Consider the following 139,006-nt stretch of genomic DNA (forward strand, 5'->3'; position numbering starts at 1 on the left):
CCATGACCCGCTCCTACAAATCATTTTTCAGAACATGAAAAAATAGAAAAAAAAACTCAAAACAACAAAATAATAAAAAAAATATATCTACTAACTGGCCACCACCACAAGCCCCTCTCCTATCGAGTTACAATTTTTTTGACGAGATATGCACACTTGCATAAACTAGGATTCGAACCACCTACCTCTAGCCTCGCGCGTACCTTTCTTATCACCACACTTGTGACTGTTCAAGGTATGCTATTGTTCTATATTAACTCTGAAATTGATTTGCAGGGGCGGGTGATGCCACCACCCGTCCCTAAAAATATTTTTCTATTTTATCTGAAAATTTATTTAATTGATTACATATAGAAAAACAAATTAAAAATATGAAACTTCTACACTATAGTTATTGTGAACTATAGAAACATAAAAAAATATGCCAAGTATATTTCAGTGTATATAAAGGTGAAGTTTGTGTAAAGTTCAAAGTATGACTTGAGTTATATGAGATACTATATAGTTATAGTTATTAGAGAACTTGTAATAATTTTTTGGAACATTATATGACCTTAAATGAAAAGTTGTCAACTACAAAGTTTTAGATCTCGTAATTCTCTTCAGTTTTGGTATAAAGTTTGACTTCATCCGAGATCCTATGAAAAAGTTATGAATTTTTTTTTTCGTGGAACCATTTGTAGGGGCGGGTCATGCCATCACCCGCCCCTAAAATTGGATTTGTAGGAATAGGTGAGGTCATGACCCGCCCAAACAAATGCCACCATTTTTAGGGGGCCGTTCATGGCGTCACCCGCCCCTAAAAATGCTCTTTTTAGGGGCGGGTGAAGCCATGAACCGCCCCTAAAAATGGCGCTCATTTTTAGGAGCGGGTGAGGGAGTGATCTGCCCCTAAAAATACTTTTCTAGGGGTGGATCGGATGCTACAGTAACCCCACTCTATTTGTAGGAACGGGTGGAATTTTGGTCCGTCCTTGAAAAAAAACCGGGGTGTTCCTACAAATTGTTTTTGTAGTAGTGCTTGTAACTCCAGAAACTTCAATGCCAAAACGAACAAACATGCCTCCACGCACCAGCTGAGGTGCCATACAGCTAGCTGCTTCAACAGAGACACCCATATAAAAGCCAATACACATCATTTACATACTACTCTACCATCCAAAAAAGAGTGATCACCTTGCAGTATCCATATGTTTGCATCAGCTCATGTTTATGTTCCATTATGGGCCTGATAGGACAAATATAGCCCAGTATAAGGCAATAATACCTTTGGTTTTGCCATATCTGTCTCTGGCAGTAGTGGAAGAGGTCGTATCTGAACCAAAACTGTCATCAAGGTTCTTCGACATCTCATCCTGGACGGTTATTTCCAATGCCAAGAAGATCCTAGTGATATTTACAACAAGAATGATTATGGGTTCAAATATGAAATGTCGCTTGGAGTCACGCAATAAAAAAAAGTTGATGCAAAATTTCAATTAAGACACAATAGACATGGTCAAAACCTATTTCCAAGGATTTTTCTGACAAAAATATATCAAACTGAGTTATTTTAAATGTAGGTCAGGAAACAAAGTACTATAGAGAATAGGGGAAAAAAACAAAGTATGCACACACTACAAATGTAATCAGTATACGGTCATACCAAAAATGATGTCAATATCTAAAGTTGGAAGTCAGATGGTAGCATGGTGCATTCATTCCTGCAAGATTCCATTGAACTTGGGTGACTATAAATCTAGCAAGAATCTGTGGGCAAAGCTCCTTAGGTCTTTCAAAATCAGCATTGATCTCATAATGGTGCTTTGGTTGGTGCCATCTTGAACCAAAAAATTTACCCACGACATAAGATATGATGGCATTCTTTCTTTGATGATTGGAAATAGGTCATCAGCTCTCTGTTTGTCTTTATTACATCCTAGTATCACTGTGTTATTCAATAACTGGTGTGTGGAAGACTGGAAGTTCTCATATAAACAAACCTCAAGAACGAATTTCCGCTTTGTTCAAGCTACAGCACAAACTGGAGGGTGCATCAAGTAAACGAGAAAAAAAAATGTGGAGAAGTGTTGAACTCTTCCTTACCTGGCAAGCCTTGTTCTTAGCTCTGGTTTCAGCTGTGCTGGGAATGTCATGGTTTTGTTTCTTAAACCTTTTCTCTCTTCGATATCACACGAGCCCCAACCATCTGAGAACGTGCCACCACTTCAAATACAATAGGAAGAAAGAGTCAAAAGTGTCCAGTAAAACATACTAATAGAAGTGGCAAGGGCAGGTGAGCTTGACAGAAAATTATTCTCAACTGAAAAAAAGGACATACATCATGGACGCTCGAACAAGAAATTCAGCACAGTTGACAATGTGGTTTTCAGCAAACTCAATGGAGTGGTCCTTGATGTCAAATGATATTCTAAAGAAGCAAGATATTTTTCTCCACCCTGAAAAAGAGTCGGAGAAGTGAGCATCATGCTGATTCCATAAAAAAAATCACGACTCAGAGTCACACTAGAATAAAGTTAATGACCTGATTTCTTTATGTCTGATTCCCATTAATAGAGGTGTAGTCACTTTCCTCCAGAATCTGAATATGAGCGGGGGAAAATTAAATATGTTATAACCCAGCATAGCGTTTCAGAAGATCCTAATATTTGTTGTTGTCATATAACTCATAAAGTTGAAAAAAAAAGGATCGGAACTGTTCCAGGAATTTGTGTAAGTAGGAAGAATCCTGGGCTTCATGGAATCCACTCTCAGATTCAATCAATAAGCACATGTCCACTTAGTAACAATAATATCAAGCAAGATGATAGTCCAACTTCAACCTTTTTATCTGTATGTAATGCTACCAATATGTAGTTGGGTGCAGAAGATTACATAATGAATGCATACATGTGAGGTAATGAGAGAAGATCTCGTTTAAAATAGAGACAATGCAGCAAACTGAACCAAAATTAATTGTTACTGGACTTTAGAACGTTACCACATCGAAGAGAAGTTTGATAATCTGCCTTTCCCAATGAGCAAAAAAATATAGCTAGACCATTCACACAGATATTTAGTCTTAACTCTAATAACATCACCACAAACAGCTACCATGTAATTATATTACAGCACCTAAGAAAAAGCAGATATACAGAAGGCATTAACTTCTATACCCCCATAAGAAAATCCTAGAAAGTAAGTGCAGCTCCTTCATTTCCTTGAGTCATAAATTAGAGCAGAACATAACTAACACGAGGTGCAACTGTTTATCTGATTTTCAATATACAAAAGAGCTCAACTGTAACCTGCTAGGCGTCAGGCGTGAGTGGTCCTCAGTGGAGATTGTTAGACGTCAGATGGAATTTTAGACAACGAGCTGGAGGATTGATGGAGCATTGAGCGTCGTGTTATATTCACGCAAGCGTTGCTAACTTTCGTTATTCTTGATTCCCTCTCACCCAACGACATGATCAGTTCAAACAGAAAAGGAAATATTATGTAATATATGATGATTTGCAAACATACATGTGGCACATCCCTTCACTTATAGTCATCTTCTACCTCCGTTCCAGGTAGAGGTGATGTTCCCTTCAACATCTAGGTACAGGTGATGCTCACTACATTACCCTATATAGGTACCAGGTGATGTTCACTTCAACTTGATCACCATCAACTTCTCTTTCTTGACTCGTAACTCTACGGGTGAATTCTAGACAGAATTTCAAATTCTTATCCTCTTCTTGGCTGTCGCAGGTTGTGATTACTCTTAGGTCCACCTCTACATGGAGTTTGAAATGTCGACGATAGGGCAATGCAATCACATGTGGACTCAGTGGAAGAATGCATGCGGAGCCACAGGGAAAAGATAATTAAGCTCCTCCCTCGGTAACAACTAACAACTGAAGAGATGGACGCTATTGCTCCCATAGTCAATGGTGCTTGCCTTGATGCTACCATACACGGCTCGGCTTCCCGAACCGAGGTCTTTGAGGTTCAACCTGACCCCAACATGGGTCTCAATGGCGTTGGGCATCACCAAGTATGTGATCTCCAACTTGCGGCCAAGGCCTCCATCAATGGTTTGTGTGTATTCCTCAATTTCATCATCCTCCATAATAACACTCCAACCTTCTTCGATGGCATCGGTGCCAGCGGCTGGGTAAACCGTGAAGCCCAAGGCGCCGTAAGCCTCTAGAATCTTGTATGGTCCAATGGGTACCAAATCCACCATTCCTTCATGAAAGCATGAATGTGAAAGGTTTTAGTTTATAACAAAATATATATAAAGTATGTAAGAGGCATAAAGCATATGGCAGCTAGTATGTACCTCTTGTACTTCCCCCTCCTGGGCCCTGTAGATGCACTGGTAGGTGCGCCAGTCGAAGCCGTTGATACCAGCGATACAAAAGGCCTGTGTTCACTTCCCTCCTATTTCTTCAAAATTTTCAAATTTTCCATCACATCAAAATCACATCGAAATATTAAATATAGCAAATGACTCATGCATGGAGTACTAAATGTAGGTAAATAAAAAAAACTAATTGCATAGTTTTGATGTACGTTGCGAGACGGATCTTTTGAGCCTAGTTAGCCTATAATATGACAATATTTACCACAAACAAACAAAAAGTGCTACAGTATACTATAGTGTCTGATGTGACCTTTTCTACCCGTTTTTCGCGGATCTAAACACAGCCAAGTTTGCACGAATGGACAATAACTGCACCGCACGTGGACCAATTTCTACTTTCCTTTGCGCATCGGATTCAGTGCTGCTGCCATCCTCAGGGCCATCCCCATCCCCGTGATCGGATCCAGTGCTGCTGCCATCCTCAGGGCCATCCTCGCGATCCTGGAGGAGAGCTGCAGCATCATCCTCGCCTCCGTCCCACACTTGACACATCAGCTGATTCGGGAAAAAAAGAGAGAGAGATTAGCGATGAGAGACCTGATCCGACCTGGCGGCCGGGGGGGGGGGGGGGGGGGGGGGGGGGGGTTGGGGGGGACTATGAGGGTCGGCGGAGATACGCGGGCCGCTGCCGTCGAGTCTCTCTGGTCGAGATAGCGATGAGAACCGGAGGGCGGCGCCGTCCGGCAGTACAAGGCCGATTGGGAAATAGAAAGTTGGCGTGGCGTGGCGTTGGAGGTGGAGGCGAGCCGCGGGGACTTGAACGGGCAGGCGGGCTGCAGCACCTCGCCGCGGACAGCTCTCCGATCCGACGCCGGCCACGACCTCCTCCGGGGCGGCGCGGGGTTACGTTCTTGCGTGCTTCCCTGCTAAAAAAAGATACTAATGAGTCCTCGCCGGTTACGCCGTGACATGCCAGGACTCGTATCCATGCAAGTGCAAACACAGATGGACAATATGGTCCATTCACATACCAAATATAAGGAGAAATACTAAAAAAGAGAATAAATATTCATAATGGCAAGAAAAATAAAGTACCATATGTTTAGGGGCCTAGTCGATGATAGATATAGAAAAACTATGAAGCGCAATGTTTGGAATCCCAAATATCCAATTTTCTCAACATTTGGTCAGTGCATGGCAAGAGTATAACTACACTTACTTTTCTGCACCGACAAATTATCAGAAGACAATACCCGATGCTTACATATGCACGAACTATTATGCAATTATAAATTAAAAAAAACTCGACCGGACGGGGAAAGACCGCCCCCGCGGCTTTATATTAAGAAGAGGCCAAGTTGACCCCGGCCGAGAAACCCCCCGAACCCCGGCTCTTGATCTTGGGTCTGGTGCCACGTTCCTGGGACCGTTACCCAACGGGCCGGGACCAAACTGACCACTCAGCCCACTGGGTCTGGCGTCACGTTCTTGGGACCGTTACCCACTGGGCCGGGTCCAAACTGACTACACAGCCCAAGCCATCAAGAGCACAGCGATGGGGTTTTTTTCCACAAGCGGGGGAAATCCGCCCCGGTGGGGGTTCGAACCCCCCGCCTGCGGGTGCCGCCGGTTGTGCCCAGACCGACTGAGCTAACAACCTTAGGCATGCACAGATAAATTACAAATGTCCCAGGTATAATAGTCACCGTTTATTTTTCTTTTTCTTTTTTTGAGCGGATCACATTTATTTTCACTCAGATACATCAATAAATGGATTCACGTTTCTTGCGCACACCAGATAAGAATCACTGAAGAATTCTTTTCCCACACAAAAATATAGACAATCAGAATACACAAAAAACATTGACAATCGAATGATAACCTCTCACGCGCTAGGTCGGAATGTTCAAAATTTAGTCACCTGCTACCTGTGGAGTTACAACTCTCCAATGTCGGCCAGACCATCAAACTAACTAGGCCATCTGTCAATAAAGAAGTGCATCTGTCAATAAAGAAGTGTTTCATGTTCGCAAACCTGTCAAACTATATTTCAAGTAGATTCGTCTTTGAAACGAACTGAAAGCATAGGAATATCATCACACATACAAGAAGGAACTTCAACAGTAAGTATGCAAGGCCAACCTGCCATGTCTACATTCACAGCATCAACCTTAAGTAAATTATCAGAGGCTTATGAATCACCAGTTTATTTGAGTCCAACATGCACTCCTCATGGCATGACAAACAAAAAAAAGTCAAAATGCATTACATGAAGCATTCCAGAATATGCTCATAACACTTCATCTAGCATTATCTCCGAGCACAAGTTTTGACAAAAAGAAGGCAAAAGCAACGTGCCCCACTCCATGCTAGCTGGAAGGTTCTTCAGTACTCCTTCTTGCCAAAGTTTTTGCACCACAGTTGCGATGGGATTGGCCGAACCGGATGATGGGGGCGTTGCTGCATAAAAGCATTACATTTGTCAGAATTCAGAAATGTGACTTTCACAAACGATTGCAAAAAAAAAACCAGTTTAAAATTAAGTCTTTCTACCTGCCTCTTAGTAACAGGGCTCAAGGCTGAACAAATAAGGCCAATTCTAGAATATGATCCATATTACAAAGGCAGCAGGTCTGGTTGTATCGCATGTGTATAATTTCAATCAAGAAGGTGTTTAGTTTAGCATGCAATCATGTTATTAGTCTGCTTTACGTAAAGTTAGTAATGAGAAATCTAAGATTGTTCTAAAAAGTGAAAAGAATAAATTTCAGGAATTGCCACACAGAATATCATATAACGGATACCCTGTAACCTTTGTGGCATGCTTGACAGGTGTCAACAACAACTAGCACAACACAGTACATTTTTCCAGAGGACTGACTCTGATCAGTTTATCATATCACATTATTCAAGGGAGCGACTCAAGCTCAGTTTAGCATTTCAAATAACACATGCTCATATACACACAATAGCAGCAACTGTCATTTAAGACATGTGTGAAGCATCCAGCATATATAACTGTGACAAACCTCCATACATCCATGCAACAATTTCAAAGAAGTAAACTATGTAACCTAAGCCACACTAGGGTACCTATATGTCGAGGGAGAGCAGCCCCATGCCTATTATAACTATCCTAAAATCCTTATGGCCCTGCTAGAAATCCCCAAATGCTCCATTTAACTTGCTGGTGTAAGCTTTCTTCTCAAAATGATATACTTTAACAAGATCATAAGGTTGTCAATTCATTCAACTAACTTTTGTGGGTGTTCTAAAAGCACAGGCACTAGATGGGCGGGAAGCACGATGGCATCCGGTAGAAATCAACCATGAGCTTAGATGAATTACAAGAAACAATTGCAGTGTTGGATGGTTAGCCACATATTCAACAAATAGCTTGCATTCTGAAGTCCATTGTTTAGATTACTTGCACCAAGACTACCCATATTCTTTCCCTGACAAGTGTGTTTTGTAAGAAATAGCAGCTCACCAGCTTAGGGACACAGATGGGCAAACAAGAGCACTGGACCATGAATGCTTAGATGAAGTTCTTCAGAATAGGAAGCTAAGAGGATGGGAGGACCAGTACACTGCCTCAATCGCCATTAGATGAACATATATTCTGAAAGTCAGAAGCTGTGTCGCTAAAAAATCTCTTAGTTGTTGGTTTTAGGAGTCTTTTGAGATATATCAGTGAAGATGGTAACCCCAGCTAAACTTCTACAAGTGAACAACATCTTTCCTTTTTATAAAAGCAGGCAATATACCATCTACAAAAATAGTAGCATCACACTCCCCTATCCACTTTCCCCTCCATCAGCCTATATACTCCTTGCATAGCTATCTAGAGAGCATGCATCATGGCCATAAGAGGATTTTAGCAAAATAACTTTAAGGTACTATTTAACCCATTAGCATCTGTGTGCAAATTTAGTGCCTGCCTGGCTAAAATGTGACCGAGCAAGTAATCCAAATGAAAACAAGCACGCTCGTCACAATGTAAATATTGATCATTTCACAGAAGCAAGGAAATTGCAGGGCTTTGGATTTTTTTCATTGTATAGCATTCTAACCAATCCACTCCAATGAAGTAAAGACATATCGTGAAACTGTATTCCATGGCAAAACTAAATCAAAGTTAAGGGTACGTCGACCAGGATCACTAGTAATTCCCAAATGCAACTCACAAGTTTAGAGTTCTACAGCCAAATGAAGAGCAACAGTACCCGATTAACGAATTAGCCATCGCTTCCACATTCGATATGTACGCTATGTACAATGAACAAGCTGTTCCTGGTTCCAACGATGAGAAATTCAACCAGCCGCGTAAATACTCGTTGGCCACAGATCTAATCTCTAGGCTAGAGTAGGGGTCAGCTCAAATCCACAAGCCGCCAGGGAGGGGAAGAGGTAACAGGAGCAGAGGAGCCTGGATGACGAGGATGCGCATGTATACCTCAAGCTCGGCGGACTTCATGGCGATGGGGATGCAGACGAGGAAGACGCCGAACATGGCGATGGCGGTGTTGCGGCGCCAGTGGACGGGACGGCAGTAGGGCCCTCCCGTCATGCTCCACACCTTCTGGCGGAAGTCGCCGCCCCCGTGCCCGCCGCCATGGTCGCCGCCCATCGTCGCCGCCGGCGCTGCTCCTGCTCGGATTCAACCAGATCGGGGGTGCGAGGTGCGGGTGCGAACCTGACCGTGCCGACGGGTCGATGTCTCGATGGGGAATTGTGCGGTGGACGGCGTTTTTTCACAAAGGACCCTACTGTTTTCGCTAAATGCATTACAATACCATTTGGGGATTTTCGAAGGAAATAGAAATAGAGTAGCTATACTGCGGCTTGTCTGGTTATCAGGTTATGTCTTGTTCGAAATGCATGAACTTGAAAAGAACGTTCAGTTTTCTTTGAGGTTTGGTGAATTGCCTAATTTCAAATATGAAATAAACTCGTCAACTGCACCTACCACATTTGACATTTCTGACATCCAGCTTCAACTTTCAAAATTGTTACCATTTGAATCTCTATTAAACATGAACACAGGTCTCAGCACTTTATGCAATAGAAGAAAAATAAAGTAGCATATGTGTTTAGGAATGATTTATTCAGAAAACAGATCGGTGTACGATATCATCCCAGAAAAAAAAGCAATTTAGCAAGTATAACCTAGGCTCTGTTTAGTTCCAGCGCAAATTTTTTTTGCGTTGAAATCTTACTAATTTGAAGTACTAAATGAAGTCTATTTACAAAACTTTTTTGCACAGATAGGTTGTAAATCGCAAGACGAATCTAATGATGCTAATTAATCCATGATTAATCAATAATTAGCAGATGATTACTGTAGCATCACTGTTACAAAACATGGATTAAGTAGGCTCATTAGATTCGTCTTGCGATTTACAGCCCATCTATGCAAAAAGTTTTGTAAATAGACTTCATTTAGTACTCCATGCATGTGTCGAAACATTCGATGTGACGGTTTTTTTGTTTACAGGGTTTATGGGGTGGGAACTAAACAGAGCCCTAATAACATTCACTATGCATTGAGGCAGAAAGTTACACAATTGATCGCCAGCAACAAAGTTGTTCCTTGGTCAGGGCAACTTCTTCGGGGCAACAAAATGGTAAATTTGTATACATTATACATGAGATTTGATTCAAGAAAAGGCACAATGAGACTAACCACTGTGATTTTCTACTTCCGTAAGACCTAACATGCTCTTTGCCTCTTACAAAATTACATGTGTAAATACAATAATTCAATGACAGAGGAAAAGCACCATAAGAAAGATGCACAAAGTCAACATAAAGCTTCCAATCAGTTATCATCCGAACTAGAACCTAGGACTTGTTGGGATTCTTGCAGCTCCCTGCATAAGATTTGTACGCCGTTTGCGGTAATATACAAATGGGCCGCTTACTAGCAGCATCCCGGCCATTATTACCTGCAAAAGAACATGACTTGTGAATCATAACGACGTACCCAGTGCCGTAGGCTCCCGCACTGTGCGGGGTCTGGGGGAGGTTATTAGCGGGAGGTCTTTCTCACACACCGTGCAATGTGTAGAGGCCACCGCTCGAACCTGTGACCTCTCGGTTCACAGGCGGCAAGCACTACCACTTGCACCAGGCCGCCCTTTTATGACTTGTGATTCATGCTAAAAAAAATTGAACTTTTTATTGGATTTTCATAGACAAACGAAGATTAAAAAGAAAACAAGCTATCAATAGGATGTGGAATCTTTAGTACCGAAGGAGCAAGCGTCCACTACTCTGCTAGAAAGGTTAAACGCATGCTTTGCATTTTTAGGGTACACAGGTTTCCTTTTTCTGGGACCCTTCAATTTCGAAAGTATTTGGAATCCATATCAAACTGCATGGTCAGAGCACAAAGCTCTAAATATCTACTGTAACAAACTGAAGAAAAGGTCAGTGCGCGTGTTCTTACTTAAGGATGGGATTCAAAGCCCAGTTTTGCAAAAATAATGATATATGCGGAACTGTTTCTCAATTTCTTAACACTTATTTTCGCAATTTTCTTCCACCATTTTTTCTCACTGCCTGTTCACTTCCTTTTTCTCTGTGGTATTAGCATTAGCAGAGAAGCTACACTACAGCAAATAAATAATACATGATAGATAGCCCTACAATCTGTGTACCAATAGAAGAGAAGTTTTGCGATTTTAATACCTCAAAACCAAGAAAAGATAACTTCTCTTCACCCTCCAATGGCACGCAACTCCTGTAAGTAGTATAATGCTTTGGGCCACCTGATTTGGATTTCGTGTCGCCTGATGCAGATGCATCATCCAATATCTTCCTCTGCTTGCTCTTATTTCCTTCTTTTGTACCATTTTGCGCTTGTACACATTTCAAGGGCAGGCGATAGCCAGTTTCGCTGCAGCTGTACTTTTCATCATTCTAAAACAATCGATATGTTATTGTCAGGCCAGCATGATGGGGGAAAATTCAAGCATACCATCTCAGTTGTTGACACTAAAATGGTTGTAAACTGTAATCTGGACCCAGGATTGATATCTGCTAACTGTCAACTCAATTAAGTAGATACCAAAAAGCAGCAGCTTTACATCCATTGTGTTTGCTAGTGAGGCAAGTGAGGAGATTCTGACTGTCTGCCACAATGCAAGTATGTTATCCAACTTAAGTTTCCGAGTATGATACTATGGATACATGCATAAGCTCCAGCACTGGTAGTGCTTACTGACCATGGAAAGTTCATCTCTACTCTGAGCAAATCACGGTCCATCATTAAAAAAAATACCGATGTAAGAGTAGGCAGCCTTTTTTTTTAAACAGAGAAGAAGAAAAATTAGCCTCACGCCCTCACCACACGCCCAAAGGAATCTAGGTTCGAATACATTTATTTTAATAACAAGGTTTGAATACATTATGGGACCATTATGAAGGTCATATATTTTCAATGCAAATGAATGTGTAGCTTGAAACAAGGAGCCATTATTGATACAACAAAATTACTAAGTTGGAGGGAGTATAAGGGTGGTGATGAGAATTGATGGTTATAAGACCAATAAAGGTAAGGTGAAATGTACAAGTTCGACCTTGGTTCGAGCTGTAATATCTTTTCTGAAAATCAAATAACTTTCACTGGAAGATTGTTTTGGCAATAAAACAAACGAAGTCATTTATATGAGGGAGTATAAGCACTCATCTAATCCTATAGAAGTTGAAAAAGTTTGTAATCTATGAGGTCAAGAAAAGGGCAGCATAAAAGCTTCTAGCCATATAAGAGTTCCAATGGAGAACTTTGCACTTCTGTGCAATACTTCTATGGCATCAAGATGCACACTTCAGTGTTATCTTCAACAAAAAGGTGGGGCCCAAAGAAACCTTTGGAGCAACTTAAAACGTAGAAATTCCCAATATCCCCCTTCTTCTTTTGGAACACACATTAAGGACAATATCAGACATTTTGACATACATGTTGTACCATAAACCAGAAAATCAGGTTATACAAGCACCAGATGTAGTGATTGGCAAATGAAAGAAATACTAAAGGTTCCTATTTCACCAACCAAGGACTATTGCAATGCCATAAAGACTATTAGACTATACCAACAGCTTGAAAGACCAGACCAACGAAGTATAATTAGCAATAACAATATTATCCTTATCTACCTCCCCCATACACCCTGAAGCGAAGTTGTAAATCAATAAGTCAAATAAATCCGTGAATCACTTAATCTAATAGTCATTGTTCAAATTAATCAATGACTAATAAGAATAACTAAACATCACTAGATAATTAAAGCCTTCTCCTCAATGCTACCTTATTTTGTGTTCATCTTCGTGGATGCTACCTCAATAGGACGAGACGCTGCATTTAAATTGGAGGTCCTCTTTAAATTGCGTCCTAACTACGACCTGATCTTAACCAGTAAGCAGTGCCCAAATTTACTAGGTAAAAAAATTTGAAGCAAATTTGCAGCAAATAGTGCTCATATTCGGTTAACATTAAGCAAGATCTGAACTTCTCATGACAAACTTCTATAACTCTAACCCAGGAACAGCAACCACATAAGCTACACCAAAAACAGAACAAGGAGAAATCACGCGATCCCCATGTCCAATTGGAACGACGAAATCTAACACAATCTTCCAGTGTCACCAAACAAGATCGATTTTTTCCCCATGCGAAATCCCGATAGAATGCGTTCCATTAGCCACAGAAGAAGAGAGAATCGCCCAACCTTCTCAGAGTACTGGCAGGGGATGCAGGGCCCCGAGGGCGTGCACTGGTAGGAGGCGTTCCCCTGCGCCTCCACGAAGCCGAGCAGCGACCTCCGCGCTCCGTTGGCGGTCGATGCGGCCGCGGCCGCCGCAGCTGCTGCGATCGCAGGGGGAATCCAGCATAGGGCAGCCACGGTGACGAGGAGCAGAAGCAGAAGCCGCCACCGCCATGAGTTCGCCGCCGTTGCCTTGTTCGCCATGGCTTCCGCGCCTGCCAGCTGCTCTCGCCGACCTCCCTTGGTGCGGTGGCAAAGGGGAGAGGTTGGACGCGCCCGATAGTTGTAAACGGGCACTTGGAAATTAACGGGTTCCCACCCGTAAACCCGATTAATATTAGTCGTCCCCTCCGCTTCGTCTCTCACAGGCCAAACGCGCCGCCGCCGCCGACAATGTTCCGCCGCTTCCTCCCGCACCGCCGCTTCTTCTCCTCCTCGTCAGCCTCGAATGCCACCCCAACACTCTACTCTAACGGAACCACCCCATTCTCCCTCCTCTCGTGGGGCCGTGGCGCGTCCGGCCAGCTCGGCGGCGGCAAGGAGGAGCGCCGCCTCTACCCGTCACCCGTCGCCCACCTCCTTCTCTCCGACTCAGACCCGCGACTCGCGCCCACCCCCGGACGCCTCTCCTCCGAGGGGGAGACGTCTGGCGTGGAGGTGGGGATCTCCTGCGGGCTCTTCCACTCCGCGCTCTTCGTCGAAGGAGGCGCCTGGGTGTGGGGCAAGGGCGACGGCGGCCGCCTCGGCCTCGGTGACGAGTCGTCCGCCTTCGTTCCCCGCCACAACCCCAACCTCCGGGACCTCCGCCTCCTCGCGCTAGGCGGCATCCATTCCGCTGCGCTGACCACCTCCGGTGACGTCTTCACCTGGTGAGGAAACTGCCACATTGCTGATTTGAGAACTGCTCTTGAAAAAGTTTAGTACTCCGTATGTAGTTAGATGTCTAACTAGTGGAAGCTTCATGTATTACTCCATGAACGAATTGTGCGAAGAATGCATTACATTTTGATGGATGTGGCTGCTGCATCACTCAGTTTACTGTAGTCTGCAGGGGTTATGGTGGATTTGGAGCACTGGGGCACTATGTATACCATAGGGAGCTTTTGCCAAGGCAAGTGAAAGGTCCTTGGGAAGGGAAGATAACGCACATTGCTACAAGTGGTGCGCATACTGCAGCAATCACTGACTCAGGTCGGTCTGGTTCACTGTCAATGCTGAACTATAAACTCTTGGATCATCTGATACCATCCTTTGCTATCAGATGGCGTGGCCTCTTGCTGCAATTGAAACTTCTCATCTTTGATAATTGCACTTTGTTAACAGGTGAACTTTACACCTGGGGTCGTGATGAAGGCGATGGAAGGCTGGGGCTTGGGAGTGGGGGTGGTCCAGGTGAAGCTGGCTCCCTCAGTGTTCCTTCCAAGGTGAATGCATTGCCTGTTCCAGTTGCTGCTGTAGCTTGTGGTGGCTTCTTCACAGTGGCACTGACTTCAGACGGGCAATTATGGAGTTGGGGAGGTTAGGCTGTGACTAAACATCATCTAACAACTCATACTGTCATACACATTACTGATAGTTATTGTTTTTCTTTGGATGGCAATATGGCATAGCAGTAGTCAGTGTTTGTTACTTGTTAGCATATCCAGACCCTTCATTTCATTGTCAGACATAGACTAGATGATTTTGTTCTTTGGTATTGTGTCTGAAGAGCAGTTAAGCTGTTTTCATTTGGCCACCCTGTAAATGGACCCATTAAGGTGTCAAACTAATATGAGCATTGACAACACTCCTGAATGGATGTGCATCCATTCTTTCTCCAATTGTCATATGCTATAATCTGCACCTTTTTATTCTCTCCTTTCAAGTTAGATGGCAAAGGAATGCTTCCATTCATTTTCTACTGTAGGAGAACTTATTATATTTGTGTTTTGGTTGCACCTCTCATTTAGTGATGTGCTTAATAATTATGTATTGTTTATCATTTCCAGCAAATTCAAACTTTGAACTGGGTAGAGGAAGCAATTTCAGTGATTGGAGACCACAGCTTGTCCCTAGTCTGAAAAATGTCCATGTAATCCAAGTAGCATGTGGTGGATATCATTCTCTAGCTTTGACTGGTAAGTTATTAGAACCTGCAGAGTCTCATCTTTCATGAACTTTTCTTAGAACTTATAGGCACCAATATAAATCTGATGTATTTAAAAAGAGATTTGTTTCAGCTGTATTAACTATTAATCTTGTGGCAAAACATTGGCTGCTGCACCACTGTTAAACTGTTTACAGATGAAGGTGAAGTTCTATCTTGGGGGCATGGTGGGCATGGACAACTTGGACATCCAACCCTTCAAAACCATAGAGTCCCACTTGCCATCAAAGCTTTATCTGAGGAGCGAATTGTCTATATAGCCTGTGGAGGATCGACCTCTGCTGCTATATCAGGTGAAATCTAGATAATTTTTTCTCTTAGCTCACTACCCCATTGCTCTACTGGTTACTCTTGACATTCTCTTGGTCTCACTTACCTATTGTTTGTTATTTAGTCGACTAAAAATATTCGACAAAAGAAAATCTTGGTCTAGCAAAGCTAATAGATGCTCTGCTGATGATCAGCAGGCAATGTCAGAAGATATACCACCACATGGTTACATGTAAACTGAATTAGATTCTGTATTTTGAATATGATTCTCGAGATAAAAATGGTATGATGTTGAAGAAACTATGTCTGTACATAGGTAACACACCCTGTAATTTAGATATAACAGATGAAGTCCCTTTCATGTCAGTTTGTGCTATCTTTTAGTTTATTAAGTTAAAGAAGTCCTAGTGCTTACTCTAGAGTACAGGCTGCTCAATTCTACTCTGATTCCCAGACATATTGCAGCGTAAAGGTACACTTCTTTGTGGCATGGGGTTAGTTTAGTTTGTAGATCTGGGGCCGCTTTGCTTTATTGTAGTTCTGCATCATGCTTCCTATTAGATATATGCAGGTAATCAAATTTCCTCACTATAAGCAACTCACCTGAACTTCTGTTTGCCTGGGCAGAGAAAGGTGACTTGTATATGTGGGGAAATGCAAGAGACTGCCAGTTAGGCGTCCCTGGTCTACCAGAAGTTCAGCCACTCCCCGTCAAGGTCAATTTCCTCAGAGATGGTGATGAAGATTTGGGACCTCCTCATGTCATGTCTGTTGCAATAGGAGCCTCCCATGCCATGTGCTTGGTCTCTACGCAACAAATCGAGAAATAACGCATCTGGGGTTTCCGCTTTGTAAAGGCTCTCATGTTTCGACACTCTTACATCCAAGTTCACTCCAGAGAGGATCCTGTTCTCTTCCGGTTCAATCCCGCTGTGCTTGTTGGTGGAAGCTGGAGAGTCCTGCTGAGTTAAGTTCGACAACAGCAAGATACAATAAAAGCCTGCCACATGCTGATAATAAAACCAAAGGAAAGGCTATCTGGCTGGCTTATGTCCAGCTAAGACAACTGTAGTTGATTCGAATTCTTAAATTTTAGCACTGAAAGTTACATGGGTAGATGTTGTTCTAGGTATTCTGTAGCACTGTGACACGAAGGGATGATACTGTGAAAAGCGTGACTGTACAACATGTACCCTTGTGAGTTCTGACCAAAGATTCAGAGATTCTGTTTTTTGTTGAGATGGCCAGAAGTTGCTGTTCAATAACTAACCACTGTTTTATGCAAAGTTGCTGTTATTCAGTTTAATACAGAGTTGTTGCCTGGTTTTCTTGCCATTCAGTTTAATACAGAGTTGTTTGTTGCCTAATCGTCATCATCCATGCAATATTATTACACACCAGAGCCAAATGCAGATTTGCCGAATATTGCCACCGCAATATGTGAAAGATAAGATTTTCGGACGAACGAGAAGGATGTGTGGACGCTGGCGCCTTTGTTCGTTCCCTCGCGTCGTCGTCTTTGGCCGCCGCCGCCTCCTTCTACCTCAGCCCAGCCCAGGAGGACCGCGGGAGAGATTCCTCGTTGATTCGCTCCGAGGTGGTCCGCCGTCCGCCTCGTCTCAGATTCTCAGGCGTCTCAGATTCTCAGGGGCTCCCCGGCCTCTCAGTCTCAGGTACTCTACTATCCTTCACCTCCCGCCGGCAGTGTGTGGCGGCGCCTTGAGATCCTCCTTCTCGCTGCCTGCTCGTGCTACTTCAGTCCCCGCATCTTGTGACCCTTTCTTCGCGCGAATCAAATCTTTCTGCGTTTCCAATTTCAAAGAAAAAAAACTACTTGCGTTTCAAATTTAGGTGCGAATTGTGTGGCGAGTAGATTAGATTCGTTCAACTTTTAGGAGTCTACTACGATCCATAAGGTTCAGGAAGTAGGATATGGGAATATTACTTGCAATTTTCTGCCTAACGTTTCTGTTTCTCTGTCTCAGCATCCATCCCTTGTTCCTGGCTTCCACCTTCTGGTATGCTCACTACCTTGTGGGTTCGTCAGATTGCGCATCTGCCCAAGTGCGCAAATTCAAGGGTAGCCTGTGCCCCTTCCTTCCTTGCTGTCACGCAGCCACCTCTCCAATTTAGTTTGGTTCACAGGGCATCCTTCAGCTCCCAACACAGCCAGTTTACAAGAAGCGCTGCAGGTTAGAAAGATCAGAGCTTTTTTTGGTTCTGCTGACTTCCTCTGCCAACATTTTCAATCGCCTAGACAACTTAAACAGAATCATCTGAAGACCCGAAAGCGGTGTTCCGAGTGCTGCCAGAATGAATTTTTTCCCCTATGCTTTAGGTCCTCTTATGGCTGAAAGGGAGTTGATTGGCAAGGATAAGCTTGTGCTTAGAGGTTTGCAGTTTCACGGATTCCATGGAGTGAAACAAGAAGAAAAGACACTGGGCCAAAAGTTCGCTGTAGACGTCGATGCTTGGATGGATCTGAGCATTGCTGGTGAAACTGACAGCATATATGATACAGTCAGTTACACAGATATTTACAGGTAACCACGTTCGTGTATGTATGATCAGCGAACTGAGACTTTGATTCTATTGGCATTCTCTTTCCTGACTTATGCCTCAATGTTAGCAAAGTCCTGATCTGTATCCATGCTCCGCAGAATTGTCAAGGATGTGGTTGAAGGACCATCTCAGAATCTTTTGGAGTCAGTGGCTCACCGGATTGCAAGTGCCACATTGCTCAAGTTCTCTCAAATATCTGCTGTACGGGTTGAAGTTAAGAAACCTCATGTTGCTGTACAAGGAATTATCGACTATTTAGGTGTTGAGATAGTTAGGTATAGAAAGGACATGGCAGGAATTTCACCATGAGCTCCACTGCACTAGCATTCCGAGGATGGCATGTCCATGTTCAATCTGTCAATGGCGCTGACTGCTCAACATTGCGTTCCTTCAGATGTATATACTGCAACAATTCGTACTGAATGTTGCTCTCAGAAGCTGTTCGGCTCAAAATTGATCTAGTTTTATTGGAATTGAAGTAGGCAATTAAGTTTTTCCTCAAAGCTTGGATGGAGATGAAATTCCGGCATTGGATACTTATTATTAGCTCGGTTGATATTTTCCATATTGCACCTTCCTTCCCAGATGTCTGGTCTGCAGTTCTGTAAATTTTGTACCATTCTATCAAAACTATGAGCAAATTTGAGCTGTCATGTTGGACCCATGTAATAAGCTCAAATTTATTTACTGACATCAGAAATATCAATGGCTATAAAACTTTCTTGTACTTATGAAACCTCCATGAAACTTCTTGCATTGGGATTTCCTTGGCTGTTGCGCCTTGGCTGTGATACCTACGAAGTGCCTCCAGCAATGTTCCGTTGGCTAGTTCCCCTTTTTTATTGAATACAGATACACAGACTGAGCCAATAATATCCTGTGGAAACCACCAAAGTCTTCTGAAGCAGGAGGAAAGTGACGTGGACAGTTGGATTAGGTGATCCTTACCTTTCTGGTTCCCCATAGGCTCTCAAGGACAGGCTGCCTCTCCATCCTTTTAGTTCCTTGCTTCGTCTCTACTCCTAATCCTGATTAATGCCTTGCCTCTTTTTTGTACTCTCCTGCTGAAGCTTTCTGAAACCACTACATCACTATTTGTTTCTATCTAACATTTTGGGAGCACCGAGCTCTTCCAGCTTGCCGGGACGGAGTCTTCATCAGGGCGCTTTCTTCACCACAGGCAGAGCAATGGCGCCGGCAAATGGTGATGCTGCCGGACCAAGTTCCAGCCAGGATGGCTTGGTAGCCACCATGAAGAAGCGCAACAAGCCTCAGTGTAATCTCTCCTCATATAAAGAAGGGAAATTCTGTTTTTTTTTCTCCATCTGGAGTTGCTGTAATTTGAGGACTGGGATGTTTGCTCCCATGAACAGGATGTAGGAGCCTACCTTGTTTTCTTACAGATTGTCACCAAATAAGGACTTGATGTGCTGCAAACTGGAAAACTGCCTTTCTGTTTCTAGGATTAGAGGATCGTGAATTCGTTATTCATAAAGCTAGAAGTAGCCTTAAAGTAATTTATTTAATGGTGTTATCTTAGTGGTTTAAATTTGAAACAAGTACTTATCTCAGTATATTCTGTTGATTATGAAGATCATCAGTTTACTCAGCAGCAGCTTCCAGCTTGCAAGCCTATACTGGCGCCTCAGACAGTAAGTTCAATTGTCTAGTCATTGTACCTTATCTTTTAGTTCTTTCTCAACATGAGTGTGGTTTGGAAATTCAATATGTGATGATTATCTCTAACTAACTCCGAGCGATCAGGTTATCCCTGTACTTTTGTTTGTGGGCATAGTTTTTATCCCGATTGGCCTTGGTTGCATTGCAGCATCAAATAGGGTAAGTTTGAACTGTGATGCGCATTATATAATCTGTACTCTAAACCTGGTTCTCAAAAATCAAATTTGGTGTAACTTACTGCTTTTAAATAGGTTGTTAAAGTGGTCTATCAATATGAAACTTCATGTGTACCAGGATACATGATTGACAACAAAATTGCCTATATCCAAAATCCTTCTATAGATAAGACCTGCACGAGGATTCTCAAGGTAAAAGGTTATCATCTGAAAGTAAAAAAAAAAGATTTGAAGTATTTTCTGTTCTCAGTTGAAAGGGAATTTTCATAGGATGGGAGACTACCCTTTGAATGTAGGTTCCTAAGGATATGAAGCAACCAATCTACATATATTATCAACTCGACAAGTTTTACCAGAACCATAGAAGGTAGAATCGTGGCTGCTATTTTCACTGACAAATTTCCATTTTCTTTATAAGGGAAGCTTTGTTGATCTTAGAGAATTAGTATATTGAAGAAAAATATATTGGGAAGCACAGGTATGTGACGAGCCGTAGCGATAAGCAGCTGAGAAGTCCTAACGAGGTCAACAACACAGAGTCTTGCAAACCTGAAGCTACTGAGCATGGAAGCCCCGTTGTCCCCTGCGGACTCGTAGCTTGGAGCCTGTTCAACGACACGTACAGCTTCGCTCGCGGCAATGAGGTGCTGATGGTTCACAAGCGAGGCATTTCATGGAGGAGCGAAAGGGAGGACATTTTTGGGAAGCAAGTGTTTCCGAGGAATTTTCAGAATGGGACTCTAATTGGTGGGGGCACACTTGACCCAAGAATACCTGTAAGTTCTGTGGGACTCATTACTCGAACAGGGGAGCTACTCTCTTATTTTGGTCTGTCAGTAAAGACTTCCTTAATTTTTTGAGTTTGAGTTCTAACTTTCAGTATTTGAAAAGCCTTGATTCGTATTTTGTGAGTTGTAATTACCTACATTTAAATACAAACTTGAACAGCTGAGCAGGCAGGAGGACCTGATCGTCTGGATGCGAACCGCGGCGCTGCCAACATTCCGGAAGCTGTACGGGAGGATCGAGGTGGACCTCCACGCCGACGAGCTCACCGTGACTCTGCAGAACAACTACAACACGTACAACTTCGGCGGGAAGAAGACGCTGGTGCTGTCGACCGCCGGCGTGCTGGGAGGCAAGAGCGACTTCCTCGGCCGCGGGTACGTGGTCGTCGGCCTCGCCTGCCTCGCGCTGGCGATGCTCCTGACGCTGCTCTACCTCGCCTTCCCACTGTGAGTGGCCTACTAAGCCGCTGCCGAACCGCAGCACCATCGATTTTCTGCGCACGAGTTGTTGTTCAGAGGCTCTTCTGATCACAGTTCGTAGCTGCATTTGGATTAATCGATATGGGTTTTGGTTGCAGGAAAGAGGAGCATCTGGCGCTGCGGTACCCTTTGTCCGGCAGACCTGCACGGTGACCACGCATGCCTAGATCACGTACAGATTGAAGCCGTTTCTTTTTCAGGCTTGGATTCGGTTGGTGATTCCTTGCAGGGATCCAACGAAGAATAACAGCTACAGAGCTGCGTCGTGTATATATGCATCCGACAGTATATTTACATGCCACTGCCGCGCGTGCGGTTTGTACATGTCTGAAGTTGGTTTGCTTCCCGTACATTCAGATTCAGACATGTTGGCTGCCTGCTTACATATTTCAGATTGAGCAGATTCAAATGCATCAAGCAGTATACAGATTCAATCGACACATGTTTTGTGTTGAGAGAGAGAGAGAGAGAGAGAAACTAAACTGATGTCTCTTTACCGATCTCGCCGTGTATCTCTTGTGCATGGTATTTCGCACGTGCTTGTTAGTCTACTTATTTAATTATACTGACCGTTTTAATTAATCTCACACAGTTCGTCAGGGATGACGCCGAACTTGACGCGAGGTTGTCACTGGCTGCTATGAACCTGCAATGCCCATTGACTCACCAGTTTTAAAAAGTGGACAACATTGGCCTTTGCCGCCACCGGACAATTGCTATGCGTGCCGCCCAAACAAGTAGGAGAAGCTACGACTGCGAGTCCACGACACGATACGGCACGTAGGCACAAAACCAACAATTGGCTTCCTGGACTACCTCACTGTCTACCAGTAGTGCAGTATAAGTAGTACACAATGTGGGCTAGTTCCTGGCATCCTCGTCTCCCCGATCTGCCTGCGGGCACCACCTCGATCGCCTCTGCGGCTGCAAGCAGCCCACGGCCATGGAGAAGGCTGCCTCCTTCCTCTCGTCCCTCGTCGGCGGCGGAGGGTCGCCGGAGCCGGCGGCCACGGTGCGGTCCATCACCATATACCCCCTCAAGTCCTGCAGGGGCATCTCCGTGCCCCAGGCCTCTGTCACCTCTACTGGTACCTTACCAACCCGTTCTGAGCTGGCCTGGTGCCCGGTCTCCTCCTGCCTCCATTGCCACTAGCTTTGGCACGGTCACGGACACTGATCCAGGCGCGCGCAGGGTTCAGGTGGGATCGGCAGTGGATGGTGGTTAACACCAAAGGCCGGGCAGTGACGCAGAGGGTGGAGCCCAGCCTCGCGCTCGTCGAGGCCGACATGCCGCCGGAGGCCTTCGCCGTCGAGGACTGGCAGCCGGCGCCAGACTCCCACTCCCACATGGGTATTCTCCTTGTTCATTCTGCATTTATCAGATTTTGTCAAAACAAAAATTGCAGTTATCAGTCTTGTTCAGTTTCCTTCAGAGGCCACTCAAAATTAAATGTGTCACTTTTATGTGCATTCGAACCACTTCATTTGCAGTCATCAGAGCGCCAGGAATGGACCCTCTGAAGATCCCTCTCGCCGCCGAGCACGCCACGATCGACGGTGTCGCTGTATGGGATTTGGTCGGGCTCTGCGTACGACGAAGGAGCTGAAGCGGCCGAGTGGTTTTCCGCCTACCTAGGAAAGCCCAGCCGGCTGGTGCGCTTCAAAGAAGGTTCAGTCAATTCAGAAAGATCTCTAGTGGTACACGGTCCGTCATTTTTGTCTCTGCTACTTACAGAGAATGCTTGTCTTGCAGAATTTCTCACAGCATCGGAAACTAGACCGACCGATCCGGACTACGCTCAAGGTTACAAAGTCATGTTCGCTGATGCCTTCCCGATTCTGATAGCCTCCCAGGTAGTGTTCAGATTCTTCAGAGGTTTTCTCCAGACAAATGATTTCAGCAAACGTTTCTGCAAGCCTGCAATACTATGGTTGTTTCAGGGATCGTTGGATGCGCTAAACAAGATTCTTAAGGAGCCAGTACAGATGAATCGCTTCAGAGCAAAGTGAGCAGAAAATCGTGTGCTAGTTTGTACTTTCTGAATTTCTTGCTTGGGTCATCTGCTGTGATTGATGACTACTTAGTAAGGTTGCTTAGTGCAGTTCTAACCTATCCCTGACAAATTATAGCTGCCTGCTGTGCCTGTGCTCGCTTTCTTATGAAGCTAGCTGATATCTTTTGACAGTATTATAGTGGATGGATGCCATCCATACTCAGAGGATCTGTGGAAAACAGTGAAGATCAACTTGCTAACATTCATAGGTGTCAGGTTACGTGACTGCTGCAAGGTTACTGATACTGATATTGTTTACTCCCCTGGAATCTTTAGCATTCCTATCTGATCCATTTTTAACACTCTAAATCTATAAGTTATAAAGCATGTAGATGTGTTGCTTCTCATTTTGCTTCACGCGATCTTGGTATGTGGCGCTTAGCTTTCTAAATCATACTAGTACCGTAATGGATGTAGCTCAAGATGTTAACCCGATATTCCTGATGTTATGAATGTTACAGTATGTTTTTTTCACTTAGTTCTTTCTTCATTTTCTTTTCATTATGAGATCAGCGACAATTATATGATTCAGGTTTTAAAAAATATTATTTCCTGCATAGCAATAATTCAAGTAAGTTAACTGCTGAATGTGTAAAATTACAGCATAATTTGCTATGGGCATACTTTTTAGGGAACTAAGAAACCAATAAATTAGACAATAAGGTGTGCACCCTTTACTTTGCAAGGTAACACAAAAGAACCCATTGCTCAGCTTCTTCGTTGATTGATTCAGGTTCCTAACGTTGATCAAGAAAACGCAACACCTGGCATCGAACCAAATGAAACTCTAAGGACATTTCGGTTTGGTGAAGTGCTGCGTCCAAGCCACAAAAATAAACGGCAGGCAATTATCTCTGGCAGACATTTTCTTTGTTCGTCATTAGACAATTATGGGCATCTTATCTGTGACCTTATTATTTTAGCATGCTCGAGAAGCAGGTTTCATAATGGTGACCTAATTCATTGAAGACTGACAATCCTTTTCTATCGATCGCTGTAGGTGTTCTTTGGGCAAAATCTAGTCTGCAAGGAATCCCTTTCAGCAAATGGCAAAGAAAGGATCATCAAGGTCGGTGACCCGGTCTATGTTCTGCACTCATTCTCTTCTCCTGATGAAGCTCCAGCCTGAGTCTATTATGTAACTGTTCGCGAAAACAAAATGAAGGCGACGAGGAAAATAAATAATATTGCGCACAAGGGAACACATGCACACACTTACGAGAACACATATTTCATTAATTTTGATCTTTTACAAAATTTATGAATACATGACTCGCGACAGCTCGTCTTCTTCTGTCTTCTACATTGATGCTTAAGGAGATGTCTAACTCATAGAGATTGCGTAGTTCACTGATTCCCGGGCCGATTGGGCGCGTCCGGTTAATTACATCTGTAGAACGAGTCTACAGAAAACCTCCGATTAAACTGCGCTTTTGTGGTCATCGTCAACTCATCTGCTCGTCATCATCCATATGCAATATATGGAGTGTAGAAGTATGGGTGGCTTGTTTCGCCGAAACCCGGTCATGACTGTACGTCGCCATGTCGGTAATAAACAGAAAACGCTGATGAAGGGGTGACTTTCGCCTCGTCGGTGTCTAGTCGCCTCGTCGGTGTCTAGTCATATGGCCCAGCTTCATTCAACATGGATATATGTGTGTTGCCATCGCCTTGTCGGTTCCCAGCAAAATAGTATCCAAATCCCATTACTTGGGACACGCCGATGGAATCGTGGCCTCGCCTCGTCGGCACTTAGCCAAAAATTTATCTAGCCTCATACTAGACATGTAGAAGTCGACCGCAATCACAGTGTTAAGATCATACTTGGACGATGCTCGCAGGATGAATTGATTCAACAGCCTTTCGGCGTATCAAATTCTATTCTTTTATTTCAGCTCAATACCCATAGGGTAGTTTCAGACTTAGCCAAAATAATCAGACTTGCATGTGTAGCTCGACAGAAACTTTATTTCTTATTTGCTTCTCTCACGTATAGCTTGGCACTTCACGTGGTAGTTTAGGCCTTAGCCAAAATAATCAGAAAGCAGACGAGGCGCTGCTCCTCTCACGAATGGGCAGCATGCATGTCCACGCAGCTTGCCAAGAACTTTACTTTTCTCGCTTCTCAGCACATCTCGTGTGCATGTGTAGCCATTAGGAAATCTAACTATATAATATTTTTCATGCTCGAGCCTGCCTGCATGCGCAGCTCTTTTATCTATTTATTTCAGCTGACCTCTTCTCACAATAATTTTAGGCCTTAGCCAAAATCAAGAGACCAACACAGCAAGCATGTATGTGCAGCTCGATAGGGACTTCTCTTTTTGTTTGGCCACCGTGATCTCTTTATTTGCTTCTTCGCATGGGCAGTCATCCCATCAGGGATTTCTTCTTTTTATTTGCCTCTAGCTCAATACATACGGATGACCAGGAGGAACTTCTTTTATTCTCTTTCTTGCTTCTCTGCAGTGAGAGACCACAAACAGGAGCATCACATGTTAGATTATAACTTTGCTTCTCTTGCTCCCCGTAATGGGGCGACAAAGGGGCTTTCATCACAGGTCACCATATTGATAGTCACACATGGTCGATACTTGCTTTTCTTGTCATGGGAACCAACGATTTGTTCTACTGAGTGGGTGTTCCCCAACTCATGTAGTGTCGCTTTAGTTCTATCCATATGATGGAATTTCATCGCCGTCATGGATCCCATTAAAGGGCATGGGGATAATCTCGCCGCCATCGTAGAATTTATCCTTCCCCCCTAGGGATACGGACACGATCTCTCTTTCTTTACAGAAAATATGTTGAACTAGATGGATCGCCACATATTGGGATCTCACCATAGTTTGAACAAAAGAACATCATAAATTACTCATTGCTTGAATTATAATTATCACCTTGAAACATGGTGATCGGGAACGACGGCATCTTGTTGGTGCTAGCGAGGTGGATTCTTGGCAGCAAGAGGACGTCGGCGTTGAGTCGATCGGCGACGGCGGCGAGGCGCTGCTTGCGGCGACGTGAACGCGCAGACGGCGGCGGCGTGTGTGTATCTGCGTGCGACGGCGGCGGCGTGTGTGTATCTGCGTGCGACGGCGGCGTGGTGCAGGCGTGCGTATGTCCAACCCCGGCCAGGGGTATCGGCGGCCTTTATATAGGCACGGGAAGCCAACGCTTTGACCCTCGGCCACGCAAAAGATTTAAACAAACAAGTCTATCTCTTGGTTACGTGAACTACTTTATCTCTAATCACCGGCCGGCTTGGATACGATCAAAACAAACTCATCAACTCTATATCTCCAAGCTTACATCTCAAGATGACTTGCATCGACACTTACATGTGGGCCGGCTCCCGGAGAACCCAAACTGAATTAAACCATCATCGTCCTGATACGTATGCGTGCATGATTGCCAGGGCTCATGAAATGAACTCACACACACGTAGACTACCAATGGCGTGTAACTTCATCCAGGTCCCTTAAACAAAGAGAAGTGGGGCCCACATGTCATAAGGGCTCAACCATGATAAACGTACGTATGCCTATACATATCACGTACATATATATGTTTTGTCATATTCCATCATTATTTTTTTAGCATAAATAATCATCAAACAGTAACAACTGCCTGCTGTTTATTATCATACTGTGTGTGCAAGGGACTACCAGCTAGATGGATAATTGTTGCTAGCAATATCTATGTATATTTCAAACAGAGTTAGAAATTCAAAAACTCTCTGTGTGGTTGTCTGTCCAAAGTTCAGAAATTCAAAAACTTTGTGTGTGGTTGTCTGTCCAAAGTTCAAACATTCTGGAATTCAGGATCTGTGTTGTATGCATGCAACGAGCTCAGATCTTAAAAACTTTCATGGCATCCGAAAATTCACGAATTGCGTGCGAGTTAGTTTAAACCAAACATATGAGGATGATTCTTTAAATGCCATCTTAATTATTGCTAGTTATTAGAACCTGGTGCCAGTACCACATGCTGAACTCGAAATGTGAAATGAAAAGAAAAGAAAACATCACTGCCTTTCTTCGCACGGCGCCTGGAGCTCGTGTGCTGGATATCCGTATGTACTCCATGGCCGTCGGCCGTTGCCTCCTCGTCCTCATCCATCTCTCCTCTGCGGGAGTACTGATTGGGGTGGAGATACAAGTGATTTGATAGGCAGGCCATGGGCGCGCCGAGGCAGGGCGTGGGTGGTTAGCCGGAGCCGCCATAGCCGGCTAGCTTGCGGTAGCGCCGACACGGAGCTCGCACGGATCGGAGATCACGGCATCTTGTTCGCGGCACATTGGGAACAAGAATTACCTGCGACAATTGCAATCCAATAGTTACATATGGCACATTGGGAGTATATATTGCAAGCTTGAAGCTACTGCACATAGAAGCTACATTGCCATTAAATGCTGTGATTGAACAAGCAAGATGTTTCATGAAAGAGTGAAAGAGCACACTTGGCAAGTGTACATGTGTATGTAAACAGGGGCATGCCCATGCTTTAAGGTTTGGGTATTTAATATTTTCGAAGTCGAGAAAAAAAATTTAGGCGTCGTTGTGCGTTGCGCAGTTCCCACTGGCCGTCGCCGCGCCGCTAAGGTTCGTCGCCGACGGCCGGAATCGGAAAGGACATGACCAGGCGGGAGGGTGGGGATGGAATCAGGATAGATGGGGCTGGGGACCTACGGACGGCGCTGATTGGGGGTCGCGGCTGTGCCTATAGCAAGGGAAGTGGGCAATTTGAGGACAAGAGACAATAGGAGATTGTGAAGCCTCTTGTGTGATGTTAGTTTATCTCCAAGAGACACCTTAAAGACTTTCTAATTATGAATTTAGGATTTTTAGTGAAAACCCTTCCTCTAAGAGTGGTAAAGGGCCTTGAAATTTGACTTAGATAATTCAAGGATCGGGCTCCAATCCTATACAATTTTGAGCTAAAAATGTATAAGGGCTAAGTTGGATTGTGAGGGTCATTACGGCCATGACCCATTATCACCCCTACCTTCCTCCAACAGTTCTCTAAAACCAATCCCTCGAGATAGCAATATCCTAGATCATATATTTTTCTTTTCAGATCTGAGAATAAAAATCCACACCCGATCCCAAATACTTATCATTCCATTTTAGAACCGGATCTTAGACCTTCATCCTTCAAATTTGTGGATCATATTTTTCCAATATGTCAAGGTTCAAACAATAAGATATCCGGTATGAGGGAATTGCCATGGAGACATGAGAATGCCGTGGGGACAGGAGAATACAGGAAGAAATAATATTTAGGACCCTCTACATAAGGATATAGAGACTTAGATAGTACAATTTAAGAATTCTTTTATAAATGCTTTTATTTTCTATTTTTGAATACATATACATATTATATACTATATTCCCTATATAGCACGCAGGGTGCTGAATAAGTTATTTAGCACCCCAACCAGCACTCAGACCCAAGCTCATCCAGCATCCATCCCGCAAACGGAAAATTAAGAGGTTCAAACCGGAAATAGGTCTACGTGACCGGAAAATTTAGCTGCAACCGGAAAACTACAAAGTTCTAACCGGAAATTAGTCTGCGTGACCGGAAAATTTAGCCGCAACCGGAAAACTAAAAAGTCCTAACCGGAAATCAGTCTGCGTGACCGGAAAATTTAGCCGCAACCGGAAAACTAAAAAGTCCTAACCGGAAATTAGTCTACGTGACCGGAAAATTTAGCTGAGCCATCCTGCAACTAGAAAACCCAAGGTTCTAACCGAAAATCGATTCAATGTGGCCCAGTACTAACCTCGGAGATTGAAATTTTGGGAATTGTACCAGCTTGAAGCCTTTTGTGAGACTGTTTGCGAAGCGGTTCTTGCTAGAAACTTTGATTTTCCCATCAGAGCTGATACTCTTCCCCAGACAAAGGGATTTCTTATGTAGCCTAAAGTGCTTGATATAATCATAATTTCTGACTTTTGCTAACAGCGATGTGTAGTCCATTTCATGCTAACAGGACCTTCTTTAACCATGGTATTTAGTTGATCACAAATTTCTGACTTTTGCTTTCCTAGTTTCCACGTGTTCTGAACCTGCCAGTCATTAGTTATTATGCTTCAATTCACATGGTATTTTTCGGTTGAACTACCGCATAAAATTCTGCTGGAATAAACCTGAACATTTTCGGGCCAAAATAATCAGACTAACACCAAACCGGAATACTCCACCCTCGAGACAAGAAAATTAAACATTAAATAGTCTATGTTTATCAGGAACCGGAGCATTTCTTTGCCACAGATAATTTTCCGGTCACCCTTCAAAAGAAAAATTCCTGTCGCAGGATGTCAACTTGCAGCATTTTCTTGTTAGAGATGTCCTTTTCCGGTAAGGAGTTGAGACCTAGAGAGAGGTGACGTTTTCCGGTCAGAGATCATTGCCCAGTATCATTTTCCGGTTTAGATACTCCTTTTTCCTGTTGCGGGAATTCCCAGCCAGATTTGGCTCGTTCCCACACCGTCGGAGGCCCACGTGCTAAATAACTATTTAGCACGCTGGGTGCTAAATAACTATTTAGCACGCTGCGTCCCCCTATTATATACTATGTATATAAATTTTTTTGCCAAAAAATTACATGGCAGGCCAGCCCCTGTAATGTAAAGAACTTTCAGAATGTAACTCTGATTGGTGGTGGAAGGCTTGATCCAAGCAAACCTGTAAGTGTACGTGGTTGAACTTGTCACTGGACTGGGCTATCCTATATTTGATAGTCTGTCAAAAAGAGTTCACAGCCCTAATTTTCAGCTCCAAAGCCGTTTATTTATTTATTTTTGCAAGTTTCACGTTTCTGTTTCCAACTTGAAGGGTAAGCAAGCAGGATCACCTGATCGCGTAGATGCAAAATGTGGCACTCCTGACCTTCTGGAAGCCGTATAGAAGGATCCAGGTGGATCTCCCAGCAGAAGAGCTTGTAACAGACAACCAGAACTGTGCCAATGTTGCTCTGCAGTGCTGCTGAGCATCATCATGCGTACTCGGGATCAATCCTTACCTTCCTTGTTTCCCAGAATCTCCGAAGGACAGGTTGTCTCTCTATCCTTTTATTATTCTTTTCTTCATCTCCATTCCTAATAAGCCTGCTTGACGCTTTCCCTCCTTTGTACCCTCCAGGGGAAGCTTTTCTGGAACTTCTATATCAACCATTTCTTTATGTCTAAAACAAGCTCATCAAGCTTGGAGGGCTGATTCATTGGGACATTTATTTTCTTCACCAGGGACAACAATGCCGCCAGTGAATAGTGGTGCAGCTGGACCGAGCTCCACCTCCACCCAGGATGGACCGGCAGCCACCACGAAGAAGCTCAACAAGCCTCGGTGTAAGTTTCCTCAGATAAAGTAGAAGCAAAATTTTATATTTCTGTCTGCAGCCTGAATTGTTCTCCTTAACATCGACTGAGTCTAGAGTTGTTTATGATATCTGTGGTACCTTTTGCAATTTTTTTTGGTTTGCAAAGGATCCTTTCTTTTCCTAAATTAGAGGAGGGTCATTTATGAAGCTAGAAGTAGTCTAAAGCAGTCTATTTAATGGGGTACTTTTGTGGTTTAAACTTGGATAAGTACTTACTGCTATCTTTTTTGTATTGATGTTGAAGATCGTCGGTTTACTCAGCAGCAGCTTCCAGCATGCAAACCTATACTTATGTTTCCCATTGTGAGTTCATTTTTTTCCTTTCACTTCATTACTTAGTTCTATCACAAATTCACAACACGAATATGGTTTAGGAATTCAATAAGTGGTGGCTGTTTGTGGGTGATCAGGCTATTTCTGTAATTGCGTCTGTGGGCATAATTTTCATTCTGATCGGTCTTGGTTGCCTCGCAATCTCAAATAAGGTATGTTTGTGCTGTGATGTGCATCGTATAGATCTGCAGTAGATGCCCAGCAGGTCTTATTCAAGTTTGGAGTGACTTTCTGCCTTGAAATAGGTTGTTGAAGTGGCAGATCGATATGAGACTGCGTGTGTACCAGAAAACATGCATAATAATCCAGTTGCTTATATCCAGAACCCTTCACAAGATAAGTCCTGCACAAGGGTGCTCAAGGTAAAGTTAAAGCAGTTGTAGAATGGAAGTAAAAAAAAAAAAAGACAGAAAGTTCTCTTCTGCTTTGAAATGACAGTGATAGTTTTCATAAGCTTAGGCTATATATTCTTGTCTTTACAGGTTCCTAAGGATATGAAGAGGCCAATCTACATATATTATCAACTCGACCGGTTCTACCAGAACCACAGATGGTAAACAAAAACGTGGCTGATCGATCACTTCTCCTGACGAGTTACCACAGAAGCTAAACTCGGGCTCTTCTCTTCACTCTTCACTTGTTCAGGTACGCGAGGAGCCGTAACCTCAGGCAGCTGGGGGACCCCAAAAGTGCCAAGGACACGAGACTCTGCAAGCCTGAAGCAACCGCGAACGGGGTCCCCATCGTCCCCTGCGGGCTCGTGGCGTGGAGCCTGTTCAATGACACCTACAGCTTCGCTCGCGGCAACGAGACGCTGGCGGTGAACAAGCGAGGCATCTCGTGGAGGAGCGAGAGGGATCACCTGTTCGGCGAGCATGTGTACCCCAGGAACTTTCAGAGCGGGGGGCTGATCGGCGGCGGGACGCTTGATCCGAGCAAGCCTGTGAGTTCGTCCGGAACTTGTTCCTGGAGCAGCAGGGGATCCAAAATCTTTTTTTGTTGCTTCACCTTGGGTGTTTGCCAACTCTACGCGCAGCTGAGCGAGCAAGAGGATCTGATGGTGTGGATGCGGACCGCGGCGCTGCCGACGTTCCGGAAGCTGTACGGGAGGATCGAGGTGGACCTCCGCGCCGGCGAGGTGGTCACGGTGGCCGTGCAGAACCGGTACAACACCTACAGCTTCGGCGGGAGGAAGGCGGTGGTGCTGTCGACCGCCGGCGCGCTGGGCGGCAAGAGCAGCTTCCTCGGGCGCGCGTACCTGGCCGGCGGCGCGGCGTGCCTCGGCCTGGCGCTGCTCCTCACGCTGCTCGGGCTCCTCTGCCCTGTCCCAGTGTGAGTGGCTCTCAACACAAGGCGTTGCTCGATCGATCAGAGTTTCAGATTCCTCCCTGTTCGTCTGACACAGTCTGACTTCTGTGCTGATTGCTATTGATTGGTTGTGCTTGCAGCGATGAGGAACGCCGCCTCGGGCCTGCACGACGATAAGCGCGCTCCCAATCAGTGCAAGCGTCCTACTCCTACGCTGACCGGCGACCTCTTCTTTTGGAGCTTTGGTCCGTAGCTGCGTTTGTAATGCACACCCAAAAATCAAGAATAATGTACAATCAGCAGTCACAGATACTGGCTACTGGTGTCATTCCAGTTGTTTGACTTAAATTATCTAAAAAAACTCTTCTTGTAAAAGGAGAGAAGGACGAATAAATAAATAAATAAATAAATAAATAAATATGCTTGCTGCCGTACATGTCGGCCACCACACATTCCAACAGCGCAACAGAACGGATGAGGCAGACTGCGTCATCTGCTCTCTGAAATGACGCCATCATTCACTGGGCTACCTCAGATTTGCTCTGTGCCGCCGCACTGCCGCTTCACCTTATAGATGGCCGTTCGGGCCGTCCGGCCCGGCCCTAGCACGAGCCCGGCCTGGCCCGCTCTTAGCCGTGCCGTGCCTGGCCCGGCCCAATATCAAGTCGGGCCGTGCCGTACCAGCCCACGGGCTCTACCAGCGGCCCAAGCACAGGCCCGCGGGCCTGTTTCGTGCCGGGCCAGCCCGCTGGAGCCCGGCACTACAGCCCAGACCGGGCTGCCCGAAGCCCATAGTTCAAAATACATCTCATCCTACTCCAAATTTAACAAGCAATTCCATATATCTTACCCCAAGTATTTTTTTTCTTACCAGATGATCCTGATATGTTGGAGGGCCTCTGCAACCTAACTGCACCATACTTGTTTTCATACTTGTTATACAGTTTGTACAGTTCAGCTCTTACCTCAGTGAAGTAATTAGAATAATCAACACCAACAGCCTGAGAAAGAAGCTGGAGAACATTATGAAATCCTCTCATCTTGGCCCTTGGATCCAAAACAAAAGCAAAGGAATACAAAAGAGGGATGTTTTGCCAATACTTGAGGAACTTCAGTTTCATAGGAGTCAGAATGCTCATGAGCAAAGGATCAGTCTCTCTGGCATGCAAATGACAAGCAATTTCAAGGATATGATGCAGCATCAGAGGACTAGTTGGATAATAAACACCAGACAAAACAACAGTTGATTCATAAAAAATTCCAAGAAACTCCATGATTTTCTCAGCAACAGCCCAATGACCTTCACTGAGTAGTGGCTCACCATTAACCAAACCATAATTAGCAGCTATAAAGGTCGAGAAAGTGCCCTTGTATGGTATGAGATGCTTGAGCATGAGATAGGTAGAGTTCCATCTCACATCCATATCCAAACCAAACTTGCGAGGTTTAACTCCCTTAACAATGCAATAGTTATGAAATTCACCAATGCGTTGGTTAGAAGAGTTCCAATAAGAGATTGCAGTTCTAAAAGCCTCAAGATAAGACTTGATCCTTTTCAAACCAGATTTGACAATGAGATTTATAATGTGACATGCGCATCGCTGGTGCAAGAGTCCACGCAATGCATTGTCATTTTCTCTGTTAACATTATCAAGTGGTGCAGGATCAGGATCAAGATAACTAACAAACTTAGGAATGAGTTTTGACATAGCTCTGGAATTAGAAGAAGCATTATCAAGGGTCACAACAAAGATTTTATCTGTCAAACCAAACTCATGAACAACAGATTCAACACGTTCAGCAATGTTAACACCATTATGTGAGCAATCAATGAGCCTAAGCCCAATGACTCTCTTCTCTAACTCCCAATCAGCAGAAACAAAATGAGCAACCACACTAAGATAGTCTTCCTTAGCATTGCTCGACAAAATGTCAGAAGTGAGGCAAACAGATGTAACAGAACGCAAGCTATCAATTAGAGAAGTACGACGCTCAAGAAAGTATTTTTCCAAATCTCTAGTAGTGGTCTGTCTAGAGACTCTAGAAAAACAAGGATTGTGAGCACGCTGAATGTACTCCTCAAATGCTTCTTCATAACCAAAACCAAGAGGCAAATCAAGTCTAGAAATCAACCGGCACAGCTCTCTCCGAGCAACATCGGGTTTGTATTGCTAACCAGTGACTGAATCATCACCATTGAACTGGATGCGGGACTGCACTAAAGCAGCATGCTTAGCTTTCTTGACGCATTGCGCCTGGTGACGGAGCAGATGTCCAGTACCAGAAGCAGATCGAGCAGATAGAACATGATTACAGTGGCGGCACTTGGCAGCGATTCGTACCTGCTTGCCAGAGGGCAAGGTCTCAAAGATCGGCTCGAAGTCGTTCCAGGCACCAGACCTGGCACGCTTCAGCACGATGTTGTTGGCAGTAGAAACAGTAGGCGTCGAGGCCGGCGTCTGAGTCGCCGACGCGCCAACGCCATCACCTCCAGCACCAGCGCCGGCATCATCAGGGGCATCGACATTGATCGGAGCAACACTGCTACCGAACAATGCCTCAGCGCCGGCAGTCATGTCGTCGTCGTCATCCGCGGGCAGGCCACACGCCCTGAGGTCATCGTTGACGGTGTACTCCTCCATGTCGTCCATCACGACGATCTCAGGGTGCAGCCCACCTTCGCATCAACCCTCGGCGGCTCCGTTCCTCAACGGCCGGCGGCCCCGAGTGCACGAGACCTGCATAAGAGACAAGATGGAGATGAAAGACGAGGGTTAGGGGTAGGGAAAAGAATGGAGATAGAAGACGAGGGTTAGGGTTAGGGTTACGGAATAGAGTACCTACGCAACCGGAGCCCGGAGCCGTACAGAGAAGAGACAACGACGGCGAGACGGCAAAGACTACTGCGAACTCCGGCCAGGATTGGAGCGAGCCAGCGAGGTGTGTAGGAGCGCGAGATCTGCTCACCGGAGCGACGGAACCGGAGATCTACTCACAGGAGACGGAAGGGAAGACGAGAAGCCGGCGGCGGAAGCGGGTGCGGCCGTGCGGGTCGCCGCTCGCCGGCCAGAATGGCGGAGGCAGCCAGGCGGAGGCGCAATCTCTTGCGGTCGCGGAGTGGCGGCGGGAGCCAGGCGACGGGGCGGGGGGGCGCGAGAGAATGGAATGGGGGCTAGGGTTACGGGCAGGGGGAGCCGCGGGCGGGCGGAGTGAGTTATATACTCCCTACCCCGGTGCCCCCTCCCCTGGCCAGCTGGGCTGGGCTGGGCCGGCCGGCCGCCCGTTGGAGTTAGCGGCCCACGGGCGGGGGTGCCGGCCTGCTAACTCCGTGCCGGGCCGTGCCGGCCCACGGGCGGGGGTGCCGGCCCAGGCACGGGCACGGGACACGGGCCGTGCCAGCCCAGGCACGAAATGGACCGGGCCGGGTTTGGGCCGGGCCAAAAAAACGGGCTTCCGGGCGGGCCACCGGGTCGCGGGCTGCATGGCCAACTATACTTCACCTGCAGCAGCAGTACTCTGCTTTGCTGTGCACGCCCTGCCTGCCCACAGACACAATGGACAAGGCCGCCTCATTCCTCTCCTCGCTCCTCGCCGGCGGCGGCGATGCCAGGGCGCCGGCGGCCACGGTGATGTTCGTCCTCGTGTACCCCATCAAGTCCTGCAACCCGTGTAGTAGTCGTTATCATGACCACAAATTTTGTAATGAGATCTGTGTCATCTTGTCTCATATGAATGTATTACCATGTATTTCATTTTTATTGCTGCTGTATTTCTGCACCGTTTTGCAGTCCGCCTCCTGCGATTTGACAGAAAGTTGGCAGGTGATGGACCATGAAAAGTGAGTGAAAATTTAATGTACAAATTTTTTTAACCACCGCTCCTGGCAGCCATTAATGTGTTCAAATTTTGAAACTCCACTCCTGCTAGCCGTTAATGTGTGGTTGTGGTTAGCCGTTAATGTGTGGTTTGTGAGGGCGCGTTTAGTTCCCAAAAATTTTCACCTCGAACTTTGTGCCTCTCCCTTTGGACATGTGTATGGAGTACTAAATATAGTTAAATAACAAAATTAATTGCACAGTTTGGATGTACACGACAAGATGAATCTTTTGAGCCTAATTAGTGCATAATTAGCCATAACTGCTACAGTAACCCCATATGTGCTTATGATGCGGTCAAAGGCCTTAAAAGATTCATCTCGCGGTTTCCAAGTGAGTTCTGAAATTAGTTTTTTAATTAGTGTCCGAAAAGTCCTCCGACATTTGGTCAAACTATTGATTTGACAACAAAAATTGTTTGGTTTGGGAACTAAACGGCCCCTGAGTTTTCGTAGTTTTTTTTTGAACCGCCGCTCCTGCAACAGTGGTATTTTGTTGTCTTATTATTTTACTATAATAGTAAAATACATGCTAGTACCTTACCTATAAAAACTGATCAATAGTATTATATTTACACTATTTTTTCATGTCATAATTACACCATTTTTTCTAGCTTCATGTGCCTGTTGGTACCAAATACACTAGATACAGTCTATTTATGTATGATGTATATGCTGCACATTGATCAATTGACCTTATCTATGATGTATATGCTGCACATTGATCAATTTACCTTATCTATGATGTATATGCTGCGCATTAATCAATTTATCTGGTACGTACCACCTGGTAGAGAGCAAATAAAAATGAGAACTTATCCTCTAGAGCATGTGTGCAGGCTATGTATGTACCATGATGTAGATGCTATACAACAACAACATAGTCTTTTTTCCCAAGCAAATTGGGGTAGACTAGAGATGAAACCCGAAATAAATAAGTTCAAGGTTCAAGTACATTGATAGCTAGTCTCCAAACACTCTTATCCAAAACTATCTCTTTAGAGATATTCCAATCCTTAAGGTCTCTCTTAACCGACTCATCCCACGTCAGTTTAGGTCTACCTCTACCCCTCTTTACATTATCGACCCGCTCAAGAACCCCATTACGCACCGGCACCTCAGGAGGCCTTCGTTGGACATGTCCAAACCATCTCAACCGATGCTGTGTAAGTTTCTCCTCAATTGGTGCCACCCTGACCCTATCCCGAATTACTTCGTTCCGGACTCTATCCCTCCTTCTGTGCCCGCAAAACCACCGCAACATCTGCATCTCTGCTACACTCAGTTGCTGGACATGTCGCCTTTTTGAAGGCCAACATTCAGCACCGTATAACATCGCCGGACGAATTGCTGTCCTATAGAATTTGCCTTTTAGCTTTTGTGGCACCCTCTTATCACAAAGGATGCCAGAAGCTTACCGCCATTTCAACCAGCCAGCTGAAATTCTATGCCTAACATCTTCATCAATGTCGCCATCCTTTTGTAGCACCGATCCTAAATACCGAAAAGTATCCTTCTGGACCACCACTTGCTCATCTAGACTAACGTCTCCCCCCTCATGCCTAGTCGTGCTGAAATCGCACATCATGTACTCGATCTTGGTCCTACTAAGTCTGAACCCTTTCGACTCTAACGTTCGTCTCCACAGCTCTAACTTCCTATTAACACATGCCCTACTCTCGTCAACTAGCACTACATCATCAGCAAAGAGCATACACCAAGGGATCTCACCTTGTATATCCCTTGTGACCTCATCTATCGCTAAAGCAAATAAATAAGGGCTCAATGCTGACCCCTGGTGTAGGCCTATGTTAATAGGAAAATCAGTGATATTGCCATCACATGTCCGGACAAACGTCGTCGCATCCTTGTACATATACTTAATGAGGGTAATGTACTTAGTTGGGACTTTGTGCTTCTCCAAGGCCCACCACATGACATTTCTCGGTACTTTGTCATATGCCTTCTCAAGGTCAATGAAGACCATGTGCAAGTCCTTCTTCTGCTCCCTATATCTCTCCATCAATTATCGTATTAAGAAAATCGCCTCAATGGTTGACCTTCCAGTCATGAACCCAAATTGGTTTTGGGTCACACTTATCACTCTTCTTAGGCGATGCTCGATAATCCTCTCCCAAAGCTTCATCGTATGGCTCATCAGCTTAATCCCACGGTAGTTAGTACAACTTTGAACATCGCCCTTGTTTTTGAAGATAGGTACTAATATACTTCTCCTCCATTCTTCCGACATCTTGGTTGACCGAAAAATGAGATTAAAAAGCTTAGTTAACCATATTAACCAATTTACCTGGTACCAGCTAATACCCGAGCCTATGTACACTGATTTATATTGATGATAGAGATACAAAATTGCTAGGAATTTCTGAAACAAGGTATAAAAATATCAGAGCTCCGCCCATGTACCTGTACATGTTCTGTTTCAACAACTAGATTCATATGCAAATTATGTCGTTGTGCAAAAGAAAACATATGCACAATTCTGACTTATGACTTTAACTAAAATTGGCTACAACACTAACACATCGAGTTCCATAGTGTTTAGCATTTTTTACGGACTAATGTGATTTAGGAAGGCAAAAATCACAAAACATCCACGATATTTTAGGGGCTGGTACAGAGCAAATAAAATTGAGCCACAACACATTTCCTCTTGTACATGCAACACCAATCATTCTGATCAACTCCATAACACATTTTATTCACCAGGTAGCCATTGAATGAGCTAATCACCACTAATTCCTTTGAGGCCTGTACACGAACGCTACTAGATGAATCGCTCAAACGTTGTGATCTTACCACCGGTCCATGTGCACTAATGATTATTTACTAATGATTATTCTGGATGCGCATGAGAGAGAGAAAGAGATGAGCTTCAGAGTAGGTCCCTGAGATTAAGGTCTAGTACCTCAAGTCCCACGACGGCAGGGCGCTGGGCACGCTCGCCACAGGGGGCAAGTCGGGCAACCTCGCCATCTGCAAGAACATCACGGAGTCGAGGGTGTTGCTCTGCTTCTCGATCCTCCTCGAGAAAACCATAGGGAACTGCAGTGCAACTCCGCCCCCGCAATGGCGCTCGTGGAGATCTGCCGCGTCGCCGAGAAGCACCCCCAGCTCCGGCGGTCGACGTTCAAGCTTCAAGCCGACGTCCCGAGCGGCCCGCGCCGTGGTGGACATGGACTAGCTCCTCCGCGTCGTGGACCCCTGCGGCCACCGCTTCCATTGGGCATGCGCTAGCGCCGCACTGGCTACCGTGAGGCCGGGCCACCCGCGCTGCATGCTAACCGCCGCGTTGACCTGGTGCAAGCCCCGGAGCAGGCCGCCTCGGGGCACAGCCGGACCTCGCCGTCCGCGCGCCGTCACCGCGTGGCCGCACAGTTCTCCGTGATGCTGGGCTATCCGCGCCGCGCGCCAACCGCCGGGACACCCGCGCCCCCGCAGCTTGAGCACGGATCTCGCCCTGCCTACGCTCCGCCGGCCACGGCAACCACCGGATCCAGTCGCGCGCCACCGTATCCGGCCTCGCCGGCGCCGAATCTGGGCCTGGGAGGCAAGCGCCGCCGGCCACGTCAACCGCCGGATCTCAACCCGCTGCCGCCAGATCCGGCCTCGCCGGCCCTGGATCTGGGTCTCGTCGGGCGGGCGGTAGAGAGGATGGAGTCACCGCCGTCACAGCCATAGTCACAAAGTTCCTGGGTCGACCGGGTCGAGGAACGGGGTCGAGGGTCGAGGGTCGTCATTTTATAAAATTGTGGTACGAAGGGGGTATACATCTATGGAACGATAAATTATTATGTGGGACGCGATCCTAATTCATCGGGGTCGATATCTTCGGGTCGATAAAGACAAAAACTATATATGTGCTACTAATGAAGAAACTAATCTGCACAAGCATATAAGAAACATATAAAAGAGTACATTTAGACTATGCTACACGTACTCAGCTCATTGTCTAACAAAAACCACACCAATCCACTGTCCTTAACCTCCTTATCCCAATTAAATCTGGTAGCAATGAGGCTGCGACCCCTTTCAAACCGGGACACGATCCAATTTTGAATGAGACACTGACCCTCTTCGACCCCGACCCTCGAATCGGAACGACGTTCCCGGGTCGAGGGACGAGGCATCGACCTCGAATCCTGTGACTATGGTCACAGCTCTCCGCCGCCGCCGCAGCTCCCCGCATCCACCGTGGCTCTCTTCCGGCACCACGCCTCCTTCCCCCACCGCGGCTTGGGTGGCCGGCATCCCGCCCGCGCACGTCACGAGGAGCGCTGGCACCCCGTCATGTGCGCCCACGGCGTCCGGGAGGCCGCTGTCAGCGGGAACAGGCGAACAACGCCGCGCGCGTGCTCCTTCCCGCACTGCCGGACTCCAGCGCGAGGCCGCCGTCCGCACGACCAACGCCGCGCCCGCATGCTCCGTGCCCGCACAGCCGGACTCCAGCGCGCGACCGAGGTGGGCCACTTGGCACAGCACCCGATGACACAAAGGCTGCGAGCATGGAGAGGAGGTCACCGTCGGCGGAGTCGAGCAGCGCCGCCACCGGCGTTGGCGCCGAGGAAGACGACGGGGCAAAGAGGGGCGAATGTGGGAGGAGCGTCGAATGGATGGGGAGTAGAGCGTCTGTGTGTTTAAAGTTTAAAATTGCTTGCCGGTCTAGTACTCCGTACTTATCCAAAACAGCAGTGTCACGAACAGAATGCATTTTTTTAGTACATGTCACACCGTATAAAATACGTACATGTATGTGTTCCTCTACGTATCCTGACCTACTGCAACTCCCACCTGACACATTCCTGACCGTGGCTCATATCTCGGAGTACATATAAGGGTACAGATAATGAGTACCCGAGTACCCTGGTCCCGAATGCTTTTCCACTTTTCTTGGGAACCCAACTCGACTGGTGCGCTTTAAAGAAGGTGCAAACTTTTCCACTTGCCTCGAATTATTTTGCTAGATGAGATCTTCTATGCTACTTATGGAGAACTTTGATTTTTCTATATCTTTTGACAGAGTCGGAAACTAGACTGACTGACCCTGACTACGCACGAGGTTACAAAGTTATGTTTTCTGATAACCTCCCAGGTGGTGTTCTTCATTCTGTTTTGTAGTTTCCGGATGAAAAACTATCTGCAAATGTTGCTAAAACAAAAACTTTACCTCACAATGCAAGTTTATTTTCAGGGTTCACTGGATGCGCTAAATGAGAAACTCGAAGAGAATGAGAAACTCGAAGGGCGACACTGGGGCGACTCCGCCCGCCGGCAGCTAACCCCCCCCCCCCCCCCCCCCGCTCCAGGTCACATCCGGCTGCCGCCGGCGGCGGCCTGCGGCTAGGGCGAAGCCGGCCTAGCCCACCTCCTCTCCTCCCTCTCCCTCTCCCTCCCCCCTTTCCACCCCTCCCCCCGGTCCCCAAAGCTTCAGCCATGGTTGTCCGCCGCCGGCCGCTGTGGCAGTCCCGCCTAAATTAATCTGGCTTAAGTGCGCTAACTATCACCGAAACGGTAACTAGGGTTAACACGCACTTAAAACGGAGCAATCCGGCAGTGCTGTCGGGTAAAATCCCGATTAAACCACTTGAAACAGGATCGACAAAGCAGTCCAGAGAATGCAACATTCCACAATTTTTACAGTACAGAGTATGAAACTGATTGTTATTATTACAAACCGAGTTTGAATTTATAAAAGTACAACAGAGTTCAAGTTTGACGAAAAACAAACGATAGTCTAGCATCGAAACCAGACGTCATGATGAAGCCCGTACATGACGTCAACCGTAACCTCCGATGTACCACCTGAAAAACAAAGCCACAAGCAAGACTGAGTATACTAATACTCAGCAAGGCTTACCCGACTAAGGGTATACTTAGCCCATTATCTAGACATGCAAGACTTTTGGCTTGAGGGGTTTGTTTTGCCGAAAAGCAGTAAAGAGTAGATCCTTAATTGCAGGTTTTGGCTTTTAGGTTCTAGTTCAATTAACCATTCTAGGTGAGCATCTATCCAATAGCATACATGGTGGGAAACAATTATCTTTCATCATCCAACCAACCATATTCATCATCATCATCATCTTTCACTTCTTACTCTATGTGGCAAAAGGGTTAAGCAGTCTCATTGTCCGTGAGCGGCGGAACGATTCGAATCGATTTTGTTAACCTGGCCAGGCAGACCTAAACACACGTCACGTGGTTACTCCCAGAGTCACACATGCAACTTTTCCCTTCAATTCCCGCTTCACGGAACAGGCCCACCGCCCTCGACTACAGAGCCCGGCTCTGCACCCGTCATCCCAGATGAGACCAAAGTCAAGACAGTGGGGAGGTATGTTCCGGCCTCGGTTCAATCCAGTACTTAAGCTTACCGATTACCATATTCTTGGCATGTGTCTAGTACGTTCAAATGCTTAACCACCACTACCACACACTGCGGCCTTAGCATTTTCTGCACTAAACAGACGGGGTCTCATCCAGAAACATAGTATCCTGACCCCGCCCGTAGACCTTATATTCTGCAGTATGCAGTAGAGAACCTATCATCTCGCGAGCGGCAGGAAACCACTCGACTTTTAGCGGTCCTAATTAGCAGGGCATCTACTCGCACTAAACTTCTAGTAATCAGTACTTGGGTACCTAGGATTATGCATCTAAGGTTCCAGTCAACTCCTGTAAACGTAAATGCACAGATACATAATAGGAACATAATTTAAATAGCATTTAAAATACTGGGATTGATGCACTGGGGCTTGCCTTTTTGCTGAGCGGGGTTAGTATTTCTCTCGGCCTTGGGCCGGATCTTCACAAGTTCCTTCCTCGGCTTGCTTCGCTAGCTCCTAGCTTCATGACCAAATTTATAGACGACGTCCTTGCTACGATTTCTACATGAATGCACAAGCGATGCAAGTGAGCGAAACAATTTAAGATTTTTGACCGGACTGTCGAGTATGCAAACAAGCTAATTACACAAAAATAGGTAGCACAGCGTGGCATGTGGACTACAAGAAATGATTTCAACATCTTAGTGGCACAATTATTTAGTGCAGATTAATTAGGCACATGCACAACCCACCTGGAGGCTGGAGCATCAGCTAACTTTGGATATGAGGTAAATTGAGGAGGTAATAACAATTTAAATACAGCTAAGAGCATTTGGCCTTGCCTAAACATACTATCAAATATTTTCCCTCTTCGATACAGATCTAAGTAGACACACAGAATTGGCTTTGCTAAATGTTGGCATTTTATGAACTATTGGTGAATGGAAATAAAATAAAATAAATAAAATAAAAACTTAACTACTATTTAGTGAACACTATCAGTTAAAAGTTATTCCATGTGTCAAGCAGATTTTTATCTGTACAACGTTATCATATAAAGTCATGACAAAAGCTGATGATATTTTGATAGATTATGCTTCAAGGGAGCTAACATGATTGATCTCACAGGACTTCAAGCAACAGAGAATTAACCATTTATTTAACAATTTATTCATCACACAGATAAACCACAAACAAAAGGACAAACCTTTCATGAGAAACTATATATGCATAAATTAAGGAATAACGATACAAAGCTATGACAGATGGTTTCGTGATTTTAGAACTACCAATATTTTTCTAGGCCTGCACCTGCTGCTTCATCTAGGTATTTGACCTTCAAATTTTTCCTGCAGGTTTATCTACTCAAATATAGCAACTGGTAAAAGTTTCGTAATTTTCCAAGTACCAGAACCATTTATCATGAGATAGCACTATTAACCATGGATTTAAATCAAAACCAAAGCTAGAGAGTTGTGATGGATCCTAAACTTTTACCATATTGTTCATTTAGTATCTAAAGCATACTGGGAAAATTTTATTTGAAGATACCAAGTAGAGCATCAAGAGCAAAATACAGCATTTATTACTAGCCTAGAACAAGATCTAATAAAAACCCATAGCTAGATTTGTCAAAATATCCTAAAATTTTGACAGTAATCTATTCATCTAAGGTGTAGAACACTGTCCAAAAATCAGCTAAAGATCATGGGTAGAACTTGAGATACATACAAATGTGGATAAAACTAATATTTAATGTAGAGATAAAACTATTAGTCAAAAGCAAAAGTGTATGTAACAAAAGTTGTAGATTTTGTTTCTAGGATTACAGAACAGTTGAGTTTGTATTTTTACTATTTTTATACGATTTTCTACGAATTTTCAAAGTTTGCTGTTTGAAGTCCATGTACATTTTACAAACTAGCCCCTGGAATTTTCGTTTCTTTTAACTGGAGGTCCCTGGTCGGACCAGGAACAGAGGAGGGATTCCGGCCCTTTTTCTGGCGAGCAAAGTCATCGGAGGTGGGGGCTAGGTTGGGGAAAATGGAGAGGAGATCGAGCCTTTGTGGGGGCTGGGGTGCTCGGAATTGGCGGCGCCGCGGAGAGCGGCGGCCGGCGGTGGTCTGCTCCGGCGCGGCGGCGCTCCGGCGGCCATGGGTGGAGGTGGCTGGGCTTGGGAGCTCCGTTGGGGCGAGGTGAAGCCGTTCCCGAGGTTGTTTTGGGCGGGGAGAGGGCAGAACGACAAGTTCGACGGCGAGTTGCGGACGACGGCGATGCTGTGCCGCGGCGGCAGTGTTTTGGAGGCCCTGGGCGGCGATGGCTGCGCCGAGGAGTTGCGGGACATCAAGAAGAAGCTCGCTAGGGGTTTGTTTTGGGGGCGAGGAAGAGCGGAGGAGGGGGCTTCGTGTGGAGGTGGCTCGACGGCGAGCAACGGCGGGCGGGAGCGTTGCTGCGCAGGAGGAGCTCGACTCTAGGCTCAGGCACGAGAAGTGGAGAAGCAAAGTTGAAGTTGGCTCTGACGACGGCTTAAGCGGTGGAGCTGGGAAAGGGTCACACGGCCAGACGACACGGAGGCACGGCGACGGCCATCCTCGGCGTCGTCACGGCGAGCAGAGGACGGCGGGACGCGTGTCGCGCTTGAGGGGCGCCAGGGAGAACCGGTCTTACGAAAACCAGGGGCGCAGAGCGGTTTGGGTCGGGGCGCGGCGAGGGCGCGGCGCGTGGCCGACGCCGGCGGCGAGCGCCGTCACGGCGAGACACAGAGAAGGGAGATGGAGTGAGGGCAGTTTCGTAAATAAAGCGAAGTTCAAAACTCCAGTTTGTAAACTCAATTTTTCTCCTTTTACATGGCCTCAAATGAAAAACTTTTGAATACCAAACTTGCTCAAAATTTTGAGATCTACAACGTTTGTTTTAGGAAAAAGTTCATTTGAAGCTTCGTTTGAAAGATAAAATTTAAAACTTGAGTGCATTTGAAAAGGTCCTATACGCTTCGAAATTTAAATTTTTCTCCCATTTTTGTGTGGCGACTCGAAAAACTTTGAACACAAAAGTTGTTCATCTTTTGAAAACCTACAACTTTGGTTTTGGACAAAAATTCATTTGAGCTATATTTTAGAAATTATTTTCAAAGCATATTTGTTTAAAATTTGAAAGATGGTTTAAAACCTCGAATACTATGGTTCATTTGACCTGTCATTTTATGTGCAAAATTTCATATACACATAAACACACATACATACACATGCATATTCACACATACACATATATTATTTTCCAAAAGAAATACATAATTTGAGTTTTTCTTGTTCATTAAGCATGAAATCATATTTAATATTTCTTGCTTAGCATTTTAAAACTCTGGGATGTCACAGCCGCCAAGGCCGGATCCGGCCTCCTCCTCGCCGGATCCGGGCCCTCTCGGTCTGGATCTGGCCGCTCCCGTCTGGGGTCGCCGCCACTCCACCCCAAGACGGCCCTTTGTCCGGGTGGCCTCGGCTCGGGTTCGCCGCGGCCGTTGCCGCTAGCGCCCCGCGCCGTGGCCGGGGTCACCGTGGCCGGGGTCACCGTGGCCGGTGTCACCATGGCTGGTGTCGCTACCGTCGTGCGTCGTATTGCCGCGGTCTGGGTTACCACGGCCTTGCGCTGCCTTGCCGCGGTCGGGGTTGCCCGACCAGGGTTGCCGCCGCCGTGCGCCGCCTGGTTCGTTGGGGGTGGCCGCGTGGTTGCCGCCGCCGCTTGCCCCTAGGCGGGCCGTCTCTCCTGGTGGCTCCGGTGGCTTGGGTGGGCATCGGCGAACACGCCGCCTCTGGGCCTGGCCGCATTGGCGCCCTTGCTCTGGCCGCCGACGCGGCTCGCCCTCCTCTGGTGGCGTCCGCCATGCTGGGTCGGCTTGATCTTTGTGGTCTCGGGTGAGGTTGTTCCCCGGTGAAAACCATGTCCGGTATTCTGAACCGGCAATGATGGCGCCCTGTGCGTCATGTCCCTACTGGGGGCGTCGTCACGGGACACCTTCATGCCTCCTCTGCCGGCCCGGCCCCATGTCCCCTTCTCCCGGTTCGGCGTGCTCCTAGGCTCGGCTCGGCTGCGCGGCTGTAGTGCTTCATGTTCTGCTCTCGGCGGCCCTTGGCATGTGGTTGGATCCCTGGTGAAAACTATGTCCGATGCTTCGGATCGGCGATGTTGGCGCCTGGTGCGTCATATCCCTGTTGAGGGCATCGTCTGGGGATTCCTTCATGCTCATGCCGCTGGCAATCTGATTTCTTTGCGGCCTACCGCGGGTGGTCGTCTTCATCTGTATCGCCTACCTGTGCTCTATCGACGTGTCATCACCATGTTCGTTGCAGCTGCGACTACTTCGACGTATGCTTTGCCGTCACTCGTCTGGCGGATGCTTGGCCGCCCATGCTATTCCTACTCCGACGCTTTGCCGTCATGGTTGCTACTTGTTGGTCGTCCTCGACGGATGCTTTGCCGTCATGGGGCTATTCTGGTGGATGCTTAGCCACCCTCTTGTTGTTATAGGGTCTTAGTCAGCGACTCGGTGTTGGCGCACTTTTTGTAGGTTCAGATGCCTTTTGTCGCTTGGTTTAGCTTGGCGGGTTGTGTGGAGGGGCCCATTCTCTTCCGCCGTCTTTGTTTAGCTAGTTTGCTGGCCATTGTTTTCCTTACCTTTTTGAAGTTTTTCTCTATTTTTAGTCATTTGTGTACTTGGGTAGGTCAACTTCTGTTTGGCCTGCATTGGGTAGGTCAACTTCTGTTTGGCCTGCAACAAGAATTGTCTATAAACTGTTTTTTTCTTAATGAAATACGTGCTTAGGCACGTTCGCGAAAAAAGGGAAACTCGAAGAGCATGTACCAATTAACCGCTTCAGACCAAAGTGAGCTGCGCATACTGTGCGATTGTATTTTTCTGAATGGCTTCTTTAAGGATAATTGGTGTGGTTGATAACTATAACAGTTACTTTGTGGAGCATTGACCTATCAATTTTGTAATTCCTATGCTTGCTTTATTTCTTATTAAATTAATTTCTTTTGACAGTATTTTAGTGGAGGGATGCCACCCATATGCAGAGGATCTATGGAAAACAATAAAGATAAACAAGCTAACATTTCGAGGTGTGAAATTATGGCGGCCGTTGCAAGGTAAAAACACCTATTTTTTCAAATAAATCCACCTACATATTTCATTGATCAAAATGAAGGCTGTAAAAAGCACTTGTTATCCCAAACATCCCTGGCATACCAGGGTGAGTTCACATCAGAGAGGTGCATCATTATGTATGGACAACATAAATGTACTCTAGCTGCGAATGCCTATCTGAAAGGAAACATGGTTGTTAATAGGAAGTTCAGTGTGACAGTGTCTGAACAAGCTTGTTGTATGATTGGAGATCTACTGAATTGTTACTCTGTAAATTATCCTTTTCTTTTCTTATCTTTTTCTTCTTTGCATTGTAAAATCCGCGACATGACTATGGTCCTAGGGCGTGGCTTCAAAATTTTTATTTACTGCACTAGCCTATCAACCCGTGCTCTCGCACGGACTAATTAAAATTAATATAAGAATGAGGTCAATAATTATAATTACGCTCTTTTTCATCAATTAAATATTCTAACACATACTCTAAAATATATATATATATATCATTATCTAGTTACGATATATTTCATTTTGCATCACACCTCCACATTTATTCGATATATATTATGTTGAACTATTTGTTTTTGAATTGGTAGTCTTATCCCTTCCATCATACATGAATACATGGTGACAAATATCGTGGGTAGTATTTTATATAAACAATAATATTAATAATGATAGAAATAGTAATTTAGAATTTTATATTGATGCACTTTAATATTCTATTATAATCATATAATTTAGATTCAGATTTAGGAGTAATTTAACATCTAATAATGATATAATTGGATAATTTATATGAAATTAATGGAGTTATTTGTATTATAATGGCATAGGTGGGTAATTTACATGAAGATTAGAGAGTTACTTTAGATTTTTTTATAATGGCAGAGGTGGGTAATTTAGATACATGTTTAGGGGGTTACGTTAGTCTATTTTCATAATGGCAGAGGGTAATTTATAAGGAAAAATAACAGATAATTGGATTTGTTAGATTGATGGCTAGATGTTTCTGATTTTTGTGAGAATTTATAGGATTTCTCTATTTTTTTTAGAGTGTCCACCTAGGATCCTAGGTGGCTTTATGTGGAGACTTCAAAAGAGCCTCCAATTAGTAATGTGGAGACTTCAAAAGAGCCTCCAATTAGTAATAGTAGATGGTTACATCACCTATTGAGTTATGTGATAATGTAAGTAAATCTTACTATTACTAATTGGAGGCTCCTTTGGAGCCTTCACGTGAAGCCACCTAGGATCCTAGGTGGACACTCTGAAAAATAGAGAAATTCTATAAATTCTTACAAAAATCAGAAATATTCAGCCATCAATCCAACAACTCTAATTATAATAACAATCGGATCTGTTATCTTTCCTAATACATTACCCACCTCTGCCATGAAAATAGACTAAAGTAACCCCTTAAACATACATCTAAATTACCCACCTCTGATATTATAAAAAAAATCTAATGTAACCCTCTAATCTTTATGTAAATTACCCACCTATGCCATTATAAAAATAATACAAATACCCCTCTAAATTTGCATATAAATTATCTAATTATGTCATTATTATTACAAGTTAAATTATTCATAAATCTGAATCTAAATTATATAATTATAATAATATATTAAAGTGCACCAATATAAAATTCTAAAATTACTATTTATATCATTATTAATATATTATTTGTATTATTATTTATATAAAAATGCTACCAACGATATATGTCACCATATATTCATGTATGATGAAAGAGATAAGAATACCAATTCACAAACAAATAGTTCAACTAAACATATATTGAATATATATGGAGGTGCACAAAATAAAATCTATTGTAACTAAATAATAAAAATATATATTTTAGAGTATGTGTTAGAATATTTAATAGATGAAAAGGGGCGTGAGATAGATAATTATAATTATTGACATTAATCTTATATTAATTCTAATTAGCTCGTGCGGAAGCACGAGTTGATAGACTAGTTGATAGCTAATAATAGCTAGTTCCGCTCTTATGAGGTAATCTTTATAAAATTGTCATATAGCTCATGCCGACTATAAGTTCAGTACTACAATGTGCATTTGTTTACCTGGGCAAGCCAATTATATATATATATAACTTATAGTTTATTCATTTTGTGCTGGCTGATTCAGGTGCCTACAATCAATCAAGACACTGGAATACCAAGCCCTAATGAACCAAGTGAAACACTGCAGAAATATCGGTCCGGAGAAGTGCTGCTTCCCAGCCACAAAAATAAACATCAGGTGATTTGTCACTCGCAATCTTACATGTGCCGTTTGTTACTCCACCATGCTCATTAAATAGGTCAGCAATGGCCTAAATCATTGAACATCCGTGATTTTGATCGATTTCCGTAGGTGTACTTTGGGCAAAATGCAGTCTGCAAGGAATCGCTGTCAGCTAATGGTGAAGGAAGGATCATCAAGGTTGGCGATCCCGTTTATGTCACGCAGTGATTCTCTTCATCTGGTGAAGTGCCAGCCTGAGTGACTGAATCAGGGCTACGTAACTGGTAAAGAGCCATAATTTGTTGTCTAAATAATCTAAGGGCCGGACTCTAAAAGAATCGGACTCTAATTTTATTCAATTTTAAGCTAACAAAATTAAATACCAACTAGAATCATGATCCATTACCAGCCCTACGGAACAGCCACTTCTACTCTGTTGCGTGTGCGGAATACCATGAACTTCAGAACTTGTATATTCAGTACGGATCTTAGTGATGTACATGTGTGTCTGTTCGCAATCTAAACCTGTCTGACAGAACTTCAGACATGCTGGTTGCCCAAAGAAATTCAGATACTCCGTTGAATCCATTCAGACAATTGACCTTTGATGGAGTCAGCAATGCACGATGACTGTCCCAATGTGATTAGGAATGTAGCAGTCAGTTGTATTCTGAGAAACCTGTATCTCCTTCCTTTTGCCAAGGCTGCAATCAATCATCTTGGGAAACGCGAAATATGGTCACTGCACTTCTATCTCCAGCTCCAATAGCTATCAAGCAGGATGGGCCTCACGGCGTGGGTGAGAAACGCGATTTTCAGGAGAAACTTGCGGGCCATGGTTTGCTCGGGGAAATTCAGCCGCTCTGTGAGGCATGTTCAGACGACGGGCCTGCATCCAGAAAGACTTGATCTTTCATGGCCATCGGAAAAGTTCCAGCCTCCAGGTGTTTTTTTTTATGTGTGCGCGCGCGCAAGGGGTCTATGTGACAGAACCGCCAAAATAAAACTCTAATTAAGTGTAATGGCCGTCATTTGAACACATCGGACGCATTAGTTTAACGGCTTAATATGACGATCCTTTCTCAACCCACAGTCCGATCGAAACAACACCGGTAGTCTCACACGAAGCTGAGCGCAGATGGTACGAGCACCACACAATACTTAAAAATACAAACACCATATGCTATGAAATATTTAAATTACAAACCCAGTTTGAAATACATAATAATATACAAGTGTGTCTGCCATTTATATAAAGTCTGATAAACATGGAATCTACCCACTACAATACATAAGATCGGAAATGAATTACACACAGCCCACAAGTGTGCAATTCCATACACTCCAGAGCTACGCGCCTGGGTCCTCAACGTTCCACCCATCCGCATCCAGTCGAACGAACTTGGCGCAACACGGACAGAAGTCTACGTGTGCGGGTCCTGAAATCGTTTTTCCGACAAAACCCTGAGTATACTAATACTCAGCAAGACTTACCCGACCAGTGGGTATAACTTAGCCCACATATCTAGACATGCAAGTCTTTTTGTCTCGTGGTTGATTTTTGTAGAAAAAACACTAGAAGTGAGTCTTTATTTTCCCAGTTTTAGCTTCCAGTTATATCAATAAATTTACTATTCATCTAGGATTTGCAAAGCTACCACAAGCAAACTGAGCAAATCATTAATTAAATAATATCAGCCCTCATTGCATCTCATCTCATTTTTATTTCATTTCCTTTCGACGATGTGACCAAGAGATCAAGGCTCTTATAACCGCGAGAAACGGCGAATCAATCCGATTTAACCTTGCAAGGTGGACCTAATCAACACGGCACACAAAAGCCCCGTCGGACCTCACGCACCAACCTTTCCCCTCCCTGTCTCGAACTACAGAACCGCCTCACCTGCATATAGTCAGCCGAGCCCTACGAGAGACCACCAAAAGTAAACAAATGCATCCCAATTCTCCGCGGCCACTCGACTCGCCCTAAGGGGTGGGTATAAGTTCTGTACTTTCGAAGCAAAGCAGTACTCGGCTTACCCGTTTCGACTACCTCCTACTCCCGGCATGTGGCTAGTACAGTTCAATCTCCGATCAGCACAGCCGATAACGGAACGGTCCTTAATCAACACAGATGGGGCTACACCTTCCCCCATCCGGTCTCCCATCTCATACCTTCCATCTTGAATATAATGATTCATATACTGTAATATAAAGACATCCTATATCTCACGAGTGACAAAATTATCACTCGACTTCTAGCGAGCCCTATTAAGCATAGCCGTGCTAACGACCTATTCATACTAGTACAAGGTCCAGGAAAACCTAGAGGTCATGCAACTAGGATTTTAAACAATTCCTAAACCTAATGCACATTTATTAGAGACATATATAGGTGACATAATTTAAAATAGTAGGATGTGCACCGGGGCTTGCCTTCGGGCTGCTGCTCAGCACTAGGGTGAGTTGGGCCTTGGGCCGACTCCTCGCGAACTTCCTGCTGCGGGGCTTGCCCCTGGGGCTCCTGTGGCTCCGCAACCACTTCGTATACCACCTCCTCTGCCGTGGCTGCTACACGTATGCATATGATATGAGTTAATGCAAATACAATTTTATAATTACAATTAACCCTCGACCGAGTACAACTACTAAGGATCTACCCCAATTGCTCTAGTCCACGCAAAAATACCCAAAAACCCGGAGTATCCGGACACCTACTCGGAGTATCCGGACTCCCAAGTCCGGAGTTTCCGGGTCTATACCCGGAGTTTCTCCCGGAGTGTTCCAATGTCCGGAGTATCCGGGCTTATACCCGGAGTCGTCCCCGGAATGTTAAAAATCCGGAGTATTTGGGCTTATACCCGGAGTCTCCGGGCCCAACAGCATTTTTTTCTACCAAGAACAGAAATTCTCATGGTGGAAAAACTAGCCCACCAAAATTGAAACCCTCTTGAATCCTAGTTCAAGGATGCATAAGGAGATTGTTGACTAGAGGAAACCACTCAAAACCTCCTAGAAAGATAGATCGGGCCGGCACAAATTACGTACCTTGAACTAGCCGTTCCCGCGCGAAGAACTTGAAAACCAAGACACCCCGGGGAGGAATACGCGGGGAAGATGGTCCTCCAGGCGGATTTGAAGCCTCCTTGATCTTGGGATTGATTTGGGAGGGGATTTTGAGTTCTAGGGTTTGGGAAGAGGGAGGGCACTTGAGGGAGTGAGAGGGAGAGAGAGTAACGGGAGACAGGGAATGAGTTGAGAGAGAGAGAGTGAGATGGTTTTTAATGGTTGTGGGGCCCAGAGGACAAAAATTACATGAACTAGGAACTCCATGTCCGGAGTATCCGGGCCTACGGCCGGAGTATCCGGGAAGGGTGTTACAATCTTTCCCCCTAAAAGAAATCTCGTCCCGAGATTTAGAGTGAAAATGCCAATTTAAAAACAATGCGGAAAAATCATGTACCGTGGTGAGTTTGGAGCAATTCCGGATATTTTTATTGAACAAACTCCTCCGTTTCCCAGGTTGCTTCTCGTTTGGAGTGATTTCTCCATTGGACTTTGTAGAAATGGCTGATTTGATTCCGAGTAACCCGAGTCTTGTGATCCATAATTTTAATAGGATGCTCTAGATAAACAAGATCGGGCTCTAGTTGGAGACTCTCCGTATCAATCACCTTGGTGGGGACACGAAGGCATTTCTTGAGCTGGGAGACATGGAAAATGTTATGGACTTCCGATAATTGTGGGGGAAGTTCCACACGATATGCCACTGGCCCACAACGCTCAATGATAGAAAAAGGCCCAACATAACGGGGTGCTAGCTTTCCCCATACTCCGAACCGTTGGACACCCTTCATTGGAGACACTCGAAGGTAAACATGATCACCAACTTCAAATATCTGAGGCCAGCGTCTCTTATCTGCATAACTCTTTTGGGAGAATTGAGCGGCTTTCAAATTTGCCTATATAAGATGAACTTGGTCCTCAGCCTCGCCAACCATATCGGGCCCAAAGAAATTCCTTTCACCGGCTTCCGACTAGTTCAATGGAGTCCTACACCTCCATCCATACAAGGCTTCAAAGGGTGCCATTTTGATACTTTCCTGATAGCTGTTGTTGTAAGAGAACTCAGCGAGTGGCAGACACTCATCTCATTTCTTACTATAAGAAAGCACACAAGCCCGCAGCATATCTTCCAGAATCTGATTAATCCTCTCGGTTTGACCATCGGTTTGTGGGTGATAAACCGAACTGCGGATCAACTGTGTACCCAGAGCGGCATAGAATTATTCCCAAAACCGTGCAATTAATTGTGTCCCACGATCAGAAATAATGGTTTTAGGAATCCCATGAAGACTCACAATACGGTCCAGGTATAGTTGAGCATATTGCCTTACCGTATAAGAAGTCTTTACCGGAAGAAAATGGGCTACCTTTGTAAGTCGATCAACTATTACCCAAATGAAATCATACCCTTTAGAGGTGTTGGGTAGACCGACAATAAAATTCATACTGATATCCTCCCATTTTCCTGAAAGAATATTCAAAGGTTGAAGCATACCGGCGGGTCTCAAATGTCTTGCTTTAACCCTCCGACAAATGTCATATTCTGACACATACTTTGCAATTTCCCGCTTCATCCTGGTCCACCAAAACCGCTGTTTCAGATCTTGGTACATTTTGTTACTGCCCGGGTGGATAGAATACCTAGAGAGGTGAGCCTCATCGAGAATTTGCTTTCGAAGTCCAATTCTTTAGGTACCACCAATCGATTTTTGAACCAAAGAACTCCCTCACTATCTTGATGAAAACATTGAACTTGAGGATCATTCTCACTAAGCCTCTGTCTGATCTTGCCCATGCCTGCATCATTTTTCTGAGCAGCAATAATTTGATCTCGAAGTGTTGGAGTGAGGGTAATGTTGGTAAGTGTCCCCTCAGCTACCATAATCAGATTCAACTTCTCCATTTCTTGGCATAAAGTTGCATGCACAGGTGTTGCTGAGGTGCAATTGCAATTCGCTTTTCTACTTAATGCATCTGCAACAACATTGGCTTTGCCCGGGTGATAATGAATCTCCAGATCATAATCTTTAATTAGCTCTAACCACCGCCTCTGGCGCAAATTTAGCTCACTCTAGGTGAAAATATATTTGAGACTCTTGTGATCTGAATATATATGAACCGGGTTACCCAGAAGATAATGCCGCCTGATTTTCAATGCATGGACCACTGCCGCTAACTCCAAATCATGAGTAGCATAATTCTCCTCATGCCGCCTGAGAGCTCGTTAAGCATAAGCAATCACTCGCTGATCTTGCATAAGGACGCAGCCAAGTCCCATGCCTGTTGCATCACATTAAATGTCACAGGCCGAGTAATATCGGCTAAACCAAAACAGGGATGAGGGCGCAACCAAAACTCACACCTGATGCATCACAATAAACATCAAAAGGCCGAGTAATGTCCGGCTGAGCCAAAACAGGAGCCAACATCAATAACTTTCTCAAAGTCTGGAAAGCTTGTTCACATTTGTCGTCCCAAACAAACTTCACTCCTTTCTTAAGCAATTCCGTCATGGGCCTAGCAATTTTGGAGAAGTCCGGTACAAACCGACGGTAATATCCTGCTAGCCCAAGAAAACTCCGGATCTCTGGAACAGAGGTAGGAGCCTGCCAATCCAGGACATCTTGAATCTTGCTAGGATCAACAGAAATTTCATCTTTTGAAATGATATGGCCCAAGAATTGGACCTCCGTGAGCTAAAAATCACATTTACTGAATTTGGCATATAGCTTGTGCTCCCGCAGGCGCTGAAGCACAATACGAAGATGCTCTGCATGCTCCTCTTCATTCTTGGAATATACAAGAATGTCATCAATGAAAACCACGACAAACTTATCTAACTCAGGCATGAACACCGAGTTCATGAGATACATGAAATGAGCAGGGGCATTTGTCAGCCCGAAAGACATAACAGATATTCATAAAACCCGTATCTGGTAGAAAAGGCTGTCTTAGGAATATCTTCTACTCGGATTTTGATCTGATGGTAACCCGAGTGGAGATCAATTTTTGAAAATACCTTGGCCCCGAATAGCTGGTCAAACAGGATGTCAATCCGGGGGAGTGGGTATTTATTCTTGATTGTGACGGCATTCAAAAGTCTATAGTCCACACACAACCTGAGGCTTTGATCCTTCTTTTTAACAAAGAGCGCTGGACAGCCCCAGGGCGAAGTGCTAGGACGGATATAGCCTTTGTCGAATAGCTCTTGCAATTGCTTCTTTAATTCTGCCAACTCATTGGGTGGCATTCGATAAGGTCTTCGGGAAATTGGTGCCGTTCCTAGTTGCAATTCAATGGCAAACTCCACATTGCGATCTGGTGGCATTCTAGGAAAATCATCCGGAAAGACGTCCGGATATTCGCATACCACAAGTATATCTGCTAGCTTCTTGCCCTCGGCGTGGTTCACCGTATGGACCAACGGGGTGGGGCTCATAAGACCCAAGGTCATCGAATCATAGATAGGAGAATTGATGTACACAGATTGAGAAACAGTGTCAAGAACGACTCCATGAACTTCCATCCAATTCATGCCAAGAATAATATCCATCTTCTGGGATGGCAACACTATAAGCTGAGTGGCAAAAATCCTCCCCTGTAATTGCAAGGGTACTTGTCTAACAAGTTGATTAGTAATTAAGTGCCCCCAGGTGAGTGAATATTATATGGCCTGGATATACTTTCCACTTCTAATCCCAATCTACTTACACATTCCTTGCTAATAAATATGTGAGAGGCACCAGAATCAAATAGCACAGTAACGGGGTGCTCGTTAATGGAGAACGTATCCGACATCACTGGTGCTCCCTCAGGGATGGCCTCGAAGGTGGTATAGTGCACCTGTCCTGGCTTGAAATGAGCCACTTTCTACTTCTGGCTCTGCTGACTTGATTGCTGGCCCTACTTGGGTGGCATCGGGCAGTTACGTGCAAAGTGTCCAGACTGCCCACAGTTGTAATAAAGAAACACAGTGGGGCGCACCCCCGGCTGCTGCACCCAGACCTTCTGCTCATTCTGCTGAGGAGCAGGAGGCCTGACGGTCCTCTGTGACTGTGTGTACTGAGGTGGCCGATAGCTCCACTGCTGCTGTGGCTGGTGCTGAAAAGGGGCTCTCTGTGGGCAGGACTGTACCAGGCGGAACCTCTGGGGAGTGCTGCTCGAAGATCCCGCTGCCGGCGCCTTTCTTTTCTTCTCCACCTTATGAGCCAAATGGGCATCCTCCTGAATGATAGCCCCATTGACTAGATCACTGAATGTGTCAAATTTGATCATGGCCAGGCGATCCTAGAGCTTGCTGCTAAGCCCCTGTCGGAAACACGCCTGCTTCTTCTCATCAGTGTCTACATGGTACCCCGCATACTGTGACAAAGTGTTGAAGACTTGGGAGTACTGTAGTACACTGTTATTGTCCTGCTTCAGGGCCAAGAACTCTGTGAGTTTTCTTCTGATCACCCCTGCTGGGATGTGATGTGCCCTAAATGCTTCTTTAAACTGGGCCCAGGTGAACCGAGTATCCGCCGGGAACATGGCCACGTGATTCTACCACCATGTGCGCGCGGGGCCCCTCAACTGCTGGGCTGCCAATCCTTCTTTATCCCCATCATTGTATGGGTGCAGGGTAAACTTGGACTCAATAGTCCGAAGCCAGCTGTCCGCCTCCAATGGTTCATACGCCTTATGGAAGAGCGGTGGCTGAGTAGCCAGAAACTCCGGATATCCAGGAGCAGGGGGCTGGTGGTGATGTTCGTGTCGCTGTGCCCTGCCCTGCTCCACAATCTCCCGGAGGAGTGCCGTCTACTAATCGCGTCCAGTGAGTATGGCCGCAATGGCCTGGGCCAAATCAGGAGGGTTCGGTGGTCCAGCCATTCTGCATTCAACCATGATTAGATTAGTCCCATGATTTTGATTACAAAACAATCAATCATGGAAGAATGCAGGAAGCATAAATTAAATCAAAAAGCCGGAAATTTTTGCAACCAAATCCGGACTGTCCGGATTCTCATCCGGAATATCCGGACACCCCACCCGGACTATCCGGACCTATGTCCGGAGTATCCGGTTACACTCGTGATGTTTCACACCGTCCCCACCCCTAATGCATGAATTTAAATCAATGAATGACATGATGCATGATGCATGATCATCCTACGGTAACCTCTCAGCCCAAAACCAACCATCTAACCACGACTCTAATACTAACTATATAGGGCTATTACAAATAAACCCACCCCCACTACCAAATAAACTTTTGTCTTAAGTTGAAATTTGTTTTTAATTCGTGAAAACCTCAAAATTAGTCATGCTCGTACCTCCCCCAGTGCGTTTCGGCTCTGATACCAGCTGTGACGGAACCGCAAAATTGAAACTCTAATTAAGCGTAATGGCCGTTATTTGAACACATCGGGCGCATTAGCTTAACGGCTTAATTTGGCTATCCTTTCTCAACCCACAGTCCGATCGAAACAACACCGGTAGTCTCACACGAAGGTGAGCAGAGATGGTACGAGCACCACACAATACTTAAAAATACAAACACCATATGCTATGAAATATTTAAATTACAAACCGAGTTTGAAATACATAATAATATACAAGTGTGTCTGCCATTTATATAAAGTCTGATAAACATGGAATCTACCCACTATAATACATAAGATCGGAAATGAATTACACACTCAGCCCACAAGTGTGCAATTCCATACACTCCAGAGCTACACTTAGCCCACATATCTAGACATGTAAGGCTTTTTGGCTAGTGCTTGATTTTTGCAGAAAAAACACTAGAAGTGAGTCCTTATTTTCCCAGTTTTAGCTTCCAGTTATATCAATAAATTTACTATCCATCTAGGATTTGCAAAGCTACCACAAGCAAGGTGAGCAAATCATTAATTAAATAATATCAGCCCTCATTGCATCTCATCTCATTCTTATTCCATTTCCTTTCTACGATGTGACCAAGAGATCAAGACTCTCATAACCGCGAGACACGGCGAATCGATCCGATTTAACCTTGTAAGGTGGACCTAACCAACACGGCACGCAAAAGCCCCGTCGGACCCCACGCACCAATATTTCCCCTCCCTGTCTCGAACTACAGAACCGCCCCACCTACATATAGTCAGTCGAGCCCTACGAGAGACCACCAAAAGTAAACATATGCATCACAATTCTCCGCGGCCACTCGACTCGCCCTAAGGGGTGGGTATAAGTTCTGTACTTTCGAAGCAAAGCAGTACTCGGCTTACCGGTTTCGACTACCTCCTACTCTCGGCATGTGGCTAGTACAGTTCAATCCCCGATCAGCACAGCCGATAACGGAACGGTCCTTAATCAACACAGATGGGGCTACACCTTCCCCCATTCGGTCTCCCATCCCATACCTTCCATCTTGAATATAATGATTCATATACTGTAATATAAAGACATCCTATATCTCGCGAGTGATAAAATTATCACTCGACTTCTAGCGAGCCCTATTAAGCATAGCAGTGCTAACGACCTATTCATACTAGTATAAGGTCCAGGAAAACCTAGAGGTCATGCAACTAGGATTTTACACAATTCCTAAACCTAATGCACATTTATTAGAGACATATATATGTGACATAATTTAAAATAGTAGGATGTGCACGGGGGCTTGCCTTCGGGCTGCTGCTCAGCACTAGGGTGAGTTGGGCCTTGGGCCGACTCCTCGCGAACTTCCTGCTGCGGGGCTTGCCCCTGGGGCTCCTGTGGCTCCGCAACCACTTCGTATACCACCTCGTCTGTCGCGGCTGCTACACGTATGCATATGATATGAGTTAATGCAAATACGATTTTATAATTACAATTAACCCTCGACCGAGTACAACTACTAAGGATCTACCCCAATTACTCTAGTCCACCCAAAAATACCCAAAAACCCGGAGTATCCGGACACCTACTCGGAGTATCCGGACTCCCAAGTCCGGAGTTTCCGGGTCTATACCCGGAGTTTCTCCCGGAGTGTTCCAACGTCCGGAGTATCCGGGCTTATACCCGGAGTCGTCCCCGGAATGTTAAAAATCTGGAGTATTTGGGCTTATACCCGGAGTCTCCGGGCCCGACAGCATTTTTTTTCTACCAAGAACAGAAATTCTCATGGTGGAAAAACTAGCCCACCAAAATTGAAACCCTCTTGAATCCTAGTTCAAGGATGCATAAGGAGATTGTTGACTAGAGGAAATCACTCAAAACCTCCTAGAAAGATAGATCGGGCCGGCACAAATTAGCATACCTTGAACGAGCCGTTCCCGCGCGAAGAACTTGAAAACCAAGACACCCCGGGGAGGAATACGCGGGGAAGATGGTCCTCCAGGCGGATTTGAAGCCTCCTTGATCTTGGGATTGATTTGGGAGGGGATTTTGAGTTCTAGGGTTTGGGGTGAGGGAGGGCACTTGAGGGAGTGAGAGGGAGAGAGAGTAACGGGAGACAGGGAATGAGTTGAGAGAGAGAGTGAGATGGTTTTTTATGGTTGTGGGGTCTAGAGGACAAAAATTACATGAATTAGGAACTACATGTCCGGAGTATCCAGTCCTACGGCCGGAGTATGCGGGCAGTACAGTCTCTTTCCAGTAAAAATGAAGACAATCGTTCGCTGACAGAAAACTTCAGTTCTGGTGGTTTTGATTCGCAGCCGTTCCGCCTTGATTCACGCATGGATGAAAACTCCAAAAGAAATCCATGGTCACGGCCTCACCGGATTCGGACGCCGCAGTACGTGTCACGGCGAAATCGAAAGCGACATGGTTCGGAGTCCACGCTACCGCCACCGGGAAATCATCGCGACGGCGACCACCGGTGGCACTCAGGCCCTGTTTGGATGAAAATAGCACAAGTAGCACAAAAATTTTGATCAATAATTAGAGGTACTAAATAAAGGTAATTTACAAAACTAACTCCACAGCGCTGTACTACTTCGCGAGACGAACCTAATGAGGTTTTTGACCGCACGATTCGAGAATGGTTACTGTAGCATCACTATAGCCAATCATCGATTAATTACTATCATTAGATTCGTCGTGAAAAGTTACACCCATCCGTGAAAAGGTTTTGCAAATAAACTTCGTTTAGTACTCCATGCATTGAAGATTCTTTTTTCGGGAATTGTGTGCTAGTAGTACTAGAGCTAAACCAAACAGGGCCTCACCACACGATTCTCTTTCGATTACCCAGCCTTACTTAATTGCTAAACCTATCTAGATTGGGCCAGCTTATCTTACTCTTTCCTCGTAGGAAAAGAAGTGTTCTCTTTGTTTTTGTCTAGGCGAGAGTTAAACAATTGCCGCCAGCTGCCATGCCATCGTGCTGCTGGTGTTGGACGCATCTGCAGGCAGAGGCGCTGCGCGAGACGGCACCGAGCCAAGAATCTGCTCCTACTCCATCTGACGATTCTGACCATCTCCCATTTCAGCACCCATCAGCTCACTACCCAGTACAGTCCACAAGTACCACGTGCCATCTTCCTTCTTCCAGCCTACCGGGGCGGGCGACAAGCTATGGCCATGGAGAAGGCCGCCTCCTTCCTCTCCACCCTCCTCGGCGGCGGCGATGGGGAGGCGGCGGCGACGGTGAAGTCCGTCCTGATATACCCCATCAAGTCCTGCCGGGGCATCGCCGTGCCCCAGGCCCCCATCACCTCCACTGGTATGTAGCCTCTGCGCTCTGCTAGCTCCAACCGTCGCATTCCCTTCCTTCCTGAGATGCTGTAATCTGGTGGCGGCGGCTGCACGCAGGGTTCCGGTGGGATCGGCAGTGGTTGGTGGTGAACGCCAAGGGGCGAGCCTACACCCAGCGGGTGGAGCCCAAGCTCGCGCTCGTCCAGGTGGAGCTGCCGCCGGAGGCCTTCACCGAGGACTGTCAACCCACGGCCGACGACCACATGGGTATTCTTCTTCAGACTCCGCATGTATAGAGTTCAATAGCACTGCAATGCCCCAACTGCAGGTACCTGTTACTCAGCTTGCCAGTGGTGAGAGCAACTCCAGCAATAGCCCCTATGTCAGACCCTCTAAATGTTAAATGGGAGGCTGCCTCTAATTTTTAGGGGTTTCTAAATTTGTTTCAACTCCAGCAATAGTACTCAATTCCAATATATAATAGAGGGCTCCCTAGAGACTCCCTAGAAATGAAGGGTGGAGGAGGAATTTTGTAGGCCTCCCCAAAATAGAGGGTGAAATAGAGGGTTTGCTGAAGTGATTTTTTTTGGCTTAGCCCTCTAAACTTGAGATAGGGGGCTGTTTAGAGGGTCTGCTGGAGTTGCTTAGAACTAATCGTACGAACAACCTTTAATTCATGCTGATCAATCTACAATTGCTAGCGAGCATGCACGGAAAAAGGTTATTGCTCTGCTAAATGTTTGCCAAAGTTTTTTTAAAGAAAAAAAGAGGCCAAAAGTTTATCTGTTCATGAACATGCCATGTTCAGTCTCAGATAGTCAGATATGCACTATTTCCCATTAGCTTTCCATATCCAGTTTCAAAGATCCCTAAAGACGCAATTTTTTATTCACACTTCTCCACATCTTGCAGTAATCAGAGCACCCGGAATGGAACCATTGAAGATCCCTCTCGCTGCGGAACACGCCACAATCGATGACGTCTCTGTGTGGGAGTGGTCTGGCTCTGCGTTTGATGAAGGAGCTGAAGTGGCCGAATGGTTCTCCACTTACTTTGAGAAGCCAAGTCGACTGGTGCGCTTCAAAGAAGGTACCAACCTTAACATTTCCCTGAGAGTATGTCTGTTCGGTTAGAGGATCTTCTCTGTTACTTATGGACAAAGCTTGTTCTGCTTCATTTTCGACAGCGTCGGAAACTAGACCGACCAATCCTGATTATGCCCAAGGATACAAGATCATGTTTACAGATTGCTTCCCGTTTCTGATAGCCTCTCAGGTACAGTTCATGAGTTCATACTTCTATTCAGTATCGAGATAAATGTTGCCAGACACAAAATTGCAGTTCATAATGCCACTTTAATTGTGTTGCAGGGCTCACTGGATGCACTAAATGAGATTCTTAAAGAACCTGTACCAATGAACCGTTTCAGACCAAAGTGAGCATCATGCATATTCACTTGTAATTTTGTTTTCTGAATAGATTGTTTTTAATTGGGTTGTCCTGTTGCGCTTGATAGCTAGCTGGTTACTAATTAACCGCGTACATACCTTCTTACTAAGCTGTTTTTTTTTTGCAGTATTTTAGTGGATGGATGCCAACCATACTCAGAGGATCTATGGAAAACCATAAAGATAAACAACCTAACATTTCAAGGTGTGAAGTTATGCAACCGTTGTAAAGTAAGATGCCGTCACTAATATTCTCCTACCGTTGAAGTTGATTATGCAGTTTATGTCGGGAAGGGATTGATAACTGATGAAAAAATTCAGTGGTCTGACAAGCTTGGCCTTATGGTCTTATTGATAATTGTATGATAATCTTATACTGATACTTTTTGTATCTCATGTATGATCTCTGAAGTACTTATCCTGCCAGTCAATTTATCCTAGCTCTAGGCTGTAGCATGCTTATAGTTGATTTATCTGTGGACTTCAAATATGGTTTCCATGTTACATAGAAACTGACAAATTGGATACTCTGATAGCCTGATGACACCTTTTATTTCAGCAAGCCAATATATACAAAAATATCTATTGGTTAATTGCTGTTGCTGACTAATTCAGGTACCAACCATTGATCAAGACAATGGAATATCTGGCACCGAACCAACTGAAACTTTACTAACATTTCGGTCTGACGAAGTGCTGCGTCCAAGCCACAAAAATAAACGACAGGTAATTGTCTCATGCAGCCCATTTCATCTGTTTAGACCGTTAGGAAGTTGTGTGTGGCCTTGCAAGTTGTTACTTCACATCCTCAGGATCTCTGAGAACTGAACATTTTAATCGATTTTTTTCTAGGTGTACTTTGGTCAGAATTTAGTCTGCAAGGAATCTCTATCAGGAAACAACAAAGGAAAGATAATCAAGGTTGGCAATCCAGTTTATGTTTTGCAGACATTCACTTCTTCTAATGAAGCCCCAGCCTGAATCAGGGCTTCTCAGTTTCCCATGTGCAATAGACTATAGTAGCATTTAAACCTAGTAGTCAACAAAACGTGAGAAATGCATTTGTCATGTGCGTTGTGCTCATATTAAAAGAAACAGCAGGCTGTTAAGACTATTAGATGATGCAATAAAACATTTCCCACTGCACACTACTCATGAATTAGCTGTGCCTTCATCAGAGACTTATTTACTTCTATGAAATTACATTACTTATTCAGAATAATACAAAACAATAAGAAGTGTGTACCAAAAAGAGGGGAAAAGGAGTTAGATACCATCTAAATAGGTTGGGTGGAGTCTTTTACCCTATACAAAATCAGTGATCCACTGCAACTGCCCTCACAATCATTAGAACAGCATGTACCTCTAGTTCCACTAATCTTCAGAAAATTCTGCTTAGGGGGTCCCAGCTCCCGAAGGACCCCGTGACGGGATCACATCAAAATGTAATGGCATCCATCGTAGCCTACAAAAGAAAAGGAATATCATACAAGGTTAGATTACATGCCCTGAGCTGAAGAAACTGTTGCTGGATTCTGCAACGTTTGTGCAATGTGCATTGTTGGTTTCTGCTACTGAAATAAATACATATGGAGATGGCTTACTTGGCTCCTTGGTGATGAGCATGGCGGTGCCGCCGAAGTCGCAGGTGGCGCCGTTGGCCTTGGTGCGCTGCCAGTAGCTGTTGAAGGCGAAGGAGGCGTGCGACACCATGCTGTCCGGATGGAAGCACGGGCCCGACGGCTGGATGGAGTCGCAGTCCGCCCCCGAGCCGCACGCGTAGTCCATGGCCTGCTGCACGATGGGGCCCGGCACCGACGGCTTCGCCACGCACCACTCCGAGCCCACCGTCCCCGGCGACGGCGTCGCGAACGGGGGCGGGAACACCACCGGCGGCATGAAGCTGCCCCCGGGTGAGGGGACGGACCCTGGCGGCTCCGGCGCGTTCTCCGGCGGGCCCGGCACGATCCCCGGAGGGTACGGTGCGTAGATCGGCGGGCTCGGCTCGTACGTCGGCGGCTCTGGTGCGTACTCAGGCGGGCTCGGCACGTATGCTGGCGGCTCCGGCGCGTAGTATGCCGGGGGGCTCGGGACGTAGGTTGGTGGCTCCGGCGCGTACTCCGGCGGGCTCGGCACAATGCTCGGTGGCGTTGGCTCGTAGCTGGGCGGGCTGGGTTCGTAACTAGGTGGGCTTGGGACGATTTCCGGTGGGCTCGGGGAGATCTCCGGTGGACTCGGATACGGTGCGATTTCTGGTGGGCTTGGGGACACCTCCGGCGGGCTCGGGTACGGCGCGATCTCCGGCGGACTGGGCGCGATCTCCGGCGGATTGGGCGCGACCTCCGGTGGGCTGGGATACGGCGCGACCTCTGGTGGGCTTGGGTAGACGATGGGCGGGAGCGGCGGCGTCTCCGTGGGAGGTGGGCTTGGGCTGATGTACGGTGGAGGGTAGTAGTAGTCCGGCTCCGGCGGCGGCGGGGACGAGTAGACGAAGGCCGGCGCCGGGACGGTGGTCGCCGACGGCGGCGGCGGCGCGTTCGGGGTGAGGCCGCAGTTGGGAGAGCCGGGAGGAGGAGGTGGGTTTGGTGGCCCGAACACGTCGCCGTAGGGAGGCATCACCGGCGTGCTGTAGTAGGGGTCAGAGGAAGAGTGGTGGTAGTGACGCCCTCGCAGCTCCTCCTCTGGTCTCAGCATTCTTGCTCCTCCTGTCCAATCAAATTGACAAGCTCTTGTTAATCAATCATCTGGTAGCAATTCATACTTCTTGTGGTAGCGAGTCAGTGGGAGGAGATGATGACGGAAAGAAACGTATGGAACGAGCAAGCAATGGCAGAAGCTTACTGAAGGAATGATGCTGGTAGAATAAATGAATCTTTTGACAGTCATGTCGAAGTACCAGAACAAGATACTAACAGCAACTTGGTTGCTTGAACGATGACCCAAAAATTCTCGTACGCAAAACCCAAATGCAATCTGAAGAGCGAATTAGCGTTGAAGGAGGAGATGGACACATCACGCATACCGCATCGCGCGACGAAGGCGAAGGCGACGAAGAGCAGGCGCAGCGGGCGCAGGCACGCTGTGATCTCCCCCATGGCGGAAGGGTGCGTGGCGACCGTGCGAGCCGTAGGTCCGGGGTTGTTATAGCGGCCATGCCCCGGTTAAACAAAAGGCAACTAAAGCTGAGCTCGAGGGACAAGTGAAGCAAGGCTGAAGAGAGCAGTGAAAGAGTCGTCGAGACCGAGCCATGTGTGAGCTTTTCTGCCAGAAGCAAGCGCAGCTCACTGGGGTGAAAGCGTCGCCGTGTACGAGTGAAGCAGCATGGAAATGATTGGATTCGTTGGTGATTTTGAGGTTTAGGATTCGGCTGTCGGCCCCGGCGCCCTTTTCTCCTTTGGCAATCTTGGCACAGATGCTTGCTTCGTGCCCAGTGCCCAGAGAAATGCAGATTGGGAAGGTCTCGCCCTCCCTTTTTCATTTGCTTGGCGATCACTCAAATATATAGGCCCCACTGCTTCTACTTGCTACAGTCATGCACACATTTTGTGACTTTGTGGGGGGTCTAGGAACTAAGAGCAACTCCAACGGGGAGACTAAATTTGAGCCCCTATATTGCTTTTAGGAGCCAGCCTATAAAAATTTAGAGGCTTCAAACTCCAGCATGGTGACTAAATTTAGAGGGCCTCCAGTTTTAGGGACTCTGGATCAAAATTTGGTGGCCTCCCCAAAATGGGGGCTCGTATAGGGCCCGGTTGGAGATGTTTTTTCTACTAGGAGATTAAAACAAAAGATAGTCTCATTTAAGGACCCGGCTGGAGTTGCTCTAAGGATGTAACTTGCAACACCTACAAACATACCGGGAACCATGCACGACACTCAAAATAGATGCTACATACATCAGTTTCCAGCCAGGTTAAAGTTTAAAGGACGAATAACCAGGGCAGTGGAAAGAAAATTTCAAGATTGCATCATCCCTGACATTCTTGGAACAGTTGGAACATGTGTTATTAAAATAGGCAACAACAATTTAGAGTTTGCTTCGCAAACAGCAAAAACCATCAGGAACATATAATTAGGCTACAACCGGGCAGAACTGAGAGGTAAAATAAAAATGGACCAAATAACTTCTAAACACTAACATTCATTTCCTTCAGCTGGAAGGATACAAGAGCAAAAGCTCGACGCCGACCGACAAGTCAGAAACAGCACATTCTTTAACTGCAGTAACTCCATTGACTAACTAAATGAACAGGACCACTGCAAAAAGGCGATACACACACACAGGCAGGGTCCATCGCTGAATTGCAAGGGGTGATCTACCAAGCAAGGCCCAGCTTCTTCATAGGGCCATGCGTCCTGCTAGCCGACTTTCTGATATTCTTCGATCAATTGCTGCGTCAACTGAGTTCATCTGTTCATACAAATCGCGAAACAAAGAACTTGGTGTTAGATATGGTAGATGCCTCAGGAACAAAGATTCAAGCACCATCTCAGGCTCACTGGGCCAAATGAAAGCTGACCTGGAGCAAAACTCTTGCCACATTCTCGACCAAAATTAAGCTACAATAAATGCTACCGTATTGGCAGAACCTCAGCACCTAGTTTTGCTACAAACCCATATTTGCATGCAGTGAATTGGCAATGAATAAAAATAATGCTTCAATTGAAATTAAATACATACAGATTTGCCAACCGTCCAGGGCTTGGTCGATAACCCTCAGGTCATTATCACAGCACCACGAGATTTGTCAGATTATAGAAAACTTACTATTAGGAAGAACGATGTAAATACCTACTTGGAACTCCTCATGTGCGCGAAATCAGCAGGATATAGGTGATCAATCAAATAAACACAGCGGAGACATTGTGAAAATGTAGAAAGGTAGCATAGAACACGAATCATCTCAGACTAACATATGCTATGACCGGATGAGCCTATTTCATATTCCCCACAAAACATTCAAGATTAACAGGCCCTTGTGACTGAGAATCCTATTTTAATTTTCCATGTGCCAAAAAAATAAGTGAAAATGAAAGTGGCAGTTCTATCCATGGAACAAATAAGAATTGGCTGTAAACTGAGATACTATTTTAATTTTCCATTTAAGTTACACACAACTGAGATGTATGTATCACCAAACGTATCCGTATATAATAAACAAGTCAAGAGTACTGAAACCTTCCAAGATGTTCACTCACTCCTTACACACAAGCGCATGAAGCAACATGCATGTCTAATAATGTCAGCCTAATATTAACATTTATCCTACCACCCTACAATGAACTGCCTAGATGAGAACAGCACCAAAAAAAGATACAAATACCATGCATACACTTTACGTAAGAAATAGTTGAAAGCGTCAAAACATCATATCTCTATCACTCAATGCAGAACTGCAGGGAACTTTAGTATGAGAAACTAAAATAATAGTTTAAACATAAAATAGACAACTTACCTGGCTAGTTTCATCATGCACCTGATACTTGGGCAACGACAACCTTCTTTCTTCCTACAGAAGTCAATAAACACAATCGAGATTAGAAACATTTTCAATTCATATTGCCATAATGCACTAAAAGCACAAGTAATCTAAAAGAACAAGAGATAAAGAGTAGAAGCATACCATTGACATTGCTTCATCATCCCACACCAGATAGACCTCATTTGTAGCTGGCTGGGTACCAGGCGTTTTGTTATTGGATACTGCAGGTGAAGATCCAACTGCTGGACCACCAGTGCCTGGAACAGGGGGAAGCACAAATAAGTTCATTGAGAGGATACCTTAGCACCATGGGAAAAAACACATAACAGATAGACAAGCATCATTCACCTCAGTCCCATCATGACAATATATTGAAGTTATAAAAATAAAAAGGACAATATACAGAACATTTCCTATCAAACTAGTTTCTCTTTCAGGATAACAAAAACAAAGGCATTTTAAGATGTGATAATAACAGTTATCTGTCTACGTGCGTCTTTGATTTCATCTAGACAAATTCAACAGTGCATCGTGTTGAAGTCAACCATATTTTCCCACAAGCAATGAAAACATAGGAATGTAGCACACTGCACCACTGCACCATTGAAAAAAAAAAGGTTTAAAGATCGACTTACCTTGGTTATTGGCTCCATATCCAACTGCTGCAGGAGAGCTTGCCGGGATGGTTCCAGGTGCAACAGATGCTACAAATGGGGAACTTGCAGCTCCATTGACAACGGAAGTGTTAACAGGAAACAAAGGCTGGGAAACCTGAGGGGCAACAGGTGAAGGTACTCCTGGAGGAGCCATAGGAAACGATGTCTGAAGCATATTAGCAGGTGCTGATGTCATAGGAGTAGGCACATTCTGAATAGGAAATAGTGGCTGTTGTGGTGGCAGCCCAGCAACTACTGGAGCAACTGAAACTGGTGGTTGTTGTGGGTATGCTACTTGTTGTGGATACCAAGCTTGTGCTGGTGGAGTAGGCCAAATCGGAGGTCGGGCCATCGAAGGATTCAGTGCAGGATTATAGCTGCCAGCAATGTGAAAAATTTAGAAAATTTCCAAAATGAGTTGTCATAATGATTACATATGGAATGGGAAACAGAAATATTAAATTGTTGTAAGCAGACAGGAGAAGGCAGAGAACTTACATTGGAGGTGCTACACCATAAGCTGGTCGTGGAGGAAATGCCATGCCTAGCGAATTAGGCATAATAACAGGCCTTACCTGTGGCACTTCTACTTTGGCTACCTTCGCTGAAGGATCTTCCTCTGCACGTGAAACAGGTGTCAGGTAAAGGGGGAAATTATAATGCCCTTTCTGGAAAAATGTAAACTGGCGAGTTCAGCTCTTAAAGTCAATTTATTTCCTGTGCACTGATAATTTCATTTGATTTTCCTCTATGTGAGCTTTGTATGCTTGTTAAGAGTATTAAAGAAACCTACAATATCTAGTGCTTTCCTAGTGAGAAGACGACAAAAGGAGTATTCAAGAAACTCATGATATATAGTGTTTTCCTAGTGAGAAGACGATGAAACAAATGCTACTATCAAAAACAAGAAACTACAAAGACAGTGCCCTTCTAAATTCATCACAATTTTCAACACTCTCCAGTGATACATAAAACATAGGGGGACATAATACAGTAGAGAAACCGTCATACCTTCGCCATAGTGAGCAACCAATACATGTGCAGGGATTCCTTGCATTCCAAAGATCTCAATATCCGTTGACTCCCTATCAGGCTTCGCATTAGGAACCCTGTAGCCAAAAATGGTTTGACATATCCGTAAGTAACAGTTGGAGTTGTTAATACTGCACAAAGTATACTTGGAAAAAAAACTGCACTTTTGTGGGAGTAACAGATAAGGCTATTAAAATCAAGTGAGAGGTTATCAAGGCTAACATGTTTGTAAACACCGACATGCTTAAGTCAAGTATGACAGACATTAATAAAACAAGCAAAGCGCCAAGCTACCTGCCTATGCTCATAACAACACCCAACACAAGCTTATCGTCCAGAACCGCACTCTAGTTCTCTGCCAAGTCTCAGGTCTCAGGTCATAATAAGGGGGGCTGTCGACGAGGATTTAATTTCGAAAGACTAGGGAAAAATTGAAGGGAAGACTACAAATTCTGGATGCACAGCCATGAGGAAGGTTCCCAAAATTCAACCCTCAACAGTTCCACCAATCAGGCGGCGCACGTCCAATCCACCGACTACGCCGTGCAATAACAAGGGGCCAGCAACAGATCAAATCAAGCGGGGCAACGCGCCGGCGGCAATCAGCGGAGCCGAGACCCCAATCCGGCCAGCCGCGCCGGATCGAGGCGGGCGCGGATCGAGGAGGGAGGGGGAGGGCGTGTTCTCACTTCGTGACAGACTCCTTGTGGACTTGGAGGACGTGTATGGCCATGCCGGAGGCGGTGGAGAGCTTCTTGTGGCAGACGTGGCACTTGAAGTGCTTGGCCTTCTGGTGCTGGACGAGGATCTTCTCGTCGTCGAACTCGCGGTCGCAGTAGTAGCAGAAGACCTTCTCCACGCGCTTCTTCTTCTTCCCCATCGGCGCCCCCCTCCTCCTGACGCCGCTCTCCCCTTCCCTCTACGGCGGCGGGGGCCGGGGCTACAGGGCTAGGGTTTCGGCGAGGCCGGTGAGGCGGGGGAGGGAGGAAGAAGGCGCGGGCGAAGACGTCACGCGACGCAGCGGATTCACGCGGCTCTCGTCTCGTGCGGGCTTGGGGCTTGGTCGGTCGGTGCGGGATTTGGAGGGGGCTCTTTGCAAATATAACACCGTGGTGCCCGTGGTGGTAGAGCGGTGATCGGTTTCGGGCTCTGGCCGACGTGCTCGCCTTTTGGGCCTTGGGCCTCCTACCCGCGCTCTCTCTCACTCGACGGCGCCCATCTTGGCCCATTGGGCATCGGCGCCCCCGAGCTCCGAGCACAAAGAAGATAGCAGCTGCTCTGCTAACCCAAATCAATCAGCAAACAAACGGCAAGCATACGAAAAGAGGAGAAGATATGGGTCGACATGACAGCAGCAGAGATCCAGGGACAGAAAGAGAAGGGGAAGATATAGTAGAGGGTGGATCATAGGGCAAAGAAGTAAAACACTCATTCGAATTCGATAGTGTCATTTTACCAAGGGCAGGAAAAGGTATATCATACGTTCTGTACAAGGCAAACTAGGAAACCTTCAGGACTTGCAGTTTGTATATGTATGTACAATAAAAGTTGATCAAGAACTAGTGAGAACAATGTAGGATTGGGTAATTTTGTATTCTCCTGTTTCTTTTTTTTACATTTGTATTCTCTTGTTTTCAGTTAGAAGGTACGGTGGTCGCCTTTAACGAGTCTTCAGCTGAAGTTCAGTTTCTAGTCCCACGAAAGGAAAAAAAAAAAGCGATGCTCTTTCTTAAGAGAAGATATATCAATGCTCATTGGTACAGAAACATTCAGCCAAAATATTATAGATCTGAATTGTTTAAAAAGCAACGAGCCAATCAATGTCCTCTTCAATCTCATATGATGCTTCCCAGTGCGCGGAAGTCTGGAAAGGAACTGGTATATGTTATAAATATTACATCAAAATAAGCAAACGACTAACTCATCAGCAAAGGTTTCTCTCTGACTTGAGTCAGAGGACGGACCAGAAACAGTACATGATCCAGTCTCAAATGTTAGCACTTTCACTTGCATGGCAGTTCAGTGCTCACGGATGCAATTCTAGCATCTGCTTACAGATCCCATCTTGTAAATGATGCTTCATCAGCTGCTGCTCCCGGTGATTTCTTTGTAAGTGCTCTTGACCTTACTGATAAGAGCTTCCCTGTAATTCATCAGCACATCACACTTGATAAGCATTAGAAAATATACCAAACTATAGCTAGTTCCTATTTTTATGCAAGAATAGTAGCAATAATATTGTTCTTCTTTAAAAAAAATAATGGCTTTGCATCAAGAAGATAATCGATCGGTCAGGTACAAGCTCATAGCAAAGCAATTTGTATAACAGGATCATCTGTTTGCAACAATATTCCTGAACCAGTTTTCAGTAGAATTAAGCATAAAATTGTTACATCGTTTGTCTCATGACATAACGTAAACATATTGTCATCAACTGAGTCCTGAAAGAGTAAATTTGGCCCAATTCAAGACATATGTATCTTTTAATTGAAGAGTGTACTAGTTCAGAAGATAAGCTATTAGATAGGTGATAGGTTGAAAACAAAACGAAACTTAATCATCCCACGGTTTACTTCCTACTTGTGATAATTTTTATGGTTCAGAAAAAAAAAGGAACAATAATATGGTCTTGGCAGAAGAAGAAAGATGGATTACATGACGAAGTTGTAATGTAAAATTAAAAAAGGATTGCAAGAACAGTGTGTCTCACCTGTCTGGCTGGAAGACGAGGTTGCGGTATGTGAACCACTGCAGCAACGCATATTCCAGAGATGTTCATATAAGGAGTTCATCATTAACTCACAACAAAATCTATATATGCAAGTAGAATTGCTTCAGAACTTACCCCAGTATAGCCGATTCCAACAATCTCAAGGACACCAGGCAGGAGAGGAAGCTTGTCGATGGCCTGAGTGCGCACAAAATAGGATGTTTATAACTTTATCTACGTGAACTTAAAGTGAAGAGCAAGGTAAACATATAGGTCGCCTTCGTCCTGTACCTTGAGAGCCCCTGCCGCCGTCCAGAGCGCGACGATGGCGGCGACGCCGATGGCGGCCACGGCGTACTTGTCCTCAACTTTGTCCCACTGCCTAGAGACAACGCTCACGGTAACGCACACTGCGCAGGAGCAACTCGAAAGGAAACTACTGCGAGGAGGGCGTAGGGAAGCTGACCGCGTCCTGGGCAGCCTTGACGATCTCCGGCACATCCTCCGTCACGCCCTCGCCGCCGGACGTCGCCCTGACGGCGACGCCTCTGGAGACCTTGGAGCCTGCTTGACATGTTATTAATTAAAAAGGAAGCTGAGAAAGCAAGCGGCTGGACCGGCGAGGAAGGTGTTCTCAATCTCACCGCATTGGGCGACGGCCACGACGACGCCGGCGGGTGCGCGGCCGCGGGGCAGCGTGGCGAGGCCGAGCTGCGCGGCGAAGCGGCAGGCGGTGGCCATGGTGGGATGGCAGCAGCTGCGCGCTCGAGCAGATCACGTGGTGCGCGGGGAGGAGGAAGCAGGTGGGTGGCCTGGCTCGACGGCGGCTTTGTGCGGGAGGGGGCAGGGGGCGAGGCGCGCGGCGGAGGGAGGGACGCGAGCGCGCGACAGCGACGGCGGGCGTGCGAATGTGGTGGAGCGGCGGGGGAGCGGATTTTGGGCGGGGCGCGCACCACACGTTGTGGGGTCGAGAATCGCCCTACGGATAGTGTCTGTCAGCAGTTTCAAAGGGGGAAAACATACATCCGGCACGAGCGGATGACGACTCGGCTAGGACGTCGTCGCTCGGTACCATCACAGATTATTAGTTATTTTAATTTTTGTAAATGTATAGTTTTTTATATGTCTGAATATATATCATGTGTAGGTGCATTGTAAAATTGACGTATCTATAAAAGGTAAAATGATTAATAATTTGAAACGGAGAGAATAGTACCGTACACTTTTGCAGTACAACCACATTTAGGAGCCTTCGTCATATCTCAAAACTTTGTACTAGTACATTTCCTTCTTTTATAAACACATTGGCACTTTGCATAGAGGTAGACACATGTGTATATACATGGTGTATTTTGTAAAAAAAAAATCACTACAGAGAACTCAGGACACCCCGTATCAAAGAAGAGCGGCTCCCAATGAAGTTGGCACCACTCTCTTCGGTCGAGCACATATGTAAATATAAACATGAACATGATTAAACATGCATAAATACGCCCAGAAACCTCCAAAACCATTTATAACTGCTCCTTCCGTCCATAAATAATGTAATTCCAATTTTTTTAAGAACAGATTAGTATCAGCATGAAAAGACTCTCATGCTTTTATTGGCCATATGCAGTTAGTTCTAGCATGCAAATTAAATCTGACCACTTAATTAGATAAGTAGTTGAGATCCAATATCTCTGATTACATTTTTTGTAGTTTTTTTTTCAAACAAGTACTGTACTTTTTATGTGATGGAGAAAGTATGCATTAAGAAACAGATATGTAGCTTCCTTGAGAATGAGATGAACATTAGGCTAATCTCAGTGCAAGTTTCATAGAGATTCCATACACATTAAATGATGTGCTACATAAACAAAAATGATGACATACCAAGAAATTTATGAAAAGAGAGAAGAAATGGATTCATCTAGATGAAACTTGGATTACACAGTTTCCAAGACTATGAACTAGCATCGGAGGCTAAAGAGTTTCTTCTCATCTGATTTCACCCAATCACGTTCATAATAATTGAGTGCAATAACTCGCCATGAAATCGTAAAATGAAACTATGCATTGGGAGACCCAATTTCATCCATAGTTTCAAAAAATCTTTTAATGATGTCACTCTTAGTAATCACTATTGGTAATTGTATATTGAAACTTTGCACTGTAATTAGCCTTATAAACCCCGATGGCACCTCCCAACAGTGCTGCAGAAACCTTGTAAGGCTCTCCAGGGCAATCTCTCTGTCACCGCCTCAACGGCTTTTTGCAGATAACCACTTCCATCTTACAGCAGATCAACAGGCGAACACAATCACAGGCTCCTACAGCACATTCTGCATTGCTCCAACAAGATAAGCATGCATATTACATCTGCCTTTCTTCAGGCACCATTCCGAGCCGAGTCGTCATGTTTACAAATGCTACCGTTCAAAAATTGAACAACTGCTACTCCGCCATGGGGACAGGACAAATGCAGTAATGCACAATTTTACCCCCAAAAGGGAATACAGCTATCGCTTTTCAGACTTTACAGGCACGCCCTTGTACATGCTGGCGCGCTGCCGGAGGTCGTCCACGCGTGGCCTTGCAACCTTGTTGTTGGGATCAAAGAGGAGGACCTCCTCAAAAGCCTTGAGGGCCGACTTCAGGTCTTTCTTCTGCTCATATGCGTCGCCTAGGTTGTTCCAAGCCGTCACATAGCCTGGTTGGAGCTCCACGGCCTTCTCAAACTGCTGGATTGCCTTGTCCAGTTTGTTATCTCGCTTGTAACTGACCCCCAGGGCATTGTACACCTGACCAACAAAACAAAAGTGTCTGAGAAAGCACGTGTGAAATGAGATATTTCCTGGACATGATTATACTGTTTTGAATCCATAAGCATGAATTTTGTACCTAACTCAGGTTACAATATCAGGATAAGGAATACATGTTACACAGAGTATGATTCCACCTGGAAGTAGCAATCTGTGCCTAAAAGAGTTGCACATTCTTTATAAATAGTTGTTTAGTTTACTTTCTAAAGACTGTTGTATTAACACAATCAACTTTGACCACAGCACATACGTATTTTCCTGACAGGATCAGCCTGTATATAATATTGGATGCTTCTAGATTATTCTTTTAATGAGTAACAAGAAAATAAACTGACTAATACAGAGCATTGGTTCTTGAGTACTGTAAAAGAGTCATTCTACAGCTTATGGTGATTAACTCAACAAACCAAAGTAACATATCAACAAAGCAATCGAAACTGTTCAGATGCCCATCAGAATGCATACAGGCCCCTGGCTAGATTCTAAAATGCAGAAAATTTACCAAGTAGTTGGGGATAACTAACCTGCGCAAGATCTTGCTCATCTCTGTCCCATTTTTCAATTGCTTGCTGCAGATATTTGATAGCAGCTGGATAAAATTTTCTCCGTAGCATAACTGCTCCAAGCTCAAAATACTCTGTAGCACTTGCATCACCACTTCTCACTTGTTCCTAGTAATTATGTTGGTGGGATTTAGTAAATCGCAAGAAAGATTATTATAAGACATAAATATGAAATTAGAATAGCTCATGAAATTTGATGGCAAGTTTATTATGTTCTAAGAATCATCCACAGCAGGCCACCTATCAGCACAAACAATGACCTTCTGTTACCATGACATATGGATTTTAACCATGACCATGGAATAGATCAGCTCCATTTCTAAATACTACAATTATTTCGCGTGCAATGTACATATTTAAAGTACTACAATTTCGTAAAAGCATGCAACTTCGTTTCTTCCTAAATGAGGTACTCCCTTCTTTTCTATAGAGTAAGCTAAATAGAAAAGAATGGATGGAGTAGTCAGGTTTAAGATTGAGAAAGAATTCTGGTAGTGGTACAGAAAGGAAGATATGGTATTATTTTCTAATCCACACTGTCAATATGTAATGCAGTATCTATATGAAAGTAATTTTTTACACTTCAGGGTCACGTCATTTCTGAAGCATTTTAAATGCAAAAGTTAGCTCTATATTACAATGCAACCAAAACCAAATTTTTGAGAGGCTTACTTGCAGCTCTTTGGCAGAAAGATCAAGCTCTCTGCGAACGAGAACCTGACGAATGACAAAAAATGTACCAGCTCCAAGCAGACCAAGTAGTATAAGAAGATACGACAGCTGAATTCCCAGCTCAAACAGCTCTCCGACCTCGTAAACCATATTTAACTTTGTTCCCACACTAGAATGTGCTGATTGTGCAGTAGTAAACCAAACTGTAGTGCAACATGGAAGTGCACCGAATTGCAGAAGCAAATTCCTGCTTCTATTATCCTTGTCTGAAGGGTGACAGAAAGCTTCTGGTATATAAATGAACATCAAACAGCATATATCAGTAAAAACAATTGCAAAGAATTGATTATAACACCTTATACAACTCCACGCAGTTCACAAAATATGTTAAATGGCAGGCTTTGCCAATCAAATTTCGGTAAATAATCAAATGCAATCGAGACTAGCTAGGTTCCCATTATTTTCTCCTACACACAGGGGGGCTGCCTATAGCTAGGTTCCATTCTACGGGCAGTATCAGATCTACATTAGCTGAATTAGCACCATTTGTCAAGTTTCTTTGTTCCCCTTTCTGAGATGTTACTAACCAATGAGTGTGTTCTTATCTATTGTCATTTGCTCATGAGGTACAATCATAAAAAAAGACAGAAATCATAGGAACAGATCGCTAGCCTCATTTGCATACATTTACAATCATAGAACCCAAGTGAGACTATCCTCACTTAAACAGCACACTGTTAATAATGTAGTTTCAAAATATTGAAATGCTTATCATAAGAGGTCAATATGTAATGTTTTCTGAAAATGTTTGGTAGGAACTTACCATCTACATTTTTTGAAGTTAAAATGACTCCTCTGGTTGGCAGGGGCGGACCCAGCATAGGACGTGGGTGTACACATGTACACCCGATAATTCTTGCAAACGAAATCGAAGTTAGTAGGTAATCTATTGCAACCGGATTCAGATCCGAATACAATTAGTTTTGTTAGGGTTTGGGGTGCTCCGTCTCTCACAGCAGAAGGAAAGAGAAGGGGAGGGCATACCTGGAGGATGCGCTCGTCGCCAGCAAAGGGCTGGGCGAAGACAGGACAAATGGCGCCGCCGCTCGCCCAGTCATCGCCACCAGGGAAGGAAGAGCAAGGGAGGATAGAGTCGAGACAAGGGGAACTGGAGAGGGCGAAAGAGATGAGCTCTGAGCCGGAGCCCTGAGGAGGAACCGAGGAAGGTCAGTAAGCCGAGCTCGAGCGAGCCTGCCACCTCAAAGCTGGAGTTCGATAGCATCGCGAGCCGACGTCGATGAGAGCCTGAGATCGCGCCGAGCCATAAGCTCACCAAGGTCCGAGCTCGAGTCGAATACGAATAGAGCGGCTCGACAGCACAGGGAGGAAGGAGGAAGGGAAACAGAGGGAGGAGATGAACCCTTGAGCGGCTGAGCCCTGAGCGTGAGGGCTGTCAATGAGCCGAGCTCCAGCGAGCCTGCCACCTAAAGCTAGAGGATCCCGAGCCGATGTTGATCTGAGCCCAAGATATTTAACTCTTATGAAGACCATATCAGAATGGCTTCACGGTAGCAGTATTGATGATAGGTAAGAAGACGCGCGATTAATGCTATTCTCAATAAAAAATTTATGGGCATTAAATTTTATTTCACATCAGCAAATTTGGTAATATGTCAGGATCATTACAAGAAGAGAGAATGGAGAGTTTCATGGAAGGTGAGAGAAGTTTTATGCCCATAACACTCATCCGGTTCAGTTATTAAGTTTACCGTCTTCATGATAGTGTGTAATGAAGCTATGTACTGAGATTGATCTAAAAGAGGCATTTAATTCGATAAATAAATGGAAAGAGAAGCATATCTGGACATTTAGCTTTATTCCCTCTATTATCTTTCAATAGTCATATTTCTAAATTGAATTATTCATTCCATTGGAGTGGACATCTTAGTAACTTCTCTTGAAAAAATATTAGTGTACCTATATAATAATATCGAAAACAAGAAGTCGTGATTAATGAGATAATAAGCTAGATTCTTCTCCTTGATTATTGTACCAAGATAAAATAGAACTATCAAAAAAAATAAAGTGAGTATTATACATATTTTAGCTTGTGCAACATAGTAGCTCACTAACTAATGCAAGGCTCTAGCCTCCAGCTATATTATTTAAATTTTCGATGGTCGGAAATTTCAGCCTTAGTAGGACCAAGACCGAGTACATGATGTGCGATTTCAGCGCGACTAGGCATGAGGGGGGAGACGTTAGTCTAGATGGGCAAGTGGTGGTCTAGAAGGATACTTTTCGGTATTTAGGATCGGTGCTACAAAAGGATGGCGACATTGATGAAGATGTTAGGCATAGAATTTCAGCTGGCTGGTTGAAATGGCGGCAAGCTTCTGGCATCCTTTGTGACAAGAGGGTGCCACAAAAGCTAAAAGGCAAATTCTATAGGACAACAATTCGTCCGGCGATGTTATACGGTGCTGAATGTTGGCCTACAAAAAGGCGACATGTGCAGCAACTGAGTGTAGCAGAGATGCGGATGTTGCGGTGGTTTTGCGGGCACACAAGGAGGGATAGAGTCCGGAACGAAGTTATTCGGGATAGGATCGGGGTGGCACCAATTGAGGAGAAACTTACTCAGCATCGGCTGAGATGGTTTAGACATGTCCAACGAAGGCCTCCTGAGGCGCCGGTGCGTAATGGGGTTCTTGAGCGGGTCGATAATGTAAAGAGGGGTAGAGGTAGACCTAAACTGACATGGGATGAGTTGGTTAAGAGAGACCTTAAGGATTGGAATATCTCTAAAGAGATAGCTTTGGATAAGAGCGCTTGGAGACTAGCTATCAATGTGGCTGAACCTTGAACTTATTTCTTTCGGGTTTCATCTCTAGCCTACCCCAACTTGCTTGGGAAAAAAGGCTATGTTGTTATTGTTGTTGTTGTTGATGGTCGGAAATTTAATTAATAGAGGTAGCAGGGTGCATGCATATACCACACAAAACTGAAATATTCAAGCTTCATCGAATACTCAATCTTGGATCGTTGGAGCTCGCAAGCTCCAGGTTAGGTCCAAGCTTGGCTTGATTCCAAGTGTATCTTAGCTTGAATTGAGTTTTTAGCGCGTGAGTCTTGAGCTTTTATAGTAACCCTAATTAGAGATAGGGATGAACCGGTGAATGCTCAGCAAGTCAGCAGGTGTAAATCAACAGATCATCAGATCACAATATCGGGGCGAGCACGCATGCTAATATGGTGGGTGGTCGTTGCTAAAGTTAAGGTCACGACAGCCAGCATTGTGAATGATGGTAGGGAGATTTTTTGAGGAAGGAGGATAGGTGGCATGTATGAAAGTGTTAAGAAGTGTTAGAGGTCAAAACTTTATTTGAAAGGATTTTGAACGAGATGTTGTCATGTGAAATTTAATTATACCATGACGATATTTAAACCGATAAGGTTAATAAATGCTTCATAGTATTACCCGTATCAATGCACTGGCATATTTGCTAGGATTATAACAAATTGTTCCAGCTAAACAAATCTTATTCCACCTAAGTATTAGAAAATATGCCCTACAACACATTAAATCATATAGTGGAGCAAAATATCATATTAATAGATATTTTATATGCTAACTATGTAATAACTAACATAAGCTATAAATAGAGTACTAGACGACCATACACAAGACGTGAAATCTCAATTATTTGATCTTGAGAAGCTATTGTCTAAAGAGAAATAGAATGTATGTTTAAGTAATGATTTTTGGTTTGTAAAATAATATATGTTTCAAACTAGCCAAGATGATATTAGTTTAGAATATGATTAAGTAAAAAAATATTTTAGAGATCATGTACACCCAATTTTTAAAGTCTAGATCCGCCACTACTGGTTAGTGATCTGCCTTCCTTAGCAACAAAGAAACAAACCCAAATTAAGATTGAATTGAAGCTAAGACATGGTGTAAAATGGTTATTCTAGTAAATGAAGATAGAAGCAACAAAACAAGCATCCATTGGGCGCATAGGCGTACCAATGCAAGCTCAACGAAGCTTTACTTGCGCAACATTTTAACTCTTTAGACATTTACAACCCACCCTTTATTCTTAGACGTTCATTCCATTGTAGTTAGAATTAGCAGGCATCATGGTCAAGTTAAAGACTAAATTATCTGGAGACAGGCATTTGTAACGAAGATTCCACGACCTTCTAAGTGACTTTCATATGTAAGAATAAAAGACATCTAAAAATGGAACAGAACTCTGTAGACTCCAAAATATTGAAGGACTTGGTAGCTCCAAGCAAAAGAAGTTATCATTCCGCGCGTACGAAAACCCTACAAGCTGGGCTTGCTCACCAAGAAAAGCGCCCTCCTTCGAGCAGAGGCCAGGAAGGGGGTGTCGGCGGACAGCGGAGAGGAGCCCGAGGCGGCGAGCTCCGGCAGGAGGAGGCCTGGAGACGCGCTCTGCAACGCGGGCGATAAAGACGCGACCACCGTGTTGGCTGTGCGCGGGAGGCTTGGAGGCCGACGAGGGCGCCACCGAGTGGAGGCGGAGGTCGGGATCGACCCACGCTTGCGACGGGAAGAGCAGCAGGCGCGCCATGGCCGAGCCGAGGAGGATGGGATTCCCGAGCTGGAAGATAGGCCTGCTGCGCGCCGCTTAGACCACAACCGTTTATTGTCCCGCCACTACATCTGAGCCGTTCGCTTTGGGATCCAACCGTTGCCATAGCATAACCGTCACTCGCTAACTTCCAACTACAAGAAACCTACAGGCTACAGTCAATGGATGAGTTCCGGAAATTGCATTCTTTTAACATGACGGTGAGTTCTTCCCTTCCCCTTCTCATCTATGTAACCGCCGGTGTTCTTTCATAGTCCCTTGATGAGGAAGGAGGTGGATTCGACCAGGCTCTGGCGATCGCCTGAGTTGCCAGCGATGAAGATGGTGAAGGGAGCATCCATGGTTGTATAAGTAGATAAAGATCCTTTGTATCAGGGTGTTTCCCACAATTTGGCAGATTTCAGTACAATTCCCCTTTGGCAGAAAAAATGTCAGCTTTTGGATGCTTCGACATCACAATTTTCACAATTTGCCACCAATTGTTGCAAATTTCTACTAAAATAAATATTTATTTGAATATTCTATGTGCTGCATTGCACCGCCGTTGAGGTACAGCTACATCCACAAAACCGAAACTACATATTAAGCTAGCTTTAGGCTCCAGGGCAGCAACGAAAAGCATGGACGTGCTCAGTAGCAATGCGACTGCCGGAAACCCGATGTATTGCTCTGTGATCCTTTTTGTTGCTCAATTTGCTCCATAATCTTTTCTGCGTTCATCCAGAAGTCTGCATCATCATCATCATCCTGCAAATACGTGGAAAGCTATTGCTATAACAGCTGGGCAGACTGAGCACGGCAAAATCAACAACCGAGAACCAAGAGGACTACTAACCAAGTTACACAGGTCAGACGTGTGCCCGATGTTCTCGATGCTATCGGCAAATTTTGCAGCTTCTTCCCACCAACCAGGATCCTCATGACTCTCCATGACAGATTTACCATCAGACAGATAACACACATTCCTGCTGCTGTCGTCGAAATTGATTTTTACAACTTCACCCTGATATTCTGTCTTGGCTGACTCCACTATAGAGCTAAGTTTAGGCATCACATCCCAGGGTACAGGACGCAATGGAGAATGATAACCTACTCCAAAGCATTGATGTTATGAAAAAAAAAGATAATCTGTGAACTGGGAATCAAAATCAATGCATGGATGCTCCTTGCTTACCTTGACAATCAGGGTCATAACACTTTTGGTAATACGCTGCTCTTTGGAAATCAACAATGTACATCACTGGTGCATTTGACATAACTGGTGATTAGCTAACGTGAGCAAGAAATAGTACAGTATTTGAAACAGCTGATGTTGCAGGGAAAAATTGTTATTGCTGCTTTTTAAATGTTATTGTTACCATGATTGCTCTTATGCTCTCTTCCAATGTGCTCACAGTACCTGCTCCTTGACATGCTATAAATCATCAAACCATACTGTGAAAACCAGTACCAGGAACGAATCTTTCCTGCAGTGAAATGAATGCATGTTTCAGGTAACAATGTATATCCAATTATCCCATTATTGAAAAGTAGCACATCATAGGATGAAGGATTTATTTGCATTCAACATTACATTATGCAAATACAGTATAAACATGCCAATACAATATACTATTTGATCAACATTTTTTATTCCTCGGAAGATTTTTTAGGAGGCCTGGGTACAGACAATGACGAAGTTGATTACAAGACAGCTCTAGACAAGTCTGTACGTGAAAACACAAAGGTGTCCAAATCCAACTCGGATCCAGTTTTGGCAAAAAGGAATAAGGAAATAAAACAAAGATATTGGACAAGATGTCACCTGGACATGGATACATCTGAATCTGATGGAATGCAACTTGGATTCAGGTATCTGACTCCACAAAATTTTGGAGGTGTTCAAGTAACTGCAGGTAATTACAAGAATGCACAGCAGTGTCCGGGCCAGATTTGCATTTGAAAGTGGTATAAATCAGTTGTTCTATTTCAGGAATTCTGATATTTGAAAACAAGCCTGAGAGCTTACCATTCCTAGCCTTCAGAAACAGAAAGAAACTATATCACAGCTAATGTAATGCTATAATGTAAAACTAAGTTCTATAACATGGTTATGCACATGAACATCCATTACAAAATTCGAAAAGGTCTAAGGCAACAAACATGGCAAAATGTCTTCTGGAGTATACATAAACACACATTAGAAATATAAATGACTATCAGAACAAATAGAAAGACAAATACGAGACCTGCAAAAGAAAAAAGAAAATTACGAGGAAGACTAACAACCTGACACATTTTCAAAAGAAGCAATAAACTCAATAAAGCCATCCAAAGCTGGAAAGGGAGATTTTCCATAGGTGTATTCATGAGGAAAGTCGCTTCGATAAGTAGCAATGGGTTCCTTGTTCCTTCCTTGAATCTGGCCATGGCAAAATACAGAAAAAATAGATACAAAATTAGCATATGCTAAAAGTTGATTCATTTTCTTAAGAGAAAAAATGCAGAGCACTTCGGTACCTCTCAAGGACAGTAAAAAAGGTCAACTGTATGACATCATGTATACACCAACATACTTTCAAATTTTCAAACTACAATATGGACAAGTTCTGAACATAGTGTTCAACATTATTGAAGCCAAAATCAGCAACGGCCAGGCTCTGGCCTTTTCAGGCTGTATTTTCTTAGGTTTACTGGCCCCACACAAATAAGGGGCATAACATGTAGGTTCTTTTTGTCTCTCTTGATTGATGAGATATTTTTAGATCTTTTCTATGTTTGCTGATAAACAAAAAGATCCATAACCCTTAGGCAACTGAAGTACCTTTGCCTTGGATCTCACATTTGTCTTATATATAGATGTAGGAAACATATAGGTAACATAGCATTATGATTTCAGTAAGTCAGTCATACTTGAAGTTTCAGTAGTTGCAGATTATTTATTTATTTCAGAAAAGTACACTAGCAGGAAAAATATAATGCTCTGATGCAAATTGCAATTACTTACTCGAGGCATACTGAATTCAGAGTCAAAATGCAATGTTTTCTTGCATTCCAAGTCCAGTTTGCATATCAAAAGTTTATCACAATTATCATCTAATCTGCAAATAAGTGACTCCATAAAGACATCTTTATCATCCTGTGACAATTAGAATACAATGTCAGAATGCAATAGTGATACAGATATAATCGCGTATGCTTTCCAATATAATAACATATATAGAAGACTATTGACTGCTACATGACAGAGATAATAACATAACAAAAAAGGAAAGAAACAGGAAGCCGGAGATTACATGTTTCATTATAATACTGCATCTACTGAGCATGTTTTATATTCCTGCAAGCATAGAAATAGAAGTTCAAACTTCTACCTGAATTGTCTGATGCAGCCCAGAATTAAGGCAAAAGGCCTCATAGAAACTTTAGAACATTATTACGAAACTATTGCAAAACAATAAGAGGGAATTATATATAAACAGATTCAGTTTAGCTTTGGCACTCAAAAGTGTAATCACTTCATAACAAAAATAATGTGTGATCAAGAGCTCACCATTTCCTTGCACTTGAAGCGCCTGCTAGGCACAAGAAATGATTTCTTCCCAGACTTCGATGAGAAAGCCAAACGAAAACAACGATTACGAGTGTAAACAGCAGTATCCATAAAGAGCTGATCGACAGGACCTGTAGAGCCCTCTTTTGTAATATACAGTTTATCAAGGTCAGGATTGGCTGCACGCTGAGCTGCAATTTGTGAACAAACCTGTAGGGAAGAATAAAACTTCGTTTCAGAAACCAAAACAATGTTTTATTTCTATTTCAAGATAAGATGGATTGAAACACAGTCAGTCCAAAGATAATTACTTGTAATTTTTATATGGATGTAGATTTAAAAAGCAGAAACACTATTGGAGAAATGTGACAGTTCCTCCAAAGGTCCTTAACACAGATATAACATGAATCCTCCTCCTAACAGCTCCACAACACTGCAGACAAGTTAGGAGCCATTCTTGGCTCTTCTTTGAGGACAAGAGAACCAATAAAGATCAAACGAAAAAAATAATCGATGATTTTTTTATATGGCTATTTTAGTGAGCAATTAGGAATATGCAATAACCCTAAAGAAATACCCAGTTTCTTAAAACAGCATTAATTTAGAAAGCACACTACAGCATACAGGCAGCAATTACAGCGTATCCACTATCTATACGACTATACCACAACAATGTGCGTAGCAGGAGTAAACAATGTGTGTAGCAGGAGTAGGGGACACCCCTACTGTGGAGGTCTCAGGTTTACATGATTGGTAGGCAATAATCTAGATGCCTTCCATTTCGAATCCTTTCTCCAATAATGTGGGTGCACACACAAGTTATCTTTTAAAGGAATAAGGGCAAACAAGTTGCTCTGCATTGATCAAGAGAGGGGGAAATGGAGAGAGAAATAAAGGCATCAGTTCATCTCCGTTAGTGGATGAAGAGAGGCTAGATATTACAAAACTGTTTTATTGTTATGTTATCATGATTGTTTTGTGTCTAAGATGCGGTCTTATTGCATTATGCAACATGCATACTCTATTCTAGAGTCTACCAATAATGCAACACGCAATCCACAGTAAAACTTTTTGGCTTCCATGCTGTTAAATTTTGCTACATTATATCCAAATACTGCTCAAAAGAAGTTTTAAAACTGTTGTGTGCTTGAATATAACCAGTAAATCAACAGTAGCGGCAGAACTAACATATTTTCTGATGTCAACAAAAATGGAGATCATGACTGAATAATACCTCAGAGACAAATGCACCAACATGGGAGTTGTCTTTAAATGCAGTCTTGGGTATACGAATGATTAGATGGCGTGAAAATTTCTCTAAGAAGAGAAGGATAATAGTTGTCATGTGATTACCATTAAGCAGTATAAAAGGTAATGTAAAATACTATGAAGATGGCAATAATAGAAACACTTTGTAAAATGAAAATTGTTTCAGCTTCGCTCCCCTTTTGAAACATATTTGCTTTCTCCACTCTTCAATTTTAACATGAATACCAGATGGATGGAACAGATGTGTGTGAACTATAAATTGCATAAAAATAAGACTTGAGCAATAGTGACTTCCTAGCAAATCAGTGTATGCCACTTACTTAGCTATAACTGAAGTTCACCATGTAGCATACGATTCAATGAATCATAACAGTACCAAACTGCATTATAAACTAAAATTATTCCACATTTACTAAAAATTAGAGATAAGTCACTTCAATAAATTCGAATTGGCATGCTCCATATTGTCAGATTCCAACTATAATTTTAATAGCATTTTTTTTGAATTGCACCAGACTAGATTATTTGAATCAAACTAAGGATAATTGAGACACCTTCAGTTGATGAGTCTAACTCTGTGATCCACTCTTCGTGACCTTCAATAGAATATTTGTCATGTAAGGCACTGAATGTGACAGCAACTAACATATCGACCATTTCATCTGCATCCCTCTTTTTGTTCAATCTTGTCTCAAACTCGAGATCAAAGTAAATGTGGCAAGGTGAACCCTGTAGAAACAATCAAGGTGTTAGAACGGACATGACAGTTAAAAGATAACACTATATTTTAACAGGATAATATAACCCATGCCTGCTGAAACAGATTACAAAGTAAAAGCAAGAATTCTTTTGAAACAATTTACCAACTCAATGAATATAGTCACCATAAACGAAGCTCAATGACATTTACGTGCTTTACCAATCTTTTCTTTTACTTCTTGACCACATGAGATCCAGCCATACAGGAATAGATCAACCCCATTTGAGAAAAAAAGATTTACTTGCAAGATACCGTGCAAGGTGCAACACATAATTTATGACCATTTCAACACAGAATCAACAAACGATGGCTTACCTCCTGGATAACTTCATAGTGATGGCGAATCTTGGAATCCATATCATTGTACCTGCAAGAATACAGCAATAAGGAGCGGCGACTAAGTGCAGGTTGTACAAATGGCTGGCCATTTAGGGAAAAGAAATAAAACTTCAAGTTAGCTACGAAGTAACGGACCCATTTTCAACTGCAAGAGGGTGGTTATGCACACGCAAACAAGAAGCGAAATGGCATGCAAGAGATGCAGTTAACTAAGGAGTCGACCTTCTCCAGAACTCGTCGTATGTAGACACAAGGAACCTTCTTGTCCCGGTCATATGATCTTGATAGCTAAAGACATTGGCATGCGCATGTGCCTTGGAGAACCTGATCGCCTCCTCTTGCCTAGGAAATGTAGCCCAAACAACATCCCTGTATAGCCCCCAACAAACATTGACTCAGGCCAAAACGAGCATTATGTGCTAGCAACCAGAGCCAGTGCGGCCAGTGGACTAAATTCCACACCTGGGGATCAAGTCGGTTTCCTTCTTCAGATCAATGCGGATCTCACGCAGCAGCCTCAAGAGGCTGAGTGGCTTCTTCACCGGGACGCCTTGTGGTGAACTGTAGAACATAATTGGGCACATCTGCTTGCGGCCTGTAAATTTGATCCCCGTCGACGACGGCGCGCCATGCTAGGAAGCGCAGAAAGCCTCAGTTTTCTTAGGTCTGGAAAACAGGAACAGGGAAATGCCTCGACCTCACCTTCTCCACCGCGGCGTCTGGCGTGGGAGCATAAGAGGAGCTCCCGCCACCGCTACCGGCAATCCCCGGCACGGGGGAAACCCGCGACTTCTTGCTCCGCTGGAGGGGCCTCTCCCTGAAAGCCGACTCTGGAGGCCATCGAAAAGGCGGGCGGAATCACCGACAGTGAGAATCCGGAGACATTGCAAAACGGGAAAACAAAAACAGCAAATTTTGAGAGAGGGGATTAGCGTACGGGGAGGGGAGACGCCGCATTTGAAGCAGGCGAAGAGGCGGTCGACGTCGTCCTTGGGATTGTAGGCCGCCGCCATCGCCCTGCACTCGATTGGGGTTAGATTTCGCCCGCGCTGGTCTGGGTGGGAGGGACCCGGAGGAGGGGGGTGTCGTTCTGGCCGCCGCCCGGCCGCCCGGCAGTGCTCCGCGTCGCAGCTGCCTGTTGAGAAGCGCAGGTAGGATGGGAAGGTGAGGCAGCAGTGGAAGGGGAGGGAGGTCGGGCAGGAAAAAGAACACCGGTTGTCGCGCAGGGAGGCGGGAGGTCTGGGGGGGGGGGGGGGGGGGGGGGGGGTGGCTCGTTGGCCGCCGGCCGTCTGCTAGCTATGTGCTCTAGGAGGGACCGAGGGTACACTCGTTCCGGCCGCTTGCTGTCCTGTGCTTGGGAAGAGCGGAGATTCAGGAGAATAGAGCAGTTTTTTTATTTTCGTTTTTTACAAAAAATATATATTTTCGATTTGGAAATTTACAGGAATATACCCGGCAGCGGGGCAGCAGGGGCATTTCTAAAAACAATTTGCGGAAAAAATTGCGCGCAGGTCCCTGGGGCCGGTCGCCCGGCAGCGGGGCGGCCGGCCCTGTGAAGCGCCCCGACCCGAAGATCAAGGTTAAATCATGTATTAATTACCGAATAAGGTCTCCGGCATAATACATGTTACATCAAGTGGAGTCCAGAGTCATACAGAGCTTTATTTAACACGTACATGAGGAGTAAAGTGACAACACAAAGCTACACAGAACAACCATAGGATAACAACTAGCATAGCGACATGCAGGACTAGCTCTTCATCCATCACGGCTCCACTCGATCAGCTTGGGTGCGGACACGATCTACTCGTAGTCTTCTGGCACAAAGTCAGGATCCTCTGGAGAAAAATCAACAGGGGTGAGTACAAAAGTACTCAGCAAGCTCCACCTCACCCTACGGGAGGGGAAATGACATGCACGACACATAATAAGCACATTCTACTAACAATGCAACTAATGGTATGCAACCCTTCCCGACACACCCACAATAGGTAGCTCACTAGTTGTCAGGACCACACCATAGCCTGTCCATACCGTGGACACGGACCATTCGAATGGATTATACACTCTGCAGAGGTCGTACACTGTACCCACACGCTCGGCTGTCCGAACGGACAACCGACATAGCCGACACCCAGCCGTGATCACGCCCCAGCCCGGCCGCACAAACCCTCGGGCCCCGACCCCAATGGTCTATACCCGTAAACCATCTCTGCGACCGTCAGGCTAACCAGTGGGATTAGGCTAAGTCCGGCCCATACCGGAACCTGTGGTCGTACTAAAGTAAGCTAGGTGAGATGTCAAAACAACTCGGTCCTTATGGTTCACCAGGGCAGCAACCATCCCTCAACATGTCAACTCGAGCCTACCACCACGGTAGCACTCACCTGCCAGTCTACCACCACGGTAGCGCCGGCTCCAGCATACCCAGCTGCCCTGGTCTTAGCCAGATCCCTTCGTATCCTATTCTCAGTTCTGGATATGCATGACTACTCAGATGCATGCATGAGCACACTCAATCACTCAAGTACTGGTATATGTAATCGATCCTAGACCCAGGCTACAGCTAACCGTCCTCACATGGATGCAACCGCTCACGTAGGGGTCGACGAAACTTGCCTTCGCTTGCGTACGCGTCGTCGGCGGCGGCTTCCTGCTCGTGGTACGGGTCTTCAGGCTCCTTGGCAGGCTCCTCCTCGGTCACTCCGTGATCTACGGGCGAGAACGGCACAACCGGCAAACAAACACAAGCAAGCAATAAAATAAGCTCAAATGGAGATGAAAATAGGAGGAAAAAGAGTTACGTGAAAAGGAGTTGATATGAAGGAGATTTTGAGTTTACAGTATTGATTGGTAGAATGTTTTGGATTAAGTGCTCACGGCCTGGTGGGTGTTTTGGGCCTTTGTTGTGGAGTTAATGATCGGGGAAGCTGCCTGCCATCTCACCTTGGCGCGGAACAGCTCGAGGAAGAGGATCAATTGTTGGAGCTTCGTTTCGTGAGTGAGCTGGGCTCGGGAGGAGTGGTTCAGCTAGCGGAGCGAAGTGGCTCGGTGTGCTTGGGCTGGTGACGGGGCTCGTCACGGCCTTCCTCCTTTTATAGGCGAGGAGAGCAGGAGCGGTGTTGCGCAAGGACGGTGACGGCGTGGGCTGTGGCAACTCGTCGTCAACGCGAACAGTGGCAGTGCTGAAGGCGCGAGCGCCGAGGCGGCAAAGCCGGCGAGGGCGCTGCAACGGCGTGGGCGAGGTGGGGACGTGGGGGTGGGCGGCACGGCATGGTGCCGGCGGTAGTGCGCGGTCCTGTCGTGGGGCCGGCGTGTCGCGCGTGCGCGAGCGAGGGCGAGCGGGTGAGGTGGTTCGGCGGAAAAAAGATCTCGGCCGGCACTGTTCGTGGCGACCCCGATTTTTTTAGCGAGGTGGGTGCTGCCATGACGGGTCTTTTCAAGGTCAATGGTGTGGGTACTCTATGGCTTCCAGGGAATGATGAAGTTATGGCAAAGGAGGTAGGCGCTGTCATGATTGTTTGCAATTATGGCATGGTACGGTGACTTGAGAGGCTTTTATGGAAAGAGACGAGATGATTTTTGTCGTGGGTGCAAGCATGCGTATGCTGGTTACTAGAGGGAATGAATGTACTAACGCAAGGCAAGAGTATAAAATAGTTTACCTAGTAGTTATGTAATACCTCGTATAACGTTAGTATTATTTTACGTTACTAGTTTAATTGCAACATAAGTTTTATTTTAGTGATTGAGGCAGCCCTACTAAGTTGAGGACCTACACCAACTCAATTCAGAGTCGGTCAGCTTCTAGTTACTTAGTGTACCGGGTCCTTTTGATGGCAGAGCCGCCTTTTGCTTCCGGGAGGCAGAGCCTACCAACAGATGAAGCTGGCTTCCGGGTGGCAGAGCCAACCTTCGATGAAGCCCAGACCCTTTTGTGATCCCGGGTGGCAGAGCCAACCTTCGATGGATCACAACTTATACACTAAGTACTTAAATTTAACCGGGAGACTAACACTTATAAAGACGCTTACCTTATTGAAGCAACAAAGGAACACACACCTAGCACACTCTACCTATGCTCACTTCTACCATGCCCTTGGATGTGTGTGGGATGGAGTGGAGTAGTATGGCATGGCAAGGGATGACACCCTCCTTATATAGGCACCCATACCCTCTTGGATGAGTGACACATGTCACACTCTAGGAGGTTCTCTACAAATATCTAAGTTCCCTACAAATATCTAATTCTAGAAAATTCTAAATTTTACCATGGCAAGAAAATATCCAAGCTTCTTGTCTTCTTATGATTTTTGTGGAACATTCTAGAACCTTGTCATGGTGAACAAAATTACGCCATGGTTTATCCTTATTTTTATAGAACCTTCTAGAAGTTTGCATTATAAATTTCAACACTCCCCCTTAATCGTGATGAAAACTGGGATGTTACACCCTGGCCACCCGCTTGCAGGGCGACCTGCCGTAATTTTTGTAATTTAGTCTTTTTCGCGAAATAATTTCACATATGTGCCCTTTTTATAACTTTTTGCAGAAATAGACCCTGGGGTCGGTGCCGTAATATGTGGCGCCGAGATAACACGTCTTGGCGCCACAGATCACGGCGTCGAGGTGCCATGCACGCACAAGCAATTAGTGAATCTTCGAACTTGCCTTTAATATTTTCGGACCTTTTCAGGATACTAGAATACTATGAACCACACATCAAATATAACGGTAAGAATTAAGAACTAAAAACTGCATTACACAATGTAAACCATAGGAATTACATCATAATACAATGTTAATAAAACACACATCAGACATGCAGTGGCATGGCAGAACCCGTTGTAACTACGGTAAACAGATTCTGAACTAAGCTAACATGCCTTAGCTAATTTAAAAAAAACACAACAAACACAACGATGCAGCATGTCACTACCACTAGGTAGTCCTAGTAGCCATACCCCCACGTAGCAAACTGCGTTGAGCCTTCTCCGCAGTATCCACCCATTGCAGGTGGTGCAGGCGGTGGTGCCGGAGGGGCAGGGCCCTTCTTCTTGTGACAAGGGCAGTTGCAGTAAGGAATAGTGCATGGTTCATCCTGTGAAGCGGCAGCATTGCTGGTATCATCATCTTCGTCGTCTTTGTTACCCTCGCTCACTTCCTCGTAATGGTTCACCTTGCATTCCAGATCAAAGATCTTTATCTGGAGATACTCGACGAACTCCTGAACTAAATCAATTGGTGCAGGATCGACCCACCTGGTAAAACCACAGTTTTCTGGAGCATCTGAAGACTGCAAAATAAATTTCATGTAAGGTGTCTCAATGAAGATAAAGAAATAAAACAACCGAGTATTACCCATGCGTGTGGGCATTTGAAGAAACGCCGACCGCCATCCATCTCGTCGGTGCACATATGCACTAAGCAGTCCTCACCATGTCTGCATTTTTGCCATGGTTCTCTACGGTTATCGTATTGTCGAAGAGGAGTTTCATTGGTAAATTCACTCTTGTGCTGTGGCGGAAACTCAAACACTAGTTCCGGAAAGGAATCAGGTCCAAGAGGCCCCTCCCATATTATAGGGTCTCCCTTTCTCCCCCCTTTTACTTTCCCAAAATCGTAGTAATTTTTCCCGCTAAACCCACCTCCAGACATTGGGTATACAATGAGCTTTGGTGTTTGAGTGCTGCTGGGAGTTCACAAACTTCGGAGTATTTATAGGCGCACAAAAGTCTGATACCCGGAGTGTGGAGTGTAAATGCACCTGAAAAGCCTACATGACAACACAGTGAAGAGGCTAGCTGACCGAACACTGAAAATGCTAGATTCAATTCTCGAACTGGCTACTCGATGCATCTTTGTGCATGCAGAGCATCTAAGTGCATGCAGACTCACAGCACTGCATCGCTGCCGCTTGGTCGATCGTACCTAGATGCCGCCTTCCCCACTACACACCACAAACCTTCGCGGTAGAATGACAGTTCCATCGTCCTCGCCCGAGAGACTGCTTTGAAGGTGAGCTGGTGTGGTTGCCGTGTTGTCACATCTTTTTGAAATGGTGAAAATGCACTGCTATTGGGCTGTCGTCTTTTGTCACGTTTGTCTGAGCAAATAATGCGACATATGGGAAACCCGTGATCGCCGTGCTGAGCAATGGCAATCTGTGATCTCGTACTCGCAGCTAGATACACTATGATCCCTATTTTGAGCTATACGAGCGTGTCACGAAGTTTACTCTGTATGCGGTAGTCGTTATCATCGTCGGCGGGATCTCGGCCGCTAACTCCTCCCGCACCTAACTTGTCCTTCGTTAAATCATGGAATAAATTCGCAAGAACTTCCCTTATTTCACGAGCATTATGGAACCCACAAATATAACAAGTTCACATCAATAATATCTATAGAAACAAATGACAAGTAAACTACCACAATCATAAACAACCATAATCCGAACAGTCGAAACAATCCATAATAACAATAGTGAAACAAGTGCCAACAACTAACCACCCCTATCATTCCGACCTCTCTTACGTTGTGCGTGTACATGATCTGTAGGGTAGCTATGACGTTCCGGTGGCCTCACGTCTCTGGCAGGACGGCGTAATAGAGCCACAGGTGTATGCAAACTGGGATCATCGTCCTGGACAGGCGTAGCAAACAACCGTGTAAAGTCGTCCAAGGAGGTCGCGTCGTTGTCTTCAGACCACCCTACAGATAAAAAAAAATTAAGCAACATTCAATAGGTGAATGCAATTCCGTACAAATTATTGTACGTACCCTGTGTTGGAGGAGGTGGTGGTGGTGGATAGGAAGAAGCTCCTTCATATCCTCCTGGTGGCGGCATAGGGTGATACGAAGACGGCCCCGCTCCGGTGAACTGTTGTGATCCTGAGTATAAATAATAATGTATGAGCCTTCGACCATAAAACATAAGCAAATAAAATTATGCACCACATATTTACCTAAAGTCACTCCAGAATGTGGCATAGAGGTAAACTGGGTTCCTTGAAATGGAGCCCCTTGCGAGGCACCTGGCCCTCCATAGGGCTGAGAACCGGGGTACCCGTACCCTGTGTGGAGTCGTATTTAAATACTGCATATAAACATACGGATCGGTAAATATCACAACATACCTTCGTACTGTCGGTGGTATAAGGGAGGCTGCTGCTATGCGGGACCACAAGGAACCGACGTCGACGCTAGCGACGATCTGTAGGAATCCTCGTACTCCGTCCGCGTACCAAAGGTGTAACGACCTGGCCCGGGATAACGACTAAGATCTACTCTTCAAGTTGAGTAAACCACGCCTACTAATTAATCCTCTTGCGCTTTCGTCCTCGTTTCGCGCAAAAAGAATCGATCCGGAATTAATTAGCTTCCCGTGACTCGGTATTTAAATTGGTCTGGCTCTCAATCGGTTTTCAGTATGGGACAATTCCCGCGGATGAACAGTGGTGCAACGCTACAGTAACCCGACGAGCTATCGTGCTCGAGCTACAGTAACCGACATCAGGCCCGGCCCAATTCGGCTACAGTACCCGAGCTACAGTACCCCCCGTCTGCTACAGTGCCCGGCCCGACACTGTTCCCATGGCTGTTACAATCATCCCCCTTGGGACTCGACGTCCCCGTCGAGTACCAGACCAACCTAAATACCAGGATCTCCTCTCTTGGCCATGTCCATACGTCTAGTGCTAACGGTCCCATGTGCCACGTCCGTGCGTCCAGTGCCAACGGTCTCTGTGCGACGTCCGTGCCTCGCACGCGCCCGTCCACATGCCTTGGCATCTGCGCCCCCACGCGCCCGTGCTCATGCCCGCGCACTTCTGCCCGTATGTGGCGTGAAACCGCGAGAGTCGGCTCTGATACCAGAGTAACGACCCGGCCCGGGATAACGACTAAGATCTACTATTCAAGTTGAGTAAACCACACCTACTAATTAATCCTCTTGCGCTTTCGTCCTCGCTTCGCGCAAAAAGAATCGATCCGGAATTAATTAGCTTCCCGTGACTCGGTATTTAAATTGGTCTGGCTCTCAATCGGTTTTCAGTATGGGACAATTCCCGCGGGTGAACAGTGCTGCGACGCTACAGTAACCCGACAAGCTACAGTACTCGACATCAGGCCCGGCCCAATTCGGCTACAGTACCAGAGCTACAGTACCCCCGTCTGCTACAGTGCCCGGCCCGACACTGTTCCCATGGGCTGTGAACATTTGCGTATCGTTCTTCAACGATTACGAGATCATCATCTTTATGCCAAATTCTCCAAGTGTGAATTTTGGTTGGACAGTGTAAAATTCTTAGGTCACACTATCTCCAGTGATGGTATATCTGTTGATCCAACTAAAGTACAAGAAGTGATGGATTGGGAATCTCCTATTTCAGTTCATCAAATTCGTAGTTTTCTTGGTTTAGCTGGATATTATCGTCGATTCATTACTGATTTCTCCAGAATAGCCAAGCCTATGACGGAGTTATTGAAGAAGGGAGTGAAGTTTGCTTGGAATGATAAGTGTGAAGAAGCTTTCCAAACTCTCAAAGCACGTTTAACTACTGCTCCAGTATTGGCTACACCGGACAGTACCAAACCTTTTGATGTCTATTGTGATGCTTCGGGTACGGGACTTGGTTGTGTGCTTATGCAGGATAACCGGGTTATTGCCTATGCATCAAGAGCTCTCCGGAATCATGAGAAGAATTATCCAACCCATGATCTGGAGTTAGCAGCTGTCATTCACGCGCTTAAGATTTGGAGACATCATCTTATGAGGACTCACTGTAATATTTACACTGATCATAAGAGCCTCAAATATATCTTCACTCAAGTTGATCTCAACATGAGACAGAGACGCTGGCTAGAGTTGATAAAGGATTATGATCTAGAAGTGCATTATCATCCAGGAAAGGCTAATGTGGTTGCGGATGCACTCAGCCGCAAGTCACAATGCCATTGTCTATCTGAAGAACCATTCAATGAAACTCTATGCCAGGAAATGATGAAGTTAAACCTAGAAATGGTACCTCAAGGAAGTTTGAACCATATATCCCTTGAGCCTACACTTCATGATAGCATCATCATGGGGCAATTACATGATGAGTGTATCAAGATCATCAAGGAAAAGTTATCACAAGGAGAAGCAAAGTATAAATGTTTCCGAGTGGATCATAGAGGAGTTCTATGGTTCGAATCTCGACTGGTTGTACCTAAGGATCATCAGCTTAGAAAGCAAATCCTTGATGAAGCACATCTATCGAAGTTTTCGATTCATCCCGGTGGTACCAAGATGTACCACGATCTCAAACAAAATTTCTGGTGGACTCGAATGAAAAGAGAGATCGCCAGATATATTTCTGAATGTGATGTTTGTCAAAGAGTTAAGGCTAGTCACTTGAAAGTAACTGGTACTCTCCAACCTTTACCCATTCCATCCTGGAAATGGGAGGACATCAGTATGGATTTTATCGTTGGTCTACCCACTACTCCTCATAAGCATGATTCTGTTTGGGTAATCGTTGATAGACTCACCAAGACCGCTCATTTTATTCCAGTACACACCACTTATTCTGCCAAGAGGTACGCAGAGATTTATCTCGATCAGATTGTTCGTTTACATGGAATTCCAAAGATGATTATTTCTGATCGTGGGCCTCAGTTTATTGCACGTTTCTGGGAGCAAATGCAAGAATCCCTTGGAACAAAATTGATTCGTAGTTCAGCTTATCATCCACAAACAGATGGGCAAACTGAACGAATCAATCAAATCCTTGAAGACATGTTGAGGGCATGTACTATTCAATATGGCAAGAACTGGGTTAAGTGCCTAGCACTAGCAGAGTTTTCATATAATAACAGTTATCAATCCAACTTGCAAATGGCACCATTTGAAGCATTATACGGTCGAAGGTGTCGACCTCCTTTGAATTGGTCCCAAGCTGGAGAACGCAAAATTTTTGGGCCAGATTTAGTCTCTGAGGCAGAGGAGAAAGTCAAAGTTATCCAGGTTAATCTTAAAGCGGCTCAATCAAGACAGAAAAGTTATGCAGACAAAAGAAGAGATCCTTTACAATTCGAGGTAGGGGACTTCGTATATTTGCGAGTATCTCCTACTAAAGGTGTTCAACGCTTTGGCATAAAAGGGAAATTAGCACCCCGATACATCGGACCATTTGAAATTATCGAAACTTGTGGACCCGTTGCCTACCGACTTCGTCTTCCATCTCAGTTGGCCGCCATTCATGATGTCTTCCATGTATCGCAACTCCGGAAGTGACCAGGGTACCTACTGAGATCCTTGAACCACAAGATGTCGAGTTTGAATCCGATCTATCCAATACGGAGTATCCAATCAAAGTTCTTGACACCAAGGAAAGAAGTACAAGAAGGGAAAAAGTTAAAATGTACAAAATCCAGTAGAAGCATCATACCGAAGAATAGGCTACTTGGGAAACTTAAAATTTTCTCCAAAGAAACTTTCCCGACTTTCTTAGAACAAATCCAGATACCAAGTCCTTGCATCATTTCTTCCTGTAATCTCGGGACGAGATTCCTTTTAGGGGGAAAGGCTGTAACACCCTAGGTGTCTGCACAGTAATTATGTATGTTTGCTATGCATCATGTGCTTGAATTGCTTGAAAATGATCTTTTTGTAATTATAAAAGGCTATATGTGTAATTATGATTTTATGCAAGGTCCTTTCTTTAGTTATTTCTGAATATAGCTTTTGTGGAGGGTGTTTTTGTAAAATTTCAGTGCATTTAATGCATGGCAGCCAATTTTGCTTGTAAGTCTACATTTGAAGTGAAATTGCTTTGAAAAAGACAAAATTCCTAGAATTCAAATTCCTTTCTATGTTTTTAAGTTTAGCTCTTGAATCTTTGGTCAAATAAATTTTTGCACAACATCAAAGTTGTAGATCTTGAAAAGTTGAACAACTTTCATGTTGGGCACTTTTCCATTTGAGCTTTGGTTTAAAAGTTATCGCTGGTTTACAGATTAGTCCCTGGAACTTTTGGAAATTGCAAAATCGCCCTTTTCTTCCACCTCCACCCCCCTGCTCTGTTTCTCGCCGCCGTCCACCGACAGCACCGCCGCCGGTGTCGTGGAGAGGCTTCCCGGCCATTAATTCGCCTCGCGCTGGCACCCACGCGTCGCGCCGCTCCTCCTCCCCCGCCTGTTGCCTCGCGCTGGAGCATTCCCGGCTGAGCCACGCGCCCCGCCGCTTCCAGAGCCGCCCAGGCGGCCGCCACCTCGCCGTCGCCGTGGACAGCCCCGGGCAGCGCCCGCCGCACTCTTCTAGCGAGCGCCCGAGCCCTACAAAAGCCCCAGAATGCGATTCCTCTCTCTCTTTTGCTTCCCTCTCGCTCCCATGCCTCGGAAAGCCACCGCCGCTCCACCCCGAACCCCGGCGAGCTCACCCCGCCGCGGAGCCGCCACCACAGACCCGCTCCACCCCAATAGCCCCCACCATTAGCCGCGCCTCGTCCTAGCGCAGCTCCCAGACCGCTTCCCCTCGCCCAATCCTCACCGGAGCACCCTCGCCGTCGCTTGCCTCTGCCACCGAGCTGCCCTGCTCCGTCGAGCCGCCGCCTCCGAGCCCCTCCCCGCACCCCAAGACCACCCAGTGGTGCGCCTTGAAGCCGTGAAGCTTCCACACCCCTCCACCCTCGCCGCCGGTGAGCCCCTCGCCGGGAAACGGCCGGTCAACCGCTGCCTCCCCTCTCTGACCCGGCCCAGGGACCTCGGGTTGAAAGAAAGAAAACCCCAGGGGGTTATTTGAATAGGCCTAGACTCAGATGAATAGTGCTATAGGCACTTCTTTGCTATGATTTTCAGTGAACTTTGAAATTCAATATCAATTCGTAGAAAATTCGTAAAATAGCAAATCTTGATGTTTTGGAATCCTCTTGAAGAGCTCTATGCAGTAGAACCATAAAATGTTAGGCTTTAGTTGCAAGTTTTTGCTGTAGAATTTGATTTGTGTTACTAGTGCATAAATATTAGTTGATTTCATCTTTTTCTTAACTACTGTATAAAGCCATGTCTTGCAGTGAAACTTTTAAGGTAGTTTACTCTTGTAACACTTGTTTTGCTATAAAAATTTCATGATTAGTTCTTTGGTGTAGCTATTTATTTGATTTAATCCTTGTTTAGTAGACTTTAATTATGGTAAATAGTTTATGTTCATAATAAATCATGAATTTATTTCTGCATGTTATTTTTGAGTAGCTTAGCTTGTCCAGGAAGTTTGAGCCTCAGTTCATGGCTAGAACAGGAGCTAAAAATGAATCTTGCTAATCTTATTTCTGTTTTATTTATTTTCTCAGAATTAATTCTGTGTAGATAAAATCATGAAAAATTCACAGTTGCTAGTTCATTTCTATGTAGATCTCCTGTTAAATTTTTGAGCTTCTACTTTGCTCTAGTTTGACCTGCATAATTCAAGCTTGATCTAGGTGTTATCTGAATGAAAGAATTGTTGTGATTAATTGGCTACATGTCTTGGCATGATTTTTGCAGGGTAGCTTATACTGTTCATGTTCTGTTTAGGGTAATTTTTTCTAAATTTATTGCTAATTGTGATCTGAGTTGTTTGTTTATTAGCAAGCATGGAATTAATTGCTATAGGAATCAACCACCACTCATTTTATGAAGTTAGTATAATTTACTTGTGTTGTTGATCATGATGCTTCGTGTAGTTAAATTTGTTATTTAACTACTCTATAAACGATTGCCCATGTGTGTGTTTATAATGTTGTTCTTGCATTACATATAGACACGACTGCCTTATCGGACGGGACGTACGAGCTGATCCCGGAATCTGACGGAGGTGATCTCGAAGCTCAAGTAAACACTGCTGAACTAACTGAAGCCCCGGACCAAAGTTCGGAAGAGCCTAGAGCTGAAATAGTTAGCAACTACCGAGAAGGCAAGCCCCGGGCATAACCTATATTTCAAATTATTATCATTTACTGTTGTTATTTGCTTATGCATTTACAGTTCTTAGGAGTTGAATTGAAAACCCTAGATGCATGATCCTAGGAACCCATGTACTGAATACTAGACTTGAGTTCGACTACTTGCTAAGCTTATAGGACCGGTAAAAGTCGAGTGATTGCCTGTCACTCGCGAGCTTTATAGGAATTGTTTGTTTACTTTCTGTTATCAATATAAGGACGACGGATGGGGTTGTGATCGATATCATGACTTTATGTGAGACCTCGTCTGTGTTGATGAACTTGCTAAGGTCGCGGTGTGTGGTAGTGCTGGTTAAGTTTTTGAAAGTACTAGTCACATGCCGTAAATATGGTACGCGGTAAGCCTAGTAACCGATTGGACCGGAGAGTGGATATACCTCCCACTCTCTCTTAGGAATAGGTTTTATTTTTATGTTGCGCAACACTACGACTTCAAGGGACAAGGTTCGGCCTTAGAGCCCTGTAGTCGGGGAGAGTGGCACTATCCACAAGCCAGAAAGAAATGTCAACGGTTGTTTGGGAATGACCCGACGGTGTTCCAGACGTGTGTGCTAGGTTTATCCTTGCAAGGTTGAATTTCGATTCAGAATCGTCCGCCTCTCACGATGAAATGAGACTGCTTGATCTCTTTGCCACACAGAGTAAGAAGAGCAACAATACTTTAATCAATCTTGATGTTTGCTTAGATTTCTACCATGATTGGATAGTAGTTGCTTACATAGAATGGTTAATCAACTAGAATCTTGAAAGCTAAAACTTAAAAGTAAGGACATACTCTTTATTGCTTTTCAGCAAAAGGAAAACCAGAGCCTCACAAAACCTTGCATAGTCTAGTTAAAGTGGGCTACTTATACCCGTTGGCGGTTAAGTCTTGCTGAGTATTAGAATACTCAGCCTTGCTGTTGAAACCCTTTTTCAGGTATGAGTTTTGAGGATCAGATCGCTAGCTTGACTTATCCTTGCTCGTTGCCTCCTGGCTGGTCCGTAGAGTGGGATACGTCTGCGACCGGCAATGACTATGACGAGTGATACCATGCTTGGGCTAGCCTGGTGTCCTTTTTCGACGTGTTGTAGCCGTCGTGTTTTAACTTCCGCTGTTTTAAACTCTGAACTTATAGTTGTGGCTTGTATAACTGCTTTACTACGTTTGGTCTTGTATTAATGTTTTAGAACCAGTTTGTAATAACTTTTATGCCTGTGTTGTAAAAATTGTGGTTGTAATATCTCTGGACTCGCCTTCGTGCGGGGTATGCTTGTTCGATCTGAGAGCCGGTGGTTGTATCGGGACGTTACCTGACAGACCAAGAATTGTTCCGTTTGAAGTGCGTTTGAACTGATGTTGCCTTTATGGTGATGGCCTGCGCACTTGAGCCGGGATAATTTAGACGGTTCTGCCACAAAAGGCCTGAAGGATGCCTCGGGCTCTATCACGTTGAGTGGTCCAGGCCTCGAGTTGTGCCGGCATGCTCATCATAGACCCGCCATGAATCCTCATTACATTCAGTGAGCAATCTAATTCAAGCAACCTACAGGCCTCGAACTGCAACAAAAAAAACTTAGTATAGAAATCTTAAAAGATCGAAAATGCCGTCAACATTTACTCACCGCCCCAGCTAATGCCTCATCCCTGTGTCGTGCATACCGATCCTGCGAAGTCGCAACATGCGGCTGTGGATGCATGTCAACATACGTCAAACGGCAACGAGTCTTCGGTTCGTAGCAGGTCAGGTACGCCCGAAACGAAGGCTCAGTGTGTGGACCGGTATCCTCTGCCAACTTCTCGCCTGCATCATCCCACGCAGCCACCCATGGTTGTAATCTAGTGACCCACATTGTCGAGAAAGGATGTCCAGCCCTTGATAAACTGCACGTTAAATAGAAATTAGTTTCACGTTATTAGTACATGGGTGCTCATACATTTTTGTTACCTATGATCGTGGCGCTGAACACGATCCAACGCTGAAGACACAGGGAAAGACTGGCGTCGACCGAACTGCCTCATGACTCTATCCGGGCATTGGGCCTCAACTGCAACGTCGTACACCAAAGCTGCAGTAGTCATCCATAGGCCCTGGTCCTGTGTGCACACCGAAGATATCCCAAGCAGTGCACGTGCGGCTATAGCCGAAGGACTGTATGGCTCCCACACAATGTCTTCTGGGGTCAATCGATCAAATTAGGCAACAAACTCAGGATAAGACCGCCGGGTCTGTACATGTGCCTATGTTTTCTGCAAAAATAAAAATTATGTGTCCATAAGAAAGGTATTGAGGGAACAATGTATGACCATAGTATACATAAAATATAAATTTTTATCGGGTCCATACCTGTCGAGAGTACCAGAGAGTCCCCATGGTGGGTCTGTCGTCCTCCGTGTCACCGTACATATCCGGCGTGTACGGTGACTGGTCAATCATGGGACGACCGATAGCAATCCTCTCGTAAGACCAAAGCTGTAGCAGAATTGGGCACCCCGTTAGGACAGCATTCCTATCATTCTGCCGTGATGCCTTGCAGAGTCCACGATATGTGCATGCAAGAACCGCTGAACCCCAACTATATAAGGGTATGACATCCTCATCTGCATCGGCGATCTCCTGTGCATAGGGCAGAAGCACCCTATCCACACAGTGGCTGTGTGAGTTGTTGAACATGATGTACCCAAACAACCACAGCAGGTATGCCTCGAGTGATCTAGTCACGCTGTACTCATCAGCAACGGCTGCCAACAGATCCGACTGCAATGAAGTACGAACATTGAGAATAAAAAACACATGAGTTATTTCAAAGCCATAAAATACATCAACACATTGTTTTGTACGAAATTGTACTTGAAACTGTAGGAGCTATAACTTGGAAGAACCTTTCGACTGTGGGTGCTCATTGAAATCTTCAGGATCAATCGTGGTGGCAACACCTGCAAAACGTTCCTCAAGATCATCCAGCCACGTAGAAGGTACCACACGGGGCCCAACAGCGTATCCGGTGATAGAAAGACCAAGCAGCATCGCAACGTCCTGCAGGGTCGGTGCCATCTCCCCACAAGGGAGGTGGAACGTGTGTGTCTCAGGTCTCCATCTGTCAACGAGAGCTGAAAGTAGAGACCTGTCTAGCTTCACCAAAGCACTCTCAGCAAGACGAGCCACAGTGAGAAGACCTGCCTCGCTCAGCCTGCGTCATACAGTGCAAAATTGTTAATACATTATATAACAAAATGTATAACGGATAAAAACAGAAAATAGACGACATATCACCTGGGCACCCATCGTGGGTCTACAGCAACCAACTCTGCAGGTGGACGTGGACGCAGCACGTTTAGTTCTTGGTGCTGAACCTTCGCAAGGAAGGACCGGTGACCCGAGTCTATTGTTGGGTCCAGCAACGCAGGAGTAACCCCGGCCATACCTACCACGTAAGATCAAAACAATACAATACAATCACACACATCTAAATATTTCTAATAGTTCCTTATATTTCCAAAATAATTTCTAAGATTTTCTAACGATTTAGAATAATTTCTAATATTTTCTAACATTTTATAAATTTTCTAATATTATCTTGCAATTTTTAAGACTTTCTAATACTTCTCTAACAATTTTCTATTACTTTCTAATATTTAATCTAGCAATAACCACTACTAACATTAATTAATTAGATTGCTAATGTACTATATCAACGCTAATCACTACAAGTAACTACACCTAAATGTACCACTAATCAGTCCTAATAATAATTAAACTGATTGCTAATCTACTGTTTCAACAAAATATTTTCTATAATTTTCTACAATTTTCTAACATTTTCTACAATTTTCTAACATTCTCTATAATTTTCTAACATTTTCTATAATTTTCTACAATTTTCTAACATTTTCTACAATTTTCTAATATTATCTTGCAATTTTTTTGATTTTCTAATACTTCTCTAACAATTTTCTAGTATTTTCTAATACTAAATCTAACACTAAATGTACTATATCAATGCTAATCACTATAAGTAACTGCACCTAAATGTACCACTAATCACTCCTAACAATAATTGGACTGATTGCTAATCTACTGTTTCAAAAAAATAATTACAACATAATCTATTTATAAAATGTAGAAAATTTTAGTTACCTACAGTCGCCGGCTTGAAAATCCGGCAGGGTTTCGCCGTTTTGTCTCTCCCTCACCCCTCGTCTCCCTCCCTCCCTCTCTTTTCTTTTTTTCTGAATTTTTAGTGAGGCAAATGAGGGGGTGAGGGGCAGCCAACACCTTATATAGGGTTGGGGGGCGGTCGCCCCGCAGGCGGGCGACCAGGGCCCACCGCCCCGCTGCCAGGCAGCCGGTCCTCCAGGGACCTCGGCGTAATTTTTTGTCGACTTTTTTTGCAGATAAGCCCCTGCCGCCCGGCAGCGGGGCGGCCGGGGTATATTCATGTAAATTTCGAATACGAAAATATATTTTTTGTAAAAAACGAAAATAAAAAATATAAAAATAAAAAAACCGCGGAGAATAGAAGCAGACTAGGGGGCTAGGGGCCGTTTGCTGCGGTAATTCATGCAAAAATAAAACATTTGTTAAAAGTAATTTTCGTGGTAGTTACTTGTATGAATAAAGAACGAGAGATTTCGAGATATAGGAGTAAGTATAAGAAGTCTGTTGAAGTTTATAGTGAAATAGGAGAGAGAAATAGGATGAGAGACTCTCGTATGGATGGAATAGGGAGGCAAAGTGGAGGTGGGTTAGAGTTGCTACCTCTCTCTAGGTGCGATCAGTTTTGCGGGGTTCAAGTGCTCGCGAGCGGGAGCCTGTTTTTTTTCGCTACTTGTTGAGCGCGGGAACCGTTAGTTTCCTGGGAAGTGTACTTCCCCAGCAGTGGGACTCACTGACAGTGTTGACTTCCGTTTTTTTTTAGTATTTTAACTGTTGTAGGCCAGATTTTTGGGTTTGTTTTGAGAGAAATTTAACCGCTGCCAAAAAAGACCAATCTTATATCGTTTGCCACCGAAAAAAAATAGAACACTGTAACGTGTCATCCAACAAAAACAAGTAGTTCAAATGAAAGGACACTGTTAACCATCAATTGCAAACATCACTTTCTTCTAGGGCAACTACAAGGGGAAATTTTTTGAAACTGTTTATAAGTCAACAAAGAATTAAGAGGATCGAGTGAATCTTTGTTGGTTCTTACAGCTAGTGTACAAAAGAATCGACATGTGTTTTCTGTACCAAAAAAAAGATTAACAAATTTCTGTACAGAAATCCAATTGCGTCATTTTATAAGTCTACAGTGCGACGACCAGTTATCATTTTATAAGTCTACAGAAATTGTCTAATTGCACATTAATTCACACATTTTATAAGTCTACTGATGCTAGACATCATGTGCAATTAGACAATTGCGTCAGAACGAGTGGGGAACTCAAGGCCTCGAAGCGCAGGGATGTTGTGCAGATCCTCTGTAGAGTACAAGGGAACGAACCAGAACAATTTTTTGGAGCCAAAGACCTGCGGTAACCTGTATTACATACGGGACGTACGATATAAAATCAGACAAATGAACATGCTATAAAAGCTTACCTGCTCCAAGTTTCTTCTCCATCCTAGGTCATATTTCCATGAAACTGACTTCTTTCGCTCGTGGACCTGGAACAAGTTTTGATCCAACACAATCATGTTGTGTTGTTTTGGAAATTTCACCAAGAGAACCAGATATTAATCTATTGGGATGTAGTGCTGAACAACTGCAGCGCAGGATACGAAAACTACCAAAATCCGAATTACAATGATTGGACAGTTAGAAACCTTTTGTATGCGCTATACAATTTCCTTCGATGAATACTGCATTTTAATCTTGCAGTATGATGGCCATATTTGACCCGTTTCCAAATTAACAGGTAATCCGGTTGATGAAGTTTGATGTTTCATCAAGACATTTCTTTAATGTGTGAATTGTGCAAAACAAATTAAAGCATGAGCATTAATGTCCCCAGAATTACCTCTATAGAAGTTGTATTACTTGTAACGAGAGACGCGTGCATGCCAATGAAACAAAGAAGGCTCAGCGCAAATGCTAAATTGAGAACTGCAATAAAGACCAGTTGTTAAGTAACTCGCATAAGTTTGGCGCTTCAAAGGGGGGAAAAAGGTTTACCAAAAGCAATAAATAGAATAGCAATATCCCCAGGGGAGCTGGAACGCCTGCTTTCATCTTGAAAGAACTCAATAAAGTACGGAAGTAGTACCAAGGTATCCAGCACTGTCTCAGCAAATGTATACACCTATATGAGATAGAAAATGAACTTTAACAGAAACACATAGCAAGAAATTAGGTATGTAAACGGGGAAACAGAGAACTATTGCTACAAGAGAAGTAATAGGTAAATAAGAACACACGTGTTTGAGAAAATAAAAATTACAAAGAACAGTCATATCTCTTTTGTTCTAAGTACAAGCCTGGGCTTGACTTTTAGGGCTGTTTGCCAATGGTTGACAAACTTATCTAGCAGCAGAAAGAGCTCACACACTTGCATACCATAAGTTGTTTAGGTGGGATGTTAACTAAGAACCAAAAGTATTGCCAAGTATTTATTCCCTATTTGCAAGAACAACCAAACCACAAAGTATTGCCAAGTATCCACTTCAGATTTGCAAGAAAACCAAACCATAAAAGTAATGTCAAGTATGTATTACATGTTTGCAAGAACAACCAAACAAGAACAGTGGTTAAACTTGAAGGGAAAATGTTGAAGGCCTTGGTTAGCATTTACAGGCTCCTTATTGCAGGAGAATCAAATAATTTTCAACAAAAAAGAGATAACAAACACACGTTTGAAATTGAATCTGTGCAGGTTTATGTACTCTGTTTATACTACATGCATGATTTTCGCGATGCTTTTTTTTTGAAACATTGCAACATGTTTGATTACCTATATCTATGCTAAAGGGGACGCCCGAACCTAGGATACCAATAAATTTATGTTTATGCTAAAAGGGGCGCGATAAGAAATGATTCAGTTGTACCAGGAAAAGGAGAAAATACTTGTAGTTCCTTGCTCCAACACAATTCACTACCCAAATGCAGTGATGGTCCATTTTAAGCACACATCTGTTACCTGCATAGTCAAAAGAAAAGGTTAAAACAAGAACATGGTGAAGGACTGGATGACTTCTAACTTATTCATCCTAGGACACGATAGAAATTAGATAAGCTGATTCAAAAGGTGAGCTAGATAGCAGATCCTCAGCCAAGCTAATAAAACAGAGGAAAATAGAAGAGCTTCTCGGCTATGTATCATATCTGGTAAATTTACTAGACAAGGACTGGTCAATATGCAATACAACTATAGCTAGTAAATATTTTGCAGCAAGTTGACAGGTTTTGTTTTTTTTAAATCATTGCAAGAAAGTTGGAAACATCAACAAGAAAATCCAGATCAGGAACCGAAAAACTGAACAGTGCAACAAAAAAAAGTTAACGTAGATATGAGATAACTGTTACAAATAGTATTAACATGCGACTTTGATAAAAGACTCACTAATGAACAAACAACAAAGTTTCGATTGCAATGTTTCAAACAGTGATCATAAGTTGAAAGTTTAGTTGCCATCAACAGGAAACATTACTTACAGACAGAACAATGATGACAGCGGGGAGGTTTGCCATTTTGACAGCGAGAGCAATATCTAGGTGCACTTCCTTGCTCCTCTGAAGAGGAACCAGGATCCCCACTATATTCGGCATCATGTCTCCAGTTTTCAGGTACAGAACCAGGATCGGTGAAAACAACCATCAAATAGCACCACATAATCATTGCAAGCTGCAGAAGAAACAAGATCCCTGAAGAAGTTTAAGCAAGACAGAATCAAATATAATCATATGATTTGTATTTCTCGTTTTAAGGCCCATGTTGGGAAGTAAAAATATAATAACGCAAAGCTACCATGTCTAAAATGAAATATTCTCAGACACTACAAGAATAAAGTTGTTTTTTCCAATATGGAATCTAGGAATTGGAGCATCTTATTTATGTGAGAAAATAGCAACGCTAAAAAAATGTGAAGTATACAAATAAGATATCAAAAAAACATAGCGCAGATTGATTTCTCTGCTACCAGACTGTTCTTTAGAGAAAACAGCAGGAAATCCCCTGCAGTGGTACTGTTATTTACATTAATAATATAGAAGAAAATTTATACACGACAAAACAAAAGGATCTATACAGTAAGGGTAGGGCCAAAGCAGCTAAAGCAAAGAAGATAACGAAGAAGAGAAGGACAGTTCTAAAGGCCCCTTTATTCTATGTAGTTGAACTAAAGCTTCAACGTAAAATCCTGCTATCCAGTGATGAAAGGAAAGATACTACCAGACTGTTTGATGAGAACTAGCAAAAAAGGCCTTACTTGGGAAACTCATTAGCAAATCCAATTTTGGTGTATTTCAAAATGTTATTATTCAGATATACTCAGCTATTTACTTTGCAAACTCAACAACAGCCTTGGTAGTCATGAAGGCACTATGATCATTATCGAGGATTGCAGTATGCTGGATTTAAAACTTAAAATACAGCGTACGATATTAGAATCTAGACACTCCACGTGCATCACCTCTACTTACAGAAATGTGTATTCACCTAATTAATACCCAATGGAAAACCTACTGCCATTTTACTCCTTTTGGGACTTAGACCTTCATTATCGAGTTTCAGTTTTCACATTATTTCGGTGATACCTAAATCCCTAAGCAGGTGTCTGGACTCTGGATGAGTGGTATTTCATTGGAGTATAAAGTATGTAGTTCAAATTCGAACTAAACCCCAAAAATTTCCAAGTAAGGTGCCATATATCTCAAAAAGCTGACACGTATTTAGTTAATATTCCATCCAGAAACATGATGTTTAAGAAACGTGCAGCCGAACTTCTCTAGCTTTGACCACTAATATGAAAAACAAAGCATCTGGAGGCCGCTAAATTATGTGAAATAGTATAGTTAAATTTTTTTATGAAAAAACATTTTCACAACTATTTAGTAACATATTTATATAAATGAAATGTCAAAGTTGCAGCTTGAGGATGAGCAGAGATTGTAGTTATGTAGTTTAGCCTCCAAAAACACATATCAGTTACCACATCCAGAAAAAATACGCCACTAACTTGTTTAGTGTCCAACATGCTCAATCCATGCAACCTTTCCACTCCTTGGGTCAACCAGAATTAATCGTCACCCACCATACCTTTTTTTAAAAAAAACGAACTGGCAAGAGAGCTGCCTCTTATATTAATTAGAAGGAGAAAAGCCAAACAAAGCTAGAGATACAACACTGTACAGGACGCCGCCTACGTCACCCACCATACCTAGCCAATCTGTTCCCACACATGACTGAGTTGCTTCACAAGTCAAATCTATTTTCGCAATTGCAAAACAGTACAGGTCCAAACGGCTGCGCATCATAATTCCAGTACCCACAGTGCACATGAATGAGATGCGCATTCGACAAGCACAGCTTAAATAACCCTAGAATCCCAAGATCGCAAGTTCAAAGCAGTCATGATGGTGGTGGACGTCCAATGAGAATATGTGATCGATGAAGAGATGACCCGTGGAAATCAAATCTAACGCTGCACTATTCTCGGAGCATTACTAAAAATAGATGGTCAAGCCAGGATTTTGTCAAATCTCCCGGCCTCTAGAGGCTTCTACGACTAGCCCCACGCATTGCAAATTTGTCAGGGCACACTAAGAATAGATCTTAATAGAAAGGGGAATCAGCAGTGGGGGCGCGGGCGTCGGCGCTTACGAGCACGTGGAAGGCGGCGAGCACGGCGGCGGCCCCAGCCGCGGCGGCGCCCCCGTCGAGGAGCACGGGCCCCCAGGCGCAGACGACGACCGCGTAGTAGGAGGCGGCAGCGATGGCGACGACGAGCGCCACCATGACGTAGCCCAGCCCGCGCAGCCCCGCGCAGGCGCGGAACGGGTTCACGTGCCGGCAGCAGTCCATCCCCGGCGGCCGGCGAGGTGGCGGACTCGCTCGCGGGGAGGAGGCAACGGCCGGCGCGGCGGCAGGCGAGGCGTGTCGGTGGCGGCGCGCGCTCAGCTGTCGCGGGTTGGGCTTGGCGCGTCCGCTGACTTGCGGGGCCCGGTGGTGCTGACAGTCTGTTTGCTGGCGGCGGGGCCCACCGATCTGTTGCGGTTGCGCCTATATTTCCGCTAGGGGAAATTTTATCTTCCGCCTAGAGTGAAGGTAGGGGTAACTGCTTTTGTTGATTTGACCGTGACGCATAGAATCATTGGAGGCGTCCCGGCATTGGGGGAAAAAGTGCAAACAGAAATTGAGACGGGGGAGTTGGTATTTTCGAGCAAAGAATTGCCACGATTCAGAGCAAAAATGTGAACAAGCTCGAGCTGGACACTTTTTAACACCACCGCGGCAGGCTTGCTCCGGTGAGCTGGATGAACGTGCCGGGCAAGCGAAGATAGCATGGCGTTGCGTCGAACAGACGACGGACATGCACCCCCGCCTTGAACCTTCCCTGCCGGCTGTCGCTCGCACACGCATTCCCCGTGCGCTGCCGCCCGCCGCCGGCATGATTCGCCGTCGCCGTAGTACGCACGCCATGAGGCCGGCCAGTAGTCAGTCACCAGCCGCGGCGCGCGACACGCGTGATCCTCCTACTCCGGTCAGATCCCTAGATCCCGCGCGGCGCCTCGTGATCTCGTCCCCCGACGGCGACGACGACGCATGACGCGACACGAATTGAACTCCGACCAGCGCGATCACGCACGCGGCGTGGCCCGCTCTGGAGCTTAAGGTTTCCGTACCCAGATGCTTCCCCGCGACGCCGTCCATCGTGCGTCTCTCGCTCCCGGCCGCGTGCATCCCGGCCCAGACCCGGATGCGTGCGGGCGTCGATCGATTGATCCATCGGTTTCCTCGGCCGTGGGGCGTAGTGGCAACAAGCTTCTGTAGTAGTAGCTAACTGACCGCGTACACAGCTACTAGCTGTCTGCATGCTATTGGTGTGTTTAGATCCTTGAAAAGGTGGGAGAAAAAGTCACATCAGATATTGTAGCACACTGTAGCACTTTTCATTTGTTTATGATAAATATTGTCCTACCATGACCTAACTAGGCTCAAAAGATTTGTCTCGCAACGTACATCAAAACTATGCAATTAGTTTTTTTTATTTACCTACATTTAGTACTTTATGCATGGATTATTTGCTATATTTAATATTTCGATGTGATGGAAAGTTTGGATTTCGTAGGGATTTTGGGGCATCTAAACACACCCTATAGATGTGCAGTCTGCCACTTCCCCACTTCTCATGTCATCAGTACGCACGGTACGGTGGTGGTACTAGCAACTGCCCATGCAACATGATTTGCCGGCGCCGTTGGGCGTTGGGGAACGGCAACTTGGCGATGCCGCCGCCGTGCCCGTGCAAAGGGCAGCGGTGTTCCGGAGCTGCGGCTGCCTACAATAATCTGAGCAAGAATTGGTTTATGGATGTGCGGCACGTTGCTTTTTTTTTCTTCTTTAAGTATAACTTGTTCATCTTTCTTCCTTGTTAACATAACCCTGCATTCTGTGGATAACTAGCCGGTACTCCGTTCTTTTGAAAAAAACATGCTAATTAGGTTGCTTTAAGACTACTGTACTTAGTTTGACCAGCACGCCATAATAAACTGATGGGTGGGTCAGATGGGAAATATCGTGTGCTCGCTTGGTTGTTGCTGATGGCTAGTGCTGATTTGTTATGAGAGAACAGTACTGCTGGCTGGCTGGTAGCTAGTGCTGATTTAGTATGAGAGAACAATACTGCTGACTGATTGGCTGACAAGCCAAGCGAACACAGCATATAGCCATCGCCCAATCATACGTACTACATAATCAGTGGCCAAAACTAAGCATTAAACGCGTCCATTGTCACATTACAATTTGAATGATAACGAGGTATGATTACAGCACCAGGTTGTAGTTGAAGCCATACACCAGGATTCATGCATGGGTTTTCTTTTTCAAGTTGCAGTTCAACCGAAAGAAGGAAAAACAAAAAGCAAGAGCAACAATTCTGTAGCATACAGTCTCACACATATCATCATCCCTATTTAAGTACAATACATTGCTGGTGAATGAATGCGCCAATGCGGTAGGAAACTATATAGGAGTATGTTAGATAAGGCAAACCAATCGACAGGAACAGGTCTGCAGGCAGCGGCAACAGATGTCGATCAAAAGTGGCATTTCTGCACGAACACCCTGGATCGTCCGTGCTCCCTTGTCTTGAATGCTATGTCATTTACCAACGATTTTGTTTGTTCGCTTGCTTGGACGTCCACCATGAGGTGCATCTGCTGGAGGCCTTGCAGGTTCTCGACTCCTTCAATGCCTTCCAGTATTCTGAATTGCAGGTCAAGCCTTTCGATGTGTGCCATCGCCCCTTCTGAGAAGTGCAGCGGTGGCAAGCGAGGAGCGGAGAATCGAAGCAGCTTGAGATTGGTTTTATACCAGTCATGCTTTGTAATCGGAATGACGATCTTCCCTCCAGTTACATACTTGTTGCTCTCAATGATGCCATCGACCTCTGAATCCTGGCTTCCCCCAGAATGTGAGAAGGTGAGGGAAAACAGCTCATGTAATCTGGAGAGGCGCTCGAAAGTATCTGTCTGCAGAACTGTAATCGGAAGGGTTAGCTCGGTGACACTCAGTCTGTGTATCCACATGGGAAGGCCAAGTAATACGCCTTGCAAGTTGAGACACTTGAGCAATACGGGCGGTGCGGACAGGGAATCCAGCGAGTTGAGGAAGTCAGAGCACTCGCAAACCATTGTGAAGGACGAGAGGGAGGAGCGGTCCAGCAGGCAGTCCATGGAGGATAGCAGGGCCTTGAAGGTCGCGCTATCCTTGTTAACGTCGAGCCTGTAAATGGCAAGCTTCCTCAGCAGTCTCATCTCGGCAAGTGCCCACGCCGCGCCTGATCCCTCCGCGATCACAATGCCAGACAGTACCCGCAAGGACCTCATTGGGTTCTGCTTGATGTCATCAGGAAGCTTGTGGGCTCTCCTCCTCCGCTTATCTCCACCGAGTATATGGAGGATTCTGTCGAGCAGCACAACTGTTCCGGGAAGCTCTGTCACGTTCGTCTCCCGGACGTCGAGAGTCTCCAGATACTGCATCTTCCCGATACTTGATGGAAGTTGCTCGGCATCAGTCCCCCGGAGACTCAGATACTTGAGCAGGAGCATTTGAGAGATGTCCTTCACATGATGCCTCTTGAAATCTCTGCAGCCCTCGAGATCCAGCACCTGCAGGATGCGGAATGCGATCCGAATATCCAGGCTCCCAAACACTGACAGTGATCGGAAGTGAGACGTGTTCATCTTCTCCAACGCTTTCTTTCCATGCTTGGACTTGGAGTGGCTGCTGTGGATGATGGAGAGCCTGCGTACTTTGCTGCTAGGCGCGGCCATGAGCCAGTCATCATCCCTCAGTGCAAGGGCGAAGTTCTCTTCGCTTGACTTGGAAATCAAGTACTACTCCATAACCATGCTTTCAACCCGGCAGACCTTCACCCCTCCACCCGAGCTGTGCTCCGCAGGCACTATGATCCTCCTTTCCAAGAGCTGGCTGAAATAGGCTTCCGCCTCGTCCTCGATGCGCACCCCCTGCTTCTCGTCCACAAAACCTTCCGCTATCCAGCGCCGGATCAACCGACTCCTGCTAATTCTGCAGTCCTTTGGAAACATGCTAAGGTACAGGGAGCACGTCTTGAGATAAGCTGGCATATCACTGTGGAAATAATTCAGAAGCTTCGTAGCGCGGCCATAATCATCAAAGGGCGCACTAGAAATAATTTCCCTTGTTAAACAGCTCAGAGTTTCAGCCCAGTCTGCAATGGTTTTCTTGGGGTTGGATGCCACGAAACCAGCCAAAGTACGGACTAGTGCTGGCACCCCATGGCAGATATCCACCAGTCCACGCCAAACATCAGTGCCTGGCCGCTCCGAAAAAAGTTCCTTATCCACGAACCTGGGCAAACTTTGTTCAAACAACATATGTGAACCCGGTGTCTGTTTGAGCGGCAACATAATAAACATAACCATTCATGTTCACTCTGTTCGCTGTTTGGTTCCTCCAGCCAGCCAACAGTATTTTTCTTTCACACAGCTTCAGCACCAGCCTCCAGCCACCAGCCAGCCAACAGTATTTTTTTCTCACACCACTCCAGCACCAGCCACCAGCACCAGCACAGCGAACAGAGGGATTGTCGTGCATGCAGGCCTCGACGATATTGCTATATCGTGTAGTCACCACTACTAGACCCCCTTTTGCGTTGCTCTCACCCAGACAAATCTGGAGTTTCCGGGCTGCTCAAGCCGAGCATAGGTCATCTAGCACAAGAATGCACCTGCAAACGGGAAAGGCAATGAAATGAATCACCACCCACCGAAGGCCCAAGCCCGAAGCAGAATATATGCCCTCTTCTCCAGGTTAAAGATCACGGAATGTAATGTACCTCATGCATCGGAAGCACGCTGCAATAGCATGCAAAAGCTGTTCTTCGTCCGTTGCATTGATATCGATGTTTTGTTCGTCCCGTTGTTGCAGCTCAGGGCCGCAGAATGGGACCAAGATCCTTCTTGTCAGGGCTAGTCCTGCTGGCTGCTTCTTTCTTGCGTCGCCGAAGAATTTCTGCTGATTGCCGTCGTCTTGTGACTTGAGTCGAATCAGTACGCTCTTAAGGATTGTATGTGGGTCATACATACCGGACAAGGACACCACGGTGCCGTTGTCAAATTGACCCACGAGTTCATGGTACAACGCCATGGCCATGGTGCTCTTTCCGGTGCCAGCATGCCCAACGATGCAGAGAACTTTTGGCCCTTCCCAAGATGACCACTTCACATGCTCTCTGATTTCATCAAGTTCTTTTTCCACACCCACAAGCTCCAATTTCATGCTGTAAAGATTAGGCTCTGGTAGCCGATCTTGGATGTTGTTATACATGTACGAACCTCCAGCGGAGTTGCCGCCCTTCTTCCCCTCCGCCTTGGATGTATCCGGGTCACGGACACCATACCTGACGCGACGTTTGCCGACGCGCTCCGCACGGGCCTTGAGCTCCGCAACCTTTGTGGCTATGCCGCGTCGGAGACGCCATGAGAGCAGCTCGTACACGCCCCTGCGGACCGCCACGACGCAGCCGCTGCCGCGCGGCTCGTCGCAGAGGTGGTGCACGAAGTGGTCCACGCAATCCTCGATGTCATAGGCCATGTCGCTGACCTGCTTCATCCAGTCCTCCGTCTGGTGGTCGTGCTCGGCGGTGGGATCGTCGGCGTTGAGGTTCCGGAGGAAAGCCATCATACTGGCGAGCTCGTGGCTGATGTCCTGGATCTCCCCGCGGACACCGCGGATCAGAGCGTACTCCTGGGCAAGGAGGCTGCCCAGTTTGCTCACCAGAGACTTCGGCCACGTTCAGTGCGTGAAAATGTGATGAAAAGTTACTGTAGCACATTTCGTATTTACTTTACAAATAATGTCCAATCATAAATTAATTAGGCTTAAAAGATTCATCTCATGCTAATCAGTTAGACTGTGTAATTAGTTATTTTTTAACTGCATTTAATGCTCCATGCATCTGTCCGAAAATGCGATGTGACAGGTACTGTAGAAATTTTTTTGGAAAGTGAACGGGGCCTTCATCGCGGACTGGGAGGCTCCCACCGTGAACTCCATCCAGGGTTAATTATCCCGACCGGTCCGGTCAAACCGCCGCCCTCTGCTAACGGTTTACCGGACCGGTTTGATCGGAAACCGGTAGAATTCAAATCCAAATTCAAAATCGCATGTGTAAACGGTTCCGACCGGTATACCGACCGGTTTACCGGCCAGTTTGACCGGTTTACCGGTGTTTTAACCAAAAAATCTGACGGTGTAAAAGTGGTTTCCCGATTTGACCGGTTTACCTGTTGCCATATGTGGTGGGTTTTAATGGGCCGGCCCATTTTTTCTTTTTCTTTTTTGATTTAACTTCAAATCCCCGCAAACTATACTAAATGAACGAATTTTTGAGAAAATTTGACACCATTATATTCGTCGCACCTTGAAGTTTTTTTAGGAATGTTTTAGGAATTTTTAATTTTTTTGAATTCAAATTTGACCTCCTCCTCTCTCTCATCGCCTCGCAGAAGACACTGCACGCAAGGGTCTCGCCACGTCCGCCACAGTACTCCGTGTCGCAGATCCGTTTCTTAAATCACTGTCAGGATGATTAATAGTGTTGCCCCGAGTTCCAAGAACCCTCTCGAACCGCCGAACCGCACTCGCCGGACGACCGCATCGCGTTGCACCACCCACGCAACAGCCACCACCACCAAACTAGCAGACCAAGTTGTCGCTTGCACCGTCTTTCGACGATTTACCACACTTGAGTTGCCAAGCAAGGCTGAGCAACCCGCCGCAGTCCGCTGCAAGCCAAGCCGCCCCACGATGTTGGTGCTGCAAGCGCCGCCCTCCGACGCAGTCCCGCACTGCACTAACAATTGACAAGCAACGCCAGCCGCCGCAGTCCGCTGCAAGCAGACCAAATCAACATCCATGTGACGACCCCTGACAGCCAACAAGATTTTGGTCACCGCCGCATGAGCTCGACAACCCCCTTCGAGCTCACCACCTGCACTGAGCCACCATGCCAAGCCACCGGCAAGCCTTCCACAATTTGGCCGAGATGGGTCTCTATTAGCGACGCCTCCAAGAAGGTAACGACGCCAAAAGCGCCACCGTCGCCCGTCTAACAAATGGACAAGGTTTTCACCTAGAGGAATCCGCGCAGAAGGGATGAGCTCCAAGATGACGCCCCCAACAAGGAGAATGACACCCTCGGATGCCATCGTCATCGCCGCCAGCATGATGCCGGCGAGACTTTCGCCTGCAGAATCTGTTAGAAATTTAGGCAATTTCGGGCACAATTTAATTCCAAAATTAAATGTATAAACTAGCAATATTTCTATGACTTTAAGGAGTAAAATAAAACATGTGAACATGTTTATACTTATCACACAGATAAGCATAAACAATATAAATAATCAAAGTTTCAGGGAGTACCCTGAAGCGGGGCCGTTGCCGGAGGCATTGGCTGCGCTGTTACCAACTGGAGTAGACATCTACTCGGTTGGCCTCAGTCGAAGTAGTCGAACTAAATCGGTGCAGGAAGAAGTTCGCAGTGCAGTCCCGCGAACGGTCACCAAGATGTAGTCGACGTAGTCGTTCGGCCACCAGAATGTAGTCGACGTAGTCGTTCGGCTCGTCCACCAGGAAGTAGTCGTTCAATCGGGCAAAGCCTTTGTATTTTTGAGCAGTCACGCTAAAGCGTTACCCAAAAACCTGATTGCCCGCCTATCCCGTGCAGGATCTCAAGGCGAGCAAGGTTTCGGAGGCCTGCTCACGCTAATTCTGTGCGCGCAGAAATTAGCATTGGGGAACTCAGTTGTTGCAACTGGAGAGGGAGAAGAAAGGAGCCGAGTTGCCTCAGTGCTCTGGTGCAGAATGGATGAGGGGAATGGCACTTCTTATATAGTGACTCAGGTGCTCAGGATCGTTGAACCTGAACACCATCAGAGTCATTTAGGTGATGCGGTTATGGCCATTAATTACAGATTTAATTGCACATTTAATCGCACGATTAATTGCTGTCAACGGCAAAATAGCCATCACATCGCATCGCACCGCTCCGCACCGCACCGCACCGGCACCTGCACGTCACGTCCGGTCGCGCACGCGCACGCGCACGCGCACGCGCACGCGCACGCGCACCGCACCGCCCGTCCGGCCCGCCGCGCCGCGCCGCGCCGCGCCTCGCCTCGGCCACGGCCACGGCCCGGCCCGGCCCGGCCCGGCCCGGCCCGGCCCGGCCCGGCCCGGCGAGGCGAGCGAGCGCGCGCGCGTGTGGTTCACCATCCTCCTCTTACCGGCTTCACAAGTGGTGTACACGAAGTCCACCTTTTACGTCGGTTGAGATCCTCCTCAATTCCCGGTACGGAATTAAGCATTGATTCCCTAGCATTAATAGTGGGCTTTAAATTTTTTTAATGCTTTAGAAGTAATGGGCCAAGCCCATTACTCCAACAATCCCCACCAAGAAATTCAAGCCACACTAGAAATACCCTCATTCCCTCATTGATATACTAGTATTCGACAGAGACTGTTAAGTTGAACTTCCATCTAGGACAAAGGCTACACTTATTCACAACTGTGCAATGGACTATGCCTTGAATTGCCAGTTTTGTGCAAACAAGTTTGACCAGAGCCCTACACTGGTACTAGGCTGCAAAAGCATCCCCGCGGTTTGGAGCTTATAAGTCATACTCCAGGCCCTTCATGAGTTTCTAGAGAATACCCAATTCTCAGAGACCATGACCAGTGGTCAAACTTATATAGGTGTGTTCCTTTCAGATGTTCTGTAGGACAACATCTTTGTTTCAAGAAAACAACTCATTTGTTTAAAAGAAACCACCTGGCACACATTAAGGTATAGACCAACCTGCCATACAGATTAGAAGAGAAATGCACCTTATACACGGAATGAACCTTTTTCACAAAGGTTCTCTTCTCACAGTCAGACTTTAGTTTGTTTCACCATCCTAATTCACGGGATCTCCGATCACATAGGACAGGTTTCCACTATAGAATGACTCACGTGGGTCTCAAGCCCAATTCCATAGATGCATTGTCTATCACATTTCGTGAAAGACCCTTTGTAAACTGATCTGCCAGATTCTTAGCCGTCTGAACATAGTCCAGGGCTATAACTCCGGAGTTTCTCAATTTTCTGACAGATTTCAACCGCCTTTTCACATGTCTAGATGACTTCATGTTATCCTTTGAACTATTCACCTTGACAATTACCATTTGATTGTCACAGTTCATTAGGATTGCCGGTAACGGTTTTTCAACTATTGGCAAGTCCATAAGGAGCTCACGAAGCCACTCAGCCTCAACAGTGGCGGTATCTAATGCTGTGAGTTCTGCTTCCATAGTTGACCTCGTTAAGATGGTCTGCTTGCAAGACTTCCAGGAAACAGCTCCACCACCAAGTGTAAACACATATCCACTTGTGGCCTTTATCTCATCAGCATCAGAAATCTAATTTGAATCACTATACCCTTCTAGTACCCTTGGGTACCCGGTGTAGTGAATTCCATAGTTCATTGTCCCCTTCAGATGGCGCATTACTCTTTCAAGAGCCTTCCAATGATCATCTCCCGGGTTTGAAACAAACCGGCTCAGTTTGCTTACAGCAAACGAGATGTCAGGTCTTGTAGCGCTCGCTAAATACATTAATGAACCAATGATCTGAGAATATCTCAGCTGATCTCGCATTATCCTTTTGTTCTTTCTAAGAATTAAACTGGCATCATATGGTGTTGAGACAGGTTTATAGTCGCTATAACCAAAGCGACTTAACACCTTCTCCACATAGTGAGACTGTGTAAGAATCACCCCACCATTGATCTCTTTTACCAGTTTTATATTAAGGATAACATCAGCTTCTCCCAGATCCTTCATCTCAAAATTTTGAGATAAAAACTCTTTGACTTCCTTAATCACATTAAGGCTAGTGCCAAAGACCAGTAGCGATAGTACACACATCTGTCAGCTTCGTTCACAACAAAGCCGGCAGAGGTCAAAGTTCTATCAAACTTTTCATGCCACTGCTTAGGCGCTTGCTTGAGACCATATAAAGATTTTAACAACTTACAAACCATTCCTTCTCGACCCTTTGATACAAACCCATCCGGCTGATCCATATAGATCTCCTCTTCTAACTCTCCATTGAGGAAAGCCGTCTTAACGTCCATCTGATGAACGAGAAGACCATAAGAGGCTGCCAGGGAAAGTAACACTCGAATTGTGGTCAATCGGGCAACTGGTGAATAAGTGTCAAAGAAATCTTCTCCTTCTTTTTGGGTATAACCCTTGGCCACAAGTCTAGCCTTGTACTTTTCAATAGTACCATCTGGCCTAAGCTCTTTCTTGAACACCCACTTGCATCCAACCGGTTTACATCCATAAGGACGTTCAACGACCTCCCAGATTCCATTAGACATAATAGAATCCATCTCACTCCTTACTGCTTCCTTCCAATAGTCAGCATCAGGAGATGAATATGCCTCTTCAATAGTTCTGGGTGTATCATCTATGAGGTATACAATGAAATCATCACCAAAAGACTTTACAGTCCTTTGTCTCTTGCTCTTTCTCGGAGCATCATTGTTATCCTCCTCAGGATTTTCTACAAGTGTATGTTCATTGTGTTCTATCGGCTCAGCAGAGCCATCATCCTCGATGAACTCTTGCCTAGATGAACTTGTTTCATCTCTCATGGGAAAAATGTTTTCAAAAAATGTAGCATCTCTGGACTCCATTATAGTACCAACATGCATGTCATGTACTCCAGATTTCACTATTAAAAATCTATATCCAACGCTGTGAATAGCATAACCTAGAAAGATACAATCCACAGTTTTAGGTCCAAACTTACGTTTCTTGGTTATTGGCACCCTCACTTTTGCCAAACAACCCCATGTACATAAGTATGACAGTGTTGGCCTTTTCTTCTCCCATTCCTCGAATGGAGTTATCTCTTTATTCTTTGTAGGAACACGGTTTAGGACATGACATGCAGTCAATATAGCCTCACCCCACCATTCCTTGGAAAGTCCCGCTGTATCTAACATGGCGTTAATAAAATCCGTTAGAGTGCGGTTCTTTCTTTCGGCAACCCCATTTGACTGAGGTGAATAGGGAGGCGTCCTTTCATGAATAATACCATGTTCCTCGCAGAATAAAGTAAATAAATTTGAGAAATACTCGCCACCACGATCTGACCTAACTCTTTTGATCTTTCTCTCAAGTTGGTTTTCTACTTCAGCTTTATAGATTTTAAAGTAGTGTAAAGCTTCATCTTTTGACTTCAACAAATAGATGTAACAAAATCTAGTACTATCATCAATCAAAGTCATGAAATATTTTTTACCACCTTTTGTCAACACTCCATTCATTTCGCACAAATCGGAATGAATTAATTCTAAGGGTGCCAAGCTCCTTGCCTCCGCGGTCTTATGAGGCTTACGAGTTTGTTTTGATTCAACACATACATGACACTTATAATTTTTGACAAAAGTGAACTTTGGAATTAAGCTCAAATTAGCTAAGCGCATCATACAACCAAAATTAACGTGACAAAGCCTCGAATGCCAAACATTTGTTTCATCAACGTTAATAACATTGTATGCAATTTTATTACAAACATCTGACAAAGAAAGACGGAACAAGCCTCCGCTTTCATAACTTTTTCCAACAAAAGTACCAAACTTAGACAAGATACATTTATTGGACTCAAAGACTAATTTGAAACCATCTCTACACAGTAGAGAGCCGCTGACTAAATTCTTCTTGATGGTGGGGACATGCTGCACGTTCTTCAGCTGCACGGTCTTCCCCGAAGTAAACTTCAGATTTACCGTACCAACACCAAGAACACACGCATGTGATCCGTTCCCCATCAGCAAGGAGGAAGTCCCGCCGGTCTGGTAAGAAGAGAACAAAGAAGCATCAGCACAAACAAGAATATTAGCACCAGTGTCAACCCACCACTCGGGTGAACCAAAGACTGAAAGAACAGTAGGTAATAAATTACCGTACCCCGAAGTTCCTCCAGGCTCGCTAATAACCATGTTGGCGGAGTCGTTGCCTTTGCGGTTCGGACACTTTGTAGCAAAGTGATCCGTACTAGCGCACACATAGCAAGCTCCCGTCTTCTTCTTCTTAAAAGTGGTTGTCTTCTTAGTCTTTGGTTGGTTCTGCGGTGGCTTTTTCTTGTTCTTGTGGGAGTTGTTCTTCTGAACAAGATTGGCACTTGAAGCACCAACAACTCCTTTCCCACGTATGTCCTTTGCTCTCGCCTTCTCCTCAACATCAAGAGTCCCTATGAGTCCATCTATTGTGAACTCCTGTCTCTTGTGTTTTAGAGAAGTAGCAAAGTCCCTCCAAGAAGGTGGCAGCTTAGAGATTATACCTCCGGCCACAAACTTATTGGGTAACACACATGGGGACTCTTTGCTGCAATTTTTGAGATCTTTTGCCAGAGTATGTATTTCATGAGCCTGTTCCACTACAGAACGGTCTTCGACCATCTTGTACTCAAGGAACTGCTCCATGATATACAACTCACTCCCGGCGTCAGATACTCCATATTGAGCCTCAAGAGCATCCCACAATGCTTTGCCAGTTGGCAGCCGGATATAAGAATCCACCAGGTTATCACCGAGAACACTAATGATCAAGCCTCGAAAGAGGATATCAGCCTCATCGAATGCACTCCCTTCCTCTGGAGAGAATTGTTCAGGCTTACCCTCTTTCACATGGATCACTCTCGATAGTGTTAACCACAGTATAAGCCGCTCTTGCCAACGTTTGTAATTTGAAACATCAAAAGGTGGTGGTTTGATTGATGCAGCAAAGCTAGATACCGAAAGCCTATTAACACAATCAGGTTTTTGGATTGTTAGAAATTTAGGCAATTTCGGGCACAATTTAATTCCAAAATTAAATGTATAAACTAGCAATATTTCTATGACTTTAAGGAGTAAAATAAAACATGTGAACATGTTTATACTTATCACACAGATAAGCATAAACAATATAAATAACCAAAGTTTCAGGGAGTACCCTGAAGCGGGGCCGTTGCCGGAGGCATTGGCTGCGCTGTTACCAACTGGAGTAGACATCTACTCGGTTGGCAACTAGCAATATTTCTATGACTTTAAGGAGTAAAATAAAATATGTGAACATGTTTATACTTATCACACAGATAAGCATAAACAATATAAATAACCAAAGTTTCAGGGAGTACCCTGAAGCGGGGCCGTTGCCGGAGGCATTGGCTGCGCTGTTACCAACTGGAGTAGATATCTACTCGGTTGGCCTCAGTCGAAGTAGTCGAACTAAATCGGTGCAGGAAGAAGTTCGCAGTGCAGTCCCGCGAACGGTCACCAAGATGTAGTCGACGTAGTCGTTCGGCCACCAGAATGTAGTCGACGTAGTCGTTCGGCTCGTCCACCAGGAAGTAGTCGTTCAATCGAGCAAAGCCTTTGTATTTTTGAGCAGTCACGCTAAAGCGTTACCCAAAAACCTGATTGCCCGCCTATCCCGTGCAGGATCTCAAGGCGAGCAAGGTTTCGGAGGCCTGCTCACGCTAATTCTGTGCGCGTAGAAATTAGCATTGGGGAACTCAGTTGTTGCAACTGGAGAGGAAGAAGAGAGGAGCCGAGTTGCCTCAGTGCTCTGGTGCAGAATGGATGAGGGGAATGGCACTTCTTATATAGTGACTCAGGTGCTCAGGATCGTTGAACCTGGACACCATCAGAGTCATTTAGGTGATGCGGTTATAGCCATTAATTACAGATTTAATTGCACGTTTAATCGCACGATTAATTGCTGTCAACGGCAAAATAGCCATCACACCGCACCGCACCGCACCTGCACGTCACGTTCGGCCGCGCACGCGCACGCGCACGCGCACCGTCTCGGCCACGGCCCGGCGAGGCGAGGCGAGCGAGCGCGCGCGTGTGGTTCACCATCCTTCTCTTACCGGCTTCACAAGTGGTGTACACGAAGTACACCTTTTAAGTCGGTTGAGATCCTCCTCAATTCCCGGTACGGAATTAAGCATTGATTCCCTAGCATTAATAGTGGGCTTTAAATTCTTTTAATGCTTTAGAAGTAATGGGCCAAACCCATTACTCCAACAGAATCCCGTCCCTAGCTACACGCCCACAAACCGGCCAAACCACGGAAGTCTTCTCGAGGCCAGCGGTGCCACCAAGCCGCAATGCATCACGTCCAACTTGCACCACCTCGCTGCACCGCCCGCAGCCGCAAAGGCGAAAATGCCAATGCCCCGCAGCCCGCCGCACATCGCCGCTGGCCGCCCCGTCGGCAGCACCTCCCAATGGGCGCAACCCCACCGCGGCCACGAGCTGGCCGAGCGTCCGGGCGGCTTAGCCCCCGCCGTGGCCCTCCGCGCAGGTCCGTAGACGCAAGGTCAGCCGGAGGCTGCGAAGGGCGACAACCGCGTGGACACTACATTGGGAGGCCACCGCGCCACGCCTCCAGCCCGCCGCCGCCACCGCGAGGCGCCGTGCTCCTGTGGCTCTTGTGCTGCTGCGGTAGAACTCGGAGGAGTCGGACGAGAGGCTCAGGGACGAGAAGAGCGTCCTCGTCCCAGCCTTCTCGCCGCCCGCCTCCCCGTTGCTGCTACAGAACGACGCGACCTCGTCGTCCGTCGCGGAGGAGGAGGGAGACCAGCTGCACGGCGTGGGCGCGCTCTGGCCGCCGCGCGCGGCCCCACGAGGAGGAGGAGGACGAACAGGTGCCGCCTCGACGCCGACGGGGACCGCGCCGCTGGCTTATCCCTGCCACCGCCCTTGCCCCGCTTCCTCACGTCCCTTCGCAGTCTAAAATTTTTTGCGTTTCATCTAAACACGGCCTAGATCTCTGTGGCAGCCCCGCCCGACATAAACCGGCTTAAGTGCGCTAACCATCATCAAAACGACAATCAGGGTTAACACGCACTTAAAACGGAGAAATCCGGCAGTGCTGTCGGGTAAATTCCCGATAAAACCACTTAAACCTGGATCGAACAAAGCAGCATCCCTCACGCGAAGGCGAGTCCAGAGATTACAACACGACACCAACAATTACAACACAGAGTTTAACGATCTGCAGTAATACAAACCAAGTTCGACATTTAACAAAGTGCTTTGTACAACAACATAAAAGAAGTCCACCAAAGTTCTTTATGGCAGCGGAAAGTAAACACGTGAACTAACGACGATATGGGTGTCACGATGAAGCCCGATTCGTGACATCACTCGCTCTTGTCATCGTTGGCCGGGGACGGATCCCACTCCACGGACCAACCAGGCGGGAGGGTACAAGGCCAGGTTAAACTGGCAATCATGTCCTCAAAAGTATTTCCTGAAACAAAATGAGCCACAAGCAAGGCTGAGTATTCTAATACTCAGCAAGGCTTACCCGACTGAGGGTATACTTAGCCCTTTAACTAGACATGCAAGGCTTTTTGGTTTGAGGGGTTTGTTTTGCCGAAAAGCAGTAAAGAGTAGATCCTTAATTTCATATTTTAGCCTTCATGTTCTAGTTCAATTAACCATTCAAGGTGAGCATCTATCCAATAGCATCCATGGTGGAAACAATTATTTTTCATCAACCAATCAACTATATTCATCATCATAAACATCTTCCACTTCTTACTCTATGTGGCAAAAGGGTTAAGCAGTCTCAATAACCGGTGAGAAACGGACGATTCGAATCGAATTTGTTAACCTGGCCAGGCAGACCTAAACACACGTCACGTGGTTACTCACAGAGTCACACGTGCAACATTTCCCTTCAATTCCCGCTTCACGGAACAGGCCCACCGCCCTCAAGTACAGCAGTACGACGACTCTGTACTCGCCATTAGCTAGATGTGAACGAGTTCAAGACGGTGGGGAGTATATTCCGGCTGCGGTTCAATCCAGTACTTAAGCTTACCGATTACCATATTCTCGGCATGTGATTAGTACGTTCAAACGCTTAACCACCACTACCACACACTGCGGCCTTATCATTTTTCACTAAACAGACGGGGCATCCAGAGTATCACGACCCCGCCCGTAGACCTTATAGTGATAGCAAGTAATAAACAACCAACCCCTATCATTTCTCGCGAGTGACCGGAAATCACTCGACTTCTACCGAACCTTTAGCATAGCTAACTAACGACCTGTACCAACTAGTGTTCAAGCATCGGTACCTAGGATTATGCAACTAAGGTTTCAGTCAACTCCTGTAACTTAAATGCACAAATAGATATAAACAATAATAAGTTGCATAATTTAAAATAGAGGGACATGCTCCGGGGCTTGCCTTCCTGGACGCAACTAGATCTGGGCTCTTCCGAAATCGGGTTCGGGTCTTCAGTAACTTCAGTTAGATTCACCTGAGCTTCACGCTGCTCACTCTCGGACCCGGGCACCAGTTCGTAAGTTCCGTCAGCGAGAGTAGTAGTATCTATATGAAATGCACATGAGTGAGTTGTTGTGATGGCAGTAATTAATGAATTATTTCATCATAAAAGCGTAAACCAATAAGACTCAAAACAGCAATAAACACTGTCATGTTTCTTCCATTGGGCAATCGTGTATAGAGTAGAAAATAATATTAGTTAGTGCATAAGTTCCGAGTGGAGTTTTCGTTATATACCAAAACATACAAAAGTGGCTTTCTTTAACAAAAATAACGATATCATGTTTTATCTAAAACTATAGTTACACATAGATTCTAAATCTCAAATTTTTGCAGAGGAGTCTACATATGATCCTCAACACACTTTAAATTTATCAGAAATTTTCTAGACGTAAATCAGGAGTAATAAAATTGACAAATCCTACTCACATATAACAAGACTAATTAGTACAGATAGTTGCAAAGAGTTTTTGGCTCTCAAAATTTATATTCTAGTTTATCTTCTGAATACTAATCCACAGTAAAATTTTCAGATTTTTCCAGCAGCAACATATATTTATTACAAAATAGCACCATCTTTAAGGATTAATTCACAGGGTTAGCTACACAAATCTAAAAATAATGAAACTTGGACAGTGGTGTTCATTTAGTATTTCAAGTATACAGAAAAAGTTTCATACATATATCTATATCATAACATCCAGAAATAAAAAGTAGATTATTCTACTAGATTTAGCCAAAACTATGGTTTCATCTAGTTACAAGTGTCAACTGGTGCTCAAATTTTTAAACAAAGCTAAACATGGCATGAAGTAGCTACTAGCCAAAAATCATCTATAGACATTGAGTAGAACTCCTAGAATAATTATAGCCTATATAAACTAATCTTTTTCGTAGATTAAAATACAGACAGAAAATAAATATGTGCAAGTAACAAAAGTTGTAGATCTTGTTGCAAGGATTCCAAAACATTTGGATTTGTATTTTTATGATTTTTCTACGATTTTATTTCGAATTTACAAGTTTGCTGGTTTTGAAAACAAAAGAAAAAGGAAACGCAAACTTGCATCTAGGCCCCTGGAAGTTTGTTTCTTCTCAGCGTGGGTCCCTGGCGGACATTGGAGAACAGAGGAGGGTCGGGCGGCCGTTTTCCGGCGAGGAGAGGCTCCGGCGGTGGGGGAAAAGTTGGGGAAAAGGGAGAGGAGACTGAGCCGCACCTCTGGGTGTCCTTGGTTCGCGGGGAGGAGGTCCGAGGCGACGGCTCTGCGGAGAGGGGCGGCCGGCGGTGGACTGAGCTTGCGGCGGCGGCGTTCCGGCGGGCTTGGGCGGCGGCGCGTGGGTCGGGGAGTACCAGCGGAAGGTGAGGAAGCTAACTGCGGGGTCGAATGGGCGCGAGGGATACCGGAGGAGGGAGCTCCGCGGGAGCCTATGGGGCGGCGGCGGCCATGGTGGCGGCAGCGGCCGTTCCAGGCGAAAAGGGGCGCGCGGAGCGGGGCTATCGAGCTCAGGAGGTGAGAAGGGAGGTCGGGGACGTCTCTGAGCTCGAGGGGAGGCTCTAGACGGTCAAGGCGCGAGGCAGGGGCGAGGCGCGGTCGTCGGGTCGTCACGGCGTCGCCGTGGCGCCTCGGCGGCCATCCTCAGCGTGCGCGCGGGGATCGGCGACGCGTGGAGAGGCCAAGAAGCTACGGGAGAGCTTGGGACGGGGCACGGCGAGGAAGCGGCGCGTGGCCGGCGGCCTTGACCGGCGGCGACCACGGCTCAGCACAGAACAGGGGAGGGAGGAAGAGAGAGAAAAGAGAGTATAGAGAGAGATTAAACTGATTCAAATTCGAATTTTCCTCAAAAAATCCTTTTGACACATGAAAAACTCCGAATACGAAAGTTGTAGAGAATTTAAAAACCTACAACTTTTATTTCAGGAAAAAGTTTAATCGAGCAAAGGTTTAAAAGTTATTTTAAATTTTCGAAAACTATAAATCAAAACACTTATCATTTCATGTGATTTTCAACATTTGTACCCCTAGAGTTCAACTGGACATTTACCATTCTTTTCATGGTGAACATGTCTATAAATTTTCATCTGCAAGTTTGCCTTGGTGTGAAGTTATTTGAGGTTCCTGACCTATGCACATATACACACATACATATGCACACACATAAGTTATTTTCCAAAAAGAAATGCATAATTTGAAATTCTCTTGTTTATTAAGCATGAAATCACGTTTAAGTTTTCTTGATTAGCATTTTAAAACTCTGAGATGTCACAGCCTACCCCCCTTAAAAAGAATCTCGTCCCGAGATTCGAGTAACTAGGCTAAGTGTGGAAGGTTTGTGTACCTTGGAGAGAAGCTAGAAAACCACGGTAATGTTCATTCAGATAGGTTTCAGTTTCCCAAGTGGCTTCTTCTTCTGTGTGATGACTCCACTGGATTTTGTACATTTTAACTACTTTTCTTCTCGTTACTCTTTCTTTCCGATCCAGAACTTTGATAGGGTATTCCACATAGGAAAGGTCCGGTTCCACTCGTATATCCTCTTGTTCGACAATCTCCGTGGGAACTCGGACACATTTCTTAAGCTGAGAAACATGGAATATGTCGTGTATGGCGGATAGTTGTGGAGGAAGTCTCAATCTATAGGCCACGGGTCCACAAATTTCTATGATTTCATAGGGACCAACATACCGGGGAGCTAGTTTTCCTTTCACTCCAAATCTTTGTACACCCCTGGTTGGGGAAACCCGAAGGTATACATGATTTCCAACTTCGAATTGCAAGGGATCTCTTCTTTTGTCGAAATAGCTCTTTTGCCTAGATTGTGCCGCCTTAAGATTTGCTTGAATTACCCTCACTTTTTCTTCTGCCTCAGTTACAAGATCAGGTCCAAATACTACTCGTTCTCCGACTTGCGACCAGCTCAAAGGAGTATGACACCTTCGACCATACAAGGCCTCAAAGGGTGCCATTTTCAAACTTTCTTGATAGCTATTGTTGTATGAGAATTCTGCTAGAGATAAACACTTATCCCAACTCTTGTCAAAGTGAATGACACAAGCCCTCAACATGTCTTCTAAAATTTGGTTTACTCTTTCTGTTTGTCCATCGGTTTGAGGATGATAAGCTGAGCTTCGAATCAGTTTGGTACCAAGAGATGCTTGCAATTGTTCCCAAAAGCGTGCTGTGAATTGAGTACCACGATCAGAAATGATTGTTTTGGGTACGCCATGTAGGCAAACAATGCGATCGAGATAAATCTCGGCATATTTCTTGACCGTATAGGTAGTATGCACCGGAATAAAATGCGCCGTCTTTGTGAGCCTATCCACGATAACCCAAATGGAGTCGTGCTTTTGGGACGTGTTTGGCAATCCAACAATGAAATCCATACCTATGTCTTCCCATTTCCAAGATGGGATAGACAAAGGTTGAAGAGGGCCGGCTACCTTCAAGTGGCTGGCTTTTACTCGCCGACAGGTATCACATTCAGAAACATACTTAGCAATTTCTCTTTTCATCCTAGTCCACCAGAAGTTTTGTCTAAGATCTTGATACATTTTGTTACTGCCTGGATGAATGGAAAACTTGGAAAGGTGTGCCTCATTGAGTATTTGCTTTCGTAGCTCATGATTCTTTGGAACGACTATGCGGCTCTCGAACCATAGAATTCCATTGTGGTCTTGGCGGAAACATTTATATTTTTCTTCCCCTTGGGAGAGCTTCTGCTTGATGATGTTAATACCTTCATCATGTAGTTGCGCCATGATAATTTGATCGTGAAGGGTTGGTTCAATGGAAATGTGGTTTAAAGTGCCTTGGGGAATCATTTCCAAATTGAGTCTTCTCATTTCAGAGCACAGTGTCTGGTCATAAGATTCCACAGCTAGGCAATTACAATGAGTTTTGCGGCTTAATGCATCCGCGACTACATTGGCCTTGCCCGGATGGTAATGCACCTCGAGATCGTAGTCTTTGATTAATTCCAACCATCTTCTTTGTCTCATATTTAGATCGGCTTGAGTGAAGATATATTTGAGACTCTTATGGTCTGTGTAGATATTGCAATGAGTGCCCATCAGATAGTGTCTCCAAATCTTTAGAGCATGAATGACGGCTGCTAACTCGAGGTCATGAGTAGGATAGTTCTGCTCATGTGGCCGAAGAGATCGTGAAGCATAGGCAATGACTCTATTGTCTTGCATGAGCACACAACCAAGACCCGTACCCGACGCGTCACAATACACGTCAAAGGGCTTGGCATTATCAGGTTGAGCTAGGACAGGGGCCTTAGTCAGCAACTCCCTTAGAGTGTGGAAAGCTTTCTCACATCTTTCATCCCAGACAAATTTGATTCCTTTCTTCAATAGTTCGGTCATAGGCTTAGCAATTTTTGAAAAGTCCGGAATGAAACGACGATAATATCCAGCTAGCCCAAGAAAACTGCGAATCTGATGAACGGAAGCAGGAGATTTCCAGTCCATCACTTCTTGCACCTTACTAGGATCAACGGCTATGCCTTCACTGGATATAGTATGACCCAAAAATTTCACCCTGTCTAACCAGAATTCACATTTGGAAAACTTAGCGTACAACTGATGATCTCTAAGACGTTGAAGAACGATGCGCAAGTGTTTGGCATGGTCCTCCTCATTCTTGGAATAAACAAGGATATCGTCAATGAAAACCACGACAAACTTGTCAAGATCAGGCATGAACACCGAATTCATAAGGTACATGAAATAGGCAGGTGCATTTGTGAGGCCAAAGGACATGACTAAATATTCATATAGTCCATATCTTGTAGAGAAGGCGGTTTTAGGAATATCACAGGGTCGGATTTTGATCTGATGATATCCAGAGCGAAGATCCAACTTTGAAAACACCCTAGCTCCAGCCAATTGATCAAATAAAACATCAATGCGGGGGAGAGGATATTTATTTTTGATTGTCACCGCATTGAGAGGCCGGTAGTCCACACACAACCTCAAACTATCATCTTTTTTCTTCACAAATAGGGCCGGACAACCCCAAGGTGATGCACTAGGGCGAATGAAACCTTTGTCAAGAAGTTCTTGAAGTTGAATCTTTAATTCGGCCAATTCCTTAGGTGGCATTCTATAGGACCTCTTTGAAATAGGTGCAGTGCCTGGTTGCAATTCAATAACAAACTCTATGTCCCTATCCGGTGGCATTCCTGGCAAGTCATCCGGAAAAACATCGGCAAACTCGCATACCACTGGGATTTCTTCTAATCTGGATCCGCTCATGGCATATGCACAAGAATTTGTGCACTCTGGGGAGGGTAAATAAAGAGTAGTGGCTCCTTGGGTTGGAGAGTTTATTTCAACGGCTCGGGAAGGAATATCTAGGGTTACTCCATGTCGAGTCATCCAATCCATTCCCAAAATAACATCCAAACCTTCCAGTCCTAAGATGACAAGATCACTGTTGATGATTTTACTACCCAGCTTGATTGGCACAAGGCGTATCATTTGATTAGAAGCAACTTTACCACCGGGTGTTGATATCATGTATGACCCCTTCGTATGACAGAAATCAAATCCCATTTTTGCACCAAATTTTGCACTAATGAAACTATGTGATGCACCGGTATCAAATAATATCACTGCAGGCTTGTGATGGATAGAAAATGTACCCGTCATTACTGGCGCTCCTTCCGGCAGTTCTGCAAGAGTGGTGAAGTTGACCCGACCTTGCTTGACCTGAATAGTCTGCCTTCTTCCCTTGTTCTGGTTGCTTTGAGTAGACCCTTGACCCTGGTTTTGTTTCTTAGGCTGCGGACACTCTCGGGCAAAATGAGTTGAACTCCCACAGTTGAAACAACGATTTTTATCGCCTAGACGGGCTGGTGGTGGGGCAAATGGTCTAGGACCAGTTAGCTGAGGAACAGGAGGTCGCATCTCACCCTGTTGTTGCGGCGGCCTAAAAACCCAACGCCCTGGCTGAGGGGCCTTCTGAGGAATTTTAGGAGAAACATTCTGCACGAAACGATACCTCGGTGACTGAGCACTCGAGGGTCCAGGTGGAGCCTTCCGCTTTTTCTCAGCACGATGAGCCACAATGCAATCCTCTTGGGTAATGGCCAGATTAACCAACTCATTGTATGTATCGACTTTAATGGGGTTTAGACGTTCTTTGAGTTTAGTATTGAGTCCTCTGCGGAAGCGGTCACGCTTCTTAATATCTGTGTCAGCGTGATAGCCCGCGTACTGACAAAGACCATTGAAAGCTTGGGCATATTGGATAACCGTACGAGTCCCTTGAGTAAGAGCCAGGAACTCATTCAGTTTCCTTTCCATAAGACCTTCTGGAATATGGTGACCCCTAAATGCATCCTTGAATTCATTCCAAGTGACAATATGATCAGCCGGGAGCATGCCATGGTAGTTATCCCACCAAAGACGCGCAGAACCGCGAAGCTGTTGTGCGGCAAAGAGAGTCTTATTTCCCTCCGAACATGGCACTGGAAGTAGTGCAAACTTGGACTCGATTGTGCGAATCCAAGCATCCGCATCCAGTGGTTCTTCTGTCTTGTGGAACAGAGGAGGCTGGGTTGCAAAGAAATCCTGATAACCAGCAGCTTGAGGTTGATGGGCGTGGTGTCCACCTCGCTGCTGCCCTTGGACAAGTTGGCGAAGCAACTCAGTCTGGGCGGCCAAGACTTCCGCAATGCCTGGTGGTGGGGGTGGCGGTTGCTGCGATCCGCTACCACTCGCGTTCACAAAACCCTCCGGATTGCCACGCGTAGATCCCACCATCTGGAACATGCAAAAACTGTTTTGTGAGCAAGTAATATACAATGCCCCAAAATACAAAAGAGTAATGCAGATAAATGAAACTTGCATGAATTATATAACATCATGGACAAAAGGTTGTTCGTTTCAAGATCAGCTCTTGACAGCAGAGGGGTATTTTAACAGTCTACTAAAGCACTTCGGCAAATAAAGTCCTTTGCTGAGTCCGGTAACTTCCTATATCCAGACACGGCAGACAGAACAGAGTCTAGATAGACCTTAATCGTGAACAAAAATATCATGTGCTCAGGTGCAAATCTCAGTATTTCCCTATTACCCCATGTACTTTTATTGATTTCCAGATTAAGATCATGATGCATGCACGACCTATTCGTCCTCACAAAACAAACAACTGCCAAATAGCTTTGGACTTACGGGGTTAGTGCGGTAGCATAGCACAAAGTTACGTCTCTCCCTATATATGTCTAGCCGAATTCTAACCGTTCTTATCTTAACGAAATCGCGGTTAGTGTACCTGCAACAGATGCATAGCATGTATATATATATGAATATTCATGACTGGACCCTTCGTGCCAGCACTCACGAACGGCCCCCATGTGTCCTACGCCACATGGGTAACGCATATGCAGTTGCCCACATATTCACCCATACATTGCCATTCACTATAGAAACGGCAGCCATACAATTTTCCGCCGTATGGCCAACGTTAACATACGCTACCGAGATAGCGTATTCACGAGTTCCTTTACTCCCAATATAATCGTCTGATGGTCGATATATTGGCAGCAGCTCAAGTAGGCCACTGCTTGAGCACAGCGTTCGGTTCGCATCACCGACGGGAAGGTCAGACTCCCTCAGCTGACTGAGTATACTTTACTCCCAATATAGTCAACTGATAGTTGGTATATTGGCAGCACCTCAAGTATGCCATTGCTTGAGGGCAACGTTCGGCTCGCATCACCGATGGGAAGGTCAGACTCCCTCAGCTGACTGAGGATCCTTACCTCCTTACCTTAGCGTAGGTGCGTCGTTACAGAATTTAAGGGTTGATTGTGCACAAAATAAGGTCTGACAGAAGGTAAAGTGCTGGAAGTCAGGTACATACAGACATAAGTTAGATAGCCACCAAATAACTTCCCATAATTTCCCTAGGGCTTTACGAACTAGGCACCATGCTTAACGAACCAACGTATTTTGCAAACGCAATTGTTATGGCCAAAATTTAATGAAAATCCTTCAAAAACTCGTCACAACCTCTGGTGCACGCTTTGTTCGGCTCTGATACCAGCTGTGGCAGCCCCGCCCGACATAAACCGGCTTAAGTGCGCTAACCATCATCAAAACGACAATCAGGGTTAACACGCACTTAAAACGGAGAAATCCGGCAGTGCTGTCGGGTAAATTCCCGATAAAACCACTTAAACCTGGATCGAACAAAGCAGCATCCCTCACGCGAAGGCGAGTCCAGAGATTACAACACGACACCAACAATTACAACACAGAGTTTAACGATCTGCAGTAATACAAACCAAGTTCGACATTTAACAAAGTGCTTTGTACAACAACATAAAAGAAGTCCACCAAAGTTCTTTATGGCAGCGGAAAGTAAACACGTGAACTAACGACGATATGGGTGTCACGATGAAGCCCGATTCGTGACATCACTCGCTCTTGTCATCGTTGGCCGGGGACGGATCCCACTCCACGGACCAACCAGGCGGGAGGGTACAAGGCCAGGTTAAACTGGCAATCATGTCCTCAAAAGTATTTCCTGAAACAAAATGAGCCACAAGCAAGGCTGAGTATTCTAATACTCAGCAAGGCTTACCCGACTGAGGGTATACTTAGCCCTTTAACTAGACATGCAAGGCTTTTTGGTTTGAGGGGTTTGTTTTGCCGAAAAGCAGTAAAGAGTAGATCCTTAATTTCATATTTTAGCCTTCATGTTCTAGTTCAATTAACCATTCAAGGTGAGCATCTATCCAATAGCATCCATGGTGGAAACAATTATTTTTCATCAACCAATCAACTATATTCATCATCATAAACATCTTCCACTTCTTACTCTATGTGGCAAAAGGGTTAAGCAGTCTCAATAACCGGTGAGAAACGGACGATTCGAATCGAATTTGTTAACCTGGCCAGGCAGACCTAAACACACGTCACGTGGTTACTCACAGAGTCACACGTGCAACATTTCCCTTCAATTCCCGCTTCACGGAACAGGCCCACCGCCCTCAAGTACAGCAGTACGACGACTCTGTACTCGCCATTAGCTAGATGTGAACGAGTTGAAGACGGTGGGGAGTATATTCCGGCTGCGGTTCAATCCAGTACTTAAGCTTACCGATTACCATATTCTCGGCATGTGATTAGTACGTTCAAACGCTTAACCACCACTACCACACACTGCGGCCTTATCATTTTTCACTAAACAGACGGGGCATCCAGAGTATCACGACCCCGCCCGTAGACCTTATAGTGATAGCAAGTAATAAACAACCAACCCCTATCATTTCTCGCGAGTGACCGGAAATCACTCGACTTCTACCGAACCTTTAGCATAGCTAACTAACGACCTGTACCAACTAGTGTTCAAGCATCGGTACCTAGGATTATGCAACTAAGGTTTCAGTCAACTCCTGTAACTTAAATGCACAAATAGATATAAACAATAATAAGTTGCATAATTTAAAATAGAGGGACATGCTCCGGGGCTTGCCTTCCTGGACGCAACTAGATCTGGGCTCTTCCGAAATCGGGTTCGGGTCTTCAGTAACTTCAGTTAGATTCACCTGAGCTTCACGCTGCTCACTCTCGGACCCGGGCACCAGTTCGTAAGTTCCGTCAGCGAGAGTAGTAGTATCTATATGAAATGCACATGAGTGAGTTGTTGTGATGGCAGTAATTAATGAATTATTTCATCATAAAAGCGTAAACCAATAAGACTCAAAACAGCAATAAACACTGTCATGTTTCTTCCATTGGGCAATCGTGTATAGAGTAGAAAATAATATTAGTTAGTGCATAAGTTCCGAGTGGAGTTTTCGTTATATACCAAAACATACAAAAGTGGCTTTCTTTAACAAAAATAACGATATCATGTTTTATCTAAAACTATAGTTACACATAGATTCTAAATCTCAAATTTTTGCAGAGGAGTCTACATATGATCCTCAACACACTTTAAATTTATCAGAAATTTTCTAGACGTAAATCAGGAGTAATAAAATTGACAAATCCTACTCACATATAACAAGACTAATTAGTACAGATAGTTGCAAAGAGTTTTTGGCTCTCAAAATTTATATTCTAGTTTATCTTCTGAATAATAATCCACAGTAAAATTTTCAGATTTTTCCAGCAGCAACATATATTTATTACAAAATAGCACCATCTTTAAGGATTAATTCACAGGGTTAGCTACACAAATCTAAAAATAATGAAACTTGGACAGTGGTGTTCATTTAGTATTTCAAGTATACAGAAAAAGTTTCATACATATATCTATATCATAACATCCAGAAATAAAAAGTAGATTATTCTACTAGATTTAGCCAAAACTATGGTTTCATCTAGTTACAAGTGTCAACTGGTGCTCAAATTTTTAAACAAAGCTAAACATGGCATGAAGTAGCTACTAGCCAAAAATCATCTATATACATTGAGTAGAACTCCTAGAATAATTATAGCCTATATAAACTAATCTTTTTCGTAGATTAAAATACAGACAGAAAATAAATATGTGCAAGTAACAAAAGTTGTAGATCTTGTTGCAAGGATTCCAAAACATTTGGATTTGTATTTTTATGATTTTTCTACGATTTTATTTCGAATTTACAAGTTTGCTGGTTTTGAAAACAAAAGAAAAAGGAAACGCAAACTTGCATCTAGGCCCCTGGAAGTTTGTTTCTTCTCAGCGTGGGTCCCTGGCGGACATTGGAGAACAGAGGAGGGTCGGGCGGCCGTTTTCCGGCGAGGAGAGGCTCCGGCGGTGGGGGAAAAGTTGGGGAAAAGGGAGAGGAGACTGAGCCGCACCTCTGGGTGTCCTTGGTTCGCGGGGAGGAGGTCCGAGGCGACGGCTCTGCGGAGAGGGGCGGCCGGCGGTGGACTGAGCTTGCGGCGGCGGCGTTCCGGCGGGCTTGGGCGGCGGCGCGTGGGTCGGGGAGTACCAGCGGAAGGTGAGGAAGCTAACTGCGGGGTCGAATGGGCGCGAGGGATACCGGAGGAGGGAGCTCCGCGGGAGCCTATGGGGCGGCGGCGGCCATGGTGGCGGCAGCGGCCGTTCCAGGCGAAAAGGGGCGCGCGGAGCGGGGCTATCGAGCTCAGGAGGTGAGAAGGGAGGTCGGGGACGTCTCTGAGCTCGAGGGGAGGCTCTAGACGGTCAAGGCGCGAGGCAGGGGCGAGGCGCGGTCGTCGGGTCGTCACGGCGTCGCCGTGGCGCCTCGGCGGCCATCCTCGGCGTGCGCGCGGGGATCGGCGACGCGTGGAGAGGCCAAGAAGCTACGGGAGAGCTTGGGACGGGGCACGGCGAGGAAGCGGCGCGTGGCCGGCGGCCTTGACCGGCGGCGACCACGGCTCAGCACAGAACAGGGGAGGGAGGAAGAGAGAGAAAAGAGAGTATAGAGAGAGATTAAACTGATTCAAATTCGAATTTTCCTCAAAAAATCCTTTTGACACATGAAAAACTCCGAATACGAAAGTTGTAGAGAATTTAAAAACCTACAACTTTTATTTCAGGAAAAAGTTTAATCGAGCAAAGGTTTAAAAGTTATTTTAAATTTTCGAAAACTATAAATCAAAACACTTATCATTTCATGTGATTTTCAACATTTGTACCCCTAGAGTTCAACTGGACATTTACCATTCTTTTCATGGTGAACATGTCTATAAATTTTCATCTGCAAGTTTGCCTTGGTGTGAAGTTATTTGAGGTTCCTGACCTATGCACATATACACACATACATATGCACACACATAAGTTATTTTCCAAAAAGAAATGCATAATTTGAAATTCTCTTGTTTATTAAGCATGAAATCACGTTTAAGTTTTCTTGATTAGCATTTTAAAACTCTGAGATGTCACAATCTCGAACAATGGGGATGGCTGGTAAAGATCTCCCGACATTTGGAATGGAAGCAAGAAGATCTTGTACAAGGATGGGGAATGCACAAAGTACCCGTGTAGCGCTCATCCAGCCACTCACGAGGTCAACGCCGGGGCCAAGCCCCTTCTCTTGAGAAGGGAAAGAGCGCCGTTTGGACTTGCGAAATGCCGATAACCTAAGCAATATCCACCATCATTTGCATTTGCATTGTGTTTCCTCAGATCTAGCCATCTAGGAGCAAGAGCCCTTGTTTAGTTGCAAAATTCAAAACTATCACATCCAAAATGAATTTTACATGCATAGAGTATTAAATCTAGATGAAATAAAAAATAAATTATATAATTTGCTTGTAAATTGCGAGACAAATCTAATGAGCCTAATTAGGCTATAATTAGATACTAAATTGCTACAGTAACTGCTACAGTACACATGTGCTAATGACAAATTAATTAGTCTTCATAAATTTGTCTCGTAGTTTACAGACGAGTTTTATAATTAGTTTTGTATTTAGTCTATGTTTAATACCTCAAATGTAAAAAAAATTCCATTTCAAAAAGTTTATGGGAGCAA

The 139,006-nt window shown here is 45.1% G+C and overlaps 13 protein-coding genes, 1 long non-coding RNA gene and 2 pseudogenes across 32 annotated transcripts; 6 read left to right on the plus strand and 10 right to left on the minus strand.

Moving 5' to 3' along the window:
* Positions 1-1,066: 1,066 nt before the first annotated feature.
* Positions 1,067-4,213, minus strand: LOC120662803 (annotated as a pseudogene).
* A 2,211-nt stretch (positions 4,214-6,424) lies between these two features.
* LOC120658459 lies at positions 6,425-9,090 on the minus strand. The gene is made up of 2 exons (XM_039936739.1): positions 8,790-9,090; positions 6,425-6,793 (listed from the first exon to the last, which is right to left on the minus strand). The coding sequence occupies exons 1-2, from the start codon at positions 8,961-8,963 to the stop codon at positions 6,719-6,721; spliced, it is 249 nt and encodes an 82-aa protein (XP_039792673.1). The 5' UTR covers positions 8,964-9,090; the 3' UTR covers positions 6,425-6,718.
* Positions 9,091-9,860: 770 nt separating this feature from the next.
* On the minus strand, positions 9,861-14,255 carry LOC120658429. Of its 2 annotated transcripts, XM_039936708.1 has the most exons (4): positions 13,066-14,255; positions 11,027-11,257; positions 10,390-10,494; positions 9,861-10,281 (listed from the first exon to the last, which is right to left on the minus strand). In XM_039936708.1, the coding sequence occupies exons 1-3, from the start codon at positions 13,303-13,305 to the stop codon at positions 10,435-10,437; spliced, it is 531 nt and encodes a 176-aa protein (XP_039792642.1). In that variant the 5' UTR covers positions 13,306-14,255; the 3' UTR covers positions 9,861-10,281; positions 10,390-10,434. The 2 variants fall into 2 exon arrangements, with proteins under 2 accessions (XP_039792642.1, XP_039792641.1); XM_039936707.1 differs by lacking the exon at positions 10,390-10,494.
* On the plus strand, positions 13,461-21,643 carry LOC120658351 (RCC1 domain-containing protein RUG3, mitochondrial-like). The gene is made up of 9 exons (XM_039936612.1): positions 13,461-13,970; positions 14,153-14,292; positions 14,425-14,619; positions 15,090-15,218; positions 15,385-15,540; positions 16,145-17,709; positions 17,856-18,060; positions 18,178-21,170; positions 21,302-21,643. The coding sequence occupies exons 1-6, from the start codon at positions 13,495-13,497 to the stop codon at positions 16,345-16,347; spliced, it is 1,299 nt and encodes a 432-aa protein (XP_039792546.1). The 5' UTR covers positions 13,461-13,494; the 3' UTR covers positions 16,348-17,709; positions 17,856-18,060; positions 18,178-21,170; positions 21,302-21,643.
* Positions 16,990-21,643, plus strand: LOC120658425 (dihydroneopterin aldolase 2-like). 4 transcript variants are annotated; one of them, XM_039936701.1, is made up of 11 exons: positions 16,990-17,190; positions 17,503-17,709; positions 17,856-18,060; positions 18,178-19,355; positions 19,673-19,731; positions 19,844-19,918; positions 20,011-20,127; positions 20,232-20,302; positions 20,414-20,711; positions 20,884-21,170; positions 21,302-21,643. In XM_039936701.1, exons 2-4 carry the CDS (start codon positions 17,538-17,540, stop codon positions 18,386-18,388), a joined length of 588 nt encoding a protein of 195 aa, XP_039792635.1. In that variant the 5' UTR covers positions 16,990-17,190; positions 17,503-17,537; the 3' UTR covers positions 18,389-19,355; positions 19,673-19,731; positions 19,844-19,918; positions 20,011-20,127; positions 20,232-20,302; positions 20,414-20,711; positions 20,884-21,170; positions 21,302-21,643. The 4 variants fall into 4 exon arrangements, with proteins under 4 accessions (XP_039792635.1, XP_039792634.1, XP_039792636.1 ...); XM_039936700.1 differs by having other exon boundaries at positions 18,178-19,731; XM_039936702.1 differs by having other exon boundaries at positions 18,178-19,731; positions 20,884-21,098.
* On the plus strand, positions 18,178-32,598 carry LOC120658371 (ALA-interacting subunit 5-like). 7 transcript variants are annotated; one of them, XM_039936644.1, is made up of 9 exons: positions 19,160-19,355; positions 19,673-19,731; positions 19,844-19,918; positions 20,011-20,127; positions 20,232-20,302; positions 20,414-20,711; positions 20,884-21,170; positions 21,302-21,321; positions 21,364-21,637. In XM_039936644.1, the coding sequence occupies exons 1-9, from the start codon at positions 19,268-19,270 to the stop codon at positions 21,384-21,386; spliced, it is 1,038 nt and encodes a 345-aa protein (XP_039792578.1). In that variant the 5' UTR covers positions 19,160-19,267; the 3' UTR covers positions 21,387-21,637. The 7 variants fall into 7 exon arrangements, with proteins under 7 accessions (XP_039792575.1, XP_039792578.1, XP_039792580.1 ...); XM_039936646.1 differs by having other exon boundaries at positions 20,884-21,098; XM_039936641.1 differs by having other exon boundaries at positions 18,178-19,355; positions 21,302-21,668.
* LOC120658379 lies at positions 21,816-24,496 on the plus strand (annotated as a pseudogene).
* Positions 32,599-47,341: 14,743 nt separating the features above from the next.
* LOC120658484 lies at positions 47,342-49,929 on the plus strand. The gene is made up of 3 exons (XR_005668697.1): positions 47,342-47,381; positions 47,543-47,646; positions 49,805-49,929. It is a non-coding gene; the product is annotated as an uncharacterized LOC120658484 (long non-coding RNA).
* An 11,308-nt stretch (positions 49,930-61,237) lies between these two features.
* On the plus strand, positions 61,238-64,234 carry LOC120658380 (mitochondrial amidoxime reducing component 2-like). The gene is made up of 8 exons (XM_039936654.1): positions 61,238-61,637; positions 61,727-61,876; positions 62,522-62,698; positions 62,796-62,884; positions 62,980-63,044; positions 63,186-63,288; positions 63,673-63,783; positions 63,910-64,234. The coding sequence occupies exons 1-8, from the start codon at positions 61,490-61,492 to the stop codon at positions 64,036-64,038; spliced, it is 972 nt and encodes a 323-aa protein (XP_039792588.1). The 5' UTR covers positions 61,238-61,489; the 3' UTR covers positions 64,039-64,234.
* Positions 64,235-64,239: 5 nt separating this feature from the next.
* LOC120658360 (extensin-like) lies at positions 64,240-66,375 on the minus strand. Its single transcript, XM_039936627.1, has 3 exons — positions 66,080-66,375; positions 64,662-65,762; positions 64,240-64,522 (listed from the first exon to the last, which is right to left on the minus strand). Exons 1-3 carry the CDS (start codon positions 66,150-66,152, stop codon positions 64,491-64,493), a joined length of 1,206 nt encoding a protein of 401 aa, XP_039792561.1. The 5' UTR covers positions 66,153-66,375; the 3' UTR covers positions 64,240-64,490.
* A 662-nt stretch (positions 66,376-67,037) lies between these two features.
* Positions 67,038-71,303, minus strand: LOC120658374 (protein SUPPRESSOR OF FRI 4-like). 6 transcript variants are annotated; one of them, XR_005668609.1, is made up of 8 exons: positions 70,918-71,303; positions 70,208-70,305; positions 69,695-69,815; positions 69,176-69,573; positions 68,682-68,797; positions 68,514-68,567; positions 67,578-67,664; positions 67,038-67,468 (listed from the first exon to the last, which is right to left on the minus strand). XR_005668609.1 is itself a non-coding variant. In XM_039936649.1 (7 exons), exons 1-7 carry the CDS (start codon positions 71,106-71,108, stop codon positions 67,656-67,658), a joined length of 987 nt encoding a protein of 328 aa, XP_039792583.1. In that variant the 5' UTR covers positions 71,109-71,303; the 3' UTR covers positions 67,038-67,655. The 6 variants fall into 6 exon arrangements, 2 of the variants coding, with proteins under 2 accessions (XP_039792583.1, XP_039792582.1); XR_005668608.1 differs by having other exon boundaries at positions 67,739-68,567; XR_005668607.1 differs by having other exon boundaries at positions 67,038-67,664; positions 67,739-68,567.
* Positions 71,304-71,982: 679 nt separating this feature from the next.
* Positions 71,983-73,887, minus strand: LOC120658447 (protein CURVATURE THYLAKOID 1B, chloroplastic-like). Of its 2 annotated transcripts, XM_039936728.1 has the most exons (6): positions 73,583-73,887; positions 73,405-73,502; positions 73,230-73,316; positions 73,074-73,136; positions 72,939-72,976; positions 71,983-72,371 (listed from the first exon to the last, which is right to left on the minus strand). In XM_039936728.1, the coding sequence occupies exons 1-6, from the start codon at positions 73,677-73,679 to the stop codon at positions 72,311-72,313; spliced, it is 444 nt and encodes a 147-aa protein (XP_039792662.1). In that variant the 5' UTR covers positions 73,680-73,887; the 3' UTR covers positions 71,983-72,310. The 2 variants fall into 2 exon arrangements, with proteins under 2 accessions (XP_039792662.1, XP_039792663.1); XM_039936729.1 differs by lacking the exon at positions 72,939-72,976 and having other exon boundaries at positions 73,583-73,850.
* Positions 73,888-75,171: 1,284 nt separating this feature from the next.
* LOC120658381 (tetratricopeptide repeat domain-containing protein PYG7, chloroplastic-like) lies at positions 75,172-81,621 on the minus strand. Of its 2 annotated transcripts, XM_039936656.1 has the most exons (5): positions 78,022-78,887; positions 77,801-77,892; positions 76,978-77,264; positions 76,267-76,413; positions 75,172-75,721 (listed from the first exon to the last, which is right to left on the minus strand). In XM_039936656.1, the coding sequence occupies exons 1-5, from the start codon at positions 78,093-78,095 to the stop codon at positions 75,440-75,442; spliced, it is 882 nt and encodes a 293-aa protein (XP_039792590.1). In that variant the 5' UTR covers positions 78,096-78,887; the 3' UTR covers positions 75,172-75,439. The 2 variants fall into 2 exon arrangements, with proteins under 2 accessions (XP_039792590.1, XP_039792589.1); XM_039936655.1 differs by lacking the exons at positions 77,801-77,892; positions 78,022-78,887 and adding an exon at positions 81,335-81,621.
* Positions 81,622-81,991: 370 nt separating this feature from the next.
* On the minus strand, positions 81,992-88,878 carry LOC120658308 (DNA-directed primase/polymerase protein). 2 transcript variants are annotated; one of them, XR_005668584.1, is made up of 15 exons: positions 88,440-88,878; positions 88,205-88,332; positions 87,965-88,134; positions 87,725-87,871; positions 87,479-87,530; positions 86,958-87,132; positions 86,724-86,783; positions 86,369-86,451; positions 85,135-85,344; positions 84,589-84,720; positions 83,871-84,003; positions 83,407-83,491; positions 82,961-83,068; positions 82,777-82,842; positions 82,596-82,691 (listed from the first exon to the last, which is right to left on the minus strand). XR_005668584.1 is itself a non-coding variant. In XM_039936559.1 (14 exons), the coding sequence occupies exons 1-14, from the start codon at positions 88,513-88,515 to the stop codon at positions 82,233-82,235; spliced, it is 1,851 nt and encodes a 616-aa protein (XP_039792493.1). In that variant the 5' UTR covers positions 88,516-88,756; the 3' UTR covers positions 81,992-82,232. The 2 variants fall into 2 exon arrangements, 1 of the variants encoding a protein (XP_039792493.1); XM_039936559.1 differs by lacking the exons at positions 83,407-83,491; positions 86,724-86,783 and adding an exon at positions 81,992-82,349 and having other exon boundaries at positions 82,438-82,691; positions 88,440-88,756.
* A 16,660-nt stretch (positions 88,879-105,538) lies between these two features.
* On the minus strand, positions 105,539-110,631 carry LOC120658390 (probable protein S-acyltransferase 12). Its single transcript, XM_039936664.1, has 7 exons — positions 110,264-110,631; positions 108,097-108,286; positions 107,490-107,581; positions 106,621-106,747; positions 106,466-106,551; positions 106,047-106,112; positions 105,539-105,974 (listed from the first exon to the last, which is right to left on the minus strand). The coding sequence occupies exons 1-7, from the start codon at positions 110,462-110,464 to the stop codon at positions 105,858-105,860; spliced, it is 879 nt and encodes a 292-aa protein (XP_039792598.1). The 5' UTR covers positions 110,465-110,631; the 3' UTR covers positions 105,539-105,857.
* A 1,808-nt stretch (positions 110,632-112,439) lies between these two features.
* Positions 112,440-115,557, minus strand: LOC120658356 (disease resistance protein PIK6-NP-like). Its single transcript, XM_039936622.1, has 2 exons — positions 114,984-115,557; positions 112,440-114,875 (listed from the first exon to the last, which is right to left on the minus strand). The coding sequence occupies exon 2, from the start codon at positions 113,935-113,937 to the stop codon at positions 112,699-112,701; it is 1,239 nt and encodes a 412-aa protein (XP_039792556.1). The 5' UTR covers positions 113,938-114,875; positions 114,984-115,557; the 3' UTR covers positions 112,440-112,698.
* Between the last annotated feature and the right edge of the window lie 23,449 nt (positions 115,558-139,006).

The sequence above is a fragment of the Panicum virgatum genome, chromosome 2N (genome assembly GCF_016808335.1).
Source record: "Panicum virgatum strain AP13 chromosome 2N, P.virgatum_v5, whole genome shotgun sequence".
Lineage (NCBI taxonomy): Eukaryota > Viridiplantae > Streptophyta > Magnoliopsida > Poales > Poaceae > Panicum > Panicum virgatum.

Bases quoted from the DNA above. Each gene is read 5' to 3' on its own strand.
- LOC120658459 (XM_039936739.1), bottom strand. From the start codon at position 8,963: ATGGGCGGCGACCATGGCGGCGGGCACGGGGGCGGCGACTTCCGCCAG. The intron at 6,794-8,789 runs GTATACATGCGC...GCTTTTATGCAG, and splicing joins TGAAGTCCGCCGAGCTTGAG to CAACGCCCCCATCATCCGGT.
- LOC120658429 (XM_039936707.1), bottom strand. From the start codon at position 13,305: ATGGCGAACAAGGCAACGGCGGCGAACTCATGGCGGTGGCGGCTTCTG. The intron at 11,258-13,065 runs GTTGGGCGATTC...CGATTGTTTTAG, and splicing joins CCTGCCAGTACTCTGAGAAG to AATGATGAAAAGTACAGCTG. The intron at 10,282-11,026 runs GTATTAAAATCG...GTTCTTTTGCAG, and splicing joins TATCTTTTCTTGGTTTTGAG to GTAATAATGGCCGGGATGCT.
- LOC120658351 (XM_039936612.1), top strand. From the start codon at position 13,495: ATGTTCCGCCGCTTCCTCCCGCACCGCCGCTTCTTCTCCTCCTCGTCA. The intron at 13,971-14,152 runs GTGAGGAAACTG...TGTAGTCTGCAG, and splicing joins TCCGGTGACGTCTTCACCTG to GGGTTATGGTGGATTTGGAG. The intron at 14,293-14,424 runs GTCGGTCTGGTT...CTTTGTTAACAG, and splicing joins TGCAGCAATCACTGACTCAG to GTGAACTTTACACCTGGGGT.
- LOC120658425 (XM_039936700.1), top strand. From the start codon at position 17,538: ATGCTCACTACCTTGTGGGTTCGTCAGATTGCGCATCTGCCCAAGTGC. The intron at 17,710-17,855 runs GTTAGAAAGATC...CCTATGCTTTAG, and splicing joins GTTTACAAGAAGCGCTGCAG to GTCCTCTTATGGCTGAAAGG. The intron at 18,061-18,177 runs GTAACCACGTTC...CATGCTCCGCAG, and splicing joins AGTTACACAGATATTTACAG to AATTGTCAAGGATGTGGTTG.
- LOC120658371 (XM_039936640.1), top strand. From the start codon at position 30,520: ATGCCGCCAGTGAATAGTGGTGCAGCTGGACCGAGCTCCACCTCCACC. The intron at 30,614-30,889 runs GTAAGTTTCCTC...TTGATGTTGAAG, and splicing joins GAAGCTCAACAAGCCTCGGT to ATCGTCGGTTTACTCAGCAG. The intron at 31,341-31,460 runs GTAAAGTTAAAG...TTGTCTTTACAG, and splicing joins CCTGCACAAGGGTGCTCAAG to GTTCCTAAGGATATGAAGAG.
- LOC120658380 (XM_039936654.1), top strand. From the start codon at position 61,490: ATGGCCATGGAGAAGGCCGCCTCCTTCCTCTCCACCCTCCTCGGCGGC. The intron at 62,699-62,795 runs GTACCAACCTTA...CATTTTCGACAG, and splicing joins ACTGGTGCGCTTCAAAGAAG to CGTCGGAAACTAGACCGACC. The intron at 63,045-63,185 runs GTGAGCATCATG...TTTTTTTTGCAG, and splicing joins ATGAACCGTTTCAGACCAAA to TATTTTAGTGGATGGATGCC.
- LOC120658360 (XM_039936627.1), bottom strand. From the start codon at position 66,152: ATGGGGGAGATCACAGCGTGCCTGCGCCCGCTGCGCCTGCTCTTCGTC. The intron at 65,763-66,079 runs GTATGCGTGATG...TTGATTGGACAG, and splicing joins CGCCTTCGTCGCGCGATGCG to GAGGAGCAAGAATGCTGAGA. The intron at 64,523-64,661 runs GTAAGCCATCTC...TTTCTTTTGTAG, and splicing joins GCTCATCACCAAGGAGCCAA to GCTACGATGGATGCCATTAC.
- LOC120658374 (XM_039936648.1), bottom strand. From the start codon at position 71,108: ATGGGGAAGAAGAAGAAGCGCGTGGAGAAGGTCTTCTGCTACTACTGC. The intron at 69,574-69,694 runs GTAAGTTCTCTG...CATTGCTGGCAG, and splicing joins TATGGTGTAGCACCTCCAAT to CTATAATCCTGCACTGAATC. The intron at 68,568-68,681 runs GTATGCTTCTAC...TGACTTCTGTAG, and splicing joins ATGATGAAGCAATGTCAATG to GAAGAAAGAAGGTTGTCGTT.
- LOC120658447 (XM_039936728.1), bottom strand. From the start codon at position 73,679: ATGGCCACCGCCTGCCGCTTCGCCGCGCAGCTCGGCCTCGCCACGCTG. The intron at 73,503-73,582 runs GTGAGATTGAGA...CATGTCAAGCAG, and splicing joins CGTGGCCGTCGCCCAATGCG to GCTCCAAGGTCTCCAGAGGC. The intron at 72,372-72,938 runs GTGAGACACACT...GATGAATTACAG, and splicing joins CTCGTCTTCCAGCCAGACAG to GGAAGCTCTTATCAGTAAGG.
- LOC120658381 (XM_039936655.1), bottom strand. From the start codon at position 81,581: ATGGCGCGCCTGCTGCTCTTCCCGTCGCAAGCGTGGGTCGATCCCGAC. The intron at 76,414-76,977 runs GTAAGCCTCTCA...CATAATTACTAG, and splicing joins TTTCTGCCAAAGAGCTGCAA to GAACAAGTGAGAAGTGGTGA. The intron at 75,722-76,266 runs GTTAGTTATCCC...TTTGTTGGTCAG, and splicing joins ATGAGCAAGATCTTGCGCAG to GTGTACAATGCCCTGGGGGT.
- LOC120658308 (XM_039936559.1), bottom strand. From the start codon at position 88,515: ATGGCGGCGGCCTACAATCCCAAGGACGACGTCGACCGCCTCTTCGCC. The intron at 87,872-87,964 runs GTGTGGAATTTA...GGGGCTATACAG, and splicing joins GAAACCGACTTGATCCCCAG to GGATGTTGTTTGGGCTACAT. The intron at 82,350-82,437 runs GTTAGTAGTCCT...ACGTATTTGCAG, and splicing joins CGTCTGACCTGTGTAACTTG to GATGATGATGATGATGCAGA.
- LOC120658390 (XM_039936664.1), bottom strand. From the start codon at position 110,464: ATGGACTGCTGCCGGCACGTGAACCCGTTCCGCGCCTGCGCGGGGCTG. The intron at 106,113-106,465 runs GTAATTCTGGGG...AACTTGTTCCAG, and splicing joins GTAATACAACTTCTATAGAG to GTCCACGAGCGAAAGAAGTC. The intron at 105,975-106,046 runs GTAAGCTTTTAT...AGGTTACCGCAG, and splicing joins GGAGAAGAAACTTGGAGCAG to GTCTTTGGCTCCAAAAAATT.
- LOC120658356 (XM_039936622.1), bottom strand. From the start codon at position 113,937: ATGGCCGCGCCTAGCAGCAAAGTACGCAGGCTCTCCATCATCCACAGC.